Source organism: Monodelphis domestica, chromosome 1 (genome assembly GCF_027887165.1).
Source record: "Monodelphis domestica isolate mMonDom1 chromosome 1, mMonDom1.pri, whole genome shotgun sequence".
NCBI classification, from domain to species: domain Eukaryota; kingdom Metazoa; phylum Chordata; class Mammalia; order Didelphimorphia; family Didelphidae; genus Monodelphis; species Monodelphis domestica.
The window spans coordinates 631,453,888-631,598,066 of record NC_077227.1 but is presented as its reverse complement, the minus strand read 5'-3'; the positions used below and the strand labels follow the sequence as shown (position 1 = coordinate 631,598,066).

Genomic DNA, 144,179 nt, shown 5'->3' with positions numbered 1-144,179 from the left:
TATACTAATTAAGACCCAATGACTCATGGTCACTGTGTCAAGTTTGGGGTCAATTTGTTCCCTCTTTCCCCCTATTTCCTCCAGTTATTAACCTGCATTCTCTAGGAAGAAGCTGTTATTGATGAAAACAGACTATAGTCATAATTTTTAATGTTCATCACTGTTGGAATCTGGGATTATAAAATAGAAGTAGATTTCTTGATTTTACAAAATGATTTTGTGGGATTATCAGTATCATTGGTTACTAATTCATCTCTTGCCTGGTTATCAAGATACTGAAAAGATTTAGTGTTTAATGAAGACATTTTCTCATCTCCCTCCATCTGAAAAAGTTGTTGCTAGAGATCCTCTTTTCAGTTAGAGTTACGCATAGTTAGATGTAGAGGAGTGCTGGAGTGAGCTCTAACCCATGCTATAAATCAGACCTTGATTTACTTTGTTTTGGTTGTCTAGACTTAAGAGAATGATAATAATGTATGAAAAACTTAAAAGTATATGTACATAAATTTCCCCCTTCCAACTGTTAAAAAATTTACCAGCATATTCCTAAGAATAAAGTCATTGACAGACTAGATTTTAGGCTAATAATTTTTAAAACTGGCACTTATGTAGAACTTTGAGGATTGCAAAGTATTTCACATACATTTGAGCTTCACAATATCCCTAAATAGATGTTGGTCATGCCACCTGTTCCACTGAAACAATTACTTGGGTCAATACACCAACAGTATAGGTACAGGTAGATCCAAAACAGAGTCTGGAAAAATGTCTGCAACATAGCCTTATTGGTATGGCTTCAGAACTCCTCTGCTTCTCCCCCACCCCCATATTCCCTTCTCTAACATCATCCCTGGACCAAGTACTTTATATCCAAAGGAAGAAAAAGTTGTTTAAGATCGAGGTGAATACAACCATGAACTAGGACAGTAGAGGATGTAACATCATAGGACAACCAAGCAGGGAGATACAAGCTTTTCTTGATGAGCCCTGAATGTCTTTCTAGATGTATACTTGTCTTTACTATATTATTCCCCAAAGTTTTCTATTATCCCATTCCACACTGCCCAATGTCACAGAACAAGCTGGTACTGACCCTGTAGTGTTGGAGTTACTATCAGCATCTACTGACTTCTGACAAGAAGCAATGATTCAGAAGGTCCTCTCAAGGATGCAAGTGTTGCCAGCCTTGCAAATCATATTCATCTCTGCCATGCTTTTTGTACCCAAAGCCTTCAGGCAACTCAAAGCATGACCTGAGTGTGAGAATTCCCCAAGGACACACATAACACAGGAGGATCATAGGAAAAAATCACTCAGGAACAATAGACCCAACTGCTCTCCTCATTCCCTCTCATCCGACTCATGAGCTATGCAGCAACATAGAGGACTAGTCTAACAAATATTAATATAGAATGATTATTCTTCTCCCATTGTATCTGAGGCATTCAGGCAGCAAGGGGAAAGCCTGCTACAGTCTTCAAAGATATTATCTACTGTAACAGTTAAATTAGTCTCTCGTAATAAAAGTATTATATTTTTATGAGGTTTATTAAAAATTATTAGAAATCAAGGAAATAAGAAAAATACAAAAAGAGAAAAGCACGTGCCTAAGGCTGATTAGCCCATTCATAATTCATTTACATCTTGCATGCCAAGTAGAGAGGCGTGTGTGCTTAGAAGCAGAAGAAGAGACCTCTTGGGAGGCAGAGAGCCCTAAATTGTGTTCTCGCACTCAGGTGAGATTATAGGGAATTCTGGGAAGTACCAAGGACTTCTGAGGATTGAAGTCCAGGGTTCAAATCTCCATTTTACATTCCCCCTGTGATCATATTTGGGAAACCAGTTTCCCCAAAAGGATCATAGAAACATAATCAACTTAAAGATTGCAATAATTTATGGATAAAAGGAAAAGAGAACAAAACCAGTAGATTGGGGGTTCGAGTCCCTTTGTGGTCACCAAACTGTAAAGGGTGAAATTATGACTGAGACTGAATGTATAATTAATTTAGGTCACCAAGGATTTTATTTATAAAAATCCTAGTGAAAAACCCAAATAATAAAATACCCAAGTCAGCTGCAAATTTTTATGGTGATTTAATTGATATAGTAGAAAAGATGAAGAAGAAGGGAGAAGGAAAGGGTGAAGGATTTCTCCACTCCGTCTGGCTGGTACTTGGCAGGAAGATTAGAAAATATAGAAAGTAAGGGTTTGGAGTGTGAAGGAGGAAGGAATCAACCTGAACTCCAAAAGGGGCTCAACTGAGATACCTGAACCTGAATCAGGTTAAGGACAAAACTCACTGCCAAAACCCAGGCAAATAACTGCCACCACTCCCAAGATGTCAGAATGCCTAGCACGCTGCCAGCCAGAGTCGCCTCTCCAGGAAAAGAGGAAGGGACAGGAAGTGCCATGCCTTATATGGACATTTTTACATCACTTTTCTGCATCTCATCTGTACCAATGAGGACTTAGCTTGACTTAGGACACCCCAGAGGTCTGTCCTTTTTTTCTGCACATGTCTGTTGAAGGCAATTCCTTAGATAAATAAATCTTGAGTTTGATGCAGACCTTCAAAATCTTGATAAACTAAGAAGGGAGGAGAAATGTAGTTTCCAAAACTTGATTCTGTGGTTCCAAGTATCTCCGTTGTTACTGATCAGGAAATAGCTAAATCACATCTTCTAAAGAATGGTCTGATTAGGGTGGAATAGTTTTAAAATTCACACTACAGCTTTTCCTTTATTGCTCCCCTAGCTCAGCTGCCCATACTTCCTTACTGTGGTGACAAAAGTGAACACATAGCTAAATTATCCCTAAATGATGAGACTGTCCTATTTTCAAATACCAGCAGATATGATGATTCAAAACTCCCTTGATAACCCATTTTTATGTAATATAAATCCCAAATACTCATGTGTTACTTTCTGTTAATTTTTTCATATAGCATTGGCTAGGTTCTTAATATTTGTTCCATAAGAAGAAATACGACTTTCTAAAAGTGAATTGGAGTTATGTGTTTTAAAATGTTAACAGCAAATTGGCATTTGGGAGTACAATACTGGAAGTAGATAGCCACTATGCAAAAAAGTAGAAGTTGGGGAACTGGGATTCTTTGGAAAGAATATAGTCCTTTCTGATATTTTTGCCTATAAGGGCACAGAAATTAAATTCACAAACTTACTGTACAGTATTTCAGTTTTTCCTATACTTTTTACATAATATTTCCCCAAATTAGCTAATATGCATGTCAGAGTCTGTGCTTCATTAGAGAACAAAAGAAGCAATATTCAGAAAAGAGACCAGGAGAAGCAATACTCAGCAAATAATCCCTCTACTTATAGGCATATATATATTCCATATAGTTGGATGAGATATTCAATTTTCTGACTTTTGTGTCTAAATAAATGTAGATAGTATGAAATTTCTTTTTTTGGAATTTTTATGTACTACCCACTTGAGAGAATCTAGTTAATAGTAGACTGTGCCCTTAACTGACAAAACACTTACACTCATGTTTTGTATTTAGAAGGATGTCTTTCTACCATGGATCAGCTTTGAACTTGAATTGTTTTAGAAAGTAACCACTTTACCACTTTGGCTCGAAATAATATAATGGAATGTTTTCTGGGGCAAAGGTAACAAAATGAATTGCATTCAATATATAATAATATATAAAAATAATATCAATATGATATATAATAATATATAATATATATATGTTTTTTCTTTCCTTGCTGTTGTCAAATCTACCAAAATCTTAACTTAGAACGACTTTACATTACCTTACCCAATTCTCCTACCTAAGTACTTTAGTTGACATTTTAATTATATGGTATAATGATGAGCAATAAAGAATGTAAACATCTTCTACTCACTTTACTCTTCCTTCTAAGTATCCCTCTCATTCCTGATTGTCAATCTAACCTTCTGACTTACTCTTGCCTTGGCTCTAGTTCTTGTAGACCCCACAGGTCTGCCTTTTTGTCCACAGTCCCTTCAACTTTTTATCTATTCAAACCCAGTTTTGATCATACACAAATCAATATAATGCAGAGAAGGAAACCACCTTTAACAGAGGACATTATTCTGGCCCATTCATGTTATATTGTGTGACACTCTACTAGCATATAGGACCATAGATTTAAGGCTGGAAGGGATGTCAGAAATCCCCTAGTCTACTTGCTCATTTTACAGATAAAAATATGCCTGCACAGGAAGGGCATTCCTTGCTCAAAGCCACACAAGTCAAGATTCCAAACCACATTCTCCTGACTTCAAATTTCTACTCTTTCCAATCTGCCATGAGCCTCATTTGGGGAGGGGGAGGTCTAGAATAAAAATATAGGAAAATACAACATAGGACCATACAGGAAAGGGAAATAGAATGAATAAACACAATCCCAATACTTCAGAAGTGCTTTTTCTTAGTACTTTGGGAAGAGCAATGAAGTCAACCTGGATTAGTATGCAGGAGTATTTAATAGGACTCTGCCAAAGCCCAATTATGGTTTATACACATTTGTAATAAAGCCATGGGCTGTTTTGCAAATCTCTGGAGAACACATTTAGATATCAAAGTATAACAGAAGGCAGAATCAAGTTTTGCAGAAGGATGGAAAACCACAGATGCATTAGTGCTGTGGCAATCTGCCAACTGCCTCACTTGTTAGGGGCACAATCAGTCCCATAAATATTTTATAATTCACCTTTTGTGTCTGGTTTATAGACCTTCCAAAACTGCTAATACTCAAAGAGCTGTCAGAGGAATATAATGATTTCCTATTCAAAATTCATCAAAACACACTTAGGTTATGACTGTGCAGACAATTGTGAAGTGATTTGGGGGATGGGGTAGGGGGAATAGCATAATTTGTAAGTTATAAAGATGCTGTCTTCAAGAACTTGTTGGGACAACCAATCAGTGAGCTCATTTCCAACTACTCTTAGCCGCAAATGAATACTGTCTTTTACATAAGATCAGTATCAGAAATATGGAAATTATAGGGTTTTTCTTTTCCTCTGTGAAATTTCAGATAGAAATTGAAACTGAAGATTTCAAAAATCTTGTGATTAGCACTCAAGCTTTCAAATTAATCTGTCATTTGTGTGTTTTGCACGTAATGTATGTTTTCTTTTCCTTTTCACTAAATTCAATACTAATCTTTTCCAGGTGTTTCCAGTGTTTATGTTGATTTTTGAGGGCTCCTATGGGCAATGTTTTGTGGCAGATTCACCTTTCAATAAAGCCACATGGAAAGGGAAAATGGATGGCTGATCTTAAAGGAGAAAATATTATCAGATAAATGAGTAAAAGGGAATGACCAGACTAATAAGAGTGCAGCCTCAGACTTTCAGGAATTAAAGCCTCATTTCAGATCATTCTTGATCTGGATGGCCAGGTCAATTCTAGGTTCTCCTCAGAGACAAGTAAACCAATATTGATTAAAGCTTTATTGAATTGTGGAAAGAGCACAAAGTCTTGGGCTCAAATTCCATCTCCCTTGCTAATTAGGTGAAAGTCACCTAATTTCTTCATGCCTCAGAATTCATAATTATGACTGTCAAATGCAAGGTTGTTTACAAGGATAATTTTGATATGTTATCAGCCAGTTAGGCAATAAGCATTTAACACCTGCTATGTGCCAGATGCTGTGATAAGCATTTGGGGATATAGAGGCAAGAGACAATTGCTGCCCTCAAAGAGCTCATAATCTAGAGGGGAAAACAAACATGCAAACAAATATGGACACACAAGCTAGGAAATAATCAACATAAAGAAGTAGAAGATGAGATTTTAACCAAGACTTGAAAAAAAATCAAGAAAATCAGGAGGCAGAAGTGAGGAGTAACAGGATTCCAAGTATAGGAGACAGCCTGAGAAAATGTGCAGGACCAAAAGATGGAGTTATCTTGTTCCAAGAACATCAAGGAAGAAGAATCTAAATGTTCCAAAATATTTTTAGTGGCCATTTTTGTGGTGGCAAAGAATTGGAAATCAAGGCATGTCCATCAATTGAGTAATGGATGAACAAGTTGTGGCATATGATTATGGTAGAATGCTACCATGCCCTAAGAAATGATGAGCAGATCACTAAAAAAAAAAAACTTGGTAAAACCTACATGAAATAATGAAGAACAAAACGAGTAGAACCAAGAGATTATGATATATAGCTACAGAATTAATATTTGAAGAATAACTTGTGAATGATCACCTCCAGAGAAAGAAATGATAAATGGAAACAGGAAAGACAAAATTTATATATACATTTTTTGGTTGGCTGATACCTTCTATGGTGCAAAGAGGAGAAAGGGGGAGTGAGATATTTGGGAATTTTAATGTAACCAACCAATAAATAAATAAATAAGGGGGAAAAACTTCAAAACAAATAATAGCAAGGAAGTCAGTATTGCTAGTTTGAAGAGTATGGGGAGGGGGTGACTTAAGGTATAAGACCTAAAGGTCTGGGTTATGAAGAGAGTTGAATGCCAACAGGAAATTTTGCTTTGGATTTTGGAAGTGATAGGGAGCCAGTGGAGTTTATCGAATAGGGAGGTGACATAGTTGGACCTGTTCTTAGGGAAATGATTTTGGCAATTGAATAGACAATGGATTGGAGTAGGAAAATATTGGTGGCTGGACCAACCAGCAGCTATTGCAACCCTCCAGACCTGAGGAGATTAGGGCATGTACTAGTGATGTACTACAAAAGTAAAAACTAATGGTATCATAATTAATATGGAGGAGGGGGAATAAGAGAGAGTGAAGAGTTGAAGAGGATACCTAGGTTGTAACTAAGAGGATGATGGCAGCCTTGATAGCAATGGGTGAAGTTTAGAAGGGGCTTAAGGTTTGGTGAAAATAAAATGAATTCAGTTTTAGATGCATTGAATTTAAAATATCTATTGGACATCTAGTTCAAGGTGTCTGATAGGCATTTGGAGATAACAGACCAGAAGCCAACAGAGAGGTTAGAGATGGACAGATAGATTTTAAATTAAATCAGCATAAAGATGTTGGGTGGCACAGAGCCCTGAGCCTGGAGTTGGGAAGCCCTGAATTCAAGTTCTGACTCAGACACTAGCTGTGTGATCTTAGGCAAATCATTTAAGCTTTGCTTGCCTCAGTTTCCTCAGCTATAAAATGGAGATAATAATAGCACCTACCTTTCAAGTTGTTGTGGGATCAACTAAGAAAATCTTTATAAAGCACTTAGCACAGTGTCTGGCATATAGTAGATGCTATATAAATGCTAATCATTACTGTTGTGATGGTATTATGATGATAATTAAGATTTGACTTCTGATGTTAAATCCATGGGAGTTGATAAAGTGAAGTAGTATAGAGGAGGAAAGGATAATCCAAAACAGAGCCCTGGAACTGTGAGACACTCATAGATAGATAGATAGATAGATAGATAGATAGATAGATAGATAGATAGATAGATAGATAGATAGATGATGGATGGATGACTTCTTTGAAGATTCATCAAGGAGTGTTCATATAGGCAGAAAGAGAAACAGGAGAGAGTAATGTTCCAAAAACTTAGAGAGAAGGGAATATCAGTGATTGACAGTGCCAAACTGCAGAAAGGTCAAGAAGGATGATAATTTAGAAAAGGCCATTGAAATTAATAATTAAGAAACCATTGGTAACTTTGGAGGGAATATTTTTAGTTGAATGATGAAGTTAGAAACCATAATGGAAAGAACTTAGGAGAGATTGGAAGGAGAAGTGAAGGGATCTTTTTGAGATAACCTTCTCAAGGAATTTAGCCTCAAAGGGCTGAAAAGATATTGGATTATACTTTATTATATTATATTTAGAGTATGAAGTGAGGATTTTTTCAGAATGGAGGGCATATGGACATGTTTTTCAACAGTAGAGAATTAGCCAATAGACAGGAAAAGATTGAAGGTGAATGAAAGAATGGAGATGACAGAGGGAGCATTCTACTGGAGGAGATAGAATGCAATGGGATCTTGTGCATATTGGACCTTGGCAAGGAGGAGAGTCACCTTGTTATATGAGATAATTCTTAATATCTTTTTTCTACTTCTTGGAAATATTTCTGTCTCTTTGTAGGAAAGAGTCATACCTCTTTCAGCAATTCTGTGGGTGCAATTCAGATTTGTCTTTGTATCTCCAGATGCTGGCACACCAATTTTCACATAATTAGGGTTTAATAAATATTTATTGAACTAATTGAATGAATGCATGCTTCAATTTCATGTTTAAAATGAAGGTATTCATTCAAGGACCTCTTGAATGGTTGCTTCCAGTATAACCTAAATCTACAATCTTAATAATAATACGTTGTTTTTGTTCAGTTGTTTCAATCATTCCCAACTCTTCATGTTCTCATTTGGACTTTCCTTGGCAAAGAAATTAAAGTGGTTTGCTATGTCCTCCTCCAATTAGTTTTACAGATGAGAAAACTGAGGCAAACATAGTTAAATTATTTGACAAGGGTCACACAGTAATTAAGGCTGGGTTTGAACTCAAATTTTCATGACTCCAGGCCTGGCAATGCACCACCTAGCTGCAGCTTAATAATAATAGGTAGCATTCATATGGAAATTTAATATTTGAGAAGTGATTTATGAATATCTCATTTTATCCTGACACCATCACTAGAAGATAAGTGCTCTTATGTTACAGATGAGGACACTGAGGCAGAGGTTAATTGGCTTACCAGGATCTCACAACTAGTATTTGTGAGGCTAGATTTGAACTCAGGTCTTCCTGTTTCTACTGCTCTGTTTTACTATCTTTAATTCTATTAATTAAAAACATCTCCCAAAATATTATGACTATAATACAATCAGATTAAATTTCCCTTCATTTTGGGAGGGTAGGTTTAAATATAGAGTGAGAATCACATAGATATTGAGATAATTAATATTTGTCTTCTGATGAATACTTATCTGACTATCTTATACAATAACCTTAATATCTAAATTACATATTAAATAAACTAACCTTAAAAGTATATTCTCCCTGTTTCCACTTCTGAGTTTACTAGTTCACAGATTTCATCTCTAATATCTGTCATCTACAATATACAGAAAGTATAATTGAATACTAATTCATTTGTTGTCTCTTATTTGTAAACAGATTGGTATTAAATGCTATTTTAATGAATAATTTTCTCTTGGACCATGATCACCAAAGAGCAGATTTTCATAGAAATAGAACACTTGTAAACAGCTTAAGCCAAATAACCTATTTTCTACATTGCTGTTTCATTGCAGCAAATTTTATAGATGATTTCCCCCTAAAATTGAATGCCCTAGAGCTCAAAACTCATCAGAAATATTGAACAGAATTGGGAAAAAAGTTTATAACAAAACTCTCTGGCAAGTGTTTAATTCCCCAAATATATAAGGAACTAAGTCAAATTTACAATTCATCAAGCCATTCCCCAATTACCAAATGGGCAAGGGCCATGAATAGGCACTATTCAGATAAAGAAATCAAAACTATCAATAAGCACATGAAAGTGTTCTAAATCTCTTATAATTAGAGAAATGCAAATAAAAACAACTCTGAGGTACCATCTCACACCTATTAGATTAGCCAATATGACAATAAAGGAAAAAAAATAAATGTTGGAGGGGATGTGGCAAAATTGGGACACTAATACATTGCTCATGAAGTTGTGAATTTATCCAGCCATTCTGAAAGGCAATTTGGAATTATGCCCAAAGGTCCTTAAAAGACTGTATGTCCTTTGATTCAGCCATACCACTGCTAGATTTGTACCTCAAGGAGATAATAAGAAAAATTTATGTACAAAAACATTCATCGCTGTGCTTTTTATAGTAGCAAAAAAAAATTGGAAAATGAGGTGGTGTCCATTGATTGGGGAATGTCTGAACAAATTGTGGTATCTGATGGTGATTGAATACTATTGTGTGAAAGGAATGAACTGGATGATTTCTGTGTGAATTGGAAAGACCTCCATGAAGTGATGCAGAGTGAAAGGAGCAGAACCAGGAGAACATTGTACACAGAGAATGATACACTGTAGCACAATCAAATGTAATAGACTTGTCTACTAGCAGCAATGCAATGATCCAGGATAATACTCTGGAATTTATGAGAAAAAATGCTATCAACATCCAGAGAAAGAACTGTGGGAACAGAAATACAAAAGAAAAACATGTGATAGATCACATGGTTCCCCTGGGGATATAAATGGAGTTTGGGCATTAAAAGATCATTTTATTACAAATATGAATAATATCAAAATAGGTTTTGAATAATACCTGTATAACCCAGTGGAATTGCTTGTCAGCTCCAGAAGTGGAGAAGGAAGAGAGAAAGGAAAGAATATGAATCATAAAACCATGGGGAAATAATCTAAATAAATAAATTAATTAAAAAAAAAAGAAATATTGATCAGACTCAACCACATACTTGAACCTTCAGCTAAGAAACACTACTTTATTTAGACCTTGTTAAAGGGATTTTCTTAATCTCTCCCTCTGTCTCCTTAAGAGACTAGAGAGGCTCTCGGACAGGAAATTGGGGGGGACAGTGGGTCAGTGAGGAGTTTAAGGAAACAGCCTCTGACAACTGGGATTTTTTGCCTCTGGGATCTTGAGAGATCAGGAGGTCTGTCTCATAGGCAAGGATCTGCGGGCAGTTGGCTACTCACAGTTGGGCTGCTATAGAAAACTGATTGAAGGAGTGAGTGAGTAGTGGCTGTTTATTATTTTAGTGAGTTAGGTAGTTAGTGAATCATTTATAGATAGAGTAGAGTAGAATAGGCCTGGTGTGCCAGGCAGAAGAACCTGTTCTGAGAAGACAGTTAGAGGTAGGTTTAGGAAATTTGGGGTAGTATTGGGAATTTTAGGTATACCCTAATATTTATAGGGTATAAGTTTAATAATCTCTCCTCTTTTCTATCTTTCTATATTTACTTCTTTCTTCAAATAAACAAAGTTGCTGTTAAACTGCTCTCCTCACTTTGTCAAATTCTTTAATTTAATACTTACAACCTTCAAAAAATATAAAAGTCAAAGTTATGGCATTTTTATTCCAAATGGTTTTTTTCTTAATCTCCTTTCCACCACCATCCTCACCATCACCACTACCGAAATGATCCTTTCACTTTAAAACAGAATGACATGATTCTTCATGATTCTACATTTTGGGAAGGTGCCATGGGGAAGATAGATACATTAGTGAATTCTACCAAACATTTAAAGAACAATTAATCCCCAAAACACATAAACTATTTGGAAAAACTAGCAAAGAAGAACTCCTAAATTCCTTTATGACATAAATGTTGAGCTTATCCCTAAGCCAGGAAGAACAAAAACAGAGAAAAAGTATTATATACTGATTTTATTAATGAATATAGATGCAAACATTTTAAATAAAATACTAGCAAAGAGACTGTAGCACTATATCAGAAAGATCATTCATTATGACCCAATAGGATTTATTCCAGAAATGCAGGCTTGGTTCAGGATTAGAAAAACTGTCAGTATAATTAACCATATCAATAACAAAACAAACAAATCACATAATTATCTTAATAGATCAGAGAAGGGTTTTAACAAAATACAACAGTTATTCTTAGTAAAAACACTAAAGAATATAAGAATAAAAGGAGCTTCCTTAAAATGATAAGCAATATCTAAAGGCCACAGCAAGTATAACTGTAATGAGATAAACTAGTCTTCCCTATAAGCTCAGAGTGAAGCAAGGATATCCATTATCATTACTCATTCAATATTGTAGAAATGCTAGCTATAGCAATGAGAAGAAAAAGAAATTGAAGGAATAGAGTAGGCAGTGAAGAAACTAAACTATCACTCATTGCAGATTATATGATTGTACACTTAGAGAACCAACTAAAATAGTTGAAATAATTAATAACTTTAGTAAAGTAGAAGGATATAAAATAAACTCACATAAATCACCAGCATTTCTATATGTAAACATTAAAATCCAATAGCAAGAAATAGGAAGAGAAATTTCACTTAAAATAACTTGACAATATAAAATACCTAAGAATCTATTTGCCAAAACAAATTATAGAAACACAATCACAAAACACTCTTCACACAAAGTCATATCTAAACATTTGGGAAGATGTTCATTGCTCATGGGTAAGCCAAACTAATATAATTAAAATAACAATTCTACTTAAATTAATTTACTTATTTAGTGCCATACCAAACTAACAAAAATTATTTTATGGATCCATAAAAAATATATGGAAGAACAAAAGCCAAGAATATTAAGGAAATTAATGAAAAGAAATTTGGGGAAAGTGGCCTAGCAGTACCATATCTCAAACTATACTATATAGCAGAAATCATCAAAACAATCTGTTGGATCAGTGGCATAGATTAAGTAAACAATAATCAGTTGTAAATGACTAAAGCAATCTAGTTTTGAGAAACCCCAAAATCCCAGCTTTGGGAATAGGAACTCACTTTTTGGTAATAACTGACAGAAAAACAGGAAAACAGTATGGCAGAAACTAGAGACTGATATCTCACATGCTGGCCTATACTAAGATGAAGTCAAATGGTTACATAATTTAGATATAAAGGGTAATATCATAAACAAATTAGGAGAGCACAGAATTATTTATCTATAAGATCTATGGAGAAGGGAAGGATTTATGACCAAACAAGAGATAGAGAACATTTCTAGATGTTAAATGAATAATTTTGATTATATTAAGTTTAAAAGTTTTGTACAACAAAGCCAATGCAACCAAGATTAAAAGGGAAACAAAAAAACTGAGGGAAATTCTTATAGCAAATTACCCTAATAAATGCCTTATTTCTTAACTATATAGAGAACTGAGTCAAATTTATAAAAATTCAACTCATTCTCCAATTGACAAATGGTCAAAGGAATTCATCTGACATCTATTAGATTAGCTGATATAGTAAAAGAAAGTGATAAATGTTGAAGGGAAACAGATATGGCAAAAATTGGAATTCTAACGCACTATAGGTGGAGTAAATTTGGAACTATATCCAAAGGGCTATAAACTGTGTATATTCTTCAACCCTGCAAAAAAAAATTAGGTCTGTATCCCCCAAAAAGTTCATTAAAAAGGGGAAAGGATGCACACACACAAATATTTATATCAGGTCTCTTTGTGGTGGCAAAGATTTGGAAATTGAGGGGATAGCTGCCAACTGCAGAATGGCTGAACAATTTATGAGATGTGATGATAAAGGAATACTATTGCGTTATAAGGAACAATGAGCAGGATGATTTCAGAAGAAGCTGGAAAGAACTACATGAACTAATACAGAGTAAAATAAGCAGAACCAGGAGAAGACTGTACACAGAAAAAGCAATACTGTATGTTGTTCAATTATGATAGACTTCCCTACTCTCAGCAATGCAATGATCTGGTGCAATTCTGAAAGACTTAGAACAGAGAGTGCAATTCACCTCCAGAGAAAGAAAGGTTGGAATTGGAATGCAGATCAAAGCACACACATTCATTTATTTGGGTTTTTATATATTTGGGGGTTTTGAATATTTACTTACAACAATGACCATTATGGAAGTATGTTGTTGTTGTTTTTAAACCCTTACTTTCCATCTTGGAGCCAATTTGGCTCCAAGGCAGAAGAGTGTAAGGGCTAGGCAATGAGATTTAAGTGACTTGCCCAGGCTCACACAGCTGGGAAGTGTCTGAGGTCAGATTTGAACCCAGGACCTCCCATCTCTAGTTCTGGCTCTCAATCCACTGAGCTACCCAGCTGTCCCCTGGAAGTATGTTTTAAATGATAATGCATGTATTGCCATGCCTGAGAGTGGGGAAGGGAGGGAGGGATTTGAATCTAATTTGGATCTCATAATTTTGGAAAATGTATGTTGAAAATTGTGATTACATATAATTGGCATAATAAAACATCTTTAAAAAAAAAGAAAAAAGATGATAAAAGGGTCTGAACTAGAGTGGTAGATGTTATGAGTACGGCCAGTTATAAGAGACGTTATAGAGGTAAAAGTGAGAAGACTTGGCACTTGACTGACTATTGGAGGTGAGACAAAAGCAAAGAAGAGATGAAAAGATGATAGTGAGTGGACTTGAGGTATATAATTGAGGTTGCAAGAGAGTTGAACAACTCCCCCAGAGTCCATCTCAGCAGCTGCCTGCTGAGGAGTCCCACCTTGAGTTCTGTGTAGATATTCCTTCACTATGACTTCGAGATGTGAGCTAGAATAGCAAGTGAGTCAAATGAAGCTTGCCATTAGGTACATACAAAGTATACACTCCTAAAGACCTTCACCAACACACTTCCCCAGTACTCTCCTCTCAGTAGCAATACAATCTGAATATGGGATAACAGATGGGATAACTGATGCATAGAACAAACCCTAGAAATATTATTTTTTAAAAGATGAGACACTTGGAAGAGCATGATTTTTTTTAATTAAGTATTCTATTTCAGGAAATAATAAAGGACAACTGCTCAGAAATATTAGAAGCAGAGAATAGAAGTACACTTCAGTAAAATCTACAGGTTTTTGCCAGGAAAAATCAAACGTACAAAAAATAGAAATGTGGGGGCAGCTGGGTAGCTCAGTGGATTGAGAGCCAGACCTAGAGATGGGAGGTCCTAGGTTCAAATTTGATCTCAGACACTTCCCAGCTGTGTGACCCTGGGCAAGTCACTTAACCCTCATTGCCTAGCCCTTACCACTCTTCTGCCTTGGAGTCAATACACAGTATTGACTCCAAGACGGAAGGTAAGGGGTTAAAAAAAAAAAACCAAAAATGTGATTGCTAAGACCCAGAATTTCTGTGTGAAATTTAAAATATTGTAAATGACCAGAAAGAGAGAAAATATATACCATGGAACTAGTAAAACTGCAATAAAGTAAATAAGGGACTTGGCTAGAACAAGGAGGGGAATAAAGGTTTTGAGAAAGAAAGTAGAATCAAAAAAGGAACAATTTTAAGTGAAAATGGGAGGAGAACTGAATGGAGGTGTGATGGGAGCATAGGAGCATTTGTGATTAGTGAGATTGCTTCTAGAAAAGCCTAATAATTTAGAATGAGGAGACCCAACTCCAATTCAGAACATGCAGAGGAATTATCTCACTATTTCTGGTCTCCTTTTTTGATAAATTGCTGAGGGAGAACAAGGTGTACATACAAAAGGCTTTTATAGGAGCAACTCATACTTTTTTATGAGGACCATTATTACTTTTATCTTTTAAAAAAAGTTACAGCTACATAGATTTGTATACAATCATGTTAAACTTAACTTTTAATTCTTATGACACAAATTAGAATGGGGCCTAAAAGGGATTTCATTTACTCAGCTTCCCTCTACCCATGTCAGAGGAATGCCATTTTTCCCCAACTTTTAATTTTTTATCACTTTTACTAAAGAAGCTCTTGGGCACTTTTTGGCTTTTAGCTCTTGACTTTGTTGTGTCTGATAAATAGCTAGTGTTAATTCATATGTGCACTGATAATGTTAATAAAAATGATCCGTCCTGACATTTCATCAGAAATGTAGAGGAAATTAAAAAATAAATTATATAATTCAAATAAAATTCTGACATTGGAAGGATATGCTTGTGAAAAATAAATGAAAAAATATTATTTAAGCTAGATGGAGCATTGGATGATTAATCAGCAGCTGTCAGAAGGCTCCTGGCTAAAATGAGGCCCTAACATTAATAACCCAGATATGAAATGCTAAACATTTCAGCAGCAAAAAAAGGTAGATATGAATCTGACCAACACACTCAACCATGATCATCAATATTTTCCCCTCTGAATGAGGAATATGAGGATCAGAGGTAGTTAATGGGGAGAAATTAATTTGTTGTGTGTGATCGAAGAAGATAACATTTATATATAGGTGATATATCAAGCTAAGATAAAAAGTAATAATTCAGCTTTTAAAAAAGAGTATTCAGATTTGTGCTTATATCACTTTTATTTCTAAATGTATTCTTCCTTTCCCCAATGAACTGTCCTCATAATGAAAATTATAATAATTTGATCATTATAAGTGCATAGTATTCAATTTCCTTTTTGTTGTTTTTCTTCTTTTCCTAGTCCTCTTATCTTAACTTTTCATCAGTTGATATAGTTCTTTCTTTGCCTCTCTATATTTTTATAGTCTTCATTTTTATAGAGTAACAAAATTCCATGAAACAAATATCCCTTCCATATTTCAGGAGTTAGGGACACTGTAACCCCACAATCTGGAAAACCTGAGCAAAAAATTTTGACCCACTTTTACACCAGAGAAATCTTTTTTTTTTAATTTTGTGGAGCATTTATAGTGCCTCTATAAAATTTATGTTAAGTATTGGGTCATAGGACATTTTATTTTATTTTATGGAATTTTTTTATTTAATTAGTTAATTTAGAATATTTTTCCATGGTTACAAGATTCATGTTCTTTCCCTCCTCTCCCCCAACCCTCTCCCATAGTTGACGTGTAATTCCACTGAGTTTTACATGTGTAATTGATCAAGATCATGGGACATTTCATACATCTATGAGTTTCTAATTTTTTTCTGTGTCATCCTCTGGCCTTTGCATATTATTTTCAGTTTTCACAAAATTCCCCCAAAATTCTCACTTAATTTCTTCATACCAACCCAAGAGGAAGGAAGCAGGTTTGTGGAAGGTATATCTGTATTCATATTCTGTACCACAATTTGTCTAGCCATTTCCAAATTGATAGGCATATTTACTTTGTTTTTATGTCTTTGCCACTACCAAAATATGGCACCTTTTTTTCTATATTTGATTCCTATGGGAAACATGCCTAGCAAAGTGATCTTTAAGTCACAGGATATAGTTGTTTTAGCCATATTCTTGCATAATTCTGAAGTAACTAGGAACCAAAGCTTGATAGGTCTCTTAGAGGGAGGGAACAGATTGTAATAAATGGATAATCTGTGGGGAACTATTTCTGGTTGTGGTAACTGGATACTCTGGCTTGTATATAAGATAGCAGCTAGCGGAACCTCAAGGATGCCTATTTATTATGGAGTTAGAAGTACTTCTGAGAGATGGATAGAGAGATCCTGCTAGAGGGGATTACTCTGGAGCTGCCTATTGATCCCTAATAATGGCTAATAAATTAAGATATTTCCTACCCTCTTCCTCCTTCAATGCCACCCTTCACCTTCCAGTTTTCTACCCACTCCTTCCTGCCCCTCTTCCCCTCCCCCCTGTTGGCGAGCCACCTTTCTATGTAACTCAAAAGTGAACTGTGAGGTTTAGAGAAGATACTCTTGTTCTCTTTCTCAGGTAAGGAGGTTTATTGGGAAAGATAGGACAGGATGGGAATTGAGGTAAGGGGGATGAGGTTTGTCCCTAATCTACAAGGAAGAGTTATGAGGGCTTTTGGGAAATGCCAGTCTAGTCACAACTGTGACACAGACACAGCCAGAGAGATGGAGGATAACTGTTAAATCTTCTTCCTTCTTTCAATTACACAAAACCACCACCAAAAGTTAATTTCTTCTCAGCCCTCCCAAAGGTCTCTCTCTGCTTAGATCAGAAAAAGCCAGTCTCTTTTGGTCAGGAACCCCAGAGAAAAGGTTTCTCCCTTAGTCAGTAACCCCAGAGAGAGAGAATCAGTTCCTCTCCCCTGGCCAGCTCCAACTGCCTCTCCTAGGAACATTTCCTTTAGAATCTTCACCTTGATTGACAGACAGATCAAGTCCTTTACTTTGGTTTGCATACTCTTGCAAATCCTCTCTTTCTTTACGCCTCTTCCACAAGATAAAGAGAAACACAACTTCCTCTCCCAGACAGAGCTGCCTCAGAGAAACTGAAATTGGATCTCTGTCCAGAGTTGAAGGGTAAGAGAAAATCCCCTTCAATCTCTGGTTCCTGTCTCTTCTCTGGAATTATTATCTTTGATCCCCTCAGTACATGTGAAGACTGAGATGTTCAGTTCTTCTTTAAGTTAAAAGATCTATTTATGGTCTAGAGACTTAGGATTGATAGGTTAGGGAAAGAGGGAAAATATGAAGTCCCTAATTCTGATTTCATCCTAAATTCCCTTCAGGGGTTGAGGGCTCAGGTCTGGGGACCTGGGTCCCTTAAGATCGTTGTGGAACCAAGTTGGTATAATTTCCTGATATAGAGATACAGCTTTGTAGATATTGATGGGAATCTTCTGGGTGGACAGTCTCTTGCCTTCCCCAAAGGGAAAAAATCTCTATCCACAACTTATGAGGAAAGATGGCTATCTGGGTCTCTTCAGATCAATTGAGGGATTATAGCAGGCTAAGCTCAGCGAGGCTGCTCTTTCCCGTCTCAGTTCAGAAGTGATAAGAACCTCTTTGCAACTATCTCCCTGCTTTTCTTGGCTGGAGAGTCTAGTCCCATCCCCCATTGTCAGCCAAAGTTCCATTTCCTTCCTGCATAAGGTTTCTTGCAAAATCAAGTCCTTACCATGTATTCTGTATCGCTCTCATGTCCACACTTGAAGTTAAGAAGATTGAGTTCAAATCTAAAGCCAGAAACTTACTAACTCCTAAAGAACATGACCACAAACTGTCCCTTTTGTTATTCTTGGTGCTGCAGCCAATAGAATTCCAGGGAAAAAGAAAGAGAAGTTAAGACTAGTTTCTAATGGACAGCCTACATTTTAGTCACTTTCAATTGAACTCTCCAGGAATTTGTGCTTTATCATTCGTTCTACCAGGAAAACCTTTGACTTCTGCAAGGTTGAATATCATCTGGGCATTATGTCTGTCTCCCTGGATAAATTAATTTATATTGATTTCCCCAATTGATTTGCAATCATTGGCAATTACCTCTTTAGAGAAATCACTGTGGCATCTCTATTCCATGAACAACATCAACAAAAAAGGAGACAATAGCTTTCCCTGTAATTTGATTCCTGTTCTGTCAGGCAAAAGTACAACCTAAGTGTATGGTTCTGAAGGCTTCTGATGTGTTAATTGCTACATATGCTGCATGGGTACTATTTATTTACAGTTCCAATGTATTAGGCTCTGACACTTGGATAGTCTGCTATAGCCTTGCAGCTGGCACCTGTAAAGAGTCAGGCCTGGAAATCCAATGGCTAAAACCCAATATTTGAAAATGGAGTTGGAATCTTTAACCTTTTTTTTCAGGAGTGTACAATCTAGTAATTTTTTAAAATGATATTTAAGTTATTCCTGTTCTGTTTGTCATTATTTATTGAAATTTTTTCTTTCCAGAGCATGTGACTTTTTGGATGAAAAGATCATAGAGATAAAGTTGGAAGTTATATAACCTGAACTCTATTTTTCCTAGATGAGGTAACTGAGACCCAGAAAAGTTAAGTGACTTAACCAGGCATATACCAAGGCAGTGAGTAGTTGAGCTAGGTTTAAAACTTAGGACCTTTGACTCTAAGCCTAACACTTTCCACTGTATGGTGGCCCTGGTCCTCTTTAAACTTAGGGCCTCCTCTCTTGGATTGTCCCCTATTTATCTTGAGTATTTCTGATTTGTATAGAGTTTGTTGCATATTGTCTCCCCCTTTAGATTGTGAGTCCTTGCGAGCAGGAACTCTTTGTTTTTTGCCTTTCTTCATATTCTCGACATTTAGCAAAATACCTGGGGCATAAGAGGAAAATAATAAATGTTGGTTGACTGACTAATGCCTCTGTATGCATTTCTAGTCTTTTTTTCTATTGTATTTAAATTTGGCGTCCCCATCACATCTAGGTTTTTTCCTCAATTACATCAACCATAGATCTACCTGGATAAGGAGTTAGCAGTCTATGGATTATGAAAATGGCTGTTGGAAACAGCTTTAAATCTTTCAGAAGAGCAAAAGTTTCCAGATGAGTATAGGGCCTCCACTACTTGGTATAGATCCTTTAAAAAAAAAAGTCCCCTTCACTAGAGAGGCAGAAAGCAGTAGGGACTTCAAGACAGGGAAAACTAAAGTGATTGAGAAGTATTCACTGGTGGAGTCCTTAACTCCAAAGGAATTCTACCCACCCCTTGGTTTAGCTCTGTTTGATCTACTCAAGATTGGCACATTTGTAAACCTTTTATCCAATGCAGAAGTTTTTTTATGTTTTCATGGGTCCCTTTGGTATTATGGTGAAATCTATATGCCCTTCCCTTCTTTGAATCATGTTTTTAAATTCAAAAAACAAACTAAATAAGATTAAAAGGAAACCAATTAAATTGAACTGGTTACCAATAACATATATTTTTTAAAAACACAAATTCATAGGCCCCAGCTAGAAACTTCTATTCTAATGAATATAAAAGCCCAAAACCTTTTGGTAGTAGGGCAATATCATGGCATCCTGTCCTCTGTGAACTATCAAGTATGCTTCTCTATTTCTCTGAACCACACTAATAAGAGAAACTCAGTAGTTGACAGTGAAACAGATTTATAACTTTCCTTTTTTAAATTAATTAATTAATTTAGACTATTTTCCCATGGTTACATGATGCATGTTCTTTCCCTCCCCTCTTCCCTACCCCCTCCCAGAGCTGACAAGCAATTCCAGTGAGAAATAAGATGTATGATTGTTCAAAACCTATATCCATATTATCCTTATTTGCAGTAAAATGATCTTTTAATGCTAAAACCCTGATCATATCTCCAGGGAACCATGTGATTAATCATATGTTTTTTCTTTTGCATTTCTGTTTCCACAGTTCTTTTTCTGGATGTCGATAGCATTCTTTCTCATAAGTTACACAGGATTGTCCTGGGCATTGCATTGCTGCTAGTAAAAAAGTCCATTACATTTGATTGTGCCATCATGTTTCAGTTTCTATGTACAATGTTCTCCTGGTTCAGCTCCTTTTGCTCTGCTTCAATTCCTGGAGGTCTTTCCAGTTCACATGGAATTCCTCCAGTTCATCATTCCTTTCAACACAATAGTATTCAATCTCCATCAGATACCACAATTTGTTCAGCCATTCCCCAATTGATGGACACCCCCTCATTTTCCAATTTTTTGCCACTAAAAAGAGCATGGAGAGGAATATTTTTGTATAAGCCTTTTTCCTTATTATCTCTTTGGGGTACAAACCCAGCAGTGGTATGGCAGGATCCAAAGTAGTCATTTAAAGCCCTTAGGGCATAATTCCAAATTTCCTTCCAGAATCATTGGATCAATTCACCACTCCACCAGCAGTGTATTGGTATCCTGATTTTGCCACAATTCCTCCAACATTTATTATTTTCCTTTACTGTCATACTGGCCAATCTGATAGATGTGAGATGGTACCTCAGAGTTGTTTTGATTTGCATTTCTCTACTCAGGAGGGATTTAGAATACTTTTTCATGTGATTATTGACAGTTTTGATTTCTTTATCTGAAAACTACCTATTCATGTCCCTTGGCCATTTATCTATTGGAAAATGCCTAGATTTTTTGTATAATTGACTTAACTCCTTATAAACTTGAGAAATAGACCATTGTCAGAGGTTTTTGTTATTAAGATTTTTTCCCCAATTTGATGTTTCCCTTCTAATTTTGTTTGCATTGGTTTTGGTTTGTACAAAAAAACTTTTCAAGTTAATGTAATCAAAATTATTCATTTTAAGTGTTGTAATATTCTCTATCTCTTCCTTGGTCTTAAATTGTTTCCTTTCCTATAGATCTGACATGTATACTATTCTATGTTTGCCTAATTTACTTATAATTTCCCTCTTTATATTTAAGCCATTTACCCATTCAGAATTTATCTTGGTATAGGGTATGAGATGCTGATATAAACCTAATCTCTCCCATACTGTTTTCCAATTTTCCCAGCAGTTTTTGTCAAATAGTGAGTTCTTATCTCAAAGGCTAGGATCTTTGAATTTATTGTATACTATCTTATTGAGGTCATTGACCCCAGGTCTATTACATTGTTCCTCCCTTCTATCTCTTAGCTAGTACCATATTGTTTTGATGATCTCACCACTTTATTGTACAGTTTAAGATTTGGTATTGCTAGGCTTCCATCCTTCATATTTTTTTCATTAGTTCCCTTGATATTCTTGATTTTTTGTTCTTCAAAATAAACTTTGTTATAGTTTTTATAATTCTATAAAAAACGTTTCTTGGTAGTTTAATAGGTGTGACACTGATTAAGTAAATTAATTTGGGTAGGATTGTCATTTTTATTATATTAGCTCATCCTACACATGAGCAAGTCAATTTTGCTGGATAGTTGATTCATGATTGTAGAACTGGTTCCCTTGTTTTCCAGAATATCATATTCCATGTCTTCTGGTTCTTCAGTGTGGATGCAGACAGGTCCTGTGTAATTCTGACTATGGCTGCAATATATATGAATTGTTGGGATTTTTAGCACCTTATAGTATCTTTTCCTTGGTCTGGAAGTTCTTGAACTTGGCTATCACACTTCTGGGCATTGCCAGTTGGGGATTTAGTGCAACAGGTGATCTGTGGATTCTTTCAATCTCTACTTTACCCTCTTCTTCAAGAATATCAGGACAAAAAAAAAGAATATCAGGACAGTTTTCTTGGATAATTTCCTATAGAATTATGCCCAGGAATTTTCTTTGGTCATGATTTTCAGGTAGTTCAATAGTTATTAAATTGCCTTTCCTGGATCTATTTTCCAGGTCTGTTGTTTCATTAATGAAGTGTTTCATATTTTCCTCAATTTTTTCATTCTTTGATTTTGTTTTATAGATTCTTGCTGCCTTCTGAGTTCATTCATTCTAATTGTTATATTCTAATTTATAAAGACTGAATTTCATCCTTGACTTTTTGATCCTCCATTTCCTTTTGATGTGTTTTTCTTTGTAGGTCATTATTTTTTTATCTTTTACTTTTTTTGCCTCATTTTTGAGTTGGTTAATTCTAGCTTTTGAGACAATATTTTCTTTTTTAAGTTCATGTGCTTCTGTTTCCAGATGACCCATTTTTCCTTTTAAGTTCTTTTCCCAATTTTCTTCAATTTCTCTTAATTGTTTTTTGAATTGTTGTTGAGTTCTTCCAGAGTCTGAGTCCAATTTGCTGGAGTTTCTGAGCTTTTGCTTGGGGCTCCTTGGTTCTCCTCTGTTCCATTTGTTCCTCTTTCATCCCTGAAGAGAAGCTATCAATTGTAGATTCTTTTTTTCTTTATCTATTGTTTACTCATATTTTTCCTTCTTTCCCCCTCCTTATTGGCTGCATTATTGCTCCTCTATTTGCTGTATCTGTGAGTTTGGGCTATTCTGCTTTGAAGGGGCTTCTTCTCTGCTCTGCTGATTACTGGATTAGGCTTGATGAAGCTTACCTGTTATATTAATACACCCTGAGGTCATATCTTCCCCAGCTGCCAGCATAGGCTGAAGGTAGTTACCCTCAATCCTCCTCTCTATTCCTTTCTGCCAGCTGCCTCCCTGCCAGCTACCTGCCTGAGTTTCCCATGGTGGTAACAAGGTACTCCATCGAAGTTGCAGCCTCTGCCCTAGGATCACAGTCAGCCAGATTCCTACTTGGGTATCAGCACAGTAGGTGGGGGAGGAGCACTAGGCCCTTCCTTCTTTCTTTTTCTTAAACCTGAGAATTCAACCTTCTCTGTGTACCTTTTAAATTGAATCAAGCAGAAGGTCCCGCAGCTCTGTCTTATTATTGGATTTGGTTTTCTGTCCTCCTAGAAGCACTTTGTTTTTTATTGTTATGGAAGGGTTTTCACAGAGAAATTTACTTTTACTGCTTATAAGCTGCCATTCTGACTCTGCCCTTCTCTATATCTTCTCAAATTTACTATTTATGAAAGAGGGTACCTACATGGTTGGTATATAATTCAATAACTTGATCATTTAATCAGTTTAGGAAGTGACAAATTCTATGTTCTGTGAAATTCTGAAATTGACTAGTATACCTCAAAATGTTCTTTAAAATCCAAAAAACATGTAATTTATCTCCTATCTACTAGCAGGGCCGGTTAGCACTGAACTGAATCACGTAGTTTTGTCTCTAAAACTCAACTCTCAGACAAACCTCTGTTTTTCCCCTAACCTGAGAATGGATCATTTATAAATTTACTGTTACTCCATGATTCCTAGGAGGTTTGAGGATAAATGAAATGACAGGTATGTAATAGCATTCACTCTTTGGGAAAAAGTCACTTAAAGTATATATAAAGATGCCAATTCTTAAGTATCTCTTATTTTAGTACTGAATTAATCTTACAAGAATTACTTTAATATTTAGAGTCAGGATTGCACATATCCATAGATTAAGAAGGTACAGATAGAATTAAGACTTCTTTTATGAAGGTCAATAAAGTATAGCAGTGAGAAGATGGTCTAGAAAAGAGCCTAGCTTAGGGCAGGGGATATTGGTAGCAGCATCAATAAACAGGATAGGATGGACAAAGAATAGGATTGAGCCAGGATGGCAAAATATGGTGAAATACTCTTCTAGTACAATTGTGCACCCAATTGTATTGTCCTCAGATCTGCCACCTCTCCCATATGACTGTCCCAGATATCAGCTAGAAGGTGCCTAAGTAATAGAATTGGAATTTGAGTGAAGAAGACCTGACTTCAAACCTTGCCATATATATTTACCTATGCATTTGTGTGATCCTGGACAAATCACTTACCCTCTCTAATCTTCAGTTTCCTTATCAATAAAATGAGCTGGAGAAGAAAATGGCAAGCCACTCTAATGCCTTTGTCAAGAAAACCCAAATAGAGTCACTTGCCCAAGGTCACAAATATAGTGTCTGAAGGTAGATTTGAACTCCCATCTTCCTGATTCCAGGCCCCAGCATTCTTTTCACTGACCCACCTAGCTACCTGAAAAATCTTTAATGCCACAATTAAAGATAAAGTTTAATGCAAATATCCTTAGGAGAGCCAAAGTGGATTATTCCAAAGAGCATAGGATTAGGAATCACAAGACTTAGGGAGTATGTTATTATGATTTTTAGGAAAGGGAGAAAGGAAGGTTACAAAAAGGTAAAAGGCACTTATAAATAAAGTCAAATTTATTAACAGGTAAAGGAAAGGTTTTGGGAATGGAATAAGGGGGAAAGGTTAGCATCTGATTCATATCCCTCTATATTTAATTATATAATTAAGCTTACTCTGACTACCTATCTAATTAAAGACTATCAAGGCTAAATTCCACAGCAAAAACCAAAATGTCACACAGAGTCAATGGTTGATCAGATTTCAGGAATCCCAGGTATGGTGTTCACAGATGGTCTCAGCAAAGTAGAGTTTTGCTCTCCAGTAACTGTCCACCAGAAGAGTGGAGATTTCCTCTCACCAAAGCAAGTAGATCCTCAAAGGCCAGTTGCTTAAAGGATGGATTTCCAGGATGTCTCAGCTATATAACTTCCTCCTTCACCTTTCAGCTTCAGAGTGGCAATTGACAAAACTGATCCTTGGAACTCTGAATCAACCAGCTCAGGCAAGATTCTATGTCTCAAGACCTATCAATCATTCTTTCCCTTGCTACAAGTCATAGATTCATAGATTGTTTAGTCATGGAAATGATTATAAAGATCATCTAATTAAAACCCCTAATTTTCAAATGACTAAACTAAAGCTCAGAGCAGCTAAGTGATTTCCCCAAAGTTAAATAGTTGATTAGTGGTCAAGCTGGTACATTAAAACAAGTTTCTTGACTCATTGAACAATATTCATTCCATGGTATCATACCTTGAGCAAGATCTAATGCCTTCTTTGCCTCTGATTAGTTACATTATTTCATACAAGTCACTTATATTTTGGTCCTCAGTTTCTTCATCTGTAAAGTGAAGCTGTTGAACTACATAGTTTCTTATTTTTTCCCCAACTCTTACAGTTCATTTTAGGTTTCAAAGTGACTTAGACTTACATTAAGGTTCAAGTGACTGCCTGATTGTTTCTTGGAATAGATTTTGATTAGGATCAGAGGAATCAGCTTTACAGTGTGGGGCACTTGCAGGGACCAGAAAGGCCAAGGATAGAGGAGAAAAAGAAGGTAAGATTCAAAGAATAATCTGAAAATAAACTTTAATTCATTCTCCTTTTTTCCTAGGCTTGGTGCCACACTATATTTTAGGTATCAGGAGGTAGGGATAAAGCAGAAGAGAGGAAAAGATTCCCATATAACCCTTTTTTCTTCCCTTGCCTGATGCTTTCATATCATATCTACATTTTTGTTAATACTTGTCTGTAAGGAATAGTGAAAATGTCTTTGATTTTTGCAATTATTAGCAAGATAAAAAGATCATCTCCATATTAGCTCTTGTGTTTTCAATTTTACTACTCCCATAAGAACCATCCTTTGGGATTCTCACTTTTGCTGAATTCATTAAATATCTTTGTTTTCTATTATCCCAAGGAATTTGCACTTGGCTCTATGCTCTTTGACATTTTTGTCAGTGATCTGGATAAATGGATGCTTGTCATATTTGCCATTGACACTCAGCTGAGAAGGATAGCTACCACACTGGATAAAAAACATAACCAGGAATTCAAAAGGTCTTGGCAATTTAGAAGCTGGAATGAATCCAATAAGACGAAATTTATTGGAGACAAACATGAAGTTCTAGTAGACTATATTCAATATGCAATACACAAGAAATCTAGCATAAACTTTGTTTCTGGCTTCTCTATCTTCCAAACCTTTCTTTAGAAGGTATCAAAAATAATCTTTGTAAACATGCTTTGCTGAGCAGTGCTGAGGAAAATAAAAGTCATGCTGACTGACGTCACTATAAATTGATATAATATAACATCTACTGGGCCTTCCTTACAGCAAGGTCAACTCCGTAATTGATTCATTATCCCACTCACCACAGTAGATAATCCAAATCTTTTATCCCTCCTCAGATGACCTTACTTCATACTTAAATGAAAAAAAATTGAATCTATTTGCCGAGATTTCCCTCTCCTTCCCTACTCAGACATATTCACAACTATAGCCAATGAAGAGGTGGTTCTTCTATTTACAGTGACAAATTCTTCTACATGAGGGTTAGAACCTATTTCCTTCTGTCTACTCCAGGAGACTGCCCTCACTATTATTCCCACTCTCTATATATCTTAAATCTCTTTCTATCTTTGCTTTCCACTCAGAAGCATGCCTGTGTCTTTCTCATCTTTGAAAAATCCTCATTTCTTTAGACCATCTTTATAAGCAATTGTTCACATTCTAGAAAGTTATCTATATGACTAGCCTCTATTTCCTTGCCCCTCGTTCACTGCTAGCACCCTTGCAATATGACTTTCAGACTCAACATTCAACTGGAACTATTCTCTCCAGTTATCTATGTCATCATGCCCACTAACTGGTTGCTCCTCAAAGTTCTGTTTTGGTTCTTCTGCCTTTATTCTATAGAATTTTTTCCATTTGTTTTTAATGATTTCCTGTATCCCATTAGTTAAGAATTCTCCTCTAATCATCATCATGAAAAGAACCTCCTCTATCTCCTCCAAATGTATTATAATATGTCTTTTTAAAGTTTGAGTCCCATATCCATTTTGAGCTTACTTTGGTATATAGTGTAATATGTTAGTCTAAAGCAATTTCTGTCAAACTTTCCCATTTTCCACAGTAGATCTTGTAAAAAAGGGGGTGGGGGGGTTCTTTCTCCACTACTTTATGTTTTGTGGATTACCAAACACTGGGTTCCATTTTTCAATTGTTGCTATTAATCTGATCTAGAGTGTTCCACTGATCTAGTTTCATAGATCTTTTGTTCTTTCATGTAAAATTTGTTAGTATTTTGTTTAGTTCTACAAATTATCTCTTATGTAAAAAGCAGCTAGGTGGCTCGGTGGACTATTGGACCTCAAGTAAGGAAGATCTGAGTTCAGATTCCACCTCAGACATTTTCTGTTTCTATATGACTTTGGGCAAGTAACTTAACTTCAGTTTCCTCAAATGTAAAATGAAGGTAAGAATGGCATTCATCTCACCAGGACTGTTGTGAGGAACAAAGAACATAATTGTAAAGCTTTTAGCATAGTACCTGGTAGATAGTAGGTACTATATGAATGTTAGCTATTATTATTATGTAATTTGATTAGCAGAGTGCTAAATTTATAAGTTAGTATCAATCTTTTTAATATTAGGAATACCTACTAATCTTTTAGCAGTTAGATATTTCTACAATTATTTGTTTCCATTTATTTTATTAAAGAGTATTTTATATTTATATAAATCTCCTACATGTTTTGGTAGGCTAATGCCAGAGTTTTTATGGATTTTGTAGTTATTTTGAATGGAAACTTTCATTATAATTTCTTCTGGGTAATTGTTAGTACTGTATAGAGATGCTGATATTTGTGAATTTATTTTGTGCTCTATCTTACTGAAATGAGTAATTATCACTGACCTAGAGCTAGCAGGGACTTTAGAAGACATTGAGCCCAAACCCCTTTATTTTACAGATGAGAAATCTGAATCACATAATACCAAAATAGCTTGTCCAATGTCACATTGCTAATAATTGTCCAAATTAACATTTGAACCTAGGTCTGTGACTCAAAGCTGAGTATCCTTTCTACTAAACCACACCACTGATTCTCCGAGGTTTTCTAAGTGTATAAGTGGAGATTTTGAACCTTTTACTTCATTCCCCAGAAGTCCTTAGTATTTCCCAAAATCCCCTATAATCTTTCCTGCGTCTCCACTTTCGTGAGATTGCATTATTGGTATTTAACTGGCTATAACTGCTCCCATGCCCTCTTTGGCATGATGCAGCAATCATGGTTGCATGGTAAGGTGGGAATTTTGAAATGTCTAATCAGCCATGGGCACATGGTTTTTATTTTTTATCCTCTTTATTCCTTCATTTCTAATGATCTTTAATAAACCTCATAAAATATAATATTTTATTATATAAGATTTTAATTTTAAATTTTATAGTTGGCAGCCAGAAGGGATGAGGAAAACTCTCAAAAAAAATTTTTTTAAGATAGCCTAGAAAAAAAAGAATTTTAAGCCACATTTCTCCTGCCAAGGCTTTTTGCCCACCCCACCCACCCACCCTCACAAACTCCAAGAGAACTCCAAACTCTCTTTGGAACTGCTGCCTTTTTCTTTTCCTACATTTTGCCATGTTTCTTGCTCGCCCTACTGACTGGGCTATTTTTAGCCAGGGGACTCTTGGCAGAGAAGAGATAAGCCACTTCTCCTCATTCCACTCATTTCTGTTGCTAAATCCCAGTGATTTGCTTCTACTCTTGCTCCTGCTCCTGCTGCCCGCTCCTGCCTCCTGGGTTGTCCCAGCCATTCACTCCTGACCTTCTTGACCCAGATCTCTCATCCAGTCCCAGGTCCCAGGCTGCTGGTAGCTGCCACTGTGTCTTCAGAATCACAAACCAACTGGTAAAAACTGGGGTGTTCTTTCCTTAGGCAACAATTAGCTTCCATGTGGCAGGGGACCTCCCGGGAGGGGGAATGGAAGAAGAAGGTTTTACTCTTCCAAATAGGAAGTTGATTACAAGCATGGCATACTCTATGAAAGAGCAGTGCATTGCCTAACTCAAACAGCTTCTACCATTCATGAGTACATTGATCCTTTTACTTATCTTACCTGAGATTCAGGGGAGAAATTCATCTCCCTGCAACTCTTTGCCATTTGGGCCTGCCCATTTTGAGATACCTAAAACCCATGTTCTCCCTCACTATGGGAGATTCCACAGTACTGACAATAGGGATCTGAAAGGATAAAAGAAGGAACTTTAAAGAGACTGGAGGTTAAAATTTTAGGCCTTTTCCAACTCCATTTTTTTAATGAAAGTCTCTGTATCTTATTGTATTTTGCTGATTATTTTAAGATTTAATTTTGTGGTTTTAAATTCATATATTAATATATTCAATACTATTCTGCTTTGCTGAATCAGTTTAAATCTACTGTGTTTTAACTACTGTTATATTCTGCTGCCTTTCCCCTATAACTATACTGAACAAATATTAATGGATAACCCATATAAAAAACAGCTTTTTTTCTATTTTGGCTTTATAAATTGTCACATAGAAGATGGATGGACTTCATCAAAAACTTGTTACAATTGTATAACAACCTTTGGAAAATTTAATGAACTAAATATCTCAAATTGATTTTAAGGGGTCTTCAAACATGAATTTAAAATTTGTTTCTCAACTCTAATCATTTTGCCTGCCTCTTAGTTATTTGTAACAAGAGGTAAGGTTCATTTTAGTAGTTGAAGTGAAGTACAATATAATCCCCATCTCCCAATGAGACATTATAGTCTCATACCAAAGGAAGTTGATCCCAGGGCATGGTACCCCTGGATGGCTCCCAAAAGAGGGGCATCTCTCATTTGAAACTCCTCAGCTCACTTTACCCTTTCACCAGAATGATCTCTAGATTCTTGGTGACATTTTTTAGATCCAACATTAACAGTACAGAGGTTTGGTTTTTTCTAGACTCTTGCCACATTTTTTAATTGATGGCAGTAATAGCCTTTTTTAAATATCTCAGCCAAGCTTGAAACATTGCTACACCTGAAGAACTTGTGACAAGTGTCCATTAGCTCCTAAGGCTTTTTTTAAATGTTATACAGCAGACTCATGTAAAATATGATAGTGGGTTTGTTTGCTATTGTCATTAAATGGGCTATTATAATTTGAGGGATTTTGATACTTTTTAAATGTTCATTACATGCTGTACTACTGTTCTTTATTTTTAAAAAAACTATTACTTTGTGAAAATCATTTGCTTTGCACTCACAGTGGATCATGGCCAGGTTTGAAAAAGGAAATGGATCTCAGTTTTTGGTGAGAAACTTTTGTATTCTACCTTTCTTTAGCTGACACAGTGTGTTAATGATTGTAAGCTATATATTTTTTATTTAAACAAATTTTTATTATATTGTTTCAGTTTTTTAATTTTTTCTCTCCTTTTTGTATTTGAAGAACACGTCACCAGGATTAAGATTTTCTTTAACTTTTTTTGATTTTGCAGTAATATAAGTTTAAAATATATTTGCTATAATATCAATGCATACCCAAAAAGCTTTAGACTACAAAAGTTATTTCATTCATTGTTTAAAAAAAATTTTATGGGACTTTGCTTAATGATTCTATTTGATTCCAGGAGAAGGGAATACAAAAAGAGTCATTGCACAATGTCAAAGAAGCACAAAGCCACTTGCATAGTGCCAATAGAGCACAAGGTCAAAAAGACCAAACCAATCCTACATGGATTGATAACATTCTGCCCAAAGAGCACAAGGACTTGAACCTAGTGTGAGACTTGAGATTGTGGCACTTGACATATGTTAAGACACAGGACTCCTTGAACCACACCCCTTGTGAAAAATACTTTCTATGAAAGTACCTAACAATTGGCTGTTCTGGCTCCCCTATCCCTGAGAGTGAAGGTAAAAATCAGACCAGGGTATAACACTTCCCTATCAGTTCTTTTTTCTCTCTTATAGTATGGCAACTTCTTGTAGTCTTGGCTGCAAATGGGTAAGTGAAATATTACTGCATTTTGTCCTACAGACTTATGGGATAGAAATCACTTTATTTGGGCCCTGATTCAAGGACCTATTTCAAGGTTTATTTTCTTTTACTTAAATTTTTTACACATAAGACTTTGATAGTCTATATTTCATCCAGAAGTTATCTTTTCCATTTTATTTGGATTTATTTGGATGTTTTTAATTTCTCTTGCCAATTGATTCATGCACATCATAACTCAGCCATGCATCCCTAAGTGAACCCTGTATTTTTAACACTCTCTTCAGGAGGTAATGTATAATTATTATTATTCTAAATTTCAAAATTTAAATTCTTTTTGAGAGTAATTTTAGGATAAGAAACATGCTACCTTTCCAAATCCAGAAAATGAACTCTTTGGAGAAGGCACCATGAAGATGCCTCCACAGGCCATGTGCTGGACCAGAAGATCCAGAGTGAACTTTGGGATATGGTGATTTGAACTGTGTGGGGTTGAATGCCAAAGGGGACTGCTCCCTAACTGTTTTTTGTCAATGCACCCAGCAATCATTGGTTTTGTTCTCTTTTCCTCTTATCCTCAAATTATTGTAATTTCAAATTTGTATGTTTACAAGACCCACTAGATATATTAGTCTTCCATGGGTCTCAGGGAGGGGGGTATGTATAAATGGATATTTTGAACCTTTGACTTCATACCTCAGAAGTCTTTAAATTTCCCAAAATTCCCTATAATCTCTCCTGTGTCTCCACATTGGTGAGATCACATTATTGGTATTTCACTGGCTATAACTGCTCCCATGCCCTCTTTGGTATGATGCAGCAATCATGGTGGCATGGCAAGGTGGGGATTTTGAAATGTCTAATCAGCCATGGGCACATGGATTTTATTTTGTATCCTCTTTATTCCTTGATTTCTAATGATCTTTAATAAACTTCCTAAAATATATTTTATTAAAATTTTAATTTTAAATTTTACAGTGTGCACTATTTCTTCATTAGAAAATATGAATAATTTTTGTCCCCTCTTTGTTAACATGTATTTATATCTTTAATTTTGTTCTTTTATCTTACAGATAAAATTTCTGGAACTGAGTCAACTAATGAGAGGGTCAATTTGGCCTTTAAAGTCCTTCATAATTTGACTCCAGGCAGCATTTCCAGGCTTGATTCTTATTATAACCCTTCATGCACTCTGTTTTCCAGCCAGATTTGCTGTTCCCCAAACTTGGCATTCCAAATCACATCTCCATTCTTTTGCATGGACTCTATATCCTGCCTGTCCCAGTAAATTCCACTCCTTCCTCATCTCTAGTATTATTCAAGCATCAGCATGAGTCACCTCTTGCAAGAAATCTTTCCCAATCCCCCTAGCTAATTCTTTTTTATTTTCATTCTATTATGTCTATCTTTACCTATATGCACATTGAAATCCCCTCTCTTTATAAATATCCCTGTCCCTAGAGAATATAAACTCCCTAAGGCTGAGACTATTTTTCCTTTTTGTTTTGTATCCCTCAGGACCAAGAGTGTCTTGCACAAAGGAGGTTCCTTTATCAAATTTTAATGCATCAATTGAATGAAAAAAGAAAATGAGAATGCATCTGTGTCCTTAAAAAGAAGTTCAATACTGCCCAGGCTAGATTCATCCAATTGATGCATTTTATTTAGTCTCAGAGATTGGAGAAGAGAATTGCTGAACTTCTTCATTTCCTCCCAGATGCACACTGAATACACATATTCCTCCACTACTACCAGGAGGTCATCTATCAAGGGTCCTCAGAATTCATTTCTTTCTTTTCCTCCTGTACCAATATTCCTAAAGTATGGTCAGGTTAGACAGTGAAAGGACATTGAGCTCAATTAGCCCCTAAAATTTCTGGACCATTTTGTAGCAAAATTCTTATCAAAAGGAAAGAACAGCTTATCAACTAGCAATAAAACAACCTTCATCAATCTCATATATCCAACCCAGATTTTAATTATTCAAAGTTGGAACATTTTAACTCAAGTGCCAGCTAATGCCTCACCTTCTACAAGAAATCTTTCCTAGTCCCCCTTAAGACTAGTAACCTCCCTCCCTCAGTTGATTAGCTCCATTCTCTCCTATGTTATATGCATCTTGTTTATACATAATTGTTTTCTCCCTCAGACTGTGTGCTCCTTGAAAGGAGCATTGTTTGGTGTTTTTGCAGTTTTGTTTTACCTTTGTATCTCTAGCATTTAGCATACTTCTTGAAATATTATAGGGGATGAGAAAGTAACAGAATAAGCATTTATATTGTGCCTACTGTGTGCCAATGAGGTGGCAGTGTAATTAGATCACCCAAGCCTGAAATCAGGTAGACCTGAGTTCAAATCCAGCCTCGGAAACTTACTAGCTATGTGACCCTGATGAAGTCACTTAATCCTGTTTGCCTCAGTTTCTTCATCTATAAAATGAACTGGAGAAGGAAATGGCAACCCACTCCAGTATCTTTGCCAAGAAAACTCCAAATGTGGTCAGGAAGATACAACTGAATGATGATTGAACAACAATATGTGCCAGTGACTATATTAATTGCTTTTGCACAACTGTCATGTCATTTGTTCCTCCAAACAATCTTGCAAGGAAGGTACTATTAATTATCCCCATTTTACACTTAAGGAAACCAAGGCAAACAAAAGTTTAGTGACTTACCCAGGGTCACATACTTAATAACTGTTTGAGGCTGAATTTGAACAAAGGTCTTCCTGATACCACACCCAGTGCTCTAGCCACCGCACTACCAAATTCCCTCCAGAGATACTTAATAAATGCTTGCTGTTGAGTGAGAACAAATTCAAAACCTTCCTTCATTGATTTTTCCCACATTTAGCTTCTGGGACAAGTTCTGCATGATGTATTTAGTAAGAACATGATAAATAGAGATTATTCTTGCTAATTAGAGCTCAATCTTCTTAGACTGCTTTAGGTCACTGGTTATTTATTTCCTGTGAGCTGGAAATTCAGTATGCTTTACCGTGATGTATGCCAGGTAGTTAGCTGCTATTCTCCACCAAATCTCTGAGGATTTTCAACCTGTACTCCTACTGACCATTTTCATGATCAGATTTCCACCTAATGGAAGGGAGGAAGCATATGGATTAATAATAATAGCAATATTTATGGCATGCTTTCAGTTTTGCAAAGTGCTATGAGTATGCTACTTCATTTGATCCTCACCACAACCCTCTGAGATAGGTCTTGTTATTATCCTTATTCTATAGATAGAAAACCAAAGTACCTAAAGGTTAAAGTGGTTTGCCCATTCACACAGCTATTAAGTACCTGAGCCAGTTAGAAGAAGACAACTCAGGTCTTTCTGACACTACATCCAACACTATAGACTGTGCTACCAATGGGCTACAGTAGCATTCCTTGGTGCTTGAGGTCCTTCATGACCTGTGCCAGAGGAGTGTGAGCCTAGATACTCTTACCCACTAGAGAAAGTGTTCTTTAGAAATATGTTTGTATTCGTGTATATACACATAATCGCTATGTTTCAATAAAATTCATTTCCCTTTGTAATCTTCCACAAGTTACATTATGCATCTAAAAACATAATTATAGTGGCCAGCAGTTAGGCAGCAGTAGCATGGCAGAACTAAACAGTACTGAGCCTAGATCAGGTGACCATCAAGAACCAAAAGGAGTTCAAATGAAGGAGTTCAAAGAGGAGATCTCCCAGAGCTCTAAGACAATATCATCTTGTCCTGATCTTCATTGACAAACTTCTTATAGATGGAGAAATTAAATCAGCATGGGATCAAGGATAAGCTTACTGTTCATTTGGTAATCAAGAAGACCGCACAGAAGGGGGAAGTTAGGTGGCCCAGAGGATTAAGAGGCATACCTAGAGACAAGTTCAAATCTGGCCCCAGATACTTCCTAGCTAGGTGACGCTGGGAAAATCTCTTAACCCCTATTGCTTAGCCCTTAGTGCTCTTCTGCCTTTCAACCAATACAGAGTATTGAGTCTAAGATGGAGAGTAAGAGTTTAAAAAAAAAGATCCCACAAAAAGCCCAAGATCCTGATGATGCTGCTCTCTCTGCCCCAGATATTGTTTCTGTCCCAGCCCCAGGACTGCTTCACTCACCTTCCTTGCTCCTCAGCCATTCACTTGAAGTAGCATTGTTCCTAAGGTTGCTAGTGGAAATAGGAGGAGCAATGGAGGTGGTCTAATAGCAGGGCTAGGGATGGGCTTCCTAGTGGTACTGAATCTACTCTGACTTTGAGGGCAACCTAGGACTCAGCAGTCTAGGCTTTGGTTCAGCTTATTTCACTGAGTTTAGCAGCAGATGCAGAGGCAGCTGATGTTCAGCCCTGAGATGTTGTCCCAGATTGTGGAGAACCTTCTTACCCAAGGCCTGATGTACCACATAATCATGGCTAACCCACAGGTGTAGTGGCCTTATGCTCAATAGCCTAGGGGACAGAGCCAAGATGGTGGCTTAGTAGCAGCTAAAGCTGAAACCTCTGATATCTTTGCAAATCAATCTTTAAAAAGCGTCTTAAAGCAATAGGAGTAAAAAAAGAACAACAGGACAGAGTGAGGGAACTATCTCAATGACTACAACTTGAAAAGTAGGCAGAGAGAGGAAATTTTCATGGGATAACGGGGAACTGGAAGCAAAACTGCACAGAGGAATGCTGGCCAACTACCTCCCTACCTACTGCACCAGGTTCCCTGACTGGGCATAGGCCAAATTTGGGGATCCTGGGACCCCTGGACACAACAAAAACAGGGCACTCCACATTCCAGATACACCCCCCTTGAAATCCCAGGCCCTGACACCAAAAGTCCATTGAGCTTGATCTTTTCAAGCTTGTGCTCTGGTAAAGATAGCCCCAGGGCAAAGTAGCTCATAGTACCATGCCCTCAAATTAACAGCAGAAAAGACAGAACCAATAGCTTTCAGAATTCCCAATCCATAGGCAAAAAAAAAAGGGTGGGAAAATAAGCAAACAATAAAAGAGATACCTAACTTTAGAAAATTTCTCTGGAGACAAAGAGGGAAACAGAGTCAATAGGAGATGATAAGATGTAAACAACCATATACAAATTTTCAAAGAAAAAAGGAAATTGGTCTCAAGTGACTCAAAAATCAAATAAGTCAAGCTGAAGAAAAATGAGAAGAAAAATGGAGAAAAAATGAAAGTAATACAAAAAAAGAAAATAGCTTAAAAACTTTAAAAATAGCTTTAAAAAAGTGAGAAAAGAGGCAAAAAAAATCCAATGAAGAAAAGAATTCTATGAAAAGTAGAGTGGACCAAATGGAAAAGGAGGATCAAAAGGTCATGGAAGAAATTCAATCTTTAAAAATTAGAACTGGGCAAATAGAAGCTAATGGCTTCATGAGACATCAAGAAACAATAAAACAAAATCAAAAGAATGAAAAAAATAGAAGAAACTATGAAATATCCCATCAATAACCTAGAGTTAATGAGGCAAGCCTTGGAATTGGCTGGAAATGTTACCATGAGGCAAGAGATGATATACAACTAAGACTGGGCCCTGAGCAGCCCAGAGTGGATCCCTGGGAGATGTAATACCTTCTGCAGCCTGCACACATTCGGGAACCCATGATCAGTGCTGCTAGGGAACAATTCAGCAACAATTCTTTCTCTCATTGGCAGGGAACTTTCTCCTCCCTCTCCAGACTGAGTACCAGGAGCCCTTCTCTAATTCCTGAAGTCCTCAACCCCAATCTCTTTGGCCCCAGGGCCTGCTGGGAAAGGCATCAAAGACTCGGGGACCAACCAGGTGCCCCTAACAGAAACCAACACATTTGGGATCAATGCAGCTAGCCTGAGTAGAGGAATATTAAATAGCCCTTTACAGCAAATCCCCAGCTAATATAAAACATGACCTTATCTATACACACATAGTATACTGTAGACATTTGCCCAGAACCCTGACTTTGCTACTCAGATGACAACAAATGTCCAATTGCTTGTGGGACACCTCCAGCTATAAGATCGGTTCTGGTTTCAGCTTCCCATATTTCTTTAATAGACTTAAAATCCAAACTCACCGCAGATGGAAGCCCCAAGGCATTGGCAACTTTGGGGTGCCCTGGATCCTACCTGCCCCTGCAGAAGGTAGTAACAGCCCAGAATGCCCTCATTGCTTCCCTATTTGTGCCGACTAGTGTGCCTCTCCAGCAGGGGGTATTGGCAACCTCCAGCAGCAGCGGATGCAACAGATGATTCTGGTTTTGGCTGGAGAAGGAAACTCCCAGGTGCAGAGATTAGATTGCAGCAACAGCTGGAGCAGCTCATTGCCAAGAGCATCGTCAATCTAGAGGCTAACCTGCAGACCCTGATTGCCACAGTGGGAATATTAATGTAGCCCCTGAGAAACTGCTGGGCTCTTCATACTCCTAATGCCTAAGTCTAGCCCCTCTCCACTCTCTCCACATATGCACGCCTACACACTGACCTCACCAATGTCATTTGGTTCCTTTGACAGCTCCCTAACCTCTCCAAATGCAGAACCCCATCTCCTGTGACTCTTCACCCCCTGTCTCTATGGTCTTCAAGTCTCTTCAAACAGAGTAGGGTTGGGGGTGGGGGGCATTTGAGGTATGTCTTGAGTCTCTTGGGTCTAATTGCTCCATTCCACCCCTTCCTGTATTATGTATTATGTGTTCGTGATGGTGAGTTTGAACTCTGAGCTTTTGCTGTGTAGCAGTAGGCCATTGTTGTTCATTTTGCCCACGCCGTGTTTGCCAAGCACTCCTTTCCATCTTTCATGGTCCTGGCCAACACGGGCATTGACGTCTCCCAGTAGTATCAGCTTGTCATTTGTGGGCACTGAGTGCAGGACGGCACTCAGGTCAGAGTAGAACTGCTCGGTGGTCTCCTCTGTGCTGGTCAGTGTAGGGGCATATGCGCTGATGATTGTGGCATACCAGTCTTTGCTGAGAGGCAAACGGATCTTCATGAGCCTCTCGCTGATGCCCACAGGCGAGTCTGGCAGCTGTTTGAGCAAACTGGTCTTGATGGCCAGGCCAACACCGTGGATTCTGTCTTCATTTGAGGCTCTACCTTTCCAGAAGAAGGTGTGTCCAGTGGTGGGTTCGCTGAGTGATCCCTCTTCTGGTAAGCGTGTTTCGCTTAGGGCTGTGATGTCGATGTTATATCACGCCAGTTCTTTACCAATTAGAGCTGTTCTTCTCTCAGGTCTTGGGGTATTCTCTCTATCAAGTAAAGCCCTGATGTTCCATGCTCCTAGTAGGAGTTTCTTTGTATTTTTTCTTTGATTTCGACCGCTTAAAGTGATGACCCACCAGCCGTGGTGTGCTGACCGGGTGTTTGTAGGTCAGGCAATGTTTGGGATGCCTTCTCTAGTCCCCTCCCTTGATTAGGGTGAGCAGTGCTCTCCTAGAGGGGGCTGCTCAGTCGCCCAGGATGCTGCCAAACGTCCCTGCTGCCCACAGGGCCGAGCGACCACTGGTCTGTGGGCCGCCTACGTGCAGGATCGTGACTACAACTGCCAGTGGTCACCTCCACCTGTTGCGTCATCACTCCCCCATCACCGCAGGTCTTGAAGAGGGTGGACGGGGTTAGGATAGATGAGTGTGCACAAAGATACTTGTGCATGAAGATTTAAGTGGAAAAGTCGATGCACAGAGACAGTCCCACTCTCTCGGCGTTGGAAGCCTGGGTCCATTGGCACGAAAAGTCGTTACACCTGGAGACTTCCTCAGCTGCATTGGGTGGCCGTGTTGTCCTTTGTGCTCCAACACGCCCTAAGCACTCCACAGTGCTTTGCTGCGTCGCCCTCTCAGCCGTTGAACCTTCTTATTGGTTTCTTCCGCCTTTTCCACCGAAACAGTCTTCACATGCTGGGTGAGCAAAGCCCTGGTTTACCAGGGGTCGATGACCCGATGGCTACCCTCACAAGGTTTAGCCGGCCTGTCAAAGCCGTTGCCCGGGGTGTGGCCGCTGCCGCATGCTAGCAGCTACTGGGAGCCACAGGTGAGAGCTGGGTGTCAGGGGGGGGTCAGAGGCTGGAGAGCTGCCCTAGGAGGGCACGATAAGCCCTCCATACCAGAGATACTACCCCTCCCTGAGCACCCCATACACCCTTCACATCTAGACATTATACAGAATCAGCCTAAACTCCCAATACTGGAAAGGGCTTTCAGATCATAGATAGAAAGAAGAGGGATGAAGGCCCTCAGCCTCTATATCCTAAGCCTAAGTCTTCATTACTTTTAAATTCATTCCCTCAAGTTCTTCCTTTTGTCCTCCATGCCAGAAATCCCTATTTGAAGGAGAAGGTGATGAAGTCACTTTCTGAGACTGCACCGGAGACTAGGATAGTAAAGAACACAAGCCTCATCCCTACTCCATCCCTACAATGGCACATAATCCCTCCTCTCAAAGAGCTCAGAGTCTGTTGAGGGAGATAGCATGCAAGTAACTGTGTACACATAAATACACAGTGAGTAATTTAGAGGTAATCTCAGTGTGCTGGTAGTGAGAGAAACCGAAGGTAAGATTTTAGCTAGAACTTAACAGAAACCAGGGAAGTTAGAAAGTAATACAGAGGAGGGAAAGCATTACCGTTGTGGGTAATAACCAGTGAAAATTAAAAAAAAGAACAATCAAAGTGCAGTGATATGAAAATGAGAGCACACTCATTTTTTTCTGGTCACAGAGAGCACAATTGCAAAGAACCAAAGTTATGGGGAGATAAATCAACTTCCTATCAACTAAAATTATTGAAAAAATGGGATCATTTTTCTTCAGATAGAGTGTGTTCCATAATACTGGAGGGCTACACATGTAGTCTGAACAACCATTTAGGTGACTAAAAATGTGACATATAATTTTACTATTGAAAACAACAAGAAAAAGTTAACTAACGTGTCCATGATCACACAACTAGCTGGGGAAAAGGCAGGAATACAACGCAGATCTAGGTCTTCCCACGAATTAAGATATTGTGCCAAAATACCTTGACAGTTTTTAAAAAGCAACTGCAGGGATGCCTTGCACAGTTAACTCACTTTAATTTATACTCTTGAACATAGAGAATTATAATTCATAATGATGATCTGAAGGTTCTGAAGGATCATTAGTCATTCAAGAATGATTCAATTATGCTCAAAGTACCAAACCAGGAAAATGGACAAATCCACATGTAAAAAATTTTCCAAGTTTCAATCAAAAAGGGGTTTCTTCTTAAAGAAACCATAACATTCAATACCTCAGTGGGGGGGACTAAGGATTTATTATTTATTACAATATTCATGGAGTGCCAGACTTGGAGTCAGGCAGCCTCAAATTCATTCCTGCTGCTGATACCATTTATTTTCATTTTCATGCATATCAGACTTTTTATGAACTTGGGTTCCTTGACAAGGATAGTAGAGTGGTTTGCCATTTCTTTTATCCTTTTACAGATGAGGAAACTAAGACAAACATGGTAAAATGACTTGCCCAGGGCCATACAACTAGTAAGTGTTTAAGGCCAGAATGGAACTCAGAAGATGAGGTGATAAGGACTGGCACTCTAAATATTGCAGCACTGCCCTGTTGTAGACACTCAAAATATGAAAGTAGCTATATGTATGAAAAAGTGCTCTAAATCATTATTGATTAGAGAAATGCAAATCAAAACAACTTAGATATCATCTTGCCTATCAGATTGGCTAAAATGATAAAAGGGCAAAATGACAAATGTTGGAGGGGATAAATAGAAATAGGGATACTAACTAGTACACTGTTGGAGGATCTGTGAACTAATCCAAACATTTTGGAGAGCCATCTGGATTTATGCTCAGAAAATTACAAAACTGTGTATACCTTTTGAGCTAGCAATATCACCATTAGGTTTATTTCCAAAAGTGATCAGGATATGTTCTAAAGAATTTATAGTATCTTTCTTTGTGATTGCAAAGAACTGGAAAACTAGAAATTAAAGAGAAGCCCTTCAATGGGGGAATGGTGAAACAAGTTGTGACATCTGATTGTGATGATATACTACTGGGCCATAAGAAATAAGAAACAGGCTAATTTTGGAAAAAACATAGAAAGACTTTCATGAATCAAGAAGAGTGAAATAAGTAAAACCAAGAGAACATTATATATGGCAACAGAAATTGAAGAATGCTTTATATATGTCCACCTCCAGAGGAAAAACTGATTAATAGAAATAAGTAAGGCATCATGTTATATATACATATTTCTTTTTGTCAAATGACGCCTTTTCTCTCATGAGAAGAGAAGAGGGATGAAGGAAGTTAACTGGACATTTTAATATAACTAATATATAATTTTAATAGCTCTTTGAGCTTTTAAAAGGCTATCATGTGGGAGAGCTTTACAACTTTTTTTTCTGAATTCACAGAATCATAGAATTAGAGCCAGAAGGAGCTTTGGAGATCCTCTGAACTAGCCCATTCATTAGAGAAGAGAAAGGAAATGATTTGCCCAAGGTAATACAATACATAAGTAATAGGACCAAGATTTAAAACAAAGGCTTCAAATTTAGCATGTTTTAGCTTTAATAAATATTTACTGATATAATTTGTTTACTATCAATGACATCTCTTAATGTTTTCTAAATGTATTAGAGGCAGCTAGGTAGTACAATGGATAGAGCACTGGGCTTGGAATCAGAAAGTCCTCACTTCAGGTTCAGGCTCAGACAAATACTGTGTGATGGACCTTTGGTAGCTCACAAACTCTGTTAGCTTCAGCTTCCTTATCTATAAGATGGTTATAATAATAATAATAATAATACCTACCTCCCAGGGTTGTTATAAGGATAAAATGAGATAAAATTGAAGAGTGCTTAGTATAGTAGCTGTTATATTGTAAAGAATTCAAAACTGGCTCTGGACACTTATTAGCTGTATGACCTTGGGCAAGTCACTTAACTACTGTCTGCCTCAGGTTTCTCAACTGAGATATAATTGCACCTATCTCATAGAGTTGTGAAGATCAAATGAGAAAATATTTGCAAAATGTATAATCTCTGACACATAGGAGATATTTAATAAATGCTTATTCCATCCCTCCCACGCTTTCTTATCTTATGAAAAATCATAATAATCACCCTCATCTCTCTACTGTCCAGAAGCTAAAGTATATTACATTTTATCCCACCTCCAGGCTCTCTGCCTTTAGCTTTAGTCCTCAATTATGGCTTTCTTTCAGTTTTAGGAGGGTTTACTCCACCTCAGTTCTATTTAACCTCAACATTCAGATTCACTTTTACAAAAGAACTTTTGCTTTAAGGGAGAATTAAGAATAAACATGTATAAAACAAACATATTCCCAATATCTGGGGGCATAATCCTTTACTCGACTTCATACTCTAGGGATGGAAGGAGATTAGGTTCACAGCTCAGCTCATTTTTTTAAGTGGCACAATCCCACTAAACTCCTAGTCTAAAGCTTGCCTTGGCATTAAATCTCTGGCACCCCAGCTTCTCAGAACATCCCAGCTGGACAGGTTGGCTGTCTATCCAGCCAGGAATCTTGCTTCCAAGATCATCATTGTTCAGACTCCAAAGGCCAGTGGGAATTCTGCATCTTACCCCTAGGAGGGAAAAGAACAAACAGGACAAAACAAGCAAACAGACAAATTCCAATCCCACACCCATTTCTTGGGGCCACAGAGAAAGCTTCTTCTCTACCTCAATTCTTGTTGCCTGATCTATGGGAAGGTAAGACCTCTGGATTTGTGGGAAAGAGAGAGAATGTATGTGTTCCAGTGTCATGTTTTTTTTTTTGGTTTGGTTTTTTATCTAGGATATTCCAGGGATCAAGAAACTATTTACTCCTATCTACATAATAGAATGCAGAATGCCTTCTCCCAGAAAATGGTACCTCCATTTTAAGTAATCTGGGCGTGCTCAAACAGAATAAGAAATAACAAAAAGCAACAGTTAATCTGAATTAGTAAAGTCTGACATTCTCTGTAGTTTTCTATACTCTTTATCCCCCATTTCTGTAGGTAAAGGAGGGTAGGACCTTCTCAGAGTTCTTTTTTGGGGTCAGGTTTAGCCCATTACATTTTGCATGATATCATGTCATTTCTCTCCAGATAGACTAATAGTCTATACCACACCATCTGTCTTGTCCTGTCTTGTCTTGTCTCCTGAGCCAGATGGTATCATTACCTTATCTTATCTCCCATTGAAGTTACCTCAATGCTAGACATGTAGTGCCTGAGCAGTATCTACAGTTCAAGCTCGGAGATTTCTGCCATATTGTATATACTGTTAATCCTCAGATAAAATTTGATTCACCAAATATTCTGTAAGAACCAGTCATCTCACCCATAGTGGAGACCTCAGGCCCCCCAGATCATGGAGCATGTTTTGTGCTGTGATATACCTGATGGACGGAGGGAACAGCTAGGTGACACAGTGGACAGTGTGCCAGGTCTGGAGTCAGGACTTCATAAATTCATATCTGACCACAGATACTTACTGGCTGTGTAACAATGGAAAAAAAAATCACTTAACTGCCTCATTTTCTTTATCTGTAAAATGAGCTGGTAAAGAATGTGGCAAACCACTTCCATATCTTTGCCAAGAAAACTCCAAATGAGGTCACAAAGAGTCATATATGACTGAAAAATAACTCAACAACAACAACAAATCCAAGATTCGTGTTTGTAGAATGAATGAATCTGACAAGAGAGCAATAGGCTGTGTGGTATAGCAAAAAGATCAATGGATTGGGAAATAGGAGATAAAGATCATTTTCCTGGCTCTCCTACAGACTATGTCATCTTGGATAAGTCATATAACAGAGACTCAGAGAAGTTTTTGACCATAAGATGAGAAGTTTGAGTTAGATTATCTCCTAAGTTTCTTCCAGTTCCAAAATACTATGATTCTAGTTGTTTCTACACTCCCCCATTGAAAGGCTATAGGAGAGAGCCTGGGTTTTTTTTTTCTCCCTCTGACCCCTCCCTCTTCCCCAAGAAGGCAGGCAATATGATATAGATCATACATATATTATCATATGATATATATTTCCCTATCCATCATATTGTGAAATAAGACACATATTGCTTACATTTAAAAAATTCATGGAGGAAATAAAGAAGCTATGTTTCAATCTGTGTTTTAATTTTACCTTTTATGGTAGAAGATAGTTTTTTTCTTGATAATAGCTGTCATTCACAGTTGATCATCATATATTATTATTGTTACTGTTGATAATGTCTTCCTGGTTCTTTGCATCACTACATAGAAGTCTTTCCAGTTTTTTGTGATCATCTTGTTTGTCATTTCTTTTGGAAATCAGATATTAAATTGATAAGAATAGATACTACACTTGATCTTAGTCATAATTGTTTTAAATGCCTAACATGGCAGCCAAATGGCTTTAAAAACAGGAAATTTTCTATAGTTTGGGTTCACTCCTATAGGCAAGCCATGTTCCTCATGGACAAGGCAAGATCAAATGCATCTTTTTCACCCTGAGACAGAAAACCGTTCATGGAGGCAAAGGTCTATGATCATCAATATAATAAATGAGGCTCTGGTATACTAATTTAGAGATTAAAGATTAAAATTTGTCTGAAATATCGTAGCATTATCAAATACTCATTTTTAACAAAACCACAGCCAGAATTTTCAATGTTCCTTATCTATAAAGTCACCATTATATGATTGCACTGGTAATCTATCCTTCCAAATAAAATTCATGGAAAATGAAGGCTAGTTGGTTCTAGACCACAGTCTTATCAGTATCCTTCCTTAGACAATGACCTTGATCTCAGAACATTCCCTCTAGTACTTGGAACATGGCAGCTACCAACCACAAGAATCAGAAATAAATAATCCCATTCTTGCTCATTACATCAAGGAAGGCATTGGAGCATATGGTAGCCATCATATAATTCTGGAGCCATAAAATGAGAAGAACAAAGAAGCTAAAGCACAAACTAGGACAGAATTGGAAGAATGGTGAGTCTAAAGCTCTAGCAATTTAGACAACTATTTTCTTATCTTCTGCCTGGTATTGCTACAAGAGTCAGACCATGAAACAATCTTTTAAATACTTGAGGGGTCTTTTGGCATGGGTAGGTATGTAAAAAATAAGCAACACTGCCAGAATTGGTCATACTGTAGTCTGCTGTTTTCTGAGCTAACGCCAATCCTCCTCCATTGGTACAACCTTCTTTCAGTTCCCACTTGGGTAAAGGATCTTTGGTCCTCTAAAATTTCCACTTGTGGCAGAGATGCAACTTTTGTAGATGTGGCAGGTTAATGGATATTTTTTAAGGGAAAGCCACTTAGAGCAATACAAATACTTTGAACCCAAGAAGTGTTGCTGTTCAGTCATTCAGCTCTTTCCAATTCTTTGTGACTCATGGACCATGCTGTCTATGGGGTTTTCTTGGTAAAGATACTGGAGTGGTTTGTTATTTCTTTCTGCAGTGGATGAAGGTAAACTGAGGTTAAATGACTTCCCCTGCCCCCCTAAACCAGAAACAGTATAAGATGAAAATAGATAAACCTATCTCTCTTCATATATATCTAAGTATTATCACAAACTCCTTTAAGGGCATTAAGTTTGGGGTGGGGGAGGAGAACTGATTCCCCCTTTATGGTTTGTCAGTTGTTAAATAATCATTTTGACCCTTAGATCTACAATTGATTATTTGGAACAGGAGATTGTTAGGAACAGAGGAGGGCACTGCTGCAGACACCATGCCATTTTGTGGAAGATCTTTCAAGGCATATCCCAACCTGCCCCCACCATTTTGGTCTCCAGGCTAATTTTTCACTTAGTGCTCTTCAGGAAGCTGAAACTTTTAGATTAATACTGAATCTGTCAGTCTCCATCATTTTCAGCTTGAGGCTTCAGGTTCCTAGGGAACTCAGTCCCCTTTTCCAACACTGAACAGCTCCAAGTGGTTCTTGAACTTGTTTACATTTCACTTCCCATCTTCCCTCATTATAAATCACTCATACATCCCCTCAGTTTTTCTCTTCCCTCATGGAAAGGCTTATTTCCCCTCTCCTCACACTCTTGGCCAACAAAGGTGATATCATACTGCCAGTCTATTTATAGCTCATGAGAGGGATGGTGAGAGTCACCATCATTCTCCAGCCTTCCTGATCTCTGAAGCAGATGTTTATTAACATAGGCTAGAATGGAAAAGTGCTTAACCTAAAGGAATGTGGTTCCAATTCGCCTCAGAGTTTTCATCTTAACTTAGAGAATGGTCCAAGGTCCAAGGATATTCAGTCTAAATAAGGAATATATATCCTAAGTATTTGGGATTTTTAAAAGCCATAGATAAAGCATGCTCTAGGAAGAAAGCATTGCCTCTGGAGTCAGGACCTGAATTCAAATCCTGCATGATATTTACTGCCTATCCCACTTTGGATGAGTCACTTAATTTACCAGTCCTTCAATATTCTTAAATATCATAGGAAATTGGACTTAATAGCCTCTAAGATTTCTTCTAATGTTAATGTATAATTTTATCATTGCTCAGGAACTTGATAGCTATAATTTGCTGCTACCAAAACAAATATTCAGTGAGGATATCTGTCAGTCTAAGACATAGACATACTAAGTTCCTTTTGTTCTGACTCAAGGATATACTGCATCACATTTGAGGTTGTTAGATTTAAAATAGTTTTGAGCATTAAATAGTTGTAGATAAGAGAGTGGGAGCCATAAAATGTGATAATTAAAATGTTTGGGAGCAAGGGAAATATATAACAATTATGATCACTGAAATATGTTTTCTACTGTGTCTTGGTTTTATATAAATATAAGATGGTCGCCAGGGAATATATTCCCAATTTATGAATATGCCCAAGCCAACTGGGTTTTATAGAGAAATTTAATTTATAATACACTGATTAATCAATAGAAAAAGAGAGAAAGTAAGAAGGGAATAAGAATGAAGGGCCTCAAGCCAATAAGGCCTAGACCTCAGTCCTAAGAGATAAATCAGTCAGTTGGTTTTATCACTCAACCAAGATCTCTCTAGGTAAGGCTTCTCATGCCAACCTCAGGCTCCACCTTCAAGAGAGCCTCCTTTCAAGAAATGTTTCCAGAGAATTCTCCTCCTGACTCCTCCTGAGTTCTCCTTCCACAGCCTCCTTCAAGACCTCTCCAGGACTCTCCCTCTAGGACCTCTCTCCTCTCAGACCTCCTTCAGCGCATCCACCTCCTCCCAGTCCTCAGACCCCGCTATCTTTAAGCCAAAAATCTAAGTTCCCTCCTCTCAGTTCTCACATCTACCAATCACTGTCGATGTCTCCCCTGTGCCAATGGTGGCTCTAGCTTAACCCAGGACCACCCAGAGGTCTGTTCCCTTTGCACATGTCTGTTGAAGGTCATATTCTCAAATAATAAAATCTTGATCTTTGCTGTAGCCCTTCCTAAATCCTGTTACTCTCAGTAGGGTGGAGATTGTAGTTTCCAAGACCTGGTTCTGTCATTCCATGTATCTCTATTGTATCAATTCTAAAATCAATCATGACTCAAAGAACTTCCTGTTCTATGCTTAAGCATAGGTCAAAGCCCTTTCCATTGTTTAGCAAAAGATTTCTGTCCTAAAGTAGTCTTAAGTAGGGAGGAGAAGGATCCTCCCATGCCAAGGAGTTTCATATTCCAATAGAGTTCTTACTATCAGTAGGAAATTTTTTCAAGTGTGAAATTTCCCAATGGGGAAATTTCCCACATTCATAAGTCTAAGAAATTTTAAGGTTTACAATCCCCCCTGATGATCATGGGAGACCAGTCTCCCCATTGATCAAACAACATAATCAATTTTGTAATTCTGAATTCAATTCTAACTATAGATATACACAATATTCAATTTTTTAAGAGAATTAGAATAGTGAGAGAGAAAATAGAAAAGAAAAGAAAGTTTTGCTAGGCACATTGACAGAAAGCCAAATTAGGGGCAGTCTCTTTTGGCATAAATGTGTACAATTACAATAAATGTTCAATCAAAAGTTCAGTCCAATCAATCATATCCAAAGGTTTACAAGGTCCAGTCAGGGTCTGGTTATCTCTCACTGGACTGAAGACTGACATTGAGGAGCTCTCAAATATTGCTTTATACTCAGAAATAAAGAAAGAGAACCAGTGCCTTTTCCAATATACCAGTCTGTGATAAGAAAATACCTATGAAACCCCCAATCATGAACCAATTAAAGGGAAGGAAATAAACATTTATTAAATACCAACTATGTGCCAGACATTGGACTAGGTGTTTCACAAATATTACCTTAATGAATCCTTACAACAAACCGTGGTGGTCGGTGCTATTATTATCCCAGTTTTATAGTTGAGGGACCTGAGGCAAATAAAGGTTAAGTGGTTTTCCCAGAGCCACAAAGCTAGTAAGTGTCTGAAGTCAAATCTGAACTCAGATCTTCCTGACACTGGATCTAGGGCTCTATCTACTGTACCTCCTACCTATCTCACACATACAAGATTTGGTATGCCTTTTGCTTTGTCACTGACTGTTTCTGCCTAGGGTCAGCTGTTCTTAACCAAGAGACAGTATACTTTTAACATACAGATATAGATAACTGTGTTTTAGTAAAATTGATCTCCTTTGTAATCCTATTTTTTAAATTTAATTTCATGAAATTGAAATCCACATTCTGAGAACAGACTAATAGATTTCACCAGACTGCCAAATGGTTCCAGGAAATGACAAAAAATCAAAGTTAGGAATCACTGGTTTATATATGTGTCATCTGACCTCTGGAGGAAGGGGCCACGTTTGGCCAGACTGCCCTTTTCTACTTACTCAAGGCTGTTTATGAAATTTATATTTATCACGACTAGTATTTAATATTGAACTAGAAATGCCAGCTCTAGCAATAAGAGATGAAAAAGAAATGGAAGGAATTAAAATAGGCAATGAGGATACTAAACTATCATTCTTTGTAGATGATTTGATGGTATACTTAGAGAGTCCTAGAGAATCAATTAAAAGATTTAATAAATAAATATATAAAGTTAATAACTTTGACAAACTTGCAGGATACAAAATAAACCTGCATAAATCATTAAGATTTCTATACCAACAAAGTCTAGCAGCAAGAAATAGAAAGAAATTCCATTTAAAATCACTCTATAAGATATAATATACCTGGCAATCTACTTGGCAAGACAAACACGGGAATTTTATGAACACAATTACAAAACACTTTTCCCTAAAGTAAGATCAGATCTAAACAACTGGAAAAATATTGATTACACATGAGTAGACTGAGCTAATATAATCAAAATAACCAATTAATTTACTTAGATTCAGTACTGTACTAATTAAACTACCAAAAATATTTTATAGAACTAAAAAAATTAATAAAATTTATCAGGAAGAACAAAAGATTAAAAATATCCAGGAAATTGATGGGAAAAAAGTAAAGTGGCCTAGAAGTACCAGATATCAAACAGTACTATAAAGCAGTAATCATCCAAAAAGATCTGGTACTAGCTCAGAAATAGAATGGTGGACCAATGGGATATATTAGGAATAAATGACCTCAGCAGCCTAGAATTTAATAAACCCAAAGATCCCAGGTTTTGTGATAATAACTCACTTTTGGCAAAAACTGCTGGGGAAACTGGAAAACATTATGGCAGAAACTAGATAAAAAACAGTATCTCATACCCTATACCAAGATAAGGTCAAAATGGGTATATAATTTAGAAATAAAGGGTGATACAATAAGTAAATTAGGGGAACATAGAATACATTACCTATGAGACCCATGAAAAAACAAAGAATGAATGACCAAACAAAAATATCATTGCAAAATGTAAAATGAATAGTTTTGATTATTTGCTATTTGATTATTTGAATATTTGATAAAATATTACATTTTAAAGTTTCTGTTCAAAGATTAGATGGGAAACATCAAATCAGAGAAAAGTTTTATAACAAATTTCTCTGAAAAAGGTCTCATTTCTCAAATATCCAGAGAACCAAATCAAATTTATAAGTACAAAAGCCATTTCCCAGTTGACAAATTGCCAAAGGATTTGGACAAGTAGTTTACAGATAAAGAAATCAAAGCTATAAATAACCATATGAAAAAATCTTCTTAATCACTCTTTATTAGAAAATTACAGGTTAAAACAATTCTGAGGTACCACCTCACACTCACCAGATTGGCCAATATGACAGTAAAGTGATAAATTTTGGAGGGGTTATGGCAAAATTGGGACACTAATGCATTATTGGTGGGGTTGTGAAATGATCTAACCATTTTGGAAGACAATTTGGAATTATAATTAAAGGGCTATAAACTATGCATATGCTTTAATCAAGTAACCCCACTATGAGATCTATATTCCAAAAAATTATAAAAAGATGGAGGTCCTACTTGTATAAAAATATTTATAGCAGCTCTTTTGTGATGGCAAAGAATTGGAAAATGATGGGATGTCCATCAATTAGGGAATGGCTGAACAAATTGTGCTATATGATGATGATGGAATACTATTGTGTTATCAGAAACAATGAGCAGAATGATTTCAGAAAAAGCTGGAAAAACCTACATGAACTGATGCAGAGTGAAATAAGTGGAACCAAAAGAACATTGTACACAGTAAAAGCAATATTGTAGGATGATCCGCTGTGTTAGACTTAGTAACTCTCCAGTAATACAATGATCCAGGACAATGCTGAAGGACTTATGACAAAGTATACTATCTACCTCCAGAGAAAGAACTGTTGGATTCAGAATGAAGATCCAACCATAATATTTCTCACATTAGTTTTATTCATGCTTTTATTTTGAAATTTTGGTTTTATATGAGAATTATCTTTATATGAGAATGTTAAATATGGAAGCATACTTTGCATGATAATACATTTCATTTGAAAAATAAGTTTCTTTTAAAAATTCTTAAATTTAAAAAATTATAAAAGCAACTTATCCTTATAACTTATAGAGAACTAGTTGCATAGGATCATAGATTTAAAATGAGAAAAATCCTTCAAAGTCATGTAATATAGTCTCTTCATTATGCAGATAAGAATTTTAAGCATTGAGAGATTAAAATTTTTTTCCAATGTCATGCAGGTAGTAAAGCTGAGATTTGTCCTCTGACTTTAAAACTAGCATTTTCCAAAGCATAATGCTCCTCTTAGGAATAGAGCTTGAGAATAATACATAACCCTGTAAGCATCTATGTCAATTCTAGGCCTATTTATCACACTTAAATAGAACATACATTATTAGAGAAACATGATCTTGAATGAGTCCATATCTACTGCCTGATCACTATGGCTGATTCCTTCGGGCACATTCACAATGACTAGTGGCCGGACAATTTTTGTGCACATAGGTCTATAGAAGCAAAAGTTGCTGTAGTCAAGATTAGGATTTTAGAAAAATCTATGGAATCACTATCATTAACTTGTGAGAAGTTATATATATAAATATATATTTTTAAAATAATTACCTTGGTTCTAAAACCAGATCTCTATCCATTACTCTATGCTTCCTCTCCCTGGGTTTTGTTCATTCTTTTGATTCTCCTTTTGCCTGCTTCTCGGTTTACTTTCTCAGAGTATCACCCAAAGAATAAAGAGGTACATGCATTCCAAGACTACATCTTATCCCTCTTCTTTATTCCAAACTTTTAGCAATCCCATAAGTTCCCGTGTGTTCAATTATTTCATGTAGGTAGACAACTCATAATTAAATCTATTTTCTCTAATCTCTCTCCTTAGCTCCATTCCTGCATCACTAGCTTCCAGCTATATGTCCCCTCCTGGGACTCCTGTTGGTTTCTCACACTCTGTATTTCCAAAACTAATGCTATCTTCTACCCTAAAATAGTCCCCTCTCCAAACAAGCAAGCAACAAGCACTTATCATGCAACTACAATGTACCAAGCACTGTGCTAGTTTGCATTGCAGATACAAAGACAAAAGTGGAATAGTCTCCTATCCTCAAGGAATTTACAGTCTACGCAGAGGTGACAGTATTTTATATATTATATCTGTACATAATATATATGTGTATATTTTACATTATATAATATTATATGTGTGTATATCTGCATAACAAAGGGACTAGATTAAATGACTTTAAAGGATTTTTCCTATTTTAAATCTGTGATCCTATGCAACTAGTCCCCTGTAGGTTACAAGGATAAGTTGCTTTTTAAATTTTGTTTTTTAAATTTAAGAATTTTTTTAAAGAAACTTATTTTCCCAATGAAATGTATAATCATGCAAAGTGTGCTTCCATATTTGTCATTTTCATATAAAGAGAATTCTCATATAAAACCAAAACTTCAAAATAAAACCATGAATAAAACTAACGTGAGAAGCAGTATGGTTTGATCTACATTTCGAATCCAACAGTTCTTTCTCTGGAGGTGGACATTATACTTTGTCATAAGTCCCTTGGAATTGTCCTGGATCATTGTATTACTGGAGAGTTACTAAGTATACATTTATATACATGATATATATATATATATGTAGATATATATATAGATATATACATATATGTATGTATAAACCCTTACAAGCTTCTAGAGACTAAGCATATAGTGTTCTGAGAGATATAATTCACTATGAAGGAAAAGGAATTGTGACAGAATTGAGATCTTGTAACAGCAAAGAATTTTGTTATTTTGTTTGGGATTGGGGAAGGTTGGCTTCTTTGGAACTATATGAATACCAGTTTACTGGGGGAAAAGCTGGCTAGACTCACTTTCTCATTAACTCCTACAGCAGGAGGAGAAGCCAACATCAACAGTCCCTCATTGCTTTTCCCAAGAAAGATGAGAAGAAAGGACAATTTTCAGAAAGATATAGAGACGTTTTTCAGAGAAATGTAGCTGACCACAGCAGTGGCAGAATAAGGAAGAAAATGATCTGTGACTTTCAAATTTCCATTCCTGGTATTACTTGGGTACTAATAGACTTTATTTATGATTTTTATTCTGGGTATGAGCTAAGTTATTCCCTTATCCTGACTTTTTTCACTTGTCTTATTACAAGGGTATGTGTGTTCCACACTTCAGTACCAATTAATGTAACTAAGATATTCTGTGCTATGATACCTTTAGTGGGTGAGAACATCTCTTTGATTTAGCTATAAAATCAAAAGTGTAAAATGGGTGAGCTATTCCTAGACAGTTTTATTAAATCAATCAATAAAAGGAATTAATTAGGTTAAAACAATTGTAAGGAATTAAATTCAAGGATTTGACTAAAACATGTGAGAATTCTAAATTGATATTGTGGTCACTGATTTTAAAATATTATAGCTCAAACCAAAATGACTTTTAATAGCTTTATTTACAAAGAAGGTGGAAAGAGTGAAAGTAGAAGAATACAAAAAGAGGGTAGAGAAGATATCTATCCTGTCAGGGTTTGTTAACCCTCTACTAAAGGACCAGTGTTCCACCTACAGTCTCCTCCAAGAGGGGAAGGCCTCTCTGAAACTAATCTCTCCAGAAACCAGGAAAGGAAGGCCAACTACTCACTCACCCATCCTTCTAGAAATCTATCTAGGTTCTCAACACTGGAAGGATTGTTTTTCTGTACTTCATTCCCCCTTCCCTATCACCCATATCCAGTCAATTGCCAAGTCTTATTGATTCTACTTCCCCAACATATATTGTTTTTGTCTCCACCTATTCACCCACAAAGCTATAGCTCTAATTTAGGTTCTCTTCACCTCTTTCCTGTTGTAAAAGATTCCTAATTGGTCTTCCTGCTACTCCTCTCTCCTTTTTTTTTAATCTATCCTCCACATGTTTGCTAACATTGTTCTTGAAAGCACAGACTAGTTTACGAGATTTCCCTGCTCAAGAAACTTTCACCATGTTTTGGCTCCTACTCTTGGCTAAATCTTGTCCAGAAAAGCAGAGAGAACATTTTATCCAAAAGGGAGCAGTTATGGTCTCTGGCTTTATAGAAACTATAAATTAGCAAGAGAATATCAGAATCATGGAATTTCAGAGTTGGAAACCCAATTTATACCTATTTCAAAACCTTCATAGAACAGTTGACAAGTACTCATCTAATCTTTGCTTAAGAATGATTGGTGATGCGGGATCCACTGTCAAAAATGGAACTTCCTCCAACTGTGAGGAAGGTTTTCCTGAAATCAAGTCTAAATTACATCTTTGCTATATCCACCCCTTGCTTCTAGTTCTGTCTTTTGGAAACAAATAAAACAAATATAATCCCTCTCCCATTTGATAGTCCTTTAAATATTTGAATATTACCATATCTTCCCTTAAATTTATCTAGTTTTGTCTAAATATCAGGAGCATTTCAACTAATTATTATATCTCAAGACCTTATTATGATTCTGGCTGACCTATACACTCTATAGCTTATCAGTGTTCATCCTAAAATGGTTACTCAGAATTAAATACAGACTCTTAACCATAGTCTAACCAGGAGAGAATAGGTGAGACTATGTATCCTTGCTTCCTATAAGCTCTTTTAATAAAATCCTCAAATTGAATAAGCTTTTTTGTCTGACAAATTATCTTATTGATATTTTGTGTTTATAATCCCCTAATATTTTTAGGTCTTCTTCAGATAAACTACTGTCTAGATCATACCTCCTCTATCTTATATTTGTAAAGTTGATTTCTTAAAACCTGTCTTTAAGAATTTTTATTTCTTCCCATTAATTTAATCATTTAAAATCCAGTCCAATGATCTAACCTATTAAAATAATTTTGGACAGTCATCCAATATAACTGTCCCATCTTTGTGTCATCTGCAAATTTGTTAAGCCTTTGAATAAAACATATTTTATCTATGCCCTTTTTCTCCAAGTCATTGGCACATAAATGTCAACAACAAAGGGCCAAGCATCCTTTGGGGAACACTCCTACTTTTAAAGAGACATTAACTATTATAAATGATGAAGACTACATCTGGAGTATGAGTATCTAACCAATTCAAAAAGCATGAAATCATTGTAATAGCAGCAGCAGCAACAACAGCAAAAGTAATATATCTAGGATTGATATAGCACTCTAAGGACGGCAAAGCACTTTACGATTATTATTTAATTTTATCCTTACAAAAACTCTGAGAGTTACTCCTGGATGCCTGGGGAATAGTCCCTTTTGTTTCTATATCCATTGACTTCTACTCAGATGCACTTCACCATAATTTTCCTTTCTTGTTCCTGGATTTCATCTTCTTAATACAGTATATATTACTTCACCTACCCCACTTTCATCTATCCTCTGTCTGTTAAATACACTTTTCCAAGGTCATATTGTAGATATGAGAGTTATCTTACCAACTGTCCATGATATATGTGAACTCAAATTTGCCTCCTTGAGTTCAAACTTCAAGTTCATATTGCATTTTATTCATACACTGAGCATTTTTGTCCATCAGCATCAGAAGCCATGGATTTTATTACAGGCTTTTATCTAAAATTTTGTCACATGTAAATTTTCAGAATCATTACTGCTATTCTTTGTCTCCTTTTACCATCACTACTCTTTATGGTATGAGATTTGGTAGAAATATATCATCAATCTTCCCATTTTCCCTTTCTTTTAAGTTTAAATAATTTTTATTAGAGTTGCAGCTTTCTAAGAAAATGCATTTTTTTGCCAGCCCTTATTAGATATATTCCATAACCTGGAACCAGACTGACATACTGCAGAAATTAAATCATTTATACAAGATAAGACCCTTATTCATCTCTTTGAGAAAGGACTTTTTTTCAGAAGCATGCATAGCACATGCCATTAATCTTAGTACATTTACAAGGACACCCTGGACACAGCAAGGTAAAATGTGCAAATATTCCTTAGAATCTACTAGACATACACATGGGAAACTTTTGTAGTTGTTCATTTGTCTGGACTGTCTATTCCTCTAAATAGCCATTTTCTCCTGAGCAAAAATTATGTAAAATAAATCAAGCAACAAATATTTCTGTACATATTATGATTATATGCAATATTGTATCTTCTATGAGAGTTTTAACCTTCTTCTGAATTCCAGTCATAGATTTCTTTGTTGGTCTAGTGAAACTTTTGTACTCTGTCTCAGAATAATATTTTAAAATATATAAAATAGAAATAGAAATAATGTCATCAATTGAGGAATTGTTAAACAAGTAATAGTGATGGAATACTACTGTGCCTAAGAAATGATGAATAGTTTAATTTTAAAAAAACATGAAAAGACCTACATGAAATTATAGTGAATTGAATAGAACCAAGAGAATATTATATACAACAAAAGAAATATTATTTGAAGAATGAATTGTGTATGTCCACCTCCAGAGAAAGATTTCATAAACAGAAATGAGTGAGATACAGTTTTATATTTACAAATATCTGTTTTGTCAAATGATGCCTTCTCTAATGGGAGGAAGAGAGAAAGGGAGGAAGTTAACTGAATATTTAAACATAAACAGATGAATAAATCTTTTAAACACAATATGTAAAATAGGGAAGGAAACTATATCATTTTATTAATTAATTATTAATATTGATGATATTGAAGTATGATTATTTTTATGGACCCCAGGTTAAGAACCTTTGCTTTAAGAGATACTAAAGAAGTATAATTTGTTATTTTCTTCTTGGTTGGTTAGCACTAATATGCATGATCTTTATCCTGGTATCTCTGTCAGATATAATACCTATTCTGCCCTAAATAATGCTAAGGAAATAATAGTCCACAGAGCTAATCAGTTTCAGGACTTAAGAATAGAACTTGACAGATAATTCTTAACCAAGTGGTCTTGATCAAGAAGACAGAAGAGCCCTCAGAGATCAGAGAACATGAATAGATATGCTTACTACAGGAAAGACAAAACCAGCAGTTGAAATCATAATTCTGAGCTCTGGCCACTCATCTACATAGCTTCCTAAGGCATACCCCCATAATAACCACTTACAAGGCAGAAACCCTTCTGTTAACTAATTAGCAAGAGCCAACCACTTTGAAAATAGAAAGTCAAAATAAATGCTGTATAATGATAATAAGGATAATGAGGTCAGGCAGTCTGGGATGGTGGCCAGTGCTATTTATAATTCCCAGTGTGTAAAGCATGATAGTATTTCTCTAACCATAAAGAGAACTTGCTATGTAATTATAAAATATAATCTGATTATTCATCCTAGACCAAGTTCTCCACCAGAAAAACAAGGAAAGTGGATGAAGCGTATGATCATTTGCCATTTTTGGCACATTCTGAACTTTGGAACCTGAAGAATTTGTAGTTAATGATATGAATTCTCAAATGATTAAATAAGTATAAATATAGATATGGTACCCATAAACATAGAGATATATGCAGACATATGGTTAGATATACAAGTATACATGTACATAAATAAATATAGTCTATGTAAATACATACACAAAGGTATATATCTGAGAAGTTTATTTAATGTACTATAGCATATGCATTTGTATTATAATACAATACAATATATTTGTATTATAATACTATATATTTATATCATAGGATATAATGTATATAATATTAATATGTACTGCCTATTATTAATCATTTATATTATAATAACTACATATTTATTATCCATAATGATTGTACATTTAACATATTGAACAATTAAGATAAGATACTAAATCATATATTATTGACCAATTATATTAAGCCAAATATTCTCAGAACAGAACTGGCTCTGATAGAGCTGGAGCAATATATTTCAAAGAGTTCAGTAAGATCAAAGGCTCTTAGGCACAAGTTTAGCAAAAAAAAAAGTGAAATAGAGAAAAATTTATTATTCACTGTAGATTTCTATATAACACACACACACACACAATTGCCAGCTTTCCTACACTGACCAAAAATCTCTTTAAATTTTCTACAGACTCAGCTTTCAGTCATATTTGTTTTCTTTCTGAGTTGAGAATCCCTATGCTATCTTGTGGTTGTATCCAATGAACCAGAACTTCAGTGAAGGATTCAGAATCCAAAACTTCTGAGAGGTTTAAGAAATCTCCCTATCACACTAGCCCAGGAAAGTATCTGAGGATGAGGCTCCATTAAATCTATTTTTACTCTAGGCATAGTATCACTTGGGACCTAGAATCAAGTAACTTTTTTAAAAATCACTTTTTTGGAAATTAGGGAGGGAAAAAAAGGCCAGGGTAGAATGTGATGGGATGGACCATCACCTAGAATAAATTAAAAGATAATTGTTTTCTTGTTTCCAAAAGTGTGATGAGCTATTCAGAGAGCTGACTGAACATCATATCAAAGGTCTTATTTTTTCATAATATTGTTCCAGTAAAAAGAAACCTGCCAACCAAAGAATCTAAATTTATGTAATGAGTCTTTTCAAAAACTTGTTTTCTTTAACAGCACTAATAAAACAAAAATATTGAGCATCCTATCTGTACCTCCTTAGAGTAAGAAACATTTGAATGTACTTCTGAAGGCAATTTCTAAGGTCTGAGAGGGGAGATCAATAGATTGAGTATAAGATTTAAGAATAGTGTAAAAGTTTTTCTTCTTTATTAGGTCCCTGGGTTTGGAGCAGGCAGTTATTCTGAGCTCCCACATGCTCTTTGTAGAATAATTGAGGAGGAGTGAGTAAATAAAGTTTGCATTAAGTTGCAGTGAGTAAATAGAAGCTGTATACATAAGGTACGTGTACATTTGTATAGGTATGTATAGATATGTGTAAAGATATAGTTATAGAAATAGATAGAGTCCTATACACATGCTAGGAAAACTCTCAGCTTAAAGCCAGCCTAAGCTAAAGGTGGTACTTGACCTCATGAAGACAGAGTAGAATAAGGACTGCTCCAAACACATGAAGCTCACCTGCAAACAACCATATGCAAAAATAAAAAATACCTCAAAATGAATGCTAGAGTGACAGAACCAACAGAATATAAGATGAATCAGAACCCAAGACAGTATGGACAAATAGCAGTGATTTGTGGGGTAGGAGGGGAGAATATAGTATAGCTTGTTGGGACAGAACTCAGTCATGATCCAACACAAATGACAAGGGGGGTGGGGGGGAATAGCTGAGTTCAGGTGAGCCTCAGCAGAGAAGGTCAGAATCCAGTGTGATCTAGCACAAAAAGAATCTGGATGAAATAATTACAGGTATCCCTACAACAAGCCATCTGGGTCACGCCCATGGAATGTTCACTAAAGGACCCAAAAGGCAACCGAGCTGATATTGGGCACCAGAATAGACCACAATACAAGTTCAGGACAATATTCTCTTCACCCCAGGAGTGAAGATGAGATTCAACATATAGGAAAGGTCATGAAAATCCCCCCCCCCACAAAAAAATGAACAAAAGACAAAGCAAAAGCCTGACACTACTAAACTATTTCAGCAACAGGGAAGACCAAATATAGGCTAAAACAGAAACCTATGAAGTCTCAAAGGAAAATATGGAAGAATGTCAGATCCAAAATAAACTACTGGAAGAGCTCCAAAAGAGGATTAAAAACAAATAAAAGGAAAGGTAAAAAAAAAAAACTTTAAAAGGAAATTAGTCAAAAGCTTACAATAAAAATTCACTAACGCAAATTTTCCTAAAAATGGAAGTACAAAAGCTCAAAGAAGATAATGGCTAAATAAAAACTAAAATTGGATAAATGACAATTAATGACTACATAAAACATCAGGGAAACAGCAAAACATATTCAAAAGAATGGAGAAAAAATAGAAACTCTGATATAGTTCACTGGAAAGATGACTGACCTGGAAAATAGATCCAGGAGAGATAACCTAAGAACCAAAGGTCTGCCTGAAGGTCATGATTTTTTTTAAAAAGAGCCTATACCATATTGTAAGAAACTTCAGGAGAAATTTCTCAGATGTTCTCAAACAAGAAAGGAAAATATAAATTGAAAGAATCCACCTCCTGAAAGAGATCCCCAATTAGAAACTCCTAGAAGTATTATAGTCAAATATCAGAACTCTCAGGTCAAGGAGAAAATACTGCAATTAGCCAAGAAAGGCTTTTTTTCAGAAGGTGGGATTTTCATTGAGACTTCATTATGACTTTGAGTGCTATGCCTGGAGTAAAGAACCATGTTCAAATCCAGTCTCACATATTTGCTAGCTCTATGACGCTGAGCAAGTTACTTAACCTTGTTTGCTCCAGTTTACTCATCTATAAAATAAGCTGGATAAGGAAATAGCAAACCACTCCAGTATCTTAGCCAAGAAAACCTCAAAAAGAGGTCATAAAGAGTTGGACACCACTGAAATAACTGAACAACAACTGGGAAAAGGAGATACTGATATAAGGAAGGTGGGCATTCCAGGGATGAGGTACAATAGTGAAAACATTCAGAGCTGGGAGATATGAGAAACAGGAAGGGAGGCAATATTACTGGATTATAGAGTAGGAGGCAGAGTGGATACATAAGGAATAAGAAAAATGGGGATGTAGGAAGAGGCAAAGTTATAAGGGAATTAAAAGCCGGGCATTGGAGTTTATGTTTGATCCTGGAGTCAATAGGGAGCCACTGGAGCTGATTAAATAATGGAGAAAGCAATATTGTCAAATCTGTGCTTTGGACCAATTTGATCAAATTTGAAAGTTTGATCAGTTTGACAGATGAATGGTGATGGACTGGATCAGAAAGAGACTTGAAGGAAGGACATCAGTCAACTGTCAGCTGCTTTAGTCCAAGTGTGAGATGCTAAGGTGACATAGGGTGGTGCCAATGTCAGAGAAAAGAAATGGGGTATAAACGAGTGATGATGTGGAAGTAGAATTTAAACTGCAGAAGTTGGCAACTGATTGAATATGAGGAGTGAGAGAGAGTGAAGTGAATGATATTTAGATTTCAATCCTAAATGACAGGGACGATGGTGGTACCTAGCCTCCACAGTGATAGGGAAGTTAAAAAGATAAAAGAGTATGGGAGAGGAAAATGAGCTCAATTATGGACATGTGGAGTTTAAAATATCTCTGAGATATATAGTTTGAAAGGTTGAATAGGCAATTAGAGGTGTATAACTAAAGGTCAGTAGAGAAATCAGGGCTAGAAAAATAAATCTGGAAATAGTCTACATTGACTGATAATTTAAATCATTGGTGTCAACTAAATAGCCAAGTGAAATAATATATGGGAGGAGGGGGAAGCCCAAGAACAAAGCTCTGGAGTTGTTCCCCTAGGTCAAATGATAGATACAGTGCTAGAAATAGAGACAAGAAAACTGTAAATTCAAACTCATCTAGATTCTTCCTAGCATTATAATCTGCAAGTTAAGCAAACCCCATCACCTGTCTACTTAACTTTCTTCATAAGTAAAATGAAGATAATAGAATCTACCTCTCAGAGTTCTTGTGAGGATAAAATGAGATTAATGAAAAGGTTGCCACAAGTCCAAAATGCCCCTCTAAAATGTGATCTAGCTCTCTGCTTGGTTCATAAGGAAGCATATAATCTTTTCTAGCTTCTCCTTTCTAGAAGCCTCAATGCCAGGTTCAAAACATTACCAATTCTAGGGCAAGAATTATTTGATTATTTCCAGAGTCTAATATCTCTATGGCAGTAATCCAGGAGGGTTACAATGGAAGGAACCTTGAAAATTATGTCATTTAACATTGTAAATAATGAAGAAATCTAGACCAGCAATATAAAATAGCCCAAGGTTATATTTGTGATGAGTGAAAGGTAGTAAGATTTGAACTTAGAGACACAAATTACAAATCCACTGACTCTTCCTCTGCAACAGTCAAGCACAGGAATCAAAATCCTATAATCAATTGAACGATACTCCAAGTAGAGTTTTTAGAAAAACAGCCAGATTTTGGGATGGAGAGCAGGATATGGAAAATAAATACAAAGAGAATACCTTGAATTGCTTTGACTTTCCCTCCCATCATATCAACTAGAAAACCAAAACATGTTCATTTGATTTTTTATTTCTCTTTCTGTTGTTACAAAGACTTTTTGTTTTTCACCTTCAAGACTTTCAGAAACATATTCCCCAGGTTATTCCACTAGAAAAATAGGTTGCAGAGCCTGAAATAGAGAAATATATTTAATAGTATTAGCATTTATTCAAAGCCTTAAGAGTTGACAAGCACTTTACAAATAATAGCTTACATAAGTCTCACAACAAACCCATGCCCTTTTTACAAATGAGAACTTGAAGAACATGGAATTTGGAGCATTTTCCCATGACCATGAGTAGAAAATGTCAAGGCAGAACTCAGACCCAAATTTCTTGTAATTCCAGGGTCAGTATTCTCAGCATTACTTCACAAATCTCTATATAAATTCTATGGCTGTATCCTTTTATCAGAAACTATTAAAATGAAAAACAACTCAAAACATTTGAAGGTCATTATTCTTTATGCAGGTTTTGGTGGGGGGAGAGAAAGAGAGAAAAGGAGAGAGACAGACAGAAAGAGAAGGAAGGAGATGGAAAAGAGGAGAGAGACAGAGAGGCAAAGAGACAGAGACAGAGACAGAGAGAAAATAGATTTAATGGAGACCTTCAAGCACTAATGGGCTATTAAAGAAAATTTATAGCTCAATGTAAAAAAAAAGTCAAAGTTAACTCATATGTATTGATAATACTAAATATAGGAGACAATTATTTCTAAAAAAGAAAATGATAGTTTTTTAATTCTCCAGGTTCTGATTTGGGTTTACTTTGACCTGATCTACAGAAACTTTTCAACTGATAAAAGTTAGCAGGGGAATGGGAAAGAGACAGAGACAGAGACAGAGAGACATTGATCCTTTGTCCTCTAGAATGTTCTGCTATTTACTACTCCCTATACCAAAGGTGAATAGAGCAGGTGCTCTCTATGGCTCTCTTCTTTAGGAGAAGATAAGGAAGGAAAAGATAGCACAATGAAGGATCATTTATTTACTACTGAAATGGATAAGTTTTAGGAATAGCTATTATTGATTACTTTAATGATTAATGATTTGCTTCAGTAGGAAATAGCAGGCCTAATAGCTGAGTCAAATCAAAATGAATGATTACTATAGGAATTACTCATAGAACCAATAAGGGAGTCACCATTTAGATATAGGAAAATATAAAGTAGGAAATATGTCATAAAGGAATAATTATTAGACTAAGTTAGAAACCACAGGCTTTAATTCTCTTTTTTGACACCTGGTTGCTAAGGGGAGACTTTTTTGTTTGTTTTTCAGCAGCACCAGTAGCCTCAGTCATAGTCACTATCAAACCCTTTGTAGCATGAAGCTCCTGAAATTACAAAATTCTCCTGATAGTCACACTCTAAAAGTTGGCAATAATGGAAAAATTGAATGTAAGAAGCCCCAGAAAACATTCTGTTCAAAGTAATCTATCTTATCCCCCCAAAAAAGTTTATTTTTTTCATTATCTATAACTTGTAAGTTTCTTTTTTTAGCTATAAATTTAAGCTCTATAAATCATACTTTTGTCTCTGACTAACTGGAAAGTCTGATAGCCATTGATTTATTGTAAAAGCCAGTCTGATATTAAATTAATTATCCTTACAAACTTGTTTTTTCCAGTGTTTTCCTTTCTAAGTAAAGAACATTCATTAAAAAATTGCTCAGGTAGAAATCTTAATATAATATATATTATTTCTTTATTACTACATATTATGTTAATATAATATTATACATAATTCATACATGTTAATATCACACAATAAGTACATAATAATATGAATATTTTAGTGTAATATAATTAATATGTAATTTTATATATATATTAAAAGCACAGGCTTCATGCTTTCATTCTCGTCAGTCCACCTGCTAAGACAGCCTTTGCTAAGACATACCTTCTTAAGGATTAGAGGAAACATCAAGTCTTACTCATCTCTAGTTCTACCAGGGATGAAGGTCAATAGAAGAGTTCAACCTTCACCAAATCTGTTAAAGGGACAGTGAAGTTTTGAATCAAATAGACAACTAATAAGAAGAAAATACTATCAAATCAGTCAGCAGTACTCTTATGTATCCAATTGCTCTAGCTTGAGCTGAGTAAGGACAGGATAGGTTTCTATGCTTTCACATTCCAAATAGCTAGAACATGATTGGGGGTCAACTATAATACTGCTAAAGATGATCAAACATGAAAGATTCTATGATTGTTCCTGTCACTGCTGTACTGATATTGCTATTAAGTAATTAAAATGGTCAAATGGAAAGCCATTGGTGGGAGGACACTGTCAATTCCCAGTATGTATACTATGGAAGAGTATATGAACACAAATCATGGAACACCACAATATCCAAGTATCAAAATTATAAATAGCATAAAAGGCAAAGGAGAAATGAATGATGTGTATAAGGAGATAGCAACAGCTACCAGTGATTACATTTGCACAAGAAGTGGCATAAAGATATTATCAATGACATGCATGAATTGCAAGAAGGCAAAGTAATAAATAGCTTGGCACCAGTATTCTGTGAAATATCAAAACATCAAAGGAAGGCACCTAGCCCCTTGGACAGATCCTCTTTGGCAAAATCATGGAAACATTGACAAATCCCACTCAAGACAAAAAGGTATGGATGAGTCAGTGATCAGCATCAATGGAGGTAGGACCATAATGATGACACTGCCGGATGAGTGACTTAACAAATTCAAGGTAACACTTTATCTGCTGGATCCATCCTTTCTAAAACATCTTTAATCAATAAGGTTAGCTTGAATGATGGCATTTTTACAATTCTGAAGCAAACTTAAAATAAAGATTATGAACATGCTTGGTATAATTATGACATGTCTAAAAATAGAAAAATGCTTTCACTTTTATAGATTCATCAGACAAAATTAACTAATTACAGCTTCTGTATGAATCCTAAATCTCATCCTCAGAAAAGGTACCATTCTGCTATCCTTTGTTCTTGTGCCAGATTGAAATACTTCTAGGATGAAATACTTGTTCCAAACCCCTACTTCACTAAAAATAATTGGCTGGTAGCAGACAGGGCTTTTGTTCTAGTCCCATTCACTGCTTTCAGAGGTGAATCAAATCCTGGAAAATAATGTGGTCATTAAACACTTAACATTTATTTTATACATTCCCAGTTTTCAGATTTCTGCCTCTCTCTTCTGCCTTTAAATTTCTAATACTTACCAAGTACTATGCCTTTCACATAATAGTAAATTAATAAATTTTTGTTCAATTGATAGCTAAGACTTACAGTCCAACTTATGTGATCAGTGTTAATAATATATTTTTCTTTTATTGATGTCTTATGTTTTATATTAAATTAATTTCCAAATACATCCCTTTCTTCTTTTCTACTCAGCAAGCTATTCCTCATAATAAAGATTCAAAAAGAGAGGAGGTAGAGAGAGATAAAGCAAGAGAAAAGCAGTTCAAAAGAGTCACTTAATTTAGAAACCATCCTGATTCCATTTATATAATTTTTATTTCATCATATCAGTTCTTATATCTTTCTTTATTTCTCTAAGTTCTTACTAGTAATTTATTTTATAATTGTGCAGTAATATTCTATTACATTCATTTACCACACTTTATTTACTATTTTCCAACTTAGAGGCACCTACTTTGTTTCTAATCCTACCAAACAAAAGTGCTGCTATGAATGTTTTAGACTATGCGGGATTTTCTGTTTTTGACCTTTAGAAGAGTATATGCCTAGTAATGGGCTATTTGGGTCAAAATGTATGGACATTTTAGGCACCTTTTTAGCATAATTTCAACTCACTTTCCAGAATGGTTAGAATAATTTGCTGCCCCACTGACAGAATTTTATTGTTCCTATCTTCTCACAGCCATTCCAACCTATGTTTTATTTAAAAGTTTAATGATAAAGTAATAAAAAAACTATATGGATATAATTAGCTTTTATATGGCTAAAAGAAAAGTACTACAAGCTAAAGCAAATTTTAGAAATAAACCTAAGGGCTTGCACTCAAAATAGAAAATAATGAATTTTAAAACATTCTCTGAACAAATTCTCTGATATTCTTTCACAGTCAGGGTGCAGCTTGTAGTAATATTTTCAATGATATTCCTCTCTTTCTTCTTTGTAAAGGTGAAGACTCAATTTTGACTTTTCTAAAAACTGAAACTAAAAGTTCATCAGGATTTGCTAGCGGGTTTGTCCCTTCTGTAGCTACTGGTAAGCACATGGCAAAGTCAATGTTTAATGATAAACTCAACAGGTCAGTACCTCCTCCAAATTTATGCTGTTGGTCCTTCACTGGTCTGACATCAATGATTTAATTAAGCAAACTGTGCCAAATAAGTAGGCATATAACAATACATAAACTGTGAGTCTCGGTATCTATTGTTGGTTCCATTGGACTGTTTTTTGTCTCTTTTTTATTATTTAATAGAATAGAGGCCTCACAGAAGAAGGGAAGTAGAAAGGATATATTGGGAAGAGAAGCTGATGTAAAAACAAAAGATATTAATTCACTCAATTTAAATTAATAAAATTAAAATATAGTGCTTTAATTAATTAATAACATTCTTGATCATATCCTTCCTACAATCCTACATTGCATTTTGTTCCTCTTTACATGGTCATACATTATGGTTTTTCTTGCCTATTTTATCGCCTTACTGTACCCTTCATGAAGTCAAAAACTGTTTTATCCACACTCTATCTCTCCAGTACCTAGCACAATATTCTGTTCTCAATGCTTGATAAATAGGATTTTAAAAAATGTCCACTCTCCTCAACACTCACTGCCATAACATTGAGGAGAATCAAGTTTAGATAGATGTTGGACTCTGTTCCTTCCCATTTCTGACTTCCTGGAGGTGTCACTCTGAAATGGAGGCAAGAAAATCCTGATTTGGGGGAATCCTGTATTTGGAGAATAGCAAGTGTTCCTGTTTAGTTATAGTGCATCATACATAAAAGGTAGTAGTGTGAGAAAGGGCAGGGAAAGCTTGATAGAGGCAGGTTGCTTATCTCCTCAAATGCCAAAGGACAGGAAGGCAATGTGGCATCATAAAATGAGTACTAGGTTGGATAACTTGTTACCTGTGTCACCTTGAGGGAGTCATAACACTTTTCCAAACCTTGGTTTCTTCATCTATGTAATGAGAAGGTTGGGTTAGATGATATTTCGTGCTCTTTCTAGGTATAAATACTGAGATTCTATGCTTTGATCCTTCATTATTTCTAACTAGAACATTGTGCCAGTAACAGTTCTTATCTTGATGGTGGTGAATATCATTTCATCCTTGTATCTTCTAAGTAGCCTCTTCTCTCCTTGTTGTACCCTCTTAGGATCTAGCACAGTTTAGCTGGGGGTTCATAACCTGGCATTCATGAATGTATTTTAAAAAATACTTTGTTACTATTATTTTGGTATAAATTTCTTTTGTAATTCTATGTACTTAATGCACTTAAAATCATTATTCTGAAAGGGAATACATAGGCTTTACCACACATCCAAAAGGGTCTATGCCACAAAAAAAAAGGTTTGTAACCCTTGGTCTAGTACATACAGATTGCACCTTGCCCTACCAAATCATAGGGATGTTGTAAGGTTGAAATGAAATACTCTAATGCCTCTATTCCCTTTGACAAAACAGAAAAAAAAACCCTTTACTCCTTAGAACACAGTTGCATGTGTTACAATAGTGCAAAACAATTTCTTTCCTGATGGCCAAGTGTCTGAAACTTTTATAAATTTTAAGTCTGTGGTACTATTAAATAAGGTATTGATAAATGATACAGTATCTCATGGAAGCCATAATGGAACAAAAAATACATATCTCTGACCTCCTAACTAAAGCATTACTCATCTAGTTCAGTAAATAAATGGCCAGGAACTATTTATTCTTTTGCTTTAATTTTTTTTCGAATTGGTTTTCTTAGTACATTCTATTCTATTGAGATAATGTTTCCCTAGTATTGGCTGAGGAAAAATAATTTTAGATCTTTTAAAATCAAAGCTAAAAGTCATTTCAAAGAACCAGTCTGACCAGAACTTCTGAAAGTGTGCACTCATTCAAGCTGTCCTCTTCTTCAACCAAAACAGCATTTCTCTTTTCTTCAGAAATGCACGATAAGAGATTTAATGGAATCTCTACATGGCAATTGTCTTTACTTCAATGTTCCAAGTGTAATAAAGGTAGTGGAATAGATTGCCAAAATGGAACAAATAAGAGAAAAGAAAAGAATCAGAGAAAATGGCAATATAAGCAGTTAGGTCCATGAGGTTAAGGTATTTGAAAAAGAGGGTGACAGAGCTAAGTTTGGTAGCAGAAAACTCAGAACTGAGAGGTCTGGCTTTTAGAACATTTAGGGACCATATTTCTTGGAGAAAACATAATGTCCTTAAGCTTCAACTTCCTCATAAACAAATTAGTAATTATTATTCTGGCCTTATCTACTTCATGAGATTTTTCAGAGAAGTAAAAAAACCTATGAAAAAGTGTACAGTCATTTTCAGTTGCATTAAACTTTTTATGACCCTGTAAGGGATTTTTTCCACAAAGTTACTAGATGGTTTGCCATTCCATTCTCCAAGTCCTCTTACAGGTGAAGAAACTGAGCAATTAAGTGACTTGTCCAGGGTCACACAGCTAGTAAATGCCTAAGCCTGGATTTCGAACTCAGGAATAGGAGTCTTTCTGACTCCAGGTCCAGCACTCATCCACTGGGCCACAAATTAAGTGTTAGCTGTTATAGATATTAAATCATTATAAAAAAATATACCATAAGTTCACAAATTCCAAATAAATTAGTAGTGTAAATATTAAAAAGTAACAACATTTTTTAAAATAGGAGAAAGAAAGGTAACTATGATTAGGGAAATTAATAATAATGATGAGAATAGCATGAATATAGCATTTCAAGGTTTATAAGAAGCTTTAAAATATTATCTCATTTATCCTCAGGATGAACATGCAAAGAAGGTGCTACTTTCATCCCTATTTGGATAATGAGAAACCCAGGCAGATAGAGGTTAAATGATTTGCTCAAAGTACCACAGCTAGTAAATTTCTGAGATTGGATTTGAACTCATACCTGACCAACAATAGATCTGGCCCTCTATCCACTGCACTATTTAACTGCCTATACTCAGGAAACACAGAGAGAAATAATTATGAAAGATGAAAAGGACAATTTGGATTTTATATAAAAATTTTAAAACATTCTCACAAACATAATCAACATTAGTAGAATAAAAAAATCAATTAGAGGAAATATTTGCATCAAAGAACTTCAATAAAAGTTTGATATCCAAAATGTAGAGAACTGAAACAAGTTTGTTTAATTAAGAGCCATTCCCCAATATGTATTCATACAAACATTTTAGAAGAATAAATTTAAACTTTAAGTAACTATATTTTTAAATCACTAATGATAAAAACCTTGCAAACTGAATCAGCTCCAAAATATCATCTGACACCAAGTTAACACAAGCATTTATTGCTATTGATATGAATACAAAAATGAAATAATCCTTCTCTTCAAGAGATTTTTTTCTCTTCTTGGGATAGAGGGACAAGTGGTTCCAAAAGACAAAAGTGATGAGAAAGGACATTTGACAGATCAATGTGTCTAAAATATAGAAAAGCAAGTTTTGGGGGAAATTAGATTATTCTAGAAAGCATTTACAGTCCAATTGTGGTCTACTAAAAATGCTATGTAGAGAAGTTTATATTTTCTCTTAGAAAAAATAGTAAGCTATTAGAATTTACTGAGAAATAGTAGAGTGATATCAAAGATGATATCTTGTCTTGAATAATAAATATTTTAGCCTTAATATATTAATTTGGCCAGTTTGTGAAGCATAGATTAGAGGAGAGTAGTTAGAGGTAGAAAGACCAATTAGGAAGCTCTTAAAATAATGCAGGTTAGAAATAATTCAATTTCTGACAGGATAGTGACTGTGAATGGAGAGTAAGGGATGAGTTAGGAGAGATGTTTGGAAGATAGAATCAACAATTAGTTGCATGGATGAGAAAGAGTGAAGAGTCAAAGATGATTCCAATAATTAAAACCTGGGTCAATGGAAGGATGGGGTATTTACAATAGAAATAGATGTTAGGGTGAGTAGTGAGTTTAGGGGTAAAGATAATAAGCATTTGTTATACCACAATCTGGCTTTTTTGAGAGCTTTCAAGCCAGAGATGGTAAGAGGTGTATTCATAAAGCAATTACAAGGTTCCTCTGTGCTAGCATTGGATTCCAAGACCAGATACTATTTGATAATACCAGTCATAGTTCAAGGACAGAGAGGAAAATTTTCCATTAAGAGGGAGTTGGAGCACTCACAAGCAACTTTTTGGCACACCAATGCTTATATTCACTTCTGGGATATAATTCAAGAATAGAAAAAAGCATTTTCAGTTAAGAGGGAGTAGAAGCCCTCATGAGCAATATCACTTCTGGTCCCAGGGAATCAGGGACAGTGAAGAACAGTATTGTTTCAAGATCAAAGGAAGGAGTTGTAACACCATAGGAACAAGGACCTTCCTGGGTAAAGGCTCAGAGTACAGGCCAAGAGAACAGTGACTACACCTCTCTCTAGATCACATCACCTTGCAAGCTTCAAAAACTTTCAAATCCCCAGAACTAATTCTGAAAACAGCAGTGTGAGAAAGCCTGAGGCTTGAAATAGAGCCCCTACCAACTTCCCTCTCCCAACCTGAAACCAAGTTCAACATTAATATCAAGTTCCATACTAAGAAACATGGTGGGGAAATGAGCAAACAACAAAAAAGAAGCTGATTCATCTACTACAATTAAAAGGAAGATAAAGACACAAACTCAGAACAAAGCAATAAAGTCAAAATAATCCCAATCTAAACCTAAAAGAAAAAAAAGCAAATTGTACACAAGCTCAATAAGAATTCCCAGAAGAGCTAAAAAATTATTTTCAACATCAAAGTGGAAGAGGAAAACTTAGATAAAGAAATGAAAGTAAAGGAAGAAAATTATAAAAAAAAAACAATAGCTTTATAAAAGAGGCTAAAAAACAAAAGTAACATCTTAATAAACAAAATTGGCCATATGGAAAAAGGAGGTATAAAAGTTCATTGAAGAAAATAATTTACTAAAAATTAGAATTTTGCAAGTGGAAGTTAATGACTCTATAAAACACTAAAAAGAACAAAGCAAAGTCAAAAGAATAAAACCAATAGAAGAAAATGTGAAATTTCTCATCAGATAAACAATTAACCTGGAAAATAGATCTAGAACAGATAATTTAAATATTATTGGACTATCTGAAGGCCATGACTAAATAAAGATAACATAGAAACAACATATTTCAAGAAATTATCAAGGAAAACTGCCCCCAATATTCTATACTGAAAAGGCAAAATATAAATGGAAAAAATATACCAATCACTTCTTGAAAGAGAACTCAAAATAAAAATAATCAGAAATATTATAGCCAAATTCCAGAGCTCCCAAGTCAAAGAGAAAATACTTTAAGCTACAATAAAGAAACAATTTAAATACCATAGAAACACAGTCAGAATCTCATAAGATCTCGAATCTACTATGTTAAAAGAGGATAGAATTTGGAATACAATATCCTAGAAAGCAAAGGAGTTTGGACTACAACCAACAATAAATTCCTCAGTAAAACTCAAGGGGGAAAATAGATATTTAATGAAATAGAGAGTTTTTAAGAATCACTGATTTTAAAAAAAAGATGAGTGTGAATAAAGATTTGACTTTCAAATATAAGACTGAAGAGAAGTTTAAAAAAATAAACATGGAAAAGACATCATAAGGGTAGCAGCTAAGTGGCACATTTGATAGAATACCAGAGCTGAAGTTGAGAGGATCTTGGTTCCAAATCTGGCCTCAACTACTTTCTAGCTGTATGATCCTAGGTAAATCATTTAACCCTATTTGCTTAGCCCTTACCCTTCTTTATTTTTAGTTTTTAATCAACTAATTTATTTTTTTGAGAATATTTTTCCATGGTTACGTGTTTCATTATTTTTTTCACCCCTCTTCCTTCCCTCCCTCCCCAGACAAGCAATTTCTCTGGGTTATACATGTATCATTGTTCAACATCTATTTACATATTATTCATGTTTGTGATAGAGTAATCTTTTAATGCCGATACCCCAATCATAGACCCATCAAACCATGTGATCGATCATATGTTTTTCTTCTGCATTTCTACTCTCAGTTATTTCTCTAGATGTGGATATCATTCTTTCTCATAATTTCCTCTGGATTGTCCTGGATCATTGCACTGCTGCTTTTACATCTATTACAATGTCTATTACATCAATTGTGCCATAATGTATCAGTTTCTGTGTACAATGTTCTCCTGGTTCTGCTTCTTTCACTCTGTATCAGTCCCTGGAGGTCTTTTCAGTTCATATGGAATTCCTCCAGTTCATCATTCCTTTCAACACAATAGTGTTCCATTACCATCAGATACCACAATTTGTTCAGCTATTCCCCAATTGCTAGACATTCCCTCATTTTCCAATTTTTTGCTACCATAAAAAGTGTGGCTATAAGTATTTTTGTACAAGTATTTTTCCTTATTATCTCTCTGGGGTATAAACCTAGCAATGGTATGGCTGGATCAAAGTAGCTCTTGACCTTCTGGCATAGACTTGTTCAGAAAGTAACATTAAGAGAAAGATATCATAAATGACTCAATGAAGTCAGATTGTTGACCTTTCTCTTTGGGAAAATGATACATGATTCTACACAGAAAAAAGTATAGGAGTGTCTTGATTCTGTTAAGATGATGTAAAAAAAGGGGGCAGCTGGGTAGCTCAGTGGATTGAGAGCCAGACTTAGAGACGGGAGGTCCTAGGTTCAAAATCTGGCCTAAGCCACTTCCCAGTTGTGTGACCCTGGGCAAGTCACTTGACCCCCATTGCCTAGGCCTTACCACTCTTCTGCCTTGGAGTCAATACTGTGTATTGACTCCAAGACAGAAGGTAAGGGGTTTTAAAAAAAAGATGATGTAAAAAAAGATTGTTGGGTATGAAGATTAAATTTAACTCTCCCCTGATTGTGAAAATTAAATTAATTAGCTCTCCCCTGATTGTGAAAATAAATTAACTCCCCTGAACATTTTTAGATTTAATCACCAAAAGTGTAAACACCCTACTTACAGTTGAGTGGGGAGATCTGCCCCTTTTTTTATCTAATCACCAAAAGTGTAAACATTTCACTTAATCATTAAATGGGAAGGTCTGTGGCCCACTTGTGAAATAGTGGGTGATTAATCAGAATTAAACTGATAGCCCCTAGGCAGTCCTAAAGCGAAGCTTCAACTGTGATTGGTAGATATAAAATTAGGGAAAGGCACAGGAAGTGACGTGAAAGAAAGTGTCTTTAAAAGGGAGTTACAACTTCCTGTGAGGGAGAGAATCCTTTGAGATTGGGAGAATTATCTGAGATCTTCAGAGAGTTCAACTTGGAGGCTGGTGAAGAATCTACTGACTGGACCTGAGACCCTGTACATGTTGAGACTGTTTTTAAATCTCTTCCTTTGGACTGACACATGGTGAGTGAAAGAACTGACTCCATTCCTGGATTTTCTGAAAGGACTAGCCCTTACCACTCTTCTGCCTTAGAAGCAATACACAGAATTGATTCTAAGATAGAACATAAAATGAAAGGGTTAGAAGGAAAAAAAAGTAGAATTGACCAAATGGAAAAGGAAGTAAAAAAGCTCACTCAGATAAATCATGCCTCAAAAATGAGAATTGGACAAGCTAATTACTTCATTAAACATCAAAAAAATCAAAGTTTAAAAAATGAAATAATAGAAGAAATATGAAACATATTATTTGGAAAACAGGTGACCTGGAAAATGGGATCCAGGGGAAATAATCAAAGAATTATTGAACTACTTGAAAGCCATGATCAAAAAGAAAGCTTTTATATCATCTTTCAAAAAATTATCAAGGAAAATGTCCCTGGTATTCGAGAACCAGAGGATAAAACAGAAAGGAAAGAATCCATAGATCAGCTGTTGATAGATATCCCAAAAGGATAATTCCCAATAATATTATAGCCAAATTCCAAAACTCCCAGGTCAAGGAGAAAATATTACAAATGACCAAAAGGAAAGAATTCAAATACCATGGAGCCACAGTCAGGATAACACAAGATTTAGTAGCTTCTATATTAAAGAATTGGAGGGCCTGAAATATAAAATCCCAGAGGGCAAAAGAGCTAGGACTTCTACTAAGGATCACTTATGTAGCAAAACTGAGTATGATCCTTAAGAGAAAAAACAAATATTCAGTTTAATAGAGGACTTTCAAACAATCCTGATGGAAAGACCAGAGCTGAATGGAAAATTTTACTCTCAAATTCAAAACTCAAGAGAAGCATAAAATGATAAATAGGAAAAAGAAATCAAAAGGCATTCAATAAATTTAAACTGTATGCATCCCTACATAGGGAGATGATTCTTATAACTCCTAAGAATTTTATCATTATTAGGGCAGTTATATGGAATATACATGGACAGAGGGTGGGGTGTGGGGTGAACTGAGTGTGATATGGTTACATAAAAAAACTTAACAAATGAGAAAGAAGAATGCATTGGGAGGAGGAGGAAGGAAAAAATGGAATGGGGGTAGATTATTACACAAAAAAAGCATGAAAATGCTTTGACAGTGGAAGGGGAAATGAGCAAAGTAGGGAAGGGAGCAAATAAACCTTATTCTCATTGAAATTGGTTCAACAAGGGAAAAACATACACAATCAACTATATATAGAAATCTATCTTCTCCTATATGATGGGGGTGAGGGTTGATTGAAAAGAGGACAATTTGGGGGCGGTGGTGGCCCTAAACTAAACAAGGGGAAATCTGATAAAGAGTAATCCTGCTTAATCATAATGGTGCATTTTTTTTTACAAAACCCTCTAATAAAGGTCTCATTTTTCAAATGAGTTGAACATATAAGAATATACAATATTCCCCAATTGACAAATGGTCAAGGGATATAAAATGGCAGTTCTTAGACAAAGTAATTGAAGTTATCTATGGTCATGTGAAAATGTTCTAGATCACTGTTGTAAGGGTTAAAAGTGAGAGTTTGACAAAAGTGAGGAGAGCAGTTGAATAAAACACTTAGTTTAATTTTAGAGGAAGAACAGATACAAAATAGAAAAAGAAGAAAGAGAGATGATTATTCTAATACCCTATGACTATACCTAAATTCCTAATACTATCTAAAATTTCTAATAACCTCCTCTAACTGTCTTCAAAGTACAGATTCTTCTTGCCTGGCAAACATCAGGCCTGTTCTAAGTGATACTATCTAAAACTGATTCATTAATTACCTTCTATCTTCCTAAATAATCACACATTCACCACCCACAAACTCCTTCAATCAGTTTCTACCACCCAACTAACAGTAGCCAACTGCCAGTAGCAGAGACAGACTTCTTGCTCTCTTCAGATCCAGAGGCAAATAGCCCCAACTGCCAGTGTCCCTTCCTTATCATTCCCCTAATAATGATAATCTTCCTGATAATGGGATCTTCAGTTCTGGCTCACAGACACCTGTTAGTTCTACTCTTCTTAGACATCTGACTCTTTTGCCTCTTAAGGAGACAGGGGGAAAGATTAAGAAAATCCCTTTAACAATCCCCCTGAGATCCTTTGGGAGACTAATCTCCCCAATGAATCTCTCTAACATAACTATCTAATACTCTATATTCCTAGTTAAAGTTGCCTATACTATTAATTCTTTCTAATAGAAAACTATACTAATATGAAAAATAGGGAGAGGTAAAGAGAGAAAATCTCAAATTATAAATAATTATAGTTATACAATTATAAATAATTATAGTTGCAAATAACACAATCCTAACTATACTCTATAGAAATAAGAACCTAAAGATATAAATCCAAATTCAACTTACAATTATTATGTACAAAAATATGGAACATTATATTTAAGAATATTACATAAATACACTATTAATAAGAGAAATGTACATTGAAAATACTCTGAGGTACCACTTTTCTGATTGGGCTATTATGACAGAAAAAGAAATTGACAAACCTTAGAGGGAATGTCAAATAATTGAGACACTATTTGGGGAGTTTTTAAATGATCCAATCATTCTGGAGAATAATTTGGATTTATGCTCAAAGGTCTAAAAAACAGTAAATACTCTTTGACCCAGCATACCATAACTAGGTTCATGTCCTAAAGAGATAAAAAACAAACAGGAGAAGGACCTTATTTAATATTTAATTAATTAGGTTTATTAATTAATTAATTTAATAATTAAAGCAGCTCTTTATGTAGGGGCAAAGAATCAGAAAGTGAGGGGATACCCATTAATTGGGGAATGGCTGAGTAAGTTATAGTATATAATTGACATGGAATACTATTGTGCTATAAGAAATGACAAGCAAGAGGAGATCAGAAAAACCTAGAAAGACTTACATGAACTAAAGCAGAGTGAAATGAGCAGAACCAAGAGGACATTATATACAGTGACAAGAATATTGTACAAAGAACAATTATAAATAACAACCATTCTCAGCAATATAATGACCCAAAACTCCTAAAGGACTCATGATAAAAAATGTCAACTCTGCTTCCAGAGTAAAAGAATTGATTGAGTCTGAATCCAGACCAAAGAATACCTTTTTCATTTTTTCTTAACCTTTTTATTCAAGTTTCCTTGCACAAAGGGATTAGTATGGGAAAATGTTTTGCATGGTTATATCTGTATAATCTATCTGTTAGATTGCTTACCATTGTATCATTTGATTTTTTAAAAGAATGAAGAAAACTAAATTACCAGTATCAAAAATGAAAAGGGTGAACACTACACCAATTAAATGAATTGTTAGATGTCATTTTGTCTCATTATAAGCCAATAACACTGAGCATCTAAGTGAAATGAATGAATATTTACAAATATAAACTCCTCAAATTAACAGAGGAGGAAATAGAATACTAATTAATCCTTAGGGGGAAAACAAGTTATCACCAAAGTCCCTAAAAAATCCCCAGAACCAGATGAGTTGGTTCACAAGTGAATTCTATTAAACATTCAGGGAACAATTTATCTCAATACTATATAAACTGTTTGAAAAATAGGTAAAGAAAGAATCCTGTGGGCAGTTAGGTGATTCAGTGAATTGAGAGCCAGGCCTAGAGGTGGGAGGTCCTGGGTTCAAACTTGGTGTCAGACTGTTCCTAACTAAGTGACCCTGGGAAAGTCACTTAACCCCCATTGCCTAGCCCTTACCACTCTTCTGCTTTGGAACCAAGACCTCGTACTGATTCTAAGACAGAAGGTAAGGGTTTTGAATAAAAACCAAAAAAAAAAAGGAAAGAATCTTACCAAATTACTTCTATGACACAAATATGGTTTTAATACTTAAATCAGGGAGCGCAAAAACAGAGAAAAAACATAAATTTCCTTAATGAATATGGATGCAAAAAAAAATTTTAGTAGTAGTAAGGAGATTATAGCAATATGTCACAAAGATTTTACTTCATGATGAGATGGGCTTTATTCCAGGAATGCAGGGCTGGTTCAATATTGGAAAATTTTTCAGTGTAATTAACCATCTCAATAGCAAAATCAACAAAAATTATATAATTATCTCAATAGATTCAGGAAAAGCCTCTGAAAAAATACAATACCCATTCCTTTTAAAAACAGAAAATATAAGCATGAAAGGGACCTTTTTTAAAATGGTCAATAGTATCTATCTAAAAGAAAGAGCACATATCATTTGTAAGGAGAAAAAACTTGAAGTCTCCCCAATAAGATTATGAGTGAAGCAAAGAAATCCATTATGAGCATTCTTTTTTCAATATTGTATTTAATATTGTAGAAATGCAAGCTATAGCTATATGGCAAGAAAAAAAGTAAATAAAGGAATAAAAATAAACAATGAGTAAACAAGCTATCCCTCTTTGCAGATCATATAATGGTTTGCTTAGAGAGTCCTAAGGAATCAACTAAACAATTAGTTGAAATGGCAAAATTTGCAAAGTTGCAAAACATAAAGTAAACCTCATTTTTTCAAATATATAAGGAACTGAGTCAAAGTCACAAAATAAGAGCCATTCTCCAATTGATAAATGGTCAAACGATATGAACAATTTTCAGAACAAGAAATCAGTCATCAATAGTCTCATGGAAAAAACTCTAAAAATACTGATTAGAGAAATGCAAATTAGAACAACTGAAATAATACCTTTCACATGTCAGATTAGCTAATTTGACAGATTAAAAATGACAAATGTTGGAGAGGATGTGGAAAAATTAGGACACTAATGTATTGTTAGTTGAGTTGTGAACTATTTCAACCATTCTAGAAAATAATTTGGAACTACATCCATAGGCTATAAAACCATGCATACCCTTTGACCCAGAAATACCACGACTGGGACTGTATCCCAGATTAAAGAAAAGGGACTATTTATAAAAAAAAAAATTATGGCATTTTTGGTGACAAATAATTGGAAAGTGATTGAATAACCATTGATTGGGAGATCACTGAACAAGTTATGGTATATGACTATGATGGAATAATATTGTGCTATAAGAAATTATGAGCAGAATGGTTTCAGAAAAAACCTGGAAAGACTCATATGAACTCGGGAAAAATTAAGTGAGCAGAATCAGGAGAACATTGTTTACAGCAATAGCAATACTGTAAGTATGATCACCTGTGAAAGACTTGACTACTTTGAACTAGACAATGTTTTAAGACAATTGCAAAGAATACATGATGAAAAATGCTATCCACCTCCAGAGAAAGAACTAATGAACTATGAATACACCTTGAAGTATTCTTCTTTTTACAATTTTTATTTTTATGATTTTATTTTGTTTTCCTTTGTAACACGACTAATATGGAAATATGCTTTATATGACCTTAAAAGTATAATCAAAATGAAATTACTTGCCTTCCAAAAGGGGGAATAAGGTAAATTGAAACTCAAAAATATTTTGCATGATCATTTTTAAATGTACATATAATTTTCAAATATCTAATGAAATAAATAAAAATAATTTTTTAAATAATATAATAGGATATTGTACTATAAACAATGATAAATGTACATCATTACTCTTGTCCAAAAAAAGTTGGGGGGGATAATTAGGACAGAATATTGTATAAATCATCTATATATCCTTTTGTTTAACTCAATTACATTTACTCTGACCGGCTCCCACCTAATGATATACTATCTGTCACTCACCACCCTTTCTGACATTAGCTATATTTTCACTAATATGACCCACCTTCCTTATCTCCCACCATACCTAATATGCTGATCATGGTGGCAAAGTTAAAATATTCTTTACAAACCTTTGCCACTTCTGGATTCTACCAACATTATTCAGCATATATACTGATGGTCCTTCAATTATTTTCAATCTCTTATTCCTCAATTGACTCACATATTATCAACTCATCTGCCACATCGCCTCTGCTATTCATAGAAACAATCATCCTTGATCTTTCTATCACCCACAAGTGTTTCATTTTCACATTTATGAATTCTGAAATTCCTTTATATAATCATAATTTTTTGTCATTTCGGCTCCTTTTTCTTTGCAACTCTAACCTTGTTCATTCTCAAAATGCCCTCCAATCCCTCCATCACTCTGTTCTTTCCTAGAATATCTCCTTTACCCTAGCTATACTCTTCTCTCTTCCCCATCTTCAGCTTTGGTGAACCAATTCAATTCTATATTGTCCTCATCATTTAACTGAAACTGCTCTCTCCAAAGCTGCCAACAATCTCTTAATTATCCAATTAAAGGCTTTTTCTTCAGCTTCATCTTTCTTTACCTGTAGCCTTTGACACTGTCAATCATCCTCTTCTCTTTGATAATCTCTTCTAAGTTCTTACAACATAGCTCCAATTTTTCCTTACTTTTTTCTGATCTCTAATTCTCAGTCTCCTTTGCTGGATCTTCCATGCCATGCCCATTTCACCATGGATATCCCCCAAGGTTCTCTGGACCCTCTTTATCTCTACTTATATACTATTTTGGTGATCTCACCATATCCCGTGCATTGAATTATCATAGTTATGTAGATGATTCTTGGTTATATTTATTGAGCTCTAACCTCTCCCCTGGCTTCAAGCTTTGTATATCCATCTGCCAGTTGAACATGTTGAAATGGAGATCCCACAGTCATCCTAAATTCAATGTATCCCAAACTGAACTCATCTTTTCCTACTTTAAAACCATCCTGCCTTACTGTTGAGGACACAGTCACACAGGTTCACTACCTAGGTATCATCCTTAACTCCTCTTATATTCCCCCAAATCTAATCTTTTCCAAATTTTATCAATTCACAATATTTCTCATATACTGTACCTTCTCTTTTCTGGCACTGTCACCACCGTGGTGCAGGTCTTTATCAATCTGTGCCTAAACTATTACAATAACCTACTGGATGCTCTCCCAAATTCAAATCTCTCACCACTCTAATCCAACCATTAGTCAACTGCAAAAGCAATTTCACTAAATTGATTACAGGTCTGACTATGGCATTTCCCTAATTAATAAACTACAATGACTCCCTATAACCTCCAAGATCAGATTTGGAAATTTTTTAATCTATTTGACTTTTAAAGCCCTTCATAACTTGGCCCCTTCCTACCTTTCAATTCTTCTTACATCTTTCTCTCCCTCTCCTACCCCAGAACTCTGTGATCTAATGACTCCTATCTCCTTATGCTCCCTGAAAAGTTATCTAGATATTCTAAACATTTTTACTGTCTGTTCCCGATGTCTAAAATTCTCTCCTTCCACATCTCTGCCTCCCGGATTCTGTGACTTCCTTCAAGTCTTAGCTAAAATTTCGTCTTCAGCAAGAAATCTTACCTGATCTTCACTAATGTTATTGCCTTTCTTCTGAGATGATCTACAATTTATCCTTTATATAGCTTGTTCGTATATAATTATTTGCATGTTATCTGGATTGTGAGCTCTTTGAGAGCAGAGACTTTCTTTTGCTTTTGTTTCCCCAGCCCTAGTACGTAGTAAGTATTTAATTAACATATGTCGATTTGACTAAGTCATATAGACCACTCATTTTGAAATAAAGTGAAAGGAAAGTGACTGCAATGTAAAGATAAAATACAATAATAAAATAAAATTTGAAAAATAACATGGAAATTTAAAAGGTATTATAAATATTAGAAATTCAGAGAAACATGGGAAGACCTATGTGAAAAACCAAAGAAAGTAGATACAGGAAAACAATAAAAATATCTAAAATAATGATAATGATGAAAATAACACCAAAAATGATACAATTCAGATCACATGTGATGACTAATGTTGATTGCTAATGACTATAATAATATACATTTTTCCTGTCTTTTTAGAAGTAATAAAACTATAAGGCGAGAATTTAACATGTTTCATCATTCATAGCTGCTATATTAGATGATCTTTCTTTCCCCTATTCTCAAAAGATCCTCAACTTGATTCTCTCATTCCCAATAACTATCATCCATATCTTTCCTCCGTTTTATGACCAAATTCCTTGAGAAGACCATCAGTGATAAACACCTTAAATTCCTCTCTTCTCACTCTTTTCTTTAATCTTTGCAGTTTGGCTTACAAACTAATCATTTAATGAAAACTATTCTATCTAACATTACTAAAGAAGTCTTAACTGCCAAATGTAATAGCCTTTTCTCAATACTCATCCTTCATTATGTCTCTGCTGCCTTTGACAGTCACTTCCCCTCTTCTTAATAATTCCTGTTCCCTAGGTTTTTAGAACACCACTCTCTTTTAGTTCTCCTTCTATCTTACTAATATTTTAGTCTCCTTTGTTAGATCTTCATCCAGGTCATGCCTAGTAACTATGGATATCCCTCTCCTAGATTCTCTTTTTTTCTTTATATTATTTCATTTGTTACTCTTATCAGTTCCCATAGATTTAATTATCATATCCATATTGATTATCAAATCTTATCTAGTTCTAATCTCTCTGTTGACTCAAATCCTCAAATCTCCAATTGTCTATTGGATATTTCAACCTATAAATAATAGAATCATCTCAAATTCAACATCCCTAAAATTAAACTCATCTCCAAAAAAAAAAAATTCTTCCCTCTCCCTAATTCTCTCTTTTTGTGAAGGGTATCATCGTCTTCTTAGTTATCTGGGCTCTAAACCTTGATGTCACTCTTGACTTCTATCTCTCACCATCCATATCCAATCATTTACCAAGGTCTATTAATTATAACATTTCTCACATATGTCCTCTTCTCTCCTCTAACACTGCCTCCATTCTGTTGCAGGCCCTCCTTACTTTATCCCTGGATTATTTGAATAATCTAATGGTTAGTCTTTCTGCCATACATCTGTACCCATTCATGTCCATTCTCCACTAAGCTAACTTCCTGAGTGCAAGTCTGGCCATATAAACTTTCTCCACCTCAACACACTTAATAAGCACAAGTTGATCCCTTTCACTTCCAGGATCAAATATGAAATCCTCTGCTTGGCATTCAAAGATCTTTATAACCTGAGCTCTCCTACTTTTCCAGGCTTCTTACATCCTGCATCCTACTAAGTACTATGATCCAGTGACATGAACCTCCTTGAAGTTCCTCATATAAAACACTCTGTATCCCAACTCCAGGGCTCATGTCTATATGGTTCTTTCTCCTTAAAAAACCAGATAAAATCCCATCTTCTATATAAAGTCTTTCCTATCTCCCTTCTCTCTACTGTTTAACTATGATTTATCCTCTATATAGCCTATATGTACTTATTGTATGCATGTTTTCTCCATCATTGGACTATAAGTTCCTTGAGATTTTTTTTGCCTTTCTTTGGACCCCCAATAGTTGATGTTGCATGGAACATAGTAAGCATGTAAGAAATGTTTACTGACTGATTGAAGAGATGAGCAAAAAGAGCGAATTTTGAGAAATCTCTCATGATTATAGCCAGTTCATGGAATCCAAGAGATATTATAATTATTGACTTATAGCTTAGAGTTTTTTCCATGCTTTACTTTATTTACTTTATTTCTAAATCCTGTCTGCTCAAGTCCAAAATTTAAATCTCATCTAGTTTTGAGACTTATCTAGATCTGTTTATCTCTGATTTGGGTGCACATTACTTTTGCATATCAAAAGGTGGGGGGAAATGCTCTTTCTTTCACTATAAAATTTATACATTAAAATCTGGGATCACTTCCATGAATGTTCAGAGAAGGACGATGATATACTCCAATTTTGGAATAGCTAGTTATACAATTTAGCTGAACATAGAATGTATGAAAGGAAGCACTATGGAAAAAGTTGGAAAGATAGGATCACAGCTCTACAGAAGAAAGGAATCTTAAAGGGCAACTAGTCCAACTCTTTTCCATAGGTAAGGAAGCTGAGGCGCACAGAGGTCCAATAACTTGCCTAAAGTAAAAAAAGAAAATAAATAGATTCAGGATTCAATTTAGGTTCATCAACTCCAACTAACAAGAGCTAGTGGTATGGTACTTTGAGATTTTCAAAATGCTTTCTCTATATTGTTTCACTTGATCTTCACAACGCTTTGAAGTAGGTGCTAGTTATTAGTAACATTTTACAGATGAGGAAACAAGGGCAGAGGGATATTAAATGATTTGCCCCTGGTCACATAGTGTCTGAGAAGGAATTTGAACTCAGGTCTTCCTAACTCCAGTTCTGGCATTCTCTCCACTATGACACCTAGCTACCTCTAAACCCACTGCTCATTCTATTATATCATGGCATCTCCAAATGTGATGGCCATACAATCTAGATTAAGGAGTTGTTTTTTTCTAATTCTAGTTTTATTTTGTTCTTACTTTTAAACTTTTATTTTTCTCTGATATGCAATAGGGACTCAATGGAAGTTTCTGAGCAGGGATATGACATGATCTGAGCAAGATTACTTTGGAAGGTGTACCCAAAAAATGTGCTAAAGACAAAGAAATGAAGACAGGTTAAATCTCTGTTTATGGTGGCCCAGCTGAGAGGTGATGAAACCTAAACTAGTTTTGAGGGGAAAGTAATCCAAAATAGGGTGAATAGAGGTTAAAGATATTGTAGAGGTGGACAACTAAGTGGCACAGTGGATAGAGCATCTAATCTGAAGTCAAGAACTTTTCCTGAGTTCAAACTTGGCCATAGAGACACTTAATAGATGTGTGATCCTGAGGCTATGAGAAAAACATCTCAGGACCAAGTCTATGGTAAAATCTTCATTCTCCTGACCTTCAAAGTGTTTCATGCTTTGGAATTCGAAGTGTCACTTTCACAGGAGAAGAAAACAATTATAACTTGCTGTCTAGGTAATTTTTTGTCATTGCATGCCCATGAGGCTTCATATTTGAAGCAAGACCAGAGGTTCCTTAGAAGGAAGGACTCTTTTTTGCTTTTCTTTGTGTATAACTGGAGATTTTGAGCCTTTGGACTTCATCCCCCAGAAGTCCCTTAGTATTTTCCAAAATTCCCTTTTTCCTGTGTCCCCACATTTTGCATGATTGTATTTAAGTGGCTGTAACTCCTCCCTCTTCCTCTCTTGGACATGCAACCAGGCTGAATTCAGGCAGTTCTTTTGTTTTAGTTATTATTAATAAAACTTTATAAATTTAACAGTTTGAGTTGGTAGAGCTAAAAAGTGCAGTTTGGATTTGCTTAATTCTTATCCTGGGACTTTTTGTTTGCATTGGAGATTTCCTACTTTATTTCCTTCTCCTCAAGAATATGCCACAAGCCAGGCTGCTTATACTACAAACCAACCTGAAATATTTTGACAAAGTTTTAAAAGTTCTAACTGCTCTCAACATGCAGAGTGGAGATTCTACCCTGTACTTCTATGAGGAAATTCAGATCTCTGACAAATGAAATCTAAATGGATAATAAATACTGGGGGAGAGGAAGGAAACTTTAAAAGAGACCTGGAAGTTCCTTGTTTTAGTTATTATTAATAAAACTTTATAAAATATAATATTTAGTTATTGATTATTAATTTTGAAACCCACATTTGTATGTCTAGCATTTAGTATAGAGTCCTAAACATAGTAAGTATTTAATAAATGCTAGCTATCTGTCTGAAATTTTTGTGGAGAAAAAAAGTAGCTAACTTGAATATAATCTTTATTTTTCATTAGTTCCCTTTCTACTAGACACAAATTAAACCTGAATTTTAAGTGGTTTTTATTTGTGCAGATGGGAGACGGGGTTTAAAGGGCTAGAGTTTTGTTTTGCTTTGTTTTAAGGGTTTGATCTTTCTCTTTATGGGCCAAGTTTCTGACCATCTCCTTACTGAATCTGCTCACACATAAGATCCCAGAGTTAGAAGAAGAAAAAAAGACAACCACTCTGACCTCACTAAACCCACTACTAATTCTGTATTGTTACACTTGCATATAGTAGGCACCTAACAAATGCTTGTTGAATTGACAGTCCTTTATTCTAAAATGTTGGTACTCAAAAGAAAAAAACAAAATAAAGAAAACTGCAAGGTAATGGTCACACAGAGGCATCACACTCTCCCTGTATTCTTCCCCCATTAATACAATGTCTTCTTCAATGTAACTGGCTACTTAATATATTTAAAGATAAAATGGATTGTAGCAGCAATAGCCAGTCCAGCTCCCCCTTCACTGTTCATTTCCTACTTGCATATTTCAAATGGTTCATGCGATTCAGAAATTTTACAACAACAACAACAAAAAAAACTTTAGCAATCTGAAAAATTCAATCTTTGACTTACCAAGTTGTGTGGGAAGTAATAGCTAATGACTAATGGATCTTTAACTTTTACCTTAAAAACCCACATATATACACACACACAAACACACATACTCTCTCACAACAACTTGCTGATGGTAGGCAGGATACATATTATTCTCTCTTCTTACTGCTACTTATAAAGGTTAAATAATTATGGTCATGGTTATGACCTATTATTTCTGACTCCAGCTCCAACTCCTTTCAACTACACCATTGTCTTCTCTCAGCTCTATACTTTGCTTTTTACTTTCAAAAATTATGTAACATTAAAGTCAGCCATCTGTGGAGCCTTATAATTGTATATTTAAAATGAGAACTTTCTCTTACCACATTTGACATCATTGCTCATTAAAAATAAATTCATTCCTGGAGGTTTTTAATAAGTCTATTTTACCTTCCTAGTTGAGTCTGACTTCATGTAAAATACATTGGTAACAAAGACAATTTAATGGTTTTTATGTTTCATTTCTATGTGGTAGGATGTTGTAAATTAGTTTAAAGAGTCTTTCCAAAATAACTTCTTTTTCCTACATATTGAAGTGGAAAATGTTATATGTATAATGACTTGTTAGCAGTAGAGAGAGACTGTATATTGCATTGTTAATAGCGAAGTGTAGTATTTTGTTGTATGCTGTTTCCTAAATCTGTAGGAATGGGAATGGAGAGTATAGGGAAGTCATTATGGTTAAGTTCATGAAAAACTAATGAATTACCAACAAATTCTGCTATTTGTTGAGTGCATTCAACACGATCCTATCCATATCTGGAAGAAAGATGAAAAACCATCTACTTTTCATTCAAGATGGAACATAATACCATTCCTCCTTCCTGATGCTCGGGATCTCTCACCTATAGTCTACACTGATATCCCCCTTATCTGAACCACTGCAACTTTGTCTTTATTCAGTTTTTGTATTAATCATGTTTCTTTTTTCTTGTTGTTCACTATTCATGTGTTTATCTCCTCAAGCAGAATGTCAGTTCCATTAAGATGATGACTAAGACATATTTTGTGTGAAAGATATTTTGTCATGTCTTTGATGCTTATTTATAGATTTGCCCTTTCTTCCCAAGGTGCTTAAAAAGCAGAGTCTAAGTAAGTAAGCATTTAATAGCAGTCTTTTTAAAATACATAAACATGGCGGAAAAGATAGAGAAGGACTGGGAACATATGTGTCTGAGCCTCAATTATTTCCCCCATAAGGTGAAACAATAATATTTTCTATGCCTATATCAGGGGAGCATCTGAGCAGAGGAAGCAGAGAGACAATAACGGAACAAAAGTGGAGCTGAGATCAAAATAGGAAAATAGGTAAAGAAGATAGCATGAGAAACATGGGAGAGGGGTACAGAAAAGAAAAAAAAAGAGTGACAAAAAGAGGAAATGTAGGAATTTGGCATTCAGACATGGGAAAACCTACACATTACGGGAGACCATCATTAAACTACTGGCATCAGGGAACAAAAGAACTTAACAGGTTTTCTATATCACAGAGATATGCTATGTTTTAATTCAAAGTAAACTTGATACATGAAAATCTAAATTTTTCTAAAAGATAAAATAATTTGCATTAACAAAAAATTCTTCACTTTGCAAGAGGACTCATGTCAACTTTTCCAAAAATAGCAAGTTTTCAGAGTGCATATAAAATAGAAATTGATTTATAAAATTTTACTAACTTTCAGCTAATAGTTAACATTCATATAACATTTTGTCTGCAAAATACTTTACAAATATAATTTCATTTGATCCCTTTGAAGAATATATTCATTGCATTAAATAATATAATACAAGTGCACACATGCATTAGGGGACAGAGGATCTACTTTAACTACATGATTTTGCTATATTATTTATGCCCTCCCCCAATAAGAATGAAGAAAGAATCTAAGTCTTTGAGTACTGATTCTTTGGCACCATACTCTAGCCACCTTCTCCCCCTGCTACTATGTCCCTTTTTTACCATTGGTTAATTTCACTTGGAGACTCCATTTTGGGAAAGGACCCTGATCAACCATCGTTTTTCTCTTGACTTTACCACTATACCTTCCTCCTTTCCTCTCTTTTATGGGTTGTCTTCTCCCATTAAACTGTAAGCTCCTTCAGGACAGGAACTGTCTTTCTTTTTACTTATATTTGGCCCCAGTCCTTAGTCACTGCCTAGAAAATATTAAGTGCTTAATAAATATAAGTTCACTGTTGACTCTTTCCAGTGGCATTGCTTCCTGACCTACTGTGCACCACTGGACAGAGTCTATGCTTTTTAATTTTCACAACTTTAAAATACTCACACAGAAGTGTGGAATTGTATGGAATTGTAGAGTTCTCAAATACTAATTCTACAGAACTGGGCAAAAGTTAGAGTGAGGAATTGAGTGATTACCCAGTGAGTTTAGTCAATATAAAAGTCATTGGAACAATTTGCAAATCCCTTCTCTCCAAAGTCCAATAAAAACTATTCACCCTTTCCCATAATAACAGATATAGAATTAAACTCACTATTCACTTTCCTGTTGTCTTCATTAGCCACAACAAGTTTCCAGAAGCAGCTTTATGAGCCCTTCAATTCAATGGGCTCCTAAGATTTTTTTCTGCTGTTCTTTTTTGGTATTTGTCACTAGGCTACACCAGAACTGGGAACCTGCTTCCTTCTGTTTTCAAGATCCTGCTTTTTACAAGCAGACAGAAACTTTCCAAAAGTAACTTCGGAATCAGATTAACAATAAACCTCACTCAGTGTCTGGGCAATGATCCACATCCCTTCAGACTTGCTCTCTAAGCCCTGATAACCCGTCGTACCAATACAATTCATATATGCTATTTAGAAGCAGCAGATAATAACACCAGAAATGATTATATCCAGTAGCTTGAGAATGCCTTAAACTCCAATCCAATTTGGGAGAAACTATATCTGTAGCTATGCTAGGCTGCTGTGTTCCCAGCCATGGCACACCACACTGCCAGTTAAAGCCAGAAAGATTCACTTATTTTCCCTGTAATTGCTATAATAAGAGAGAAAAGGGAAATGTAAAATATATTTCTGTCTATAAAGGTGATTTGTGAAAAAAAAAAGTGTGATTAGAGTTGAATGGGCAGTTTTATTCAAAGATGAGTGGGAAGTGATTAATGCTACAGGAATGAACAAAATATTTGCCTCTCCTTCTCCCTAGCCATCATCTCTTCCCCATTCTCCCTTAGAGGTAGCCAGGTAGTACAATAGTTAAAGCACTGGGACTACAAGCAGGAATACTTGAGTTCAAATCAGGTCTAATAGGGAGAACCTTACTAACTATATGATTCTTTGCAAGTCACTTAACACTTGTTTCAATTTCTGTAAGTCCAACAGGTTTATATCCATGTTAGTCAATAAAGATTTACTAAGCGCTTATTAATTGCTATTTTTAAGCTAAATTTCCATTAGTACAATGAACAGAAATACACAGATATGCAGTGGTTTGTCTCCATTTATTCCCTAAAAATAATTTAAGAGATATATGACTGAAACACGTGTGTATTCATTGAAGCCTAAATTAAATAATTGCCATAAGGCTAAAGTGAGGCATTCAACCATCACCTTTGCAATGTTTTCTGCCACTTAATAAATATGTAAGGCATGTTGTCTCCCTGCAATTTCTTTGCCTGTCATCGGTGGAGGATGATGTTTTCCTAGGTAGTACAGGCTCAGTATTTAGGCACAAAGAATTAAAAGTCTCAGAGATTCATTCACATAATCCAGGAGATTGATGTATTTGGTTTCCACTTTAAAAACCCTAAAGGGCACAGACTTCTCATGTCAACTCATACAGTTTGACAGAAACGGCCTCTGAGGCTGTGGTAGATTGCCTTGTTCTCAGCTGTAATATATCATTCACTGCCAAGATTAATTAGGAGGATTAATTTATTTCCCCATAATTGTTGTATTTAAGGGGCAAGGAAAACACTCTTGTTTCCCCTGTATTTCTGTCTGAAATGGCAATTTACAGAGAAAGGATGAGTAGAACTGGGCTTAATGCCAAATCGTGAAATGTGTGAAATGGGTTTTTTATGTCCCTTCCCCTAAACAAGTTCTCTTTTTCGACCTCATATCTCTCTCAAGTACCCTGGGCTGTCATGTCACATTTAAGGCTGTCTAGACCTAAAAATGTTTTACTTCATCTTATCCTTTCCTCAGTCAAGTATCCAAGTTCTAAACCCTTTCAAAACTAAACAGAATTTGCCTGTATCATGAAAGATAATCATCTTGGCAAGAAATTCTCAGAGTCCCAAATGAAGGATTTTAAAAGTATTACCTCAGTCAGACCAGAAAAAGATACATTTGGGGTCTGATACCAGTACCTGAGAAGTCATATTATAAACTATGAGTAGGACCAATCCTACCAAAGGATACCCTACAGAATAAAATTTCATGGAGTTTATGTATTATATATATATAATAATGCATAATTATAATTAATATATTATATATAACATATATAACATATAATAATGCATAATATATAATTAATAATAAAATATTATGTATAAAAGAGGAATCAGAAGTAAGGATGGATTTAAAAAAGGATTAGTCTTCATTTAAAGCAAAAATCTACAATCAACACCACCCCAACATCACTGATAATTACATATAAATATATATATATATATATATATATACAGACTTCCCAATATTCATATATATCTAAAAGTCACTTACTCTCTTAGACTATAAAAAGGTGATATTTCTTCTTAAAAAGTGTTCTAAGAGACAAGATTGTACAGTGTCAAAAGTGCAGGAACCAGAAATCAGGAGATCATCTATCAGTGATACAAAGCCAGAAGTTTGCTGGTAAATGTTTAACACCACCTGGAGAGGGAAGTGGGGAGGGTGAAGATGTATGCAAGACTTAAATTTCCTTCATGATTTTTTTATTTTAATACCCCTTATCCTCCATCTTAGTTCTAAAGCAGAAGAGGACTAAGGACCCGGTAATGGGGTTAAATGACTTGCCAAGGGTCACACATCTAAGATGCATCTGAGGCCAGATTTAATTTTAAACCCAGGACCTCCAGTCTCCAGATCTGCTTTCTATCCACTGAGGCACCTTGCTGCCCCCAACTTTAAATGAAGTCCTATGTTGTAGTCTTCAATGCAAATTTAGCAGTTGCAACCTGATAGAGCTAATTTAAGTGAGTCACTTGATCACAATCTGTTAAAATCTGAAGCGATATTAGCAATCATTGCCTCCTCCAATCCATAAGAAAATCTAAGAGAGTTGAAGGCAAGGATTGCTTTTGGATTTGTCATTGTATTCCCAAGTACTTAGCACATTGCTTTGCACAGAGTAAGTGACTTTTCCCAGATAGCCCTGAATCTAATCAACCACCTCATTTTATGATTGTTGCAACTACTGAGAAGACTTATTTAAGATCATAATGCTAGTAAGAGACAGTACTCGGGGGCAGCTGGGTAGCTCAGTGTATTGAGAGCCAGGCCTAGAGATGGGAAGTCCTAGGTTTAAATCTAGCCTCAGACACTTCCCAGCTGTGTGACCCTGGGCAAGTCACTTGACCCCCATTGCCTAGCCCTTACCACTCTTCTGCCAATACACAGTATTGACTCCAAGATGGAAGGTAAGGGTTTAAAAAAGAGAGAGAGAGGGACAGTACTCAAACAAAGATCTTCTGAATCCAAAGACATTCTTTCTATTTAAGCCTTTCCCAGTCTCCCTAGATTCTGGTACACTCCTCTAATCTTAAATATGTTCATTTCGTACGGGCAATGGAAATTATAATTGAAATCTTTAAAGCATGGTTGAAGCTGAGCTAAACTCCCATGGCTACATTTAGGGACTAAGAGAGTCTTGTTCATTTTTATTCCTTCTTAATGAGTCTTTCTCTTCATTCATTTGCTTGAGAGCTTGGATTACTCTCTGTAATTTTTGTCTTTCATTTTTATCTTGTATTTCCAATAGTGTCTCTTTTCTCCCCCTCACTGGTTTCACCTCTTTCCTGTATTATGATGCATAACTTTCTTACTGTACATAGATTCAAGGAAGCATATTCAAATTTCATGAGTTAGGATGCTTGAGGAACAGATGCATGCCTACCAATAATAAATGTTTGGGGGAGAGAAGTCTGATCCCCTTTTTCCTTGGATATGAAATTTTCATTCCATATCATTGTCTCTGTGCTACCACATCTTCCATTGCTATATTTTTTTAAGTATGGTCTTGAGACGTTGGGGGTCTTTAAAACTCTTTTAGGGATTCCATGAGGTCAAAACCATTTTTATTACCCAAGAATATTTTTATTTGTAATACAATAATTATTTATATAACCCAAATAAACAAAAAAAAGTTAGGATCCTCAATTATTTTTAAGAATGTAAAGAGATGGAGAACAATAAAAGTTTTAGAATTGCTATTGTTTCCACTTTGGTAACCTTTTTTGGCACCTTCAAAAAAATTGAAAACATTTTAGGGTACAGGGAAATCATTTTACAAATTAAAAGATCAGAATTTTAAACATATTTTATGAATTAGCTGGTGGCATAGTGAATAGAATGTTGGGACATGGAATCAGGAAGGTGTGAATTCAAATCCTGACTCAGATATTTGCTGGTTGTATAACCCTGATTAAGTAATTTGCTCTTTCTTGTCTGTTTCCTCAACTATAAAATTGGAATAATAATAACACCTACCTCCCAGAACTATTATGAGGATTAAAGGAGAAATGTAAAGTATTTGCCGGTCATAGAACTATATAAATGCTCATTATTAATATCATATACCCTAATACAATAAAAATTATATTTAGCATAGTAAGCAAAATAATCAGATATAAATAAATGAGGACAATAATAATGGTCTAAGGGAGTGGATTAATGACATATCATAACTTTAATATAACTTTAATAGCTATGAAAAAATTGATAATAATCCCAAAAAATTAGGGAGACCATTACTAAAGAAATCTTTAGTTTTTACTAAAGAAAAAAATATCTTTTAAAGCATATTGAAATAAAAAACAGAGGATTAATTAAATTAATGGGCAATTTTAACATCTAAAATTTTTTAAAATTTAGAAACCCAAAAGAAACACACACACACACACACACACACACAAATAGATCTTGACAATTAGTATAGAAGAAATAGGAAACAAAAAGACCAGAAAAAATAAAACTAAAAGTTGATTCTATAAAAAGATTAATAAAATACATAACCTCTAGTTAACCTAATCAGAAAAAAGAATTTAATATAAAATTATTAAAATAACAATTGAATTCACAACAATAAGAGAGGAAAAAAGAATTTTTTGTCCAAATGGGCTTACAGTACACTATTTTAAATGGTTAGGAAACTCAATAATCTAAAAGAAATAGATCAAGAGAACTTCCAGTCAAGATGGCGGCTTAGAGGCAGCAAAAGTTCAGACCTCTGAAAACCCTTCTAACTTACTGATCAAAACTGAATGCTCCTAGGGGACTGAAATTCAAACTTAACAACAGGACAGAGCCGGGGAACCCTCCTTCTGGACTCGGATCAAAAGGTATGCCCTCCAAAAGCCAGAATCCTAGATCACTCGGGTCTAAGGGGAAGGCAGAAGGAAGGTCTCAGGACCCCTCCCCCCCAATCTAGAGTGCTGTTGCGACAGCAGCGGGAACCTCAGGGCTGGCAAAAGGGCCTCAGGGCCAGAAGTTCTGAAGGACGCACTTTGAAAGCAACCTGAGCCAGTCTCCAGGGCATCCAATACAGAGGGCAGGGAAACAGAGAGAGACAGGGGGCTCCATCTGAGTCTCACCAGAGGTTTTTGCTTTGGGGCACATCCAGTCCAACCCAGCTGAACCTAATCCCATCAGAAGACTACAGAGGTCAGGGAGGCCAGGACCCCTCCCCCACTAGAGTGCAGGGTCTTCTGAAAGGACAGAAACCTTGGGGCCTGCAAAGGGGTTGCTCCAAAGGGCATAACTTAAAACTAACCTGGGCCAGTCTCGGGGCATCCAACACAGACAGCAGCGGAGGTTTTTGTTTCAGGCACATCCAGACCAACCCAGCTGAACCTAACCCCAATAGGAGCCCTTAGAGCTCAGGGAGGCCAGCACCCCTTCCCCCTTAGAGTGCAGGGTCTTCTGAAAGGACAGAAACCTCGGGCCCTGCAAAGGCACTGAGGTACCTTGCGTGGTACAGTGCTGTGCCAGGCTCAGAGTATGGAAGTAAGACAGCGGAGAAGCAACTGGAGGGAAATGAGATCAGTAACACTTGAAACGCCGGCAGGCAGGGAAGGGCAGACCCTGGGCTTCCCCGGGAAAACAGCACAGCTGCAGAGAATGGACAATTTGCCTGGGTCTAAAGCCTTGGACCATCAGACAAACACTCTAAGAGCCAGTCCTCCTCCCTCAGATAGAGATGGCAAACAGTAGAGAAGTGCAAAAGCCTCCAAACACCAAGAAAAGTAAGAAGAAGGGGGTGACTTTGGACACATTTTATGGAGCAAAAATACAAAATACAGAGGACATAGAAGAGAAAACACAAACAAATGCTCCAAAACCTTCCAAAAGGAAATGGAAATTCTCCACAAACTCTTGAAGAATTTAAACTGGAAATTATCAAAAAGATGTAAGCCTTCTGGCAGGAAAAATGGGAAACAATGTAAAAGGAATTCAGCAATATGAGAGACCAAAATATGCAAATACAGAAAGAGCTCAAAGCATTAAAAAACAGGTCAGACCAAACTGAAAAGGAAAATCAGTCTTTAAAGGTCAGAATCAGGCAACTGGAAGACAATAATCTTGCAAAAGATCAAGAATTAATAAAGCAAAGTCAAAAGACTAAAGAATTAGAAGACAACATAAAATATCTCACTGACAAGGTGACAGACCTGGAAAACTGAGGAAGGAGAATCAATCTGAGAGTCATTGGACTACCAGAAAATCCAAAAATAAACAGCAATCTTGATATCATAGTGCATGATATCATCAAAGAAAACTGCCCAGAGATTCTAGAACAAGGGGACAAAATATGCATTGAAAGAGTTCAAAGAACACCCTCTACACTAAATCCCCCAAAAAACAACTCTCAGGAATGTAGTTGCCAAATTCCAAAGTTTCCAAGCAAAAGAAAAAATCTTACAAGAAGCCAGAAAAAGACAATTTAAATATGAAGGAACACCAATCAGGGTCACACAGGACCTAGCAATTTCCACTATGAATGACCATAAGACATGGAACATGATATTCAGAAAAGCAAGAGAGCTGGGTCTTCAACCAAGAATCAGCTATCCATCAAAACTGACTATATACTTCCAAGGGAAAGTATGGGCATTCAATAAAATACAAGATATCCAAGTTTTTGTAAAGAAAAGACCAGAGCTCTGTGGAAATTTTGATATCAAAACACAAAGAGCAAGAGAAACATGAAAAGGTAAATATGAAGGAAAGGGAAAAGGAGAAAAATGTTATCTTTTTCTTTTATTCAAGCTCTCTTCTATGAGGACTACATTAATATCAATTTATATATATATTAATATGTGGGGAAAATGTAATGTGTAACTTTCAAAAATTGTATGCATCATTAGAGTAGTAAGAAGAATCACGCATAGGGAAAGTTTGGGGCATCAGGATGATATGGAGGAAGGGGGGATAGAAAGGAAAAGGGAGGGGGGAATCCTTGATGGTACTAAGATATACTCCAAGAAATAAGGAAAAAAACTAAATAGAATAATCTTTCTCCCACAAAGATACACATGGGAAGGGGAGGGGAAGAATTCTCCTATAAGAAGGAGAGGAAGAGAATTTTTACTTAAACCTTACTTTCAGTGAAATCAACTCTTAGAGGGAAGAGCATCCAGATCCATTGGGATCTTGAATTTTATCTTATCCAACGGGGTAAGGGAGAAGGGAAAACCAAGGTGGGTAAGAGGGAAGGGAACACAAAAAGGGAGGAAAGGAGAGGAGGGAGGGGGAGAGAACAAAAAGGGAGGGGCTAGAAAGGGAAACACTGGCTTAAAAAGTTATAGCTAAAGAAGAAAGGTCAGAATTAGGGGAGGATATCAAAATGCCAGGGAGTCCACAAGTGACAATCATAACTTTGAACATGAATGGGATGAATTCACCCATAAAACGTAGACGAATAGCAGAATGGATTAGAATTCAAAACCCTACCATATGTTGTCTTCAAGAAACACACATGAGGTGGGTAGACACTCACAAGTTCAGAATTAAAGGATGGAGTAAGACCTTCTGACCTCAACTGATAGAAAGAAGGAAGGAGTGGCAATCATGATATCTGACAAAGTGAAAGCAAAAATAGACCTGATTAAAAGGGATAGGGAAGGTAATTACATTTTGTTAAAAGGGATTATAGATAATGAGGAAATATCACTAATCAACATGTATGCACTAAATGGTATAGCACCCAAATTTCTAATGGAGAAACTAGGAGAACTGAAGGAAGAAATAGACAGTAAAACCATATTAGTGGGAGATTTGAACCAACCACTATCAAATTTAGATAAATTAAATCAAAACATAAATTAGAAAGAGGTAAAAAAAAGTGAATGAAATCTTAGAAAAATTAGAATTAATAGACATATGGAGAAAAATAAATAGGAATTAAAAGGAATATACCTTCTTCTCAGCACCACATGGCACATTCACAAACATTGACCATACATTAGGTCACAGAAACATGGCATACAAATGCAGAAAAGCAGAAATAATAAATGCAGCCTTTTCAGATCATAATGCAATAAAAATAATGATCAGTAAGGGTACATGAAGAGCCAAATCAAAAATTAATTGGAGATTAAATAATATGATACTCCAAAATTGGTTAGTTAGAGAACAAATCATAGAAACAATTAATAATTTCATCAAGGAAAATGACAATGGTGAGACATCCTTTCAAACCTTATGGGATGCAGCAAAAGCAGTAATCAGAGGAAAATTCTTATCCCTGAGTGCATATATTAACAAACTGGGGAGGGCAGAGATCAATGAATTGGAAATGCAAATTTAAAAAAAAAAAACTTGAAAGCAAACAATTTAAAAACCTTCAGAAGAAAACCAAACTAGAGATCCTAAAAATTATGGAAAAAATTAATAAAATCAAAAGTGATAGAACTATTAAAGTAATAAATAAGACTAGAAGCTGGTACTTTGAAAAAAACAAACAAAATAGATAAAGTACTGGTCAATCTAATTTAAAAAAGGAAAGAAGAAAAGCAAATTAACAGCATCAAAGAGGAAAGTGGGACCTCACCTCCAATGAACAGGAAATTAAGGCAATCTTTAAAAATTATTTTGCCCAATTATATGGCAATAAATATACCAATCTAGGCAATATGGACGAATATGTACAAAAATATGAACTGCCTAGACTAACAGAAGAAGAAATAGAATTCTTAAATAATCCCATATCAAAAAATGAAATCCAACAGGCCATCAAAGAATTCCCTAAGAAAAAATCCCCAGGGCCTGATGGGTTCACAAGTGAATTCTATCAAACATTCAAAGAACAGCTAATCCCAATACTATACAAACTATTTGACATAATAATCAAAGAGGGAGTTCTACCAAATTCATTTTATGACACAAACATGGTACTGATTCCAAAACCAGGCAGGTCAAAAACAGAGAAAGAAAATTATAGACCATCTTCCTAATGATTATAGATGCAAAAATCTTAAATAGGATACTAGCAAAAAGACTCCAGCAAGTGATCAGAAGGGTCATTCACCATGATCAAGTAGGATTTATACCAGGGATGCAGGGCTGGTTCAATATCAGGAAAACCATCCACATAATTGACCATATCAACAAGCAAACCAACAAAAATCACATGATTATTACAATAGATGCAGAAATAGCCTTTGATAAAATGCAGCATCCATTCCTATTAAAAACACCAGAAAGCATAGGAATAGAAGGGTCATTCCTAAAAATAATAAACAGTATATATCTAAAACCATCAGCCAACATCATCTGCAATGGGGATAAACAAGATGCATTCCCAATAATATCAGGAGTGAAACAAGGATGCCTATTATCACCTCTACTATTTGACATTGTACTAGAGACACTAGCAGTAGCAATTAGAGAAGAAAAAGAAATTGAAGGCATCAAAATAGGCAAGGAGGAGACCAAGTTATCGCTCTTTGCAGATGACATGATGGTCTACTTAAAGAATCCTAGAGATTCAATCAAAAAGCTAATCAAAATAATCAACAACTTTAGCAAAGTTGCAGGATACAAAATAAACCCACATAAGTCATCAGCATTTCTATATATTTCCAACACAGCTCAGCAGCAAGAACTAGAAAGAGAAATCCCATTCAAAATCACCTTAGAGAAAATAAAATACTTAGGAATCTATCTCCCGAGACAAACACAGGAACTATATGAACACTACAAAACACTCTCCACACAACTAAAACTAGACTTGAGCAATTGGAAAAACGTTAACTGCTCATGGGTAGAATGAGCCAATATAATAAAAATGACCATCCTACCCAAACTTATTCATCTATTTAGTGCCATACCCATTGAACTTCCAAAAAAATTTCTTTACTGATTTAGAAAAAAAAATAACAAAGTTAATTTGGAAGAACAAAGGATCAAGGATATCCAGGGAAATAATGAAAAAAAAAAATACAAAGGAAGGGGGCCTTGCAGTCCCAGATCTCAAACTATATTACAAAGCAGCGGTCATCAAAACAATTTGGTACTGGCTAAGAGACAGAAAGGAGGATCAGTGGAATAGACTTGGGGCAAGTGACCTCAGCAAGACAGTATATGATAAACCCAAAGATCCCAGCTTTGGGGACAAAAATCCACTATTCGATAAAAACTGCTCGGAAAATTAGAAGACAGTGTGGGAGAAATTAGGTTTGGATCAACACCTCACACCCTACACCAAGATAAATTCAAAATGGGTGAATGACTTGAACATAAAGAAGGAAATTATAAGTAAATTAGGCAAACACAGAATAGTATACATATCAGACCTTTAGGAAGGGAAAGACTTTAAAACCAAGCAAGACTTAGAAAGAGTCACAAAATGTAAAATAAAAAATTTTGACTACATCAAATTAAAAAGCTTTTGTACAAGCAAAACCAATGTAACTAAAATCAGAAGGCAAGCAACAAATTGGGAAACAATTTTCATAAAAACCTCTGACAAAGGTTTAATTACTCAAATTTACAAAGAGCTAAATCAATATACAAAAAATCAAGCCATTCTCCAATTGATAAATGGGCAAGGGACATGAATAGGCAGTTTTCAGATAAAGAAATCAAAACTATTAATAAGCACATGAAAAAGTGTTCTAAATCTCTTATAATCAGAAAGATGCAAATCAAAACAACTCTGAGGTATCACCTCACACCTAGCAGATTGGCTAACATGACAGCAAAGGAAAGTAATGAGTGCTGGAGGGGATGTGGCAAAGTCCAGACATTAATGCATTGCTGGTGGAGTTGTGAATTGATCCAACCATTCTGGAGGGCAATTTGGAACTATGCCCAAAGGGCGATAAAAGACTATCTGCCCTTTGATCCAGCCATAGCACTGCTGGGTTTGTACCCCAAAGAGATAATAAGGAAAAAGACTTGTACAAGAATATTCATAGCTGCGCCCTTTGTGGTGGCCAAAAATTGGAAAATGAGGGGATGCCCTTCAATTGGAGAATGGCTGAACAAATTGTGGTATATGTTGGTGATGGAATACTATTGTGCTAAAAGGAATAATGAACCGGAGGAATTCCATGGAGACTAGAACAACCCCCAGGAAGTGATGCAGAGTAAAAGGAGCAGAACCAGGAAAACATCGTACACAAAGACTGATACACTGTGGTACAATCGAACGTAATGGAATTCTCCATTAGTGTCAATGCAATGTCCCTGAACAATTTGCAGGGATCTAGGAGAAAAAACACTATCCACAAGCAGAGGACAAACTGTGGGAGTAAAAACACCGAGGAAAAGCAACTGCTTGATTACAGGGGTTGAGGGGACATGTCTGAGGAGAGACTCTAAATGAACACTCTAATGCAAATACCAACAATATGGAAATGGGTTCGAATCAAGAACACATGTGATACCCATGGAATCGTGCATCGGCTAGGGGAGAGGTGGGGGGGTGGAAAAGAAAATAATCTTTGTCTCCAGTGAATAATGTTTGGAAATAACCAAATAAAATAATGTTAAAAAATAGATTAAGAAAATAATCAAAGTAACTCCAGACCATATCACATAAATATTAATGACAAAAATTTAAGTAAATTCTTAATAAAAAATTTCTACAAAAATATATATTAAAAACATTATTCTCTCTTAAGAAGTTGGATTTAGAGCTAGCACATAAGCATAGTTCATGATTAGGAAATAATTTTCATGTAATTATATGAAAAACAATTATAATTAAAATCACATAGATATGGCTACTGTGGAAAAAGCCTTGAACAAAACACAACAGTCATTAAAAAACAAAAACGTAGAATGGCCAATGTTAATATGATAAAGAATATCTAAGAACAAAATCTAGTGCCATTTGCAATGGAAAAACACTAAAAAAATCCTAGTACAAATAGGATTAAAGTAAATATATTATATTGCTTCTCCCTATCTACTATCATTTAACGTAACTCTAGTAATGAAAATGATATTAATAAGAAAAAGTAAAGAAATTAAAACTATGAGCATTAGTAAAGAGAAAATAAAATCATTCCTATTTTAAGACATTATCTACTTAGAAAACCCTAGAGAATCATCAAAGAAACTAAGTGCAACATTATATAATATAAACAGTAGCATAAAAATAAATCCAAAAAAGTCATTAGTATTTCTATAAGCATTAACAAAAACCAAGAGGAACTTATAGAAAGATGGGCCTCATTCAAAAGAACTTCAAAAAGCAAAACTGGTAGCAACTTGAGTTACAATACTCAAAATATATACATATGATTTCTGGCTCATTGTCTAAAAAAGGAAGAACTAGACATTTTCTCAACTTCCCACTAATTCTAAAAAAAAAAAAAGTTTTTTTAATGAATTATATTCCAAGGATAGAACAATTCCATTTATCTCCACATGTCAAGAAACTAATCCCTAATTCCCATACACAACTCCTCCTCCATTAATGAAAAGTAACTGCTAAAGTGGGAGAGGCTGAAACAACTTTGAGGATGACTTCTAGAGATTAATCCACCAAAAAAGTGAATAAGTCAGAAGGTGCGTGATGAGGCTATATAAGGAAACAAGATTCAAATCACCAAAGATTGAAGGAAGAAAATTCAGCTTAAAACCTTAAGTACAATCACACAAATTTTAAAAGATATTCAAGGGGGCAGCTGGGTAGCTCAGTGTGTTGAGAACTAGCCCTAGAGACGGGAGGTCCTAGGTTCAAATCTGGTCTCAGACACTTCCCAGCTGTGTGACCCTGGGCAAGTCACTTGACCCCCATTGCCTAGCCCTTACCACTCTTCTGCCGTATTGGCTCCAAGACGGAAGTTAAGGGTTTAAAAAAAAAAAAGATATTCAAAATTCAGAAGGAAAGCTGCCACAAAGATATCTAAAAGGTTGGAAATATCTCTTAATAAAACACTCTCCTTTCATGACACTACCTTGAACTAATTGAAAGCAAGTAGATCCTCAAAGCTAACTTGACTTGGAACAGTGCTCTCTTCACGACAGTTATAAAACCTAACTTTAACATTTTTAAAATTAAAAGAAAAAAATGTCTGGAAAAAATAAGAAAACAACCAAAAAAAGAAATTCAACATAGCAAGTTATTTTGGGGACAGAGATCAAAACACAAACTCAGAAGAAGACAATAAAGTCAATATTACTGCCTCAAAAGCCTCCAAAAAATATGAATTGCTCTCAGTCCCAAAAAGAATTAATAGAGGAACTAAAAAAAAGATTTTAAAAATCAAACAAAAAAAATAGAAGAAAAATGGGAAAAGAAATGCGAGTGATATAGGAAAATCACACACACACACACAAAAAAGATTTAATGATTTGGTAAAGGAAGCACAAAAAATACTGAAGAAATCAATACTTTAAAAGACAAAATGGACCAATTGGTAAAAGAAGTACAAAAATCCACTAAAGAGAAAAACTCCATAAAAAGCAAAAGTCGCCATATGGGAAATGAGGTAAACAAATTCACTTTAAAAAAGAACTCTAAAAAAGTAGAATTAGCCAATTGGAAAAGGAAGTATAAAACCTCACTCAGTCTTGAAAATTAGAGATGGACAAGCTAATGATTCTATGAGACATCAAGAAACAATCAAATAGTCAAAAGAATTAAATAATAGAAGAAATATGAAACATCTCATTAGAGGGGGAAAAACTGCTCTAGAAAATAGATTCAGGAGAGATAATCTAAGAAATTATTGAACTACTCAAAAGCCATGATCAAAATAAGAGTTTAAACATCATCTTTCAAAAAACTGTCAAGGAAAAGTACCCTGATATTCTAGAACCAAAGTGTAAGATAAACATAAAAAGAACCCATAGATCAACTGCTGAAAGAGATTCCAAAAGAATAACTCCTAGCCATATTATCCAAATTCCAGAATTCCCAGATAAAGAAGAAAATAATGAAAATAGCCAAAAAGAAAAAAAAACAAATTCCATGGAACCACATTCAAGAAAATACAAGATTTAGCAGCTTTTATGTTAAAGAATCAGAGGGTCTGAAATATATACCAGAGAGCAAAGGAGCTAGGACTTCAACCAAGAATCACTTACCCAGAAAAGATGAGCATAACCCTTCAAGAGGGCAAATAGGTACTCAATTAAAGAGAGGACTATCCAACATTCCTGATGAAAAGATCAGAGCTAAATGGAAAATTTAACTCTCAAATAAAAACTCAAGAGAAACATAAAAAGTTAATAGGAAAGAGATATAAAAAAAAACATTTAATAAATTAAAGTATTACATCCCTATATGGAAAGGTAATTCTTCTAAATTCTAAGAACTTTATCATTATTAGGGCAGTTAAAAGGAATATACATAAACAGAAGGCAAGGGTGTGAGTTGAATATGATAGGATGATATCTAGAAATAAAAGTAAGGCATGAGAAAGAGGAATGCAGTAAGAGAAGGGGGAAGGGAAAAATAGACTAGGGTAAATTATCACATATAAAAGAGCTTTTATGGTGGAAGGGGAAATAGTGTAGACGGGGAAGGGAACACATGAACCTTGCTCTCATCAGAACTGATTCAATAATATAAGAACATACACAATTAATTGGGTATAGAAATCTATCTTACCCTACAGGAAAGTAGAAGGGGACAGGAATAAGAGAAGGAGGGTGGGACTGATAGAAAAGAGGGCAAATTAGGGGATATAGTGGTCAGAAACTAAACAGAATGAAATAGGACGATGAATAATACACATGAATCATAGTGGTATAAAATATTTTTATAAGTTTCTCAAATAAAGGCCTCATTTCTCAAAAAAAAAAAAGATTACATTATCCTTGTATACACAAAGTACATTGAAGAATGAAACTGAGAGATAATTTAAGAATCATAATCTCCTAAAACAAGGACCTCAAGATGCTGTGGTGTGCTAGTGAATGTTTAACAATTAGCTCTCCAAAAAAAGGCATCCATGAAACACTTTTCAGTTAACTGAATTATGAATGCCTGCTCTATTATTTTAAGTATAAATAAACAACTAACTAATCAATAAAGCCCTGATCTTTATAGCACTTGATGAATTCTCAGGTATAAATGCTAACTCTGCTTCAACTCAATTCAGTCTGGCCCAATTGTATGATATACACCTCGCAAAGCTGAGCCTAATCATTAATTTTAAAACATGAATGCTCAATAAAAGAGAAACATTTAAAGCATTAAAAAAAATAATATTCAATGTATCAACACCCCAAAAATACAAATATAGGAAAGATTTAATAAATACAGCTACCAAGGAAACCAAAATTAACAAAAATTAATTCGCTATTAAAGTACAAGGCTATTAAAATAAAATAAAAACAGAAAAAGAAAACTACTTGCAATGTGTGTGCAAGTGTGAGTTGTGTGCACACACAAAAGGGCTTTCCCACATGTCTCATGACAGTGTCATTGTTTGGCTTCAAGAGAGGCAGAATAGTCATCTCTAGTCTCTTTTCCACTAACCTTTCTTCAAAGGAATTTTTTTTTTCTACCAGGAGGGGAAGCAAGATGTTGGAACCAGAAACTTTATCATTCTACTGTCCTCAGAGAGACAGGGAATACTGGGCTAGAATTGTATTTAAATACTCTCTTAAATATAATTAGTCTAGGGGGTAGGATTTTCAGGTTCAAACTAACTTCTGATCTCTATTCATTAATTGTCAGGGGGATTGGGATTTAAAGCTTTAAATCTAAGGCTTTATTCAAGTATCAGTACTTCAATGAACACCTATAGGAATTAGAAAAATGAAATTAAAATTACATATATACTCCCTTAAATATTATTAATCCAGGATATGTGCTTTTTAGGTTTAAGCTAACTTCTGGTCCCTGTTTAATTAATTGGGGGAATCAGGACCCTAAACTATATCCAAGACTTGACTCTTCCCACCAAATACCATTTTCACAATGAACATCTAGCAATTAGGAGAAAAAAACAATTTGATAGATAAATAGTAAGCATAAAATATATACGTAGAGGAATATATATCATACAACAATACAACACAAAGTGAAAGAGCTCTTCTATTGGGAAGGAGGTAGCACAGATCTCCCCCAAAGGAGAAGTTTCCCAGATTTTCTAGTATAGCAATCAGTCAATAAAAGTATTTTCCTTTAGCAATCTGAATTGGGATTGGCATCATCCATCTTCTTTCTTGAAGCTCTAAGCAAGAAATACCCAGATACTCCTTCAAATCTCAGTTCATGAAGGCCTAGGACTATTACTCTCCTTCTTTAGGATGCTTGCCTAAAGAAGAAGGGTCATACAGATTGATGTCTCATCCAAAATTATTTTCTCTATTTGAGAGGCATACAATACTCATAGTATCTTAGACTTAGCAAGAATTTTAAAATCATTTCATCTAACTCTTTCAGCTCAAAAATAGGAACAATGAGATTGAATGACCTTTACAAGATCACACAGTTACTTGGAAGCTGAACCAAGCCTCTTCTCTTCTCTCTTTCCACTGTACTGAAATAAGACATTTCTTCATTTCTTCAAGTGAATGGGTGATTTAGCTATCCTACTTCTTTTTTTTTATTGTTACTGATCACAGCTTCACTCCATTGTCACCTTATATGTAAGCCCTAAAATCTTACTACTGTGATAGAGGCTGGCACTAGAGAAAGTAGCAGACTGAAGAGTCTATGAAATTGATCTCCTTGATGGGGAAGGGGCCCCAGGAGTGAATTTCCTGAGGAGAGAAGACTCTGGTGAGGAGAGCAGTGAGGGTCTCTCTGTCTTGAGATGTCAAAAAGAGAAGGTATATAAAGACTTTCTCCTGAGGGTTACCTATTTTTCCTGCTGGTGGCTGGAAATCTTTCCCCCCAACACTTCCCAATTGAAAGGACTTTCTGAAGAGAAACCTGAGCAGACTTTACCTCAGCTCCTTTTGCCCAGGGGTGAGTCAACCTGACTTTCTCTTGGGGGGCTCAGGCTGCCAAGGCCTGAGTTCCCCCAAACTTGAAGAGGGAGGAAAAGGGTCTAGATAGAGACAGGGACCCCCTTTTCCCACTTTTCTTTTCCCATTCTTCCCTGCCCATTATTCCTTTAGTATTATCTGATTGAGTTAACATTAAAAGTATATGTTCCCCAAGCTGAGTGTGAGTGAACGGAATCAAGGGGAGATCTTTTGGTCTCAAATAGCGAAGAGGGGACAAGAGGGGCAAGAGTGAATTGGGGAGAGCAGCTTTAGCTAAGGAGGGAAGGCAGAAAGAGGAAAATCTTTAAACCCCCTCTCCTCTCTCTGAGCCAACCCATTACATCTGCTATCTCCCCTGTACCCCACTTTGTGGGAAGTGGAGGTTCTCCTCTCTTTCCCTCTCTCCATACCTCAGGGTACAAGCCTTCCCTCATTGGGGTACATTCCCTTCCTTCTTTTTATTTTTTTTAAAACACTACTCCATAAAATATTCCATAAGACTAACCCCCCTCCATAGGAAATTACATGAGCAAAATGGGCATTATTCACACTCTTTCCATATTAGTGAATGTGACAAAGTTGCTTTAGTTTAAAAATTTTACTGGAAGCCCTATTTGGAAAAAAATCCTTCATATAGAAAAAATGAGTTTCTTATACAGGAGTAAACATTTTAAATAATAGTGCTTTGCATTCTCTGTACACATAATCTTTTTATAAGTAATAATGAGTATAAAAATTATCATGCCCAGTTTTTAAAACCAATATCAAGTGCTTGCCAGCTCCAGAAGGGGGAGGAAAGGAGAAAATTTAGATCATATTACTTCAGAAAACTCATGTGGAAATGTGTTATTATATGTAATTGGTTTAAAAAATTTAAATATCAAAATGAGAACATATTTGGCTTTCTGTGCCATTCTTTTTCCTGGATAGCTCTGAACAGAATAAAGAAAATGAAACTTTTGTCACTCAAGATGATCTCCCTAAGAATGTTCATTCAACAATATTCAGGCTACTCACTGGAGGCTGATATGATCAGCTCAGTCAATAAGACAATACTTAAGCTGCCTCATCCCAATTTCTCCCCAGTGACACATTTTGTTTTGTATTGAGTCAGCAGTATAAAGTGAATATGCTACTGGAGCTGGAGTCTAAATGTGGATTCATATCCTCCCTCTGATACTTAACTATCTGGATGACCATGGGCAAATAAGGGGATCTTTCCTGGCAACTCTCTACTGTCTATCTATGACTCTGCTTGGTTTTGACTTTGTATATCATCATGTCCCTACATAGGATATCTCCTGTTGCCCTCCCACCCCTACTATCCAGCTTCTTTTTGTGTATTGTTTTCCTCAATCAGATTGTAAGTTCTTTGAAGGTAGGAACTGTCTTTTTCTTATTTGTATTCCTAGAACTTAGAATAGTGTCTGTCATTTAATTTCTACCATTTAATAAATGTGTATCAAATTGAATTGAATTTATTCCAGATCTGGGAAGAGACTTTAGAGGTTATCTAACTTAATTCCCTTATTTTAGATCAGAGGAAACCCCAACAGAAGTCAGTCAATTAAGATTTGTTAAGTGTCTACTCTGTGCCAGACACTGTGCTAAGCACTGGAGAGAGGTGAAGGGATTCACTTCTCAGCTGTCACCCAGAGAAATGGATTTGGAGAGATTTCACTTTTTATATCACTTTAATTTTCATGATTTCAATTTTCTCACCCTTAAAAAATGAGTCACAACACAGACAGTGTCTACCTGTTAGGGCTGTAATGCTAATAAACATAAAATGCTTTAGGACTATTGTCTTTTGTATGATAACATTGCCTACAACTCTTTTTGCAGATGTCTTTAGGTACAAAGAATCAAAATTGCAAGGATTGAAAGTAGTATTTCTTTATCCTTTTGGTTTTATGAATGTCAATAGCAGGCTAGTGAAGCTTATTTATCCCTCTTAGAATAATGTTTTCATAGGTGTTGCGAGTTCAGGGCCAGCCTTGCTCACGGCTTCAAGGGTCCTCAGTTAGGTGTGATGGCAAAGGTATAAATGAGTGATGGAAGACAGCTATGTGTATCGATCTGGGGCCAAGCTTTGCATGCAACTGCTCCACCAGGCCCAGGGTTGGCTTTTATTTTTGCACCTCAGTGAATACATATTTTCTTGGCACACAGCTACATTATTCAACATACATGTTTAAAGCATATAATTGGATAAGTGATACATTAACTTTTAACAAATGGTTTGATTCACATTTTGTGATCATTCTATATACTTATATTGTTACTATTGATTCTGACAGGATACACAAAGCTTTTGCAAAAGATAAACTATTTCATCACAGGTAGCATAGCTAGAGGTCATTTTTTTTCATTAACCTGAGAGTCGCTTGAGCTTGTGGACAATCAAGGAAAATCATTTGTTACTTTTAATAAAAATAGATAATCAGAAGTTCTTGGAAAAACAATCGACAAACATTGTAGCCAAGTTGAGAAATCAAAGAGGTAATAGAAACAAAATTAAGTTATAACATTGGGGTAATCTTTTTTCGGTGTTTCATGGGGAGTTTCCAAGATAGATTTTGGTTGGTAAATCAAGTCACTGAGGCATGGTGTACTAAGGCATAGTGTTGAAACCTCTCCCCGGGATGATTGATGTACTGGCCTAGGAGAATTTGTTCTCTGCATGGGAGTGGGGTATTTCTGAGAATAGCTTTGTTAGAAGTTATGTGCATAAGCAGAGTTAACCCATGATAGTCTTTTAGGTTTGGTTTTGTAAGTATGATTTTTTGGTGGTATTCTGGGGGAATAATGTGCAAGTATTTTGCTCTCATATTATTTTTCCTGAAGCTAGGGAGAGAACAATAATCATAGGAATTCTAATAGTAAGGGATGTTAGTGAGAGAAGTCATACAGAGGGGGGCTGAGTGGATTTCTCCATCCTGCCAAGGAGCCACTTTGTGACCTCCTGGCCTCCACGTGTGACCATGTCAAGATATCATGGCTTGATGGCCCCCAGCACATAGGTATGAAATGAAATGTTCAAGATTACAAAGTAAATCTATTATATTGATATATAGTTGCCAAAATACTTTTAAAAAATAAGTTCAATGACCCCTGGTTTAGACACAGTTTATCTTTCTTTCCCATTACAAGTGAGGACATATAGGAAAATTTCCTGATATAGTGATGAGTTGCTGCCTGTAATGATGATAAGATTTAGAGTTGGACAGTTTTCTAGGCACACAGAGAATCATCTGTAACTCCTCTCACCCAAGTCTGTATCCAAATTGTCACCAAGACTTCTTAATTTTTTCTCTGTAATCATATCTTATACTCATCCCTTTTTCTTCATTTCTACTGCTATCACCTTACTATAGGCTCTTAAAATCATACACCTGGATTTTTCAAGAAGACTCCTAATTGTTCTACCATGTTCTAGACTTTCTACTAATCCATGTTATATAATCCTTACAACTTAGTCTTCTTTTTTAAAAAATTTGTTTGTTTATTTGTTATTTGAAAACTCTCAGATACCTTCTTCTCTCACCTCCCTGAAGTAGAGAAGGCATCATTTAACAACAACAAAAAAATATATATAGATATATAACTTATGTCATACATGTTTCAATTTATCAGTTCTTTTTTCTGGAGGTGAACAAATATGTTATTCTTCAAACAACATTTCTGTTGCTTTATATAATATTTCTGAAAGAGTAAATTAAATCCTAAGGTTCCTCCTTCATGTGAATGATATTGGAAACCAATTGAATTATAGCCATAGACAGTGGAAAATAAGCCAAAAAAAAATAGATGCCTAGCTATTTTAAATCCTTATTGTGAAGGTACAATATTGACATAGTTTAACAAGATCAGAACTAGGACAAGTAACAGGCTTTGCTCAATGGTGGGAAATTTAGAGTCCCAACAGCACAGTTCTAATACACACCAGAACTTCATGACTGGGGCATTTCCTGAACTATGAGCATCTCAGTATCTTTGTGGTTTTCCAGGAAACAATTCATCACTCTGCCAACAATAATCCAGTTGAGCCAAATGAAACCCCTACACCCAGGGATAGCTACTTGCTGTGGGAGAAAAAATCATTAGTTGTCACTAGTTAGGCATTAACAGCAAGGAATCCTAATGGATCTAAGAAATCTCTAATATCATCACAAAATAGAACTTTTATTCTTCTTTTTAGTGGCAAAAAAGTATTGGTAAATATGACCCTGGAAACATCCTTCAGTTTACAATGCTTATCGATCAAGATTTGGTAGCAAAACAAAAGATCCAGAAAACAGAATTTAGAAAATAAAATTGTAACCTTTTCTCAGTTAAAATCCGTGGAAATATGATGACTAGAAATTGAACCAGGTCATTTAAGGGTTTCCTGAGTACAATTCAAGTTGTTTTGCAAAAAAGAATAGAGAAGGGATGGGGAATCTTTATTTTTCTTTTGCAAAAAGAGACTGAAATCCTATGAGCATGGATTGCCAGATCTTTATTTCCCCTGCAATCCACATTCAGCACAAATATGCAATTAAGTCCAATGTCAAGTTGGGGTGGGGGTGGAGGGAACACAGAGAGGAAGGGAATCATAGACTCTTGTTCAGCTCCTTTCGGCATTTGAAAACGAGGACAGGTCCCAGCATTCATATAATTTAGACTTAAGTGTCTACATCCAGAAAAAAGATTCACATTTCTTTCTGCTCATTAAAGTCAAGGGCTTTTATACTCAAATTCTATCATAAATTAAACAAATCCATGCAGACATATTGCTTTGTCTCATAACCAGAAACAATTACAGTGCTCTCCGTTTCTTCCTTGGTACCCATATGGCTGACAATAGTAGTTTTCCTTCCAATGCAGCTGCCTCTGAAGTCTTATTTGAAGGAGACCTAAGATCTTCCTTACCAGAAATATCTCTCTGATCTACAACCCTGGAATTAACTCATTGCATTGGAGCTAGTCAGTCAAAATTATTGTGCAATTTAGAAGGGAAAGGCCAATAGCACCTATGTTTTGATGATGCAGAATCAAAGAAATAGAGTTAAATATTGAAATACCATGAGACTCAGTGCCACTTCATAAGGCCATCCAAATGAATTAATTTGTCATTTCCTTAGCAAAGTCCTAATCAAATAAACAAAGATCAGTTAAGTTTTATTCAATGAATGTTACTAAAGAGATGGGAGCAGGAGGCATTTCTGAGATAGACAGTCTTAGGTGGGGGCTCTGAGGGGCAATGAAACACCATGGAATATTAATTGCTAGTTCAAAGCCATATTCAGTGGGTATTTTTCCTGGCTTAATTAGTTCACAATTTTCTACATGATTTAAACGAAGAAGCAAAAATAAATGACCTCTAATCTCTAAATTTATTATCTTTCCTTTCTCAAATCCAGAACCTACCAATCCAGGTGCTACTTAACTATATTATCTTCTTTAAAACCATTGTGGATCACCACAGGCTTTAGTAATTTCTCCCCTCTATAATCTCAAGTCACTTTATTCTCTGTACTTTGAACTTAGTATCTACTGCCTTACAGTGTGATAATGATCCCCTCAGCTGCTAGGGCCCCCTTTCAAAATCAATTCATATTGGTCTTGTAGATATTCATTTTGTGAACTTTTTTCTCCCCTCCCTATACTCCTTAAAGATAGGGACTATTTTCATTTTTCCTTTGTATCCTCAGTGCCTGATACCTAATAGGTACTTATTAAATATTTATTGGTTATTTTATTGACTGATTTTTTCATCTGGCCACTATATATACCAATTATTATCCCCTCCTAAAAAATATTTTACTCTTTAAAGAATATAGAACCTCAAAACTCAACTCCTTCAGCAATATCTTGTCTTTCTAAGAATGTAAAATTGCATAAATCTCTGTGATGGATATAATCAGGGACAATTTTGTTCAAGAACCTTCTAAATAGTAACATCAAGTAAATAATAAAACAAATTATACTATCCTATCATGGTGGCAGTTCTTTTCTATAGTCTTGTTTGGGATTGATGCTATGTTGAAAATGCTATAGGAACTCTTACCTGAGATAAATGGCCACTCAAAAATGATAGACTTAATATGGCTATCCAGATAGAAAGAACTACGTGGATGAAAGATATATATTGCCCAAATTATATATATATACATATATATATATATACATATATATATATGTTACTGAACAGTTTTTTTAATTCAATTCAAAAACATTTATGAAGTATCTTCTATGAGAGAAACTATATAATACAGTGGAAAATTTACTGGATTCAGTCAGAAGAATTGAATTCAAGTTCAGGCTGTACTATTTATTACCTCTGTGATCCTAGTTAAGTCACAACTTCTGTCAATTCAGTTTCTTCCTCTATAAAATGAGAAAGTTACACTGTGAGGTCAAGTTCTAAGTCTAGGATCCAAGTCTATATGCAAAGCATCACAGTAGATACTGAAGATACATAAACAAAAAAAAGCATCCTTAATCTCAAGGAATTGCCTATATTATAATATATAAACTGTCAAGTAAGATATTTTATAGGAGGTAGTACTTGACCTGAATCTTGAAAATATCAAAGATTCGAAGAGATGAATATGAAGACAAATTACATTCCAATAAGAAGGCAGCAGCTATGCAAAGACATGGAAAAATAATTTTGAGTTTAGGAAAGTTAATCCATTTTGTCTAGATTATAAAGCTAATGATGTATCATAATGTGAAATTAATTTGGAAATCTATACATACTCATCACTGAGAGGTCTTCAAGGAAAGACTAAATGAGCAAACAATTTATCTTGTTAATAACCTATGAGCTAAACTATGTGGCCTCTGAAATTCTCCCCAAACTTAGATCCTAGGATTTTGCCCTGAATCTTGAGTGGTAATTGAAGATGGACAATCAGAGGGGCCCAGAATTCAGTAAGACTGGATCATGCTTGAAAGGTTATGCTTTCAGTGATTCCAAGATTATTCTTTCCACCAAAATCAATCTGTTTGATTCTAATGTGTTCCCAGTGCTATTCCATGGCTAAGAATCATGGACTGTTCAAACTTTTAAATAAAAATCAAGTTGATCCAAAAAATCACTGAATAGAAGTAAAAATGGGCTGCAACACATTACCAACTCTTATGTAAAATAGGAAGCAATATAAAAGAAATCCAAAATATGGAGGACCAGAAAAGAAGGTGGGTTGGTCACATGGTATGAGTGAGAAATAAAAGTTGCATACCTAAATCATGTAATAGGATTAATAAAAAAAATGAAAGAACCAAAGGAAGGTCCTCAGAGTGAAGGATTCATCATGGTAGTGTGATGCAATGGAAAGTGTGCCAGGTTTGGAGTCAGAAGATTTTATTTGAAATCGTAACTCTTCCTCTTAATACCTCTGTGAATTTGGGCAAGTAACTTTACATGCTGAGTCTCATTTTCCTCATCTATAAGAAGAAGACCATTAGACTAAATAATCCCTGAAGAATTTTAAGGTTTCTACCTCAAAATCTGTGATTTCTGGTAAGCATTTATAGAAATGTACAGCAATAATCATACAGGATGATCCATTACAGTCTGTACCAGTGGAAGGAGTACAAATATCAAAAAGATTGTGGACCCATCATAATCTCTAAGAATAATCATTAGGTATTATTTTTATCACCACTTTAATCTATTCATGTATTTGCACAAGAAGACTCATATGAAAACAAAGAACAAGTGGAACATTCAGATACTACGTAGATTCTTCAGTGTGATTTCATTTTTGCTTATTTTTATTACATTATCTCTAAGTAGCTTCATAATGAATGTGCAGAAAATAGCCTGAAGGGAATAAAAAGTAATTTAGCTCATATGTATCAACTCAGAATAAAATTAGGTTCTATAAGGCAACTTTCAACCTTCTCCCAGTGCAATTGTACTTCCCTCATGGGTTGTTTGAATTAACTGAATCTTACATTTGAAACTATGAAATATTAAAATTTGAATACATAAGCATCTCTGATCAACCCTTTCTCAGGTGGAGGTATTATTTGATTTTTAATCATGCAGAAGAATTCTATTGAAGAGATTTCTGCATGGCTACCATATGAGGAAAAGCCACACTCTTGGTATTTAATAGGAAGACAGTCATTACTAATCCCCATTAAGGAAATCCTATATTTGGAGTTAATTTTTACAATGCTTGGAATGGCTATGCCCTGGCCGTGTCCATTCTCTTATCCAAGCCTTCTTGTGACAAACAGAACATGTTCATGATGCATCTGGCTAGACAGAAGAGAATTATAGCACTTCATGACCATGAAGAAGGAAGAGAGTAACTCACTCATTAGCTGATTGGGGCCACAACTATCTCAGCAGTACTGTCATCACATGAGTTATAATTCCTTTAAAATTAAATTAGGTTAGATTTCCATTTACATTTTAGCTCAGCTAGGATTATACATATTGTGCTGGAAAGAATGTCAAAGTCCATGTACTCCAATCCTATCATTTAATAAGTAAGGAAACTGAAGTCCGATGTTAAATTACTTGTCCCAGGGCACATAGGAAGCATTAGAGGAAGTATGTGAACCCAAGTCATTCGACTATCAAGTTAGCACTCATTCCCCTAAACCATGGAGTTTCCCAAAGTCCTGAATTTGTATACTTGTGGGAAGGAAGGAAGGAAGGAAGGAAGGAAGGAAGGAAGGAAGGAAGGAAGGAAGGAAGGAAGGAAGGAAGGAAGGAAGGAAGGAAGGAAGGAAGGAAGGAAGGAAGGAAGGAAGGAAGGAAGGAAGGAAGGAAGGAAGGAAGGAAGGAAAATACAGTATATTTTGGTCAGCATTTAGACTCCATGAGTTCTTTCTCTGCAGTCAAATGGCATTTTTCATCATGAGTCCCTTGGGATTGTCTTAGATCACTGTATTGCAAAGAATAATTAAGTCATTCACAGATATTCATCAAAAATAATGCTGCTATTACGTACAGTGTTCTTCTGATTCTGCTCATTTCACTTTCGATCAGTTCATATGTCTTTCTGTTTTTTTCCAAAATCACCCTTCTTGTCATTTTTTATAGCACAATAATATTCCATTACAATTGAATACCACAACTTGTTTAGTAATTTCCTATCTGAAAACTATCTGTTGGTATCCTTTAACTATTTATCAGTTGGAGATTTATATTTTAAGTCATATTTTTATATATTATATTTTTCATTTTTTAAATTTATATATTTTATATAATATGTTTTTTATAAATTTGGCTCCATTTTCTATATATTTGAGAAATGAGACCTTTACCACAGATATTTGCTGTAAAATATTTTCCCCAGTTTTCTGCTTTCCTTCTAATCTTAGTTGCACTGGTTTTGTTTATACAAAGACTTCTTAAATTTAATAGTATAATCAAAATTATCCATTTTACATTCTATAATGCTTTCTATCTCTTCTTTGGTCATAAATTCTTCCCTTTCATAGATCTGACAGGTAACCTAACCCAAGCTCCCCTAATTTGCTTATGGTATCACCATTTATGTCTAAATTATAAACCCCTCTTCACCTTCTTTGGTATATGTTGGTCTATCCCAAGTCTCTGCCATACTGTTTTCCAGTTTTCCAAACAGTTTTTGTCAAATAGTGAATTCTTCACTCAAAAGCTTGGATCTTTTGATTTATGAAACACTAAGTTACTATGGTTATTTATTACTAGGTATGGCATACCTAAGGTATTCCACTGATCCATCACCCCATTTCTTAGACAACAGCACATTTCTTTGAAGATTAGTGTTTTGTAATAAAGTTTGAGATCTGGTTCTGTGAGACTACCTTCGATCACATTGTTTTTTTAATAAATTCCCTTGATAGTCTTGACTTTTTCTTCTTCCAGATGAATTTGGTTATTTTTTCTAGCTGTATAAGATAATTTGGGGCAGTTTAGTTGGTATAAGAAGTTATGTTAATTGTTCATTCAATTTCTTTTTCTAAGATGGGATTAAGTATTCTATTTCCTCTTTTGTTAATGTGGGTATTTATTTTTATAAATATTAACCCATTTCACTTAGAGTATCAACCTTAATGGCATATAATAGGGCTAAAATATCTGTTAATCATTACTTTAATTTCATCTTCAGTAGTGATGAATTCACCCTTTTTCACTTTTGAAACTTGTATTTTGATTTTCTCCTTTCATTTTTAATCAAATTAATCTATAGTTTATTTTATTGGGGGTTTTGTCATAAAACCAGCCTTTAGTTTTGCTTATTATTAGTTCAATGGTGTTCTTACTTTCAATTTTATTAATCTCATCTTTGATTTGCAAGATTTCTAATTTGGTGTTTATAGATTTTTAATTTGTTTTAGTTTTTTTAGTTTTCCCTAATTATTCTTCTCTTTTTCTCTCCTTTTACTCTGCCCCTCCTCACAAGTGTTTTTTTAATACCATTTCCTCCAATTCATCTTCCCTTCTATTAGTTATCCCCTTCTCTTAATCCTATACATTTTTAGTTTTCTATAAGGGTAGAAATATTTCTATATATGTGTATACATTATTTCCTCTTTGAGCCAAATTTGATGAGAATAAAGTTTAGGTGTTGCCTGTCACTCCTTCCACCTTCACCTCTATTATAATAGCTATTTTGCACCTCTTTTATTTGAGATAATTCACCCCACTCTATTTCTTCCTTCCCCCTTCTCCCAGGACATTCCTCTTTCTCATCACTTAACTTGTCTTTTTTTTTAAACCATTCCACTGTAGTTAATTCACACCCACATTCTTTATCTTCATATATTCCTTCTAATTGTACTAATATTGATAAAGTTCTTAAGAGTAATAAGTATTATCTTTAAGAGAATACAAGCAATTCAACTTTGTTTAGTATCTTATGATTTCTCTTTCCTATTTACTTTCTTTCTGCTCCTCTTGAGTCTTCTATTTGAATGTCAAAATTTCTATACAGTTCTGGTATTTTCATTAGGAATGTTTGAAAGTTCCCAATTTAATTAACTCTCCATTTCCCATGAAAGATTATACTCACTTTTGCTGGATAGATAATTCTTGATTATCTCCTATCTCCTTTGCCTCCCAGAATATCATATTCCAGGCTCCCTACAATGGGGTTAAAAATATAGTCTTAGATGTGGTCTTAAAGAAAATTTCATAGGAAAATTTCATAATTTTAAAAAGACTTCTATAAAAAAAAACATGGCATTTTAATGGAAAACAAACTCAGTATAAATCAATAATAAGGTATAGTATTCCTCCCCCCCCCAAAAAAAAAACCCCTATGATCTTTGGTTACATTAAGAGACTATATTATATAAAATTTAGATCAAATCTTTCTAGATAACTCTACATTTTTTCATCAAAGACTCTGCCTAGTTTTAATGCCACAGAATATACTCTGGTGTGAAAAGCAATCTCTTCCCCAATTTTTCATCTTCATTTTTATATGTTGTTTTCCCATTAGAATGCAAGCCTCTTGAGAGCAAGGATTATCTTTTTTTTTCTTGTCTATATACCCAGAGGTTAACACAGTGCTTGGCGCATAACAGTCATTTAATAAATTATTACTGAATTGAACTATCCTGTGAAAGAGAAAATACATATATTCTGTGCAATGATTGAAATTTTCAAGAGGCAGTATTCTTTTTTAATTTTAAGTTAATTTATTAATCAACTGCTCAAAAAAATCTAAACTATCCAGTTAACTCCCTCCACAATCTAAATTGATGCCAAAGAGCATGAATATGAAAAAGAGATTGAGACCAAAAAAACCTGAACCCATAGTTCCTATATATTCCTTGTGACTTTACCATTCAGTCTCTCTATGAACATCCCAAGATATCTTGGATTGATAAACAGTCACTGAGGAAGTAGGCTTAGAGAACCCAACTCTTCTCTTATTACCTCAGCACAGGAAGATGTCAACAGACTCTTTCCTCATGTGGCTATAATCCAACATTTCTGCAGAGCATGCTGGCTTCTTCTAATTTCTCCAATAGATCAGAGTTTACCCAGCCTTTAAATCTTTCATCCTTTTAAGATCTAAACAAAAAAAAAAGGAGGTTCCAACCCATATTCCTAGCCAGAGGTCGAAATTGTTTCATTCTGACCTTAAAATCAAACTGTTCTTGAAGGGCTTAAAGGGGAAATTATTTCACAAAGACATCCCGATTCAATACTAATTTTCCACATCTCTTTAGTCTTAAGAAAGGGGAGCATTTGGTAGGAGTCTCAGCAAGTCAAATTTAACATTGATTTAGAAGAAACCTTCCTAGTGATTCAAACTATCCAAAACTGGAATGGCTTAACTGCCCCAGGACAGAGAACATTCATGCTCATGGAGGATTTTAATTAAAAATTGGATGGTAAATTGATAAAGATATCATTGGAAGGATTCTTGTTCAAGTATGGATTTACATCTTTTCTAATTCTGAGATTCCATGACTCTTTTTTAATCAGCAAAAGTTCTGAATAATTGAAGTAACAGAGGATCTGACTAGAGTTGGTCCAGTTGTTTAAGGAGTTAATTCAGAATGAATTCAAATACTTAGATAACCTAATATGATGACTTTTGGAAAAACTCCTCTTGTCCCCACTTCCCAAAAGTTATATTGGGGTGGGGGGGAGGAAGGTTGCCTAAAAATAAAGTCATAGTATGTAAACAGTTTTTCCTTCATTCCCATACCAGTATTCAGGCTTAGTCTCTTGAATACTGAGAAATTAAAAACTGAGTTCTGGCATCCTGTCAGGGCAAGATTCAGAACAGGTCAGAGATCCTTAATTGCTTTCATGAGAATTCGGACAAAGAAAAGATGCAGAAAAGGGCAATCAGGATTGCTCTATTTCCTTGTCATTCTAAATCTATAATATCTGTCATACATAGCCTCTACCCTACTTCAGGATCTTATTGCTTCTCTCCCAGATTGTTGCAAGAACCTCTGCTTTGGCCTTCCCATATCGTCTCTCCTTAATCCAACCCATCTTCCATTCAGCTAACAAAGTGATTTTCCTAAAGTAAGGATGTGACCATTTCACTACCATTCCTAAAGTAGCAAAATCCAGGGGGTCCCTATTATTTCTAAAACCAAACAAAAATTTCTCTGTTTAGCATTTAAAATTCCTTATCCCTTGGTCTTGCTACATAGTCCTCCCATAGACTACAATCTAGCCATTCTGACCTATTTGTTGTTTCTCTTATAAGGTCCCAATTCCATCACCATGTCTTTGCATCAGTTGTTCCTCATGCCCTTCTCAATTCTACTTCTTCAAATTCTTGGTTTCCTTTAATACTCAGCTCAAGTACAATCTTCTACATAAAGTTTTTCCTGATTCCCATCACTCTTATTGTACTCCCTTCACAAAACTACTTTTATTCATTTTGTCTATATTATACATAGCCATACATCTATATCTACTCATCTAAATATATATATATATATATATATATATATATATATATATTTGGGGGAGGGGAGGAGAAAGATATTTCTGAGAATTATAGTTTGCACAAGTTAACGCTGATTTGTTATGTGGACATTGGTTGTTGAATGGACAGAAAAAAAGAATATTTGTGTGAAGAATATTGATAAAGATCAATTTGATAAGAAATATAGCCTGCTCCATCCTTCCCTACCCCACCAGATAAAAACGCTTGAGGAGAGACATAAAGAAACCTTAGGACTTGAAAGAAAGCTGCCTCTTAGATAAATATGCTGAGAAGACTTACTTGAAAGCAGAACACTGACAGTTTAAAATGGCTAGAACATTGTGGTGGTCCAACAGTTTAATAACAAATGACTTTTCAGCAATTTGAAGATTATAATTGAGAAATTACAAAACAAATAATTATACAAGATGCTTACAAAAGTACTGTTAGTCCTGATAGGGGGGAAGGATTTTTTTTAGAGCATCACATCATAAATTAGAGGTGGGTTATTATTTAGGGGGAGGACCAGATTTGTGGCATTAAAAGCTATCAAAATGGAGTGTGAGGAAATCACCATATAAAGACAGATGCAAGTGTCAAAGCTAAGTGCAAGATAGAATCCAGGTATCAAAGATTCAAAAGTGCTCTTTTAACCTGACCATTTTAGTTTTATATCTTAACTATGAAAGCATACTTTTTTGGTTGAATCAAGCAAACAGAACTGCCTAAATCTTCAGAAATTTCATAACTAGGGACTTGGAGCAATTGTTAATGACTTTCCATCTAAGAAAAACTCCCAAAAGCCAAAGAAGGTAGATCTTAAGTATTATTATATTACCCCTAAAGCTGAAGACAAACTAATTATTTTGTAACAGGGCATCATAAAGGGCATTGCTTTTACTGACAGATGGTTGACTGGAGAAAAGCTGAGTAAACTGACACTGAAGTCAGACAAATTCTGAACCTACTTAAAAAAAGAAACTACTAAAATGCACTTGAAATTGTTAGGAACTTTACTGCCGGAAAGAGGGAAATTTTTTTTTCTATCATTTAAGAGTAGAAAAGAGAAGAGTAAAGAGGTCTTGCAGCTTTTTTTAGCTATATTGGTATATTTTAACTAAAAGAATACTTTTTCAGGCCTCTGCCATGGATGTCTGTGCTAAAAAGAGCTTGACACTGTTTCCTCAGCTGAAGAGTAGCAAAGAAACAACTTTGCCCAGCAGGAGTTATGTGGAACAGATAACAGAGAAGCAGTTTTGCTCAGCAGGTAACATATGGTGCCAGCTGTTCTCTAAAGAGAAAAGGACATCAAGCCTTCCATCTAGTCATGAGTTACCCTAGGCATTTGGGTTTCCCTATTGATGTGTACCCTTGACAGGTTGCTGTAAGTGTGGAGTGACTCTCCCTCCATAGGTGATATATGCGTTGGTAGGAGGAGGTGATCCAAGTTTATAGGTGTCTTCTTATATTTTGATTATGCATGCTTTTGCCTTCTCTGAAAGCATCTGCGTTCCCCATAAAAGGCAACAAAACTTTCCCTGGAAACTGCTTAATCCCTGACTCTTCTGAAGTAACTTCCCACTCACCTATGGGCATAAAATTAGATGGACATAAGGTTAGAATCCTTCTAATTTGGATGTCTGAAGATTCCATAAATCACTGTACCCTCCCCTTACCATATGCATTTCTATGTGGAGATGAGGAATGGGAGATATGTCTAGAGAAACTAAGGAATACTATGCCCTTGTGCAGAACCTGTTGTGTTAGGACAAGTAAACCTCCTTTTGTTAACTCTTCGGGGTAAGAGTGTCTCAATTCATCCCAAAATAAAACCTGATCTAATAGTATGCTAGTATAATAGGTCTGTCCCTAATACTTCCTCTTGAATAAATATAAGATTATTGTTGCTTTTGCCTTCCAGTAACTAAATGTTATCATTGTTCTTGTTCTTCCTTTACTTTTTAGTAAATGTTCTATGTTTAAGAGTCAGTGGTGTCCTTGTGATTGATTTTGCATAAATAAGAACCCATTGGTGAGAACTCAGGGGCTATAGTGTAATAATATCCTCCTCTACTCCATACACACACACACACACACACACACACACACACACACACACACACACACACACACCCCACATGCACCAATACTGCCCCTAGGACCATAAGAGAGTTTAAGCAATACCCACATGATTATGGCAGTGGTGGTGGCGATCCATCTGGAGTAATCGCTTCTACATGTGAGAAGTTATTGTAGGTGGAATAAGCAAGTTAGCCCCAGCCAAGGGAGAAAGAGAACCTGGGAAACCTCGTGCCCTAAAGTTCATTTTTATCCCTAGTACATAGGACAGTGTCTTATACAAAGTAAATGCCTACTAAATGTTTATTGATTGATGATGTCTTGTACCCCATGAGACAATTCTACTAATTCTCTAAGAATCCAGGAGAATTCTTTGGCTCACTCACACTAACTAATTCAATTAGATAGGCAGTCAGAAGGTTTCCAAGCACTCTAGGGAGAGAAAAGAAGCCCATTGTTAGTTCCTTTACTTCTCATTTAAAATATACATACCTGCAACATACAAACATATATGTGCACACCCAGAGGACTTCCTCCAGTGCTGACTCAGGAACTCATTTTTCCAGCAATCATTCTAGATCTCTCCTTTTTAGCACATACCCCAAACCTCTTATTATCCTACTAATTATCTTATTTCCCTCTCCAATTAACAATCCTCCACAATTACTTTTAACCATTTTGCTTCTGGTGGAATTTGGACATTCTTGGCTAATCAGCAGTTACATCAGCCAAAGACTATCAAAAGCCTCAATGTCTTTTGTAAAGTCTAGAATTCACCTCTGACATAGGTCCACAGTACATAGAGCCAAAGGGGACCACAGAAATTACCTAACAGAACCTTCTGATTCTACAAGTGAACCTCAGCGAAGTTATATGACTTGTCCAATGTCACATAGCCAGTAAGTAGCAAAACGAACATTCAAACCCACATCCTCTAACTCCAAACCCAATATTCTACCAAGTTTCCCTCTCATAGATCATAGAAACTGAAAATTGGGGAAATGTGTCTTTAGAAACATACTTGGAAGCTAATACAACAAATGAAAATGTTAAAGGCTTTTGAAGAGAGAACTCTGTAAGCAGAGGTTTCTCAGAGAAGTCTAGACTAACAATATTTTCTTTCCACCCTGGGAAGAAATGAGACTATCATGAATTCTAAGTCAGACTCGGTTGCAAATGCATATGTGGTAGGGCAGGGTTCTATTGTACCAAGAGTTTTAAATTGAGTACCATGAGGGCCTTATTCTATCTTTACCCCAAGTGACATTGGGTCCTCTTAATGAAATGTCAAATGACACCTAGACTTAGACATTCTGACTCTTGGCTGTCAGGACTGTTTAGTATATCATCCTCAGAGACAACCCTATCCATGGTTTTTTAAAAAGTAGCTCATTGTTGGTGTGACTCTAGAGCAGGGGTTTTTAACTTCTTGTATCATAATGAAGTCTAGTGAAATCTAGGAGAATTCCAGAATAATGTTTGTAAGTGCCTAAAACAAAATATGTAGCATTACAAAGGAAATCAATTATAATGAAATGTATTTGTCACAAAAAAAAAAAAGCTTTTTAAACAAGTCATGGACCCCAGGTTAAATATCCCCGCTCTAGAGTCACTCCTTGAATTTGGACAGACCTTGACTTTCTTCAAGGGTGCATTGCCCCACTTACTTCTCAGCCAGGGCAATTTGAGGGGGAAAAAAACAATGGGGACAGGATTTCATGTTCCCAGCACTAGGAGCAGAAGAGAGCTTTTGGCATTTGACAGGAATGGAAAGGTTCCAGCAATTCATGCAATCCCACAATTACCTTGGACAGTTTGACTCAGGAAATGAACAGAAAATGACTGTCTTTGTATTGGCTCTTGACTCTAGTATCAGATTGTACCATCTGCTAGGCAGTTTGCCCATGTGTTGGCCGTACTGTGGCAGGTCTGTATTTAACTACAATAGTTATCTCTAATAGAAGAGGGCAGGCTTAGCAGAAAAGGAATTAGACTTGGGCTTCCTTTATTTGATTTTACAAGATGCCTTTACTGAAGATAATCATTTTCTGAGTGTCAGATTCCAGATCCCCAAGCCCACATGTGCCCATTAATAATACTTGCCAAGTGGAAAGCAACTGAAGTATGTGAGAAGATGAATGAAAGCTGTTCAGGGAAATGCACTGTCTCTCGCTTGGATGGCACAGCCACATTTTTGAAACTCTAACAGATTCACTACTTCATTTCTTCCTTATAATAATGATGTAGAAATTTGGGGACAGATATTATAACAGCTCGATTTTCAACAGCACTTTATATAGATCCTTTAGTGCCTCCCTTACTCTACAAGCAGAAGCAGGAATAGAGTGGAAGCCACGTGTGGTAACATATCCTAGCCTGGGGTGACCTGAGTACTACTGACTCTTCCTTTTCTGCTGAATGGTCAATCCTTGACCTAGGGTACACCTACCTACCAAGATATTCTTGGCCTGTGCTCTAGGTATAACTGTATCTGTGAGGTCGACAGTTCAATAGCATTTCTATTTACAGCTGATACTCAGAGACTTTAAAGTGATTTGCTCACATACACAATTGGCCACTTACATATCATGTCACATTGCCTTACGTTAATTATACTTGTTTGAAAAAAAAGAGGCCAAGGCACAGAATTTATATATGTACCTAAGTTATTCACTCAGAGTCATACAACTAGTAACTTGACTGCCAAGAGCAATGTGGATCTCCCGACTCTTTGGCTTTTCTTTCCATAGTACCAAACTGAGATGACAATAATGAGAAATATACACATGCAACTTTATAGTTACAAAGTACATCATATGTGTGTATGCACTGATTAGATATGTATGTATATGGGTATATGTCCTTATTAATTATATCTATTTAGGGAAACTGACATTCTTACTTATCAAAAAGTCACTCACAGGGGCAGCTGGGTGGCTCAGTGGATTGAGAGCCAGGCCCAGAGATGGGAGGTCCTAGGTTCAAATCTGGCCTCAGACAGTTCCCAGCTGTGTGACCCTGGGCAAGTCACTTGACCCCCATTGCCTAGCCCTCACCACTCTTCTGCCTTGGAGCCAATACACATTATTGATTCCAAGATGGAAGGTAAGGGTTTAAAAAAAAAAGTCCCTCAGATTTTACTCAGCAGCACTCAGTCAGATATGCATAAGAAAGGCAGGAATATGGGCTAAGTGGTTGTAGAATACTAACCTCTTCCTGAGGCTACTTTTCATTCTGACTAAAATCTATATGCCTCAAAATCAGAGAGAATCTTGAGAATTCATTACGTCCTCTGGATCTTAGATTGTTGACTATATATATATGTGTATATATATATATATATATATATATATATATATATATATATTTTAACTTTGTTCCCTGTATGGTCAAAGGACAAAAAAATCTAAATTTAGGTTGTGACTCTTCTGCCTGGCTCTTGTTAGCTGGAAGTGGTAACTGTCTAAAGAATTATCAGTCTGTCTTCTCTGGATGATGTTCAAGTCACTGCTCCCTAGCAGATTGGTTCCAAGATAGCTCAGTTGGCCCTGAAGAGATGAATATATTCACAATGACTATGATACTAGTAGGATCCTTCAGAATAATTAATTCCTCTAGTGAGAAGTAGACCCAATAAACTCAACAGAAAAATGCATCATCACAGACTGTGTAGTCAGCAAATACATTCTATCTTAGTCTTATCTAATTTTCTTATCTCCCCCAACTCATAGTACTCTACAATCATTTGCCTATGGTCATATAGCTAGTAAATGGTAAAGCCGGGACACAATACAGGTTTTCTTTTTTAAGATTCAATATTTTTTCTAACATTAACTGGTTGATATGAAGCTATAAGGGACCTCAGAAACCTCATTTTACAAAGGATGTAACTGAATCCAAAAGAAGTTAGGTGACTTACCTAAAATCAGAATCAGAGTTGCCCTTTAAATCTAGTTCCTCTAAATGCAAAGTCTTTACTCATTTCACTGAACTATATTGCTTTTTCTCATTGTCATGATCAAGAGTAAAAATGAAGAAAAATAACAGCATAAAATTTAAAATTACATAGCTCCTGGGCATGCCCAAACATAGAAATTATTTAAAGTAAATAGAAAGACAAGAGAAGCAACAGAATAAAAATGGAAATAGCTAGAATTCAGGGTCCTGGCAAAAGGACCCATTTTTCTCAATTAGAGGGAATTAGTAAACTATGCACTAAAATAATTCATCATTCTCTTGTAAAAAAGAAAAACTTTATGGCCACCATAACTTAATAGATTGTAGAAGATAGAGAGAAGATGACCCTGAAGTTATAATGATTATTATTGTACTTAACTAAACTCTTAACTATCAGTCACTAGTTAATAATCTGTAATTGATAACTGATTTCACAAATGACTCAATGAGTCATCAAGAAAGAATAAAACAAAATCAAAAGACTGAAAAAAAACTAGAAGAAAATGTGAAATACCTCATTGGTAAAACAAGTGATCTGGAAAACAGATCCATGTAAGCTAATTTAATAATTATTGTACTACCTGAAAGCCATGATCAGAAAAAGAGCCTAAAAACCATCTTTCAAGAAATTATCCAGAAAAATTGCCCTGATTTTCTGTAGCCAAAGAATAAAGTATAACTTAAAGATTCATCAATTACCTCCTCAAAGAGATCCCAAAATGAAAACTCTCAAGAATATCATAGCCAAATTCCAGAACTCTTAGGTCAAGGAAGAAATATTTCAAGTAACCAAAAAGCAATATCTCAAATATCATGGAGCCACGGTCAGGATAATACAAGTTTTAGCAGATTCTGCATTAAAAGGTCAGTGGTGGGAGGGCAGCTGAGTAGCTCAGTGAATTGAGAGCCAGGCCTAGAGGTGGTAGGTCCTAGGTTCAAATCTGGTCTCAGACACTTCCTAGCTATGTGACCCTGGGCAAGTCACTTAACCCCTATTGCCTAGCCTTACCACTCTTCTGCCTTGGAACCAATAGACAGAATTGATAACAAGACGGAAGGTAAGGGTTTAATAAAATAAAAACAAAAAAAGGTCAGTGGGCTGAGATTATGATATTCCAGAGGTCAAAAAAACAAGGACTTCAACTCAGAATCCCTAACCCAGCAAAACTGAATATAATCCTTGATGGGGGGAAAGAGGGTGGAGAAGGGCAGAAATAGAGAGTCAGTGAGATAGAGATCTTTCAAGCATTTCTTTTTTTTAACTCTTATCTTCCACTTTGGAATCAATACTGTGTATTGGTTCCAAGGCAGAAGAGTGGTAAGGGCTAGGCAACAGGGGTTAAGTGACTTTCCCAGGGTCATACAGCTGGGAAGTATCTGAGGCCAGATTTGAACCTAGGACTTCCCACCTCTAGGTCTGACTCTCAATTCACTGAGCTACCCAACTGCCCCCTTTTCAAGTATTTCTGATGAGAAGACCAGATCTAACTAGAAAATTTGAGTCTCACATATAAGACTGAAGAGAGGCATTAAATGGTAAACAAGAGAGAGAAGTCATAAGGGATTCATTATAGTTAAACTGCTTCCCTAAAAATGATGATTGTGATTCCTAAGAACTTTATCTTTATTAAGGCCATAAGAAAGAATATATATTAACAGAAGGCAAGGGTATAAGTTGAATATTATGGGATGATATCTTAAAAATAAAATTCAGGGTTGAGAAAGAGGAATTCATTAGAAGAAATAGGAAGTGAAAGGTAGAAGCTAAATTTGTCTCACATTAAAAAGGGACGAAAGAGCTTTTAAAGTGGAGAGGGAAATGGGGGATGTAGAGAAGATAGAGGACAATACACAGTAATCAATCATGAGGGTGAAAAAAATTTAGAAGTCTCTAAATTCCTTAAATTCATAGAGAAATGGGTGAAATGTTTAAGAATACAAGTCATTCTCCAAATAATAGTAAAAGGATATGAACAGTCAACTCTCAAAGTAATTAAGCTATCTATAGTCATGTGAAAATGCTATTTATTCAAGAAATGCAAATTAAAACAATTCTAGGGTACCATCTCAACCTATTAGACTGGCTATTATTACTAGAAAGCAAAATAACAATAATTGGAGGAAATATGAGAAAATTGAACCATTAATCCACACTTGGAAGAGTTGTGAACTGATTCAACCATTCTGGAGAGCAATTTGCATTTTTGCCCAAACGGCTATAAAATTGTACAAACCCTTTGACCCAGCATTACCATTACTAGGTCTGTATTCCAAAGAGATAAAAACAAAAGTGAAAAGGCCTATATGTCCAAAAAGTCTATGGCAGTTCTGTTTGTGGTGGCAAAGAAGTGGAAATTAAGGAAATGCCCATCAATTGGGAAATGGCTGAACAAGTTATGGTATATAATTGAGTTTGAATACTATTGTGCTATAAGAAATGGTGAGTAGCATGGTTTCAGATGAATCTGGGAAGAGTTATATGAACTCATGGAAAGTGAGGTGAGCAGAACCAGTAAAACACTGCATTAAATAACAAGAATATTGTAAAGACTATTAACTGTGCAAGATTTAGTTACTCTGATAAAGACAAGTACATAAAACAATTCTAAAGGATCAATGGGAAAAAAAAATACTGTCTACTTCCAGAGAGAGAACTGTTGAACTCTATTTCCAGTTTCTTTTTTTATTATTTTATATTGTACTTTCTTTTGCAACTTAAGTAATATTGAGATACAAAACATGATCTCATATGTCATTGAAATCAAAGTTCTTTCCATCTCAAATAGGGTGGAGGAGCAGGAGGGAGGGAGAAAATTTGGAATTTCAAAAAACTTTTAATGATTGTTTAAAATGTTTATATGCATTTGGGTAATATTTAACAAAACAAAACAATCTTTGAAAGAATCATTGGATTCCTTGATAATGTTGACTGTTTTTAAAGCCTGAACATGACATTCCAAGACAACATAAATTAAAATTGACCACATTCATTGGGGAAAAAAGAGAAAATACGAGATGGAAACCACTGATGACCATCTGAAAAGAACCTGAAAAGGAAAGATTGAAGAAATCTTACATTTCCCAAGATTTCAAGTCCCCACATCAATGAAAAGCTACCATAAGCTTTATTCAAAACAAAAAGACAGAGATCTTGGAATGAAATATTCAAAAAGCTGAAAATAGAGTTAAAATAAGGAATAACATACCCAACATAGCTAAATATACTCTGTGAGAGGGTAAAATGGACCCTTCATGGAATCTCTCACTTTCAAATATTTCTGATAAAATTGCTAGAATTGAGTAGGAGTTCTGAAATGTAAACATGAGTTCAGAGAAACATAGAAAGGTAAATATATTTGACCAATTACAAGAAGCTATATGATGATTTGTGTCAACAATTTAATAGAAGTAGAAGAAACAAATGTCCCTTTAGAACCCTCATGTTTTTAAAAGGTTGTGAGGGAGTTAAATAGGAAAACAGGAAGTCCCAGGAATGGATTAGTTCTGTTCTAAGGTTTAAGAGGGAAAGAGAAGGGAGGTAAAGGGGTAGAGACACTAGGGTAGAAAGGAGTAAGAAGGGAACATAACTTGCTGTTCATGGCAGAAGGAGTGGATGAGAACTGGACTTCAAATCAGCCTCATTCTTTGCCTCTCTTAGGTCACTCCCTGGTACCCCAGCCTCAGGCTACAACCTCTTTCCTAAGCCTCCATGTAACCAGTCAGTATGTGTTTCCTTCCCTTAAGTGACCAGAGGCTATATAAGACCTCAGGCTCTTCCGTTCATTAGAAAGTCCCCTTTCAAGGTGCATTTTCTCAGAGACAGTGTTCCCAGAGTCCAGAATTTGTTTCTATGTATATCTTGTGCACAACTCTGTGTGGTGTCCTCTAAAGCATTGTCTCCCTTGCTCTGATTTAAGACTTGTTCTTTCTCACTACTTTGGTGATACTGTGTTTTTCAAGGTAAGCATTTTGTTTCCACACAGAAATAGCTATAGCCCTTAGGGAAACTCATAACCTAGATACATATAATAATATAATATTACTTTCCTAATTACTTATAATTCATATAATAAACATCTAAAATAGATATAATAAATAAATATCTAGAGTAGCTTAGCTTAGGTTGCCAATGTTTATAGAAATATATTTCTCAGTTCATAATATAGTACCAGGTTCTCAGTTGTTTTCTCTCTATAGTTTCTTACAAGTGATTTTATATTTATCATTAATAAATGGTTTCTTTGGTAGTGTTTTCTCCCTGCAAGTTATTTGAATTCAAATAGCTGAAAATTGGAACCATGGAGAGTTCCAGGAAACAACTGCTGATTCACTAAGGATTGTTTTATAAATATTATTCCCAGTTTTAATGGCAGTAAACAGCAGAATCATTCAAAACAAACCATTATCCACTCCTTTTTATTTGGAAATAAGAGTAATATAACATAGTATATAGAATATTGGTCATGAAATAAGGAAGACATCCTCTGAAGATTACTAGTTCTGTGCCCAGGTCATTTAATGTGTGTATACATAAGTCTTTAAGACATGTAAGCTAAATTGTAGATGGAATGGACTATGCATTAATAGTTCTCTACACTAACAAAATCATGAATATTTGGCTAAGTATTTGCATATCTGGGAAGAAAAGCTTCAATGTTCCTTTCAGAAAGATCATTTCCTATCTTCTAACAATTATGTTTCTTGTGCTACAACTTTGTACTTTTATGCCTTGAATGAGTGTTCTGGTAAATATTTAACAATAGAATCTCTCCAAAAAAGCACCTATGGCATTATTTTAAATTTAATTTGCATTATTAACATTTTCTTTAAATATAAATCTATTTTATGATTACTTAATCATCAACCAACAAGCATATTTTAATTCCCTACCATGTACCAAGAATTGTGCTAAGTGTTAGGGATATAATGTCAACAAATATTCATGAATACTTTGGGTAAAAGAAAGAAAAAAAAAATAACCCATCCCTTCCAGGAGCTCATAAATAAATGAGAGAAAGAACATGAAAACAACTGTACAAACAAGAAATTGGAGCTAACAGGGGTTGAAATATATTAATGGTGATCAATGATCAGTAAAGATTTCTTACAAAAGATGAAATTTTAATTGATATTTGTAGAAAGCCAGGAGGCAGAGATGAAGAGTGACAGAATTCTAGCCATAGAAGAGAGTGAAAATGCTAGGAATGAGGAATGTCATGTGTAAGGAATGGCAAGCCAGTGTCACAGAGTATTTGGAGGAAAGTAAGGTATAAGAAGGACTAAAAGATAGGAAGGAGCTAAATTATGATCAACTAAAAGCTAAACAAAGCATTTTATATTTTAATCTGGAAGTAAATTAGGAGCCACTTGAGTCTCTTTAGTGCAAGAGTAGCATAGTCAGATCTGCATTGGGAAAACTACTTCCTAAAAATAAAAGTAAAAGTAACTGCCTCAAAGAGCTTATATTTAAAGTTATTCATGATTTCTTATTCTGTCTTGTTCTCCCCTACTCATCAGTTCTCCATAGGAATTCCCTCCTATGTTTTGGAGGCTTTCTTCTGAGTCTCTTGAAATTTTTTGGACATTAGTGGATGTATGATCTATCAATTACCCAGTGCTCATTGCAGAATGTATTATCCCTTTTCTAGTCATACATCTCTTTGATTATATCCTTTTTATACCACTTTTCCTACATAATTCCTCATTATTAATATGTTTCAGCCTACTTACATCCATTGTGCTATTCTCCATCATCATTCAAGGGATCCTCAGTAGCAAAAAATTCTGAGAGGAAGTTCCAAGCATGATCAATTTATTAGCAGGGCTAGAAACTGCCAATAAATTGAATACTTTCACAATGATCATAAGATCCTGAGTAGAAGCTAGGAAGATATTTTATAGTGATTAACAGGATGACAGAGCAAAATCTCTTGAGTAATCTGTGTGTCTTCTTCTGATTGTCTAGAAAATAAACTCTGACATCAGTTTGACAGTTTATTTGAACCTCTTCTGAAACTTAACTATAAATAAGACATGTGATTCAGGAATTGGGAGTGTCTATAGCTGTTTTTATTGAATTAGCTTGCCCTTTAGATTAAATTTTCTCTGGAATGTAGGTGATGGGTGAAGTTACAAGAACAGAGGTATGAGAATCAAGATAAAGGTGGAGGTACAAGTTATAAGATTAGAGTGGAGGTAAAAGTTAGAAGCATTGAATCATAATTGAAGTAACCTGAAATAATCTGAATCACAAGAATAGAATTATGACCCAAGTGACCTGAGGTTATCTGAATAGACTTGCAGGAACAATTTCAGGGGAATATTAAATCTAACTTGATTATCCAGCTTGACAACAAAATAGAAACAAATTCAATTTTTAATTTCATATTGTGACAAGGAAATCACTTTAAAAGACTGATATATATATTAATTTAAGGTCGCCAAGGAATTCAGCTATGTAATTCATTAATGAAAACTCAAGTCAGCAGTCAACCTTTTATGGAGTTTAATTACAAACAGGAGGAAGAAAGGTATTAGAGAGAGAGGAGAGAGAGAGAGAAAGAGAGAGAGAGAGAGAGAGAGAGAGAGAGAGAGAGAGAGAGAGAGAGAGAGAGAGAGAAAGGGGAGAGAAGGGAATAGGGCTTAAATACCCCCTCTGTTTAGGCTGGGCCAAAAGGCCCAAGCCCTTAGATAGCTGAGGCAAAGAAAAGAGATCAGTCCCTATCACTCACGTGACCAAAATGGAGAAACAGTCTCAGGGGCCTCCACCTCCAGCTTCCTTCAGAGCAAGCTTCTCAGAGCACAACCTCTCAGAGCAAAACCTCTCCAACCACCCTTAGTCTTCAGACCCTGCTATCTTTAAGGAAACCATCCAAGTTCCCTCCCCTCAGTTCTCACATCTACCAATCACTGTCCATGTCTTCCCTGTGCCAATGGTGGCTCTAGCTTAACCCAGGACCACCCAGAGGTGTGTAGCTTTGCGCATGTCTGTTGAAGGTCATATTCTCAAATAATTAAATCTTGATCCTTTGCTGCAGCCCTTCCTAAATCCTGTTACCCTGAGTAGGGTGGAGATTGGAATAATTAAATTTTGATCTATGCTGCAGCCCTTCCTAAATCCTGTTAGGACTGAGTAGGGTGGAGATTGTAAGTTCCAAGACCTGGTTCTGTCATTCCAAGTATCTCTATTGTATCAATTCTAAAATCAATCATGACTCAAAGAACTTTCTGTTCTATGCTTAAGCATAGGTCAAAGCCCTTTTCATTGTTCAGCAAAAGGTTTCTGTCCTAAAGTAATCTTAAGAAGGGAGGAGGAGGAACCTCCCATGCCAATGGGGTTCACATTCCAATAGAGTTCCCACTATCAGTAGGAAATTCCCTACAAGCATGAAACCTTCCAATGGTGAAATTTCCAACATTCACAAGTCTAAGAAATTTTAAGGTTTACAATATGTGAATCATAGCAATATAGTATCATTGGGGAAATATTAATATTAAAAATAGGGGTATTTTTAAGGAAGAAGTTGCATTAAAACTTGCATGTAATTTTCCAAATACAACTTACCACTACATTCTTCCTTTTATTCAATTCTGAATTCATTATCCACATATAGTATCTGTTGGGAGGTATAGGTATTTAGGGAGGTCTAACACCTCCTGTGTGAGGTCTTGCCAAGCCCCTGTTTAGGACTGCTTATTTACCTTTGGCATCTATCTTTCCTCCAGTTTCACCTGTAACTCCAAAAAGCTATAGAATTCTCAGGGTAATACATCCTGATAAAATTGTCTTAGTAAATATACTAAACCAAGTTGATGGTTACCAACAAGCCTCAAACCCATTTATGAATTGCGGGGGTCTATTCCAAGCATATGAAAACTTCTCCTAGTGGAATAGGCAGATGAGAACAGTTTGTTCCAATGGCTATGAAGGCAGCTGAAGCTGTTGCTGTCTAGTGCTTACCGCTTGGTTAGACATCAAAGACATCAAGGCTATCCACTGTGCCAAAGTCATCGATTGCATCCTTGGTCATTACCAGTTATCCTAACATGTCTCTGGAATAGAAAATAAGGCTAGTGATTTTGTGTAACTCTGCTTCACTTAAATTCAAATCATGGACAAGTCAAGAAATCACATCATGATGTTATTGGTCTTCTTTGAAAAGACAGATGAACAACAATGGCATCTGTCCCAAGATACATGTACCCAAAGACATATACTAGGTTGTCCCTCCAACTATGTGTTACAGCCTAGATAGTGAAGATTCATTTAATTTTTCATATGTAAATAGTCAATTTTGTTTGAGTAGCTATCAATCTCATTAAGGAGGACCTGGAAAATCCTGAAGCTTTGTTTTATTCAAAAAGAGCATATAGAGTATCTCACTATTGTAGGGAATCTCTCTTTAATTTAATCTCTCGATTAGATATCCTTTAAGATGGTAATGAACAAATTGGGTCAGCTTAGGCCTTTTTGTCTCAAGCTTCACTTCATATTGATCAGCAGAAAATGATCAGAGAGCCTGTACAAAATAGCTTTTATTATTATTGCTTTATAATAGCTTAAAATCTTGTACTGCTAGACCTCCCTCCTGTATACTTTTTCATTAATTCCTTTTATGTTCTTGATCTTTTGTTCTTCCAATTGAATTTTGTTATTATTTTTTCTAGGCCAATAAACTAATTTTTGATAACTTAATTGGAATGACACTAAATAAGTATATTAGTTTAGGTGAAAGAGGTAGCTTTTTGACCTGACTTACCCTATTGCCAGTTCTTAAGCTCCTGGAAATAGCAGAAACTTTTTCTGGCTCTATAATCAATCAATTAAACATTTATTAAGCACTATGTGCACAGCTAAGTGATGGGTATACCAAAAGAGGCAAAAGATAATCCTTGCCTAGAGGAACTTGGAATTTAATAAAGAAGACAACATGCAAACACATATATACAAAGCAATCCATGTAGAGGATAAGTAGAAAATAAATAAAAGATGGAAAGCTCTGGAATTATGAGAGTTTAGAGAAGGCTTCCTGGAGAAGGTAAGGTTTTATTTGGTACTTAAAGGAAACCAAACAGGTCAGTAGTTGGAACAGAACAGAGAAAGCATTTTAGGCATGAGGCAAAGTACTAGGAAATGCTTAAAGTCAAAAGATGAAGTGTTTTGTTCATTGTCAGGCCAGAGGCTAGTGTCACTACATTGAATATGTGTTGGGGTTTAAGATGGAAGAAAACCAAAAAGGTAGAGATGTGTAGGTTTAAAAGTGTCTGAATGTCAAACAGAACATTTTGTATTTTTCCCTGAACTTTGTAGCACAGCTTGACATGGACTGAATGCTCAATATATGCTTGGTGAATACACTCTAGCTAATTTGAAATGGGAATCACAATAATGACCTCACCAAAAATATAGGTAATTTATCAATATAATTACTCCAATTCTTAACTTCCTTTACCTGAGGAGCACTAAGTTTAATCAATTTCCATTCTCTATGGACAGATTTCCATCATTTTATCCTACATAACAAGCTTGGCAACACGAATCTATCTCAAAAAAATATTTATTTTGTCTCTCTGTGATGAACTCAGTAGGGCGAAAGAGACTATTTGCAGTTGAATTGAGAAACAGCTAAACACAACATTGCTTACTTAAGAATATGCCAGAGCAAGGATTCTAAATTCCAATTCACACCTGGCTTTGTTGAAACTTTAAATCTTGTCCAAACAGAGTCATCTTAGCTAATAAATCCAAAAATACACATGGAAAAATTGGCACGCACATAACATGAGTAATTATATTGTGTATATAAGTTTTTATTCTTGCTGATATTAAATGAGTACCACAGCATCCGCTGGAGGCAAACTCTAAACAACTGACATTTATGATGCTTCAACTGAGGCAGAGGAAGTTTTAAGCAGAAACTGCTGCATTATGGAGGATGGTTAATAATATTATAGAATTTGTAATTATTATCACATGCAAACAACATTCATCTGGTATGACTGATCTTAATTATGGCAGAAGATACTGGTCTATAGATTTCAAGAGGGTTTAGGGACCCTTGAGCAAAGAACGCCAAAGGTCATGTGAATGAAATTTATGTGTATAGATGTATAATGCAAGACAAAATTCCTTTAGTCAGTAAATGAAGCTATAATTGATCAGTGTTGGCAGGCAAGGCTTTATGAAATATTTGTATAACCTTTTATCCAATGTCTCCCAACACCCTGGTATCATATAGATGTCTGGTCCTGGAAGCTGACTAAAGGTCATTTCTTCTCCTAAACTCACTATTGCCACCTTACATTACTTCAAGAGAATTTTAAATATACCTTATATTAGGATCATATCTAGGTTTTCCTATTTTGAGTAAACAGGTCCAAAGTCCTCTACAGAGACTTAAGGTAGCAAAGTAAAATAGACTTTATTTCACTCACAAAAATTGCAAAATATAAAAAAGACTTATAGAGGTAAATAAACTATTATAATTTCCCTTTCCTTGCTAATCAATCATGGTAAGCTTCACTTTTTTTTTTTGCTTTTGTTTTATATTTCAAGACAATTTCCTTGAGACAAAGCTCTGCCCACAAATATATTACAATACATATATTGAAAATCACCCTCAATCCAGTAATAAATACTTAGCTATAGGGTGGGGCCAAGATAGCAAAGGAAGAAAAACACAAAACTCTCTGAAAAGCTTCTCTAACCAATCTTAAAATAAAGCTTCAAAACAAATTCTAGAGTAGCAAAACTAGCGAAGGAATGGGATGAGGCAAGTTTTCTGCAGAAGAAGGTTTGGAATTTAGGGAGAAAGGATCTGTTTTACTGGAGTGAGAGGGGAGCATAGTCTACACTAAGACTACATAAAGGAGGCCAACAACAAAAGCCCCACTGCTCAGTTCTGAACCTCATCCTGTAAAAATAGAGACTTGAACCTGGGACTCCATTTCCCAGAAGTCCTTGCTCACTTCCCAAAATGCCTTGTAACCTCACCTGGACCAAGAGCGAGATGAGGTATTTAAACTGACTGTATCCACTTAGGCATGCTTCTTTCCTGTTGCCACCTCAAGCAGACGCGTCTCTCATGATGTACATGAAATTGAATAGGCCTTTTAGCCCACCTAGGCACATGTTTTCTCACTTGTATTTTCTTAAGTTCTTAATCTTTAATAAACCTCATAAAAATATAATACTTCTAGAGAAACTATTTTTTACCTGCCACAGTTTGGCAATTTTAACTGTTACAGTTATGGCGACCACTATATTGGATGAGAACTTCTCAAATTTAAAAAACAAATGAAAGATAGCCTAGATAATGATTTTTAAGCCACGTTTCTCCAAGATACTTTTTTAGAAAACTCCACTTCGGACTTTCTTGAGCCCTTCCCTCCCCCCAGCCCAGCTCGGCTCCACTATTGTTGCCTGTAATCTGGACCTGTTTTAATCACTCCTGCTCTGCCACCCCTCCCTCCCAGCCACTGCCTGCCTGTTTCTGTGATGGCTCTGGGTCCTGGTCTTTCTCTCACTCACCTGGCCCAGCTGAACCCCAGCAAACTGTAGCCTCGGAGCAGACCGCCCATCACCCCAGGCTGCTGATAGCAGACCCAATTTCTTCAGGATCAAAAACCAGCTGGTAATAAATGGGGTAATTTTCCCTTAGGCTAGGATTAGCCATGTGGACTGGGGCAGGAGGAGATCATAGGAGGAGAGAGAAAAAAGGGAAAAAGAAAGACTTTACGAACATGAACTTTAAAGCATGGCTATTTTACAAGGATATCTTTTAATTGCATTGATCCTTCTATTGACTTCACCTGCATGTCAGGGGAAAAAATTCAGCTCCATACAACCCTTTAGCTAAATTTGGCAAGGCAGCTGGGTGTCTCAGTGGACTGAGAGCCACGCCTAGAGACAGGAGGTCCTCAGTTGAAATCTGGTCTCAGATACTTCCCAGCTATGTGGCCCTGGATGGGTCCATTAACCCCCATTGCCTAGCCCTCACCAATCTTCTGCCTTCTGACAATAGGCATCTAAGTGGATAAAAACCCAAGGAACTTTAAAGAGACTAGAGGTTATATTTTAAGACATTTCAGACTCCAATGGTTTATAAAAATCTCTGTATTCTATTGCATTTGCTGTTTGCTTTGTTTAAGATTTAACTTTGTGATTTTAAGTTCATATATTACTGCATTCAATATTATTCTGTTATACTGTTCATTTTAATGTGCTGAGTTTTAACTACTGTTATATTCTGTTGCTTTTCCCCTATAACCACATTGAACAAATATCTTTGTAATTAAACCCATATGAAAAACAGCTTTTCTATTTTTGACTTTGTAAATTGTCACATAGAGGATAGATAGACTCCATCAGAACTGGTTACAATTGTATAACATTACCTTTGGAAAATTTAATATGCTAAATATCTCAACTGATTTTAAGGGTTTTCTTGACATGATTTTTAGAATTTTTTAACAATCTCTGGTTATTTTGCCTGCCCCTAATATGAGGTGTAAGGCCCATTCTAGTAGCTGAAGTGAAATACATTTTATAACCCCCAACCTTCCCACATTTCTAAACATGTGAATGGAAGCTAGGCAGTTAATCTCAGGGCTTTGTACCCCTAAAAAGCCTCCAAAAAAGGAGCACCCCTCATTTATACTCTTCGGCTCACTACTTTACTTCCACCAGAAATATATCTAGATTTCTTGATGATGTTCTTAACACAAGATAAGTTTTACTTTGTTCAAAAGTGGTTATTACCAAGGTTGAAAGATTTGCTATGTTTGTGAAAACTTATGACAAATATCCATCAGTTCATAAGCTTTTAAAATGCCATACAGCAACTTATGTGAAATATGATAGTGTGTTTGTTTGCTATTGTAATTAATTGGGCTATTGAGAATTTTGGGAATATTGATACCACATATTTGTACTACTGTTCAATTCATTTGCTTCCACTCACAGTGGATCATGGCCAGATATGAAGAGGAAATGGATCTTATTTTTGGTGAGAAAGCCTTGAATTCTATATTTTCTTAGCTAACACAGTGTGTCAATGATTATAAGCTATATTTTTGAATTTTTAAAACTTTTATTATATTTTTCTTACATGTACAATATGCTATTTCAGTTTTTTATTATTTTCTCTCCTTTTTATATTTGAAGCACATGTCACCAGCATTAAAATTTTCTTTAACTTTTTTTATTTTACAGTATTATGATTTTAAAATACATTTGCTAATGCATGCCCCAAAAGCTTGAGACTATAAAAATGATGCCACTAAGTATTTTTTTAAAAATTATGGGACTTTACTTAATACTTCTCTCTGATTCCAGGACAAGATACACACAAAAGAGCCATTGCACAGGGCCACAGAAAAGCCAGTCCAGGATGGATTGATGCACTTCTAAGCCAATGCAAAGGTCTTGAAGCTAGTGTGAAGACTCGAGGTTACTATGTTTAACATTGTTACGACATAGGCTTTCCTTGTGTCCACACTCATTCTGAAAATACTTATAGACGAGTATCCCAAACCTTGGCTCCTACTTGGCTTCTATAATCTGGTCCCTTTTTTCTGTCTTTCATAGTGTGGTACCTTTCTGTAGTCCTGGCTACTGACTGGGTAAATGCATCATTGCTTAGATCATTTTAATTGGGCCCTAATTCAAGGACCTGTTATAGATTTATTTTTCTTCTACATGGAATTTTTACACATAAGATTTTGATAGTCTATATTTTCATCCAGAAATTTTCTTTTCTTTTGGATTTTTCTGATGTCTTTTTAATTTCTCTTAACAATTGATTCATATACTTCATACCTCAGCCATGCATCCCTAAATGATCCTATATTTTTCAATCACCCACAACACAGGGAAATGTAAAAAAATAGCATTATTTAAATTGCAAAGTTTAAATTCCTTTTAAGGAGAATTTTAGGTAAAGAAAGATGATACCTCTCTGAATCCAGAAACTGAACTGTTGGAGAAGACACCATGAAGAAGCCTCCAGACCACAAGCTGCACAAGAAGATCAAGAATGAACTTTGGGTGTAGTTGATTGAACATTTATTTGTATGTATACTTTCATGCCAAAGGGGACTGCCCCCTAACTGGCTTTTTGTCAATGTGTCCAGCAATTATTGGTTTTGTCTTTTTTTTCTCTTATCATCAAATTATTGTAATCTTTAAGTTGATTATGTTTTTATGATCCTTTTGGGGAAAAAAATTTTTTTTCCAAAAATGATCACACAGTGAAATGTAAAAATGGAGACTTGAACCCAGGACTCCATTTCCCAGAAGTCCTTGCTCACTTCCCAAAATGCCTTGTAACCTCACCTGGGCCAAGAGTGAGATGGGGTATTTAAACTAACTATATCCACCTAGGCATGCTTCTTTCCTGTTGCTGCCTCCAAGCAGACGTGTCTCTCATGATGTAAGTGAAATTGAATGGGCCTTTCGGCCTACCTAGGCACATGTTTTCTCATTTGTATTTTTTAAGTTCTTAATCTTTAATAAAGTTCATAAAAATATAATACTTCTAGAGAAACTAATTTTTACCTGCCACAGGTTGGCAATTTTAACTGTTACAATCCCAAGCTACCAGCTAGATAAGCCCCTATTTAAACCAACAGTAGAGCACCTTCATGCCCACCCCTCAAAGTTCCAAATTAATTTCATTTAAGGAAAAAAAGGGATATCCACACATTCCTGATTTGTTTACCAAAATCTGAACAGAAAAATTTGATGTTCAAATACAAAACTTAAGAGAATCATAAAAAGTTAAATGGGAAAAAAAAAACTCAAGGGATCAAAAAAGTCCAAACTACTTAAATTTATATATGGGAATATGATATTTGTGACTCTTAAGAAATTTATCTTTATTAGAGCAGTTATATAGACAGAAAAAAGTTAAGTTCAAAGATAAAGAATACAGGAATAAGTTGACTATAATGACATGATAGCCTAAAAAAATAAAGGGGTGAAAAATGGGATTACACTGAGAGAAGTTGGAAGGAAAATGTAGAGTTGGGTAAATTAACTCACCTGAAGAGGGATGAAACAGCTATTGTACTGCAGGGGGTGAGAGGTGTGATGTTTTAGAAGTGAGAGAATGGGAGAAGTTTGCAAAGGAGCTGGGACAGCTGAGCTGTCACTCAAAGGAGAACATTCTGATTGGAATGTGACCAGTAAAGACTGTTGGAAAAAGGATCTGACCAACTGGTCTGGGACTCTTTGCTTTTGAGACAGAAAGGAAGCAGGTCTCTTTGCTTTTGGGACCAAAGGAGGAAGGGTCTCTTTGCCTTTGAGACAGAAAAGAGAAGGGGTCTCTTGGCTTGGAGACAGAAAGGAAGAAAGACAAACTCCAGCTCTCTCTGATTTCTCTGCTGTGTTACAATGACTGAATTTCCAGACCTGTTAACCCATTTTCCCATTCTGAACAATCCTCCAACCTAGGAAATATTTTAGTATTAGGGAAACCCCAAACCTTCTTTCCTTCCATTTCCCTTCATTTCTTATCTTTACCTTTCTCCCCAATAAATCCCTTGCTTATCTTAAAGAAGAGAAAAGAGTGATGTATTTGATACACCACTCTGAGTTGATTGAGAGACACCAACTGAAGAATCAATGGGAAATAGGAGGGAGGAAGGGAGATGGGACAATAAGGGAGGAGGAAGGTAACCAGGGGTTAAAGGGAAAGAGGGAGGAAGGGAGGAGATTAGCAGATCTGATCTTTAGTTATCATTTATCATTCAAATGATCACTAATTACAGAGGGAAGGATGAGGGTGATAACAGGCAATACTTGAACTTTACTCTCATTAAAATTGACTCAGGGAGAGAACAAGAACATCCAACTTAGTAAAACTTTATCTTATCCTATAAGGAAGTTGGAGGTGAATAAGAAAAGGAGGGAGTTAATAGAAGGAAGAGTGAATTGGAGAAGACAGTGGTTAGAAGCAAAAAAAAATTGTGAAAAAGAACAGAGTTAAAGGAGAGAAAAAGAGCACGTTTAAAGATGGGAAATAGCATGGAGAGGAATGCATAGCTAGTAATCATAACAGAATGTGACTGAGATGAACTTACCCATAAAATTGAAGCAGATAGCAGAATGAATTAAAAAACAAAATCCTATTATATATTGTATATAAGAAATATATCTGAAGCAGGGAGACAGACATAAAGTAAATATAAAAGCCTGGAGTAGAATCTATTTTGCTTCAGCAGAAGAAAAAAAAAAGTAGTGATAGCAATCATGATCTCAGGAAAAGCTAAAAGCAAAAATAGATCTAATTAAAAGAAATAGGAAAGTAAATTATATCCTAATAAAAGGGACCATAGATAATGATGAAATCTCAATACTAAACATATATGCACTGAGTGGCATAGTATCCAATTTTTCTAGGAAAAATTAAATGACCTATAGGAGGAAATAGATAGTAAAACTATAATAGATGGGACCTCACCTTTCCCCTCTCAGAACTAAATAAATCTAACCAAAAAATAAACAAGAAAGAAGTTAAAAAGCTGAATGGAATTTTAGAAAAGTTGGATTTAATAGATCTCTAGAGAAAATTGAATATGAATAGAAAGGAATATGCCTTCTCAGGGGTAAATGACATCAACACAAAAAATTTGGCCATATTAGAACATAAAACTTCACAACCAAATGAAGAAAGGCAGAAATAATAAATGTATCTTTTTCATATCATAATGCAGTAAAACTTTAATCAGTAATGGGTTATAAAAATTAAAAATATATTGGAAACTAAGTAATTTAATTCTAAAGAATGGATGGATAATCCAGCCATACCACTGCTGGGCTAGTACCCCAAAGAGATAATAAGGGAAAAGACTTATACAAAAATTTTCATAGTCAGTCTTTCTGATGGCAAAAAAATGGAAAATGAGGCGGTTCCATTGATTGGGGAATGGCCAAATAAATTGAGGTATATCAAAAGGAATAAGGAAATGGAGGAATTCCATGTGAACTGGAATGACCTCCAGGAACTGAAGCAGCAATGCAATGCAATGACCCAGGACCATCCAGAGGAACTTGGGAGAAAGAACACTATCACATCCAGAGAAAGAACTGTGGAACCAGAAATGCATTAGAAAAATATATGATCAGTCACATAGTATAATAGGCATGTAATTAGGGGCTTGATGTTAAAAAATCACTCTACTGCAAATATGAATAACATAGAAATAGCTTTTGAACAATGAAACATGCATAATCCAGTGGAACTATTTGTTGGCTTTGGAAGGAGGAAGGAGAGAATGGGGAGTAGGGAGGGGGGAGGATCATGAATCATGGAACCATGGAAAACTATTCTAAATAAAAAAAATTTTTAATTAAAAAATGGGTGGATCAAAGAACAAATCATAGAAATGATGAGTAATTTCATTAAAGAAAATGACAACAATGAGATGAAGTATCAAAATTTATGGAATGCAGCCCAACCAGTGCTTAGGGGAAAATTTATATCTCCAAACACTTACATCAACAAAATAGAGTAACAGTAGATAAATGAACTGGGCATGCAACTAAAAAAAAAAACCTAGAAAAAAGAACAAATTAAAGACCAAATTTGAAATCCTGAAAACCAAAGGAGAATTTTAGTAGAAATATAAAGAAAACAATTTAACTAATAAATAAGATTAATTATTGGCTTTATGAGGGTGGGGAGGAAGGATAAAATAGATAGACCACTGGTTAATTTGATTTTTAAAAGGAAAAGAGAAAATCAAATTAACAATATGAAAAATAAAAGAGGTGAATTCACCACCAATGAAGAAGAAATTAAAGCAATCATTAGAAGCATTTTTGCCCAATTATATGCCAACAAATGGGGCAATATAAGTAAAATGGATAAATATTACAAAAATATAATCTGCCTACAATAACAGGAAATGAAATAGAATACTTAAATAACCCCATCTCAGAAAAAGAAATTGAACAAGCTATCAGTAAAATACTTAAGACAAAAATCTGCAGGGTCAGATTCACTAAGTGAATTCTACCAAACATTTAAAGAACAATTAATCCCAATATCCCAAATATTACACAAACTATTTAGAAAAACAGACAAAGAAAGAGTCCAACCAAATTCCTTTTATGATACAAATATGGTCAGGAAGAGCAAAAAGCAAAGAAAATTATATAATAATTTCCTTAATGTAAATTAAATACTAGCAATATATCACAACCATCATCCACTACAACCAGTTAATATTTATATCAAGAATTGCAAGGCTAGTTCAATGTTTGGGAAACTACCAGTATAATTGACCATATCAGTAACAAAACAAACAGAAATCACATGATTGTCTCAGTAGATGTAGAAAAGGTGTTTAACAAAATACAAAACATATTCCTATTTTTTTTAAAATGAGAGAGAATTAGAATAAATGTAGTTTTCCTTAAAATTATAAGTAGTATTTATCTAAAACCATTAATAAATTTCATCTTCAATGGGGATAAATTAGAAACCTTCCCAGTAGAATCAAGTGTGAAGCAAGGATGTCAATTATCACAACTATTATTTAATATTGTACTAGACATACCAGATTTATCAATAAAAGAAAAAAAAAGAAAGTGAAGGAATTAAGATAGGCAATGATGAAACTAAGTTATCACTCTGTGCAGATGATATGATAGTATACATAGAGAATCCTAGAGAAACAACTGAAAAACCAGTTGAAAAAAAATTTAGCAAAGTTGCAGAACATAAAATAAACCCACATAAATCATTAGCATTTCTATATATTATCAACAAGTCCAATAATAGGAAATAGAAAGTGTGACAAGGAAATCACTTTAAAAGACTGATATATATTAATTTAAGGTCGCCAAGGAATTCAGCTATGTAATTCCTAAATGAAAACTCAAGTCAGCCATCAACCTTTTATAGAGTTTAATTACAAACAGTAGGAAGAAAGGAATTAGAGAGAGAGAGAGAGAGAGAGAGAGAGAGAGAGAGACAGAGAGAGAGAGAGAGAGAGAGAGAGAGAGAGAGACAGAGAGAGAGAGAGAGAGAGAGAGAGAGAGAGAGAGAGAGAGAGAGAGAGACAGAGAGAGAAAGG

The 144,179-nt window shown here is 35.5% G+C and overlaps 1 long non-coding RNA gene and 1 pseudogene across 1 annotated transcript; one reads left to right on the top strand and one right to left on the bottom strand.

The window, feature by feature from the left end:
- The first annotated feature begins 36,824 nt into the window (after window positions 1-36,824).
- LOC130457313 (ubiquilin-4-like) lies at window positions 36,825-37,388 on the top strand (annotated as a pseudogene).
- Window positions 37,389-62,272: 24,884 nt separating this feature from the next.
- Window positions 62,273-138,362, bottom strand: LOC103092236 (uncharacterized). The gene is made up of 5 exons (XR_008917641.1): window positions 136,627-138,362; window positions 133,057-133,148; window positions 117,539-117,676; window positions 116,667-116,737; window positions 62,273-62,388 (listed from the first exon to the last, which is right to left on the bottom strand). It is a non-coding gene; the product is annotated as an uncharacterized LOC103092236 (long non-coding RNA).
- Between the last annotated feature and the right edge of the window lie 5,817 nt (window positions 138,363-144,179).